The sequence below is a fragment of the Leucopleurus acutus genome (genome assembly GCF_964270905.1).
Source record: "Leucopleurus acutus genome assembly, chromosome: 16".
NCBI lineage: Eukaryota > Metazoa > Chordata > Mammalia > Artiodactyla > Delphinidae > Leucopleurus > Leucopleurus acutus.
Genome location: NC_139158.1, coordinates 15,938,223 through 16,057,014, shown reverse-complemented (window position 1 = coordinate 16,057,014; position 118,792 = coordinate 15,938,223). Strand labels below are relative to the sequence as shown.

General features: G+C 48.8%; 9 protein-coding genes and 1 pseudogene across 12 annotated transcripts; 4 read left to right on the top strand and 6 right to left on the bottom strand.

Annotated features, from left to right (window-relative positions):
• Positions 1-4,521: 4,521 nt before the first annotated feature.
• SPN (sialophorin) lies at positions 4,522-6,279 on the bottom strand (the record flags this gene model as incomplete). Its single annotated transcript, XM_082857054.1, has 2 exons — positions 4,522-5,779; positions 6,158-6,279. The coding sequence occupies 2 exons, from the start codon at positions 6,277-6,279 to the stop codon at positions 4,522-4,524; spliced, it is 1,380 nt and encodes a 459-aa protein (XP_082713180.1).
• A 19,899-nt stretch (positions 6,280-26,178) lies between these two features.
• On the top strand, positions 26,179-26,595 carry LOC309972960 (large ribosomal subunit protein uL1-like; annotated as a pseudogene). Its single transcript has one exon. The product of its transcript is annotated as a large ribosomal subunit protein uL1-like (transcript).
• Positions 26,596-36,263: 9,668 nt separating this feature from the next.
• Positions 36,264-38,573, bottom strand: CD2BP2 (CD2 cytoplasmic tail binding protein 2). 2 transcript variants are annotated; one of them, XM_082857339.1, is made up of 7 exons: positions 38,405-38,573; positions 37,952-38,055; positions 37,593-37,725; positions 37,308-37,465; positions 36,788-37,223; positions 36,600-36,706; positions 36,264-36,512 (listed from the first exon to the last, which is right to left on the bottom strand). In XM_082857339.1, exons 2-7 carry the CDS (start codon positions 38,027-38,029, stop codon positions 36,402-36,404), a joined length of 1,023 nt encoding a protein of 340 aa, XP_082713465.1. In that variant the 5' UTR covers positions 38,030-38,055; positions 38,405-38,573; the 3' UTR covers positions 36,264-36,401. The 2 variants fall into 2 exon arrangements, with proteins under 2 accessions (XP_082713465.1, XP_082713464.1); XM_082857338.1 differs by having other exon boundaries at positions 38,408-38,573.
• Positions 38,574-40,407: 1,834 nt separating this feature from the next.
• On the bottom strand, positions 40,408-51,637 carry TBC1D10B (TBC1 domain family member 10B). Of its 2 annotated transcripts, XM_082856927.1 has the most exons (9): positions 50,560-51,637; positions 47,052-47,151; positions 46,639-46,746; positions 46,431-46,537; positions 43,037-43,151; positions 42,845-42,910; positions 42,436-42,625; positions 41,953-42,107; positions 40,408-41,864 (listed from the first exon to the last, which is right to left on the bottom strand). In XM_082856927.1, exons 1-9 carry the CDS (start codon positions 51,501-51,503, stop codon positions 41,295-41,297), a joined length of 2,355 nt encoding a protein of 784 aa, XP_082713053.1. In that variant the 5' UTR covers positions 51,504-51,637; the 3' UTR covers positions 40,408-41,294. The 2 variants fall into 2 exon arrangements, with proteins under 2 accessions (XP_082713053.1, XP_082713054.1); XM_082856928.1 differs by lacking the exons at positions 46,431-46,537; positions 46,639-46,746; positions 47,052-47,151.
• A 4,385-nt stretch (positions 51,638-56,022) lies between these two features.
• MYL11 (myosin light chain 11) lies at positions 56,023-57,462 on the top strand (the record flags this gene model as incomplete). Its single annotated transcript, XM_082856557.1, has 6 exons — positions 56,023-56,112; positions 56,365-56,440; positions 56,641-56,745; positions 56,853-56,931; positions 57,218-57,266; positions 57,358-57,462. The coding sequence occupies exons 1-6, from the start codon at positions 56,077-56,079 to the stop codon at positions 57,460-57,462; spliced, it is 450 nt and encodes a 149-aa protein (XP_082712683.1). The 5' UTR covers positions 56,023-56,076.
• A 455-nt stretch (positions 57,463-57,917) lies between these two features.
• Positions 57,918-61,208, bottom strand: SEPTIN1 (septin 1). The gene is made up of 10 exons (XM_082856459.1): positions 61,136-61,208; positions 60,957-61,043; positions 60,584-60,707; positions 60,139-60,273; positions 59,922-60,039; positions 59,167-59,268; positions 58,947-59,046; positions 58,599-58,764; positions 58,277-58,367; positions 57,918-58,168 (listed from the first exon to the last, which is right to left on the bottom strand). The coding sequence occupies exons 1-10, from the start codon at positions 61,143-61,145 to the stop codon at positions 58,082-58,084; spliced, it is 1,020 nt and encodes a 339-aa protein (XP_082712585.1). The 5' UTR covers positions 61,146-61,208; the 3' UTR covers positions 57,918-58,081.
• Positions 61,209-70,604: 9,396 nt separating this feature from the next.
• ZNF48 (zinc finger protein 48) lies at positions 70,605-72,113 on the top strand (the record flags this gene model as incomplete). The annotated part of the gene is made up of 1 exon (XM_082856854.1): positions 70,605-72,113. One exon carries the CDS (start codon positions 70,605-70,607, stop codon positions 72,111-72,113), a length of 1,509 nt encoding a protein of 502 aa, XP_082712980.1.
• A 4,297-nt stretch (positions 72,114-76,410) lies between these two features.
• On the top strand, positions 76,411-85,049 carry ZNF771 (zinc finger protein 771; the record flags this gene model as incomplete). Its single annotated transcript, XM_082856853.1, has 4 exons — positions 76,411-76,468; positions 76,883-77,025; positions 77,378-77,527; positions 84,004-85,049. The coding sequence occupies 4 exons, from the start codon at positions 76,411-76,413 to the stop codon at positions 84,805-84,807; spliced, it is 1,155 nt and encodes a 384-aa protein (XP_082712979.1). The 3' UTR covers positions 84,808-85,049.
• Positions 85,050-87,977: 2,928 nt separating this feature from the next.
• On the bottom strand, positions 87,978-90,961 carry DCTPP1 (dCTP pyrophosphatase 1). Its single transcript, XM_082856458.1, has 3 exons — positions 90,861-90,961; positions 90,066-90,176; positions 87,978-88,444 (listed from the first exon to the last, which is right to left on the bottom strand). Exons 1-3 carry the CDS (start codon positions 90,956-90,958, stop codon positions 88,144-88,146), a joined length of 510 nt encoding a protein of 169 aa, XP_082712584.1. The 5' UTR covers positions 90,959-90,961; the 3' UTR covers positions 87,978-88,143.
• An 8,397-nt stretch (positions 90,962-99,358) lies between these two features.
• Positions 99,359-101,573, bottom strand: SEPHS2 (selenophosphate synthetase 2). The gene has a single exon (XM_082856277.1). The coding sequence runs from the start codon at positions 101,436-101,438 to the stop codon at positions 100,083-100,085; it is 1,356 nt and encodes a 451-aa protein (XP_082712403.1). The 5' UTR covers positions 101,439-101,573; the 3' UTR covers positions 99,359-100,082.
• Positions 101,574-118,792: the final 17,219 nt, after the last annotated feature.

Genomic DNA, 118,792 nt, shown 5'->3' with positions numbered 1-118,792 from the left:
CGCCTCCATTTCCTTAGCTGTAAAATGGGATAATACCAACCTCATGGCTTCAACTGAGAATCAAGTGAAAAAACTCTGCAGGTGACACAGAGTAGAAACAACAAAAAGCCACATTCCTTTTCTTCCTTCTTCCCAAGGTACTTTAAGGGCCCTGAGCAGATCAGAGCCGGGCTTCTGAACAAGAAAACCAGGAAACTGCCAATTATTGTACTGTGACTTCAGGCAAGTTCCTGTCCCAGAAGTGCTGGGGACTCCAGTTCTTCATCAGAACCACTTGCTAAAGTCTCTGGGACCACTGATTGCTAGACACTGGCCTCTTCCCAGCCTTCTCCCATTTCTGCCTCTGCAGCATGTGACCCTGCCAGGACTTGGACTTGGGTGAGGCAAGCAAGGGTCCTGGGGCACAAAACTGAAGAAGGCCTCGCTCTCAAGCTCCATTTTACACCTTACTGCCTTGCTTGCCTCACTCTAGTCCAGGTCAGCTCCTGACAGCCCTTCTCCAAACTATTTCTTCCTTTCCCCCCCCGACCCCAGACGTCATTTTCTCCTGGTTTCTCTCCTAAAGGCTCTTTTCTGTTTCCTGCAGGTCCTTCTTCCTACAGGCAGCCCTCAAACTGTGGTGTCCCCTCAGTGTGGCGGGACTGTTCCTCTTTTCCTCTTGGGCACAAGCTAAACTACATTTCCCAGCCTCCTTTGCATGGAGGCCACCATATGACTGAATTCTGTCCAATGGAATGTGAGCAAAAGTGATGCGTGTCGCTCTAGTCTTCCCATGATCCTCCCTGGGAATGACAGAGCCACAAGATGGAAGGAGTCTGGGTCCCTGAATGACCTCATGGAAGGTTACCCTCCAAATGCCAACATTAAATTGTTACATAAGCAAGGAAAAAGCTTCTCGAGTTCTACCCCTGAGAATTGGGGGTTGTTTGTTACAGCACTTAGCCTGCCCTGACTAACAAATGAAGCTTCTCTCCACAGCTCTCTCCTTTTCTCATTCTATACAGTTTATGCATTTATCCACCAATGCCGTTATTTAAATTGCTATCTAACATCAGATAACTCCTTAATCTATATCTCCAGCTCTGACTTCCCTTGCAACTTCCAGGCCTCTACTTCTAACACCCCTCATGGGGAGTTCCCTGGTTGTCGAGTGGCTAGGATTCAGTGTTTTCACTGCTGTGGCCCAGATTCAATCCCTGGTCGGGGAACTAAGATGCTGCAAAGTGTGTGGCGTGGCCAAAATATGAATAAATAAATAAATAAATAAATAAATACTCATGTTTTCCCCCCAAACTGCTCACCTCTTTGCATTTCCACATAGTGATGTCAGCATCTCCTCCATTTTCCAAGACAGAAACTTTAAGAGTCTAATCTCATTCTTCCCCTATCACCTCAACAGTCAATTATTCTCTGAATAAATATATTTCAAACCTGACCTCTTCTTTCACCTTAGGCCAGACTCCCACTCTATCTAACTTGAACTAGACTAATGCTCCCGTCTCAGGTCCCACTGCCTCAGGCCATGCTCCTGGATGCCAGTTTCATTCAAAGGACAGATATGACCTTGCCATGGTTTACTTGAAAACCACTGTTTGCTCATTCATTAATCCATTCACCTCTCCATTCAGTAAACACATATTAGGTAGACATGCCAGGCTCTGGCCTCTGGAGCCACAAAGATGACAGGTGGACTTGAAGGGGCTACAACCTCATGAATGGGGGACACCTTCACACGATTACAGTCCAGTTGTTTGTACTGTCACGCAAGGTGCTGTAAGAGTGGAGGAGAAATACTCTATCTGTTTGGGATGGAGGCAGCAAGGGCGGCTTCGCAAAGGCAGTGATATTTGAACTACATCTTGATGGTTGAGAGGAGTTTGGCGGGAAGTCAAGATGTGTGTGTGGTGGGACAGGACGGGGGTGCGCAGGCTTCTGGCAGAGTGTGCGCAAATGCAGGAGTGAGCATGTGGCCCCTTCCATGGCCGGCAGCTTTGGGGATCTGGGGCATGGTCCAGCCAGGCTGTCCTGAAGCCACTAGCTGGGCAGGCAGATGCTAAGCACCCCAACGGGCTAAGGTACACAGGCACCCATTGGCAGCTCCTTGCTGGGGACATGTAGATGGTCTCCAAAATACCCTGGGCTTTCTGATGGCTAATGGCTCGACCCCCAACCTCCCCAGAACAGGAGCAGAAATACGGATGCAGAGGAAAATGAGGCGTAGATGTCCATTTTCAGAAATGAAATGTCCATAGAACCATGCTCGGAGGCCCTTTTCCTGTCTGCAAAAGTGAATTACATTAATAGACTTCTCAAGACCGTCCCCATCCAAATCCTTCTTCCATCTGGAGTTTGCAGTGGATGACAAAGCTGTATTTGTAACCGTGATCTTAATGTGTACTTTTGAAAATAAAATAGAAACATGCATTTTAAAATAAAAGATGAAGAATAATACACTGTATATGGCTGTGTGTGAGAGAAAATCCTGGGTTTTTTTTTTTTTTTTTTTTTTTTCGGTACGCGGGCCTCTCACTATTGTGGCCTCTCCCGTTGCGGAGCACAGGCTCCGGACGCGCAGGCTCAGCGGCCATGGCTCACGGGCCCAGCCGCTCCGTGGCGTGTGGGATCTTCCTGGACCGGGGCATGAACCCGCGTCCCCTGCATCGGCAGGCGGACTTTCAACCACTGCGCCACCAGGGAAGCCCGAGAATCCTGTTATTTAAGAAACTAGAATGTGCTGGTAGTTTCGCAAAAGAAGAAAAATGTTATTTTACTGTCAGGACAAAATTAGTATTTTCAATATTTTATTATTTATTTATTTTGGCTGGGGTGAGGGGGGGTGTGCAGGTTCGATCCCTGGTCGGGGAACTAAGACCCCTTGTGCCTGTGTGGCACGTCCAAGAAAGAAAAAGAAAAGGCGCCCAGGTTTGCGTGGTGAAGGCTGGATTTCCACCCCAGCTAGCCCAGGCATGGGTGGCAGAACTCTGGGCGGATCTGTGGCCACTTTACGCCGCTTCTCTCCTCATCCCTCTTCCACACCCCCACGAACTGACCCACCTGGGGGCCCTTCCCCAGCCTCTGGTGTCCCCTCCAATCCAAACCACCTGGCAGTCACGCTCTCATGGAGTCCCGTGGCCTCTCCTTTTGTAGGTCAATGTGTCTGCTCTCATCCACTGCTCCTCTGACTCAACAACTTCCTCTTTGCAAATTTCCTCTTTGCCCTGGGGAAATACCAACGGCCTCTGGTCCATGCGGTGCCCTGGGTTCTGGCCTGGGCTGGTCTCAGAGACAGCACAGTTGGGTCTTGTCCCCTCCTCTCCATCCCAGAGCCACAGGGATGCCCCTGGTTCTGGAGGCCTGTCACAGCTCACTCTCTCACTGACCCTCCTTGTAGAATGGAAGAGGGGATACAGACAAACACATTAAACTTGTAACAGCATCAGCATGACCTGGGACTCTCGTGTGTGCACTGGGGAGCGGGGGGATGGAGGGTGGGGGGAGTGGTGGGGGGCTTTGAGGAAGGGACATAGCGGCTGAGCTGAAGAACCACACTTGGTCACACATGCAGTCTTTCTGTCAGGCCCTGCCACAGACGGAATTAAATCTTCCACCTCCACCCATCGGAGCAAAGACGAGGGTGCCTATGTTCTCAGCACCTCCTGAGGGTGGCATCTCCTCAGCCTCTGCAGCCCTTCCTGCCCCCTCCCTCACCCAGCTGTACTCGCCACTGCCCTTCACAAGCGTCACCAAGTCCTCGCCTCTTGCACACAAACTACATGCATGAGTGGACCCACGCAGATGCCGAGGCTTCTAAGAACTACATCTGCCCAGAAACTCTTCTCACCTCTGCTCTTGGGAGGAGAAACAGCTGAAGCCTCTGGCTGCCTCGATCCAGAGTTGGGGGAGAATGTGGTGGCTGGGACCGTGAGCCAGCCTAGGGTCCAGGGGCCGTCTCAGACGCACCTGAGACCACTGCTGGGTGACACCATCCAGCCCATGCTCCAGGCTGGCCTAGCACAGAGCACTGGGGCCTGGAGTTTAAGGCAGTTCGTGGGCTCAGCCGGTAGGGCTGTCCCAATCCATGGGGCCAAATGTACTTTCCAGAGTAATCCTAAGGTGGGGGTTTGCTGGGTTGCCATTTCCTCTTCTTCCCAGACTCTGGTATTCCTGGGGAATCCTCTGAGAAATCGTAAGTTTGGCCTTTATGGAGACTCAACAGCTGGTTTCGAGGACAGAAATGTGGAGAAAATGTGATGGGGAGAAGTAGGGCTTGATGAGGAGAGTTCGTTCATTCAATCTACAAGGGTTCAGTGGGTGTCAGCCCTGACCTGCGCGCTGGGTGTGGGTGCTGCGTGGGCTGCTGGCTAGAAGGGCTGAATGAGGATTCAGGGTGAAGATGCTGGGTGAAAATCCAAAGGGTGCTGGGTGAAAATGCTGGGTGATGATGAGGCTGGATGTGACGACAGGAGGGAAGGTGATGAAAGCGGGAACGATTCTGAGCTCCAGTCTTATTATTCTCAAACGTTAAGGGGCCTCCACATCTCTCTCTTCTGGCCCATCAGAAGTAGAGGTCTCCGCAGCCTCATCCTTGCTGCCCACCAGTGGCTCTTCCTCCCCCTTTAGGCTGCGGGCTGGCCCAGGCTTTAGCTCCTCCAGCGCCATGGAGCCCTGGCGAGACTTCCGTCTACCAAAGAAAGTGGTAAGTGTGGACCGCTGGCCAGACCCCTCCCCCTGGGGGACCCCAGCGTCATTGTTGCCCCCAGACGCTCCCTCTGTTATTGCCGCGGCCTCCTCATAAGGCACCTGGGCCACCCCAGCCCAGGCATTTGCCACCCCGTTGTGTTTTCCACTCCTGCTTAGTGTCAGTACTCCTGTCTTCCGCTTCTGCCGCTGGTGCCACAGCAGGAGTAGTGTCATGAGGAAAATGACCACCAGCGGGGCCACAAGCACAGCTACCAGCAAGGTGCCATTTGTCTCCCAACCTGAATTTGGGGAGGACCTACTGCTTATGTTTGTGGAGGACGTTGGGCTGGATATTTTTACTCCAAAGGTGGGGGAGCCACTGGTCCCCAGGGGGGTCTTCAGAGACGTAGTTGCCATGGTGACAGGAAGTCCACTGGTCTCCTTGGAGGTCTTTAGAGAGCTAGTTTCCATGATGACAGGGGGTCCGCTGGTCACATTGGAGGCCTTCAGAGAGCTAATTGCTGTGGTGATAGGGGGTCCACTGGTCCCATCAGAGGTCTCCAGAGAGCTAGTAGCTGTGGTGACAGGGGGTCCACTGGTCCCACTGGAGGTCTCCAGAGGGCTAGTTGCCATGGTTTCACCAGTCGTAGTGTGGAATCCTGCAGATTTCACTACTGGGACAGCAGGTATACTGGTTGCATTAGAGATTTCCAGGGGCATTGATAATGTTTGGGCCGAATCTTTCTGGGAGATTATTGACTCATTTACAGGAGGGCCCCTGCTGGCAGCAATGGAAGTCCCAGGAGAGGAAACCTCATTGGCTGTATAGGGAGTTGAGGAAGGCGGGAAGATCTTGTGCTCAGTGCTGTCATCTGTCTTAGGGACCTCGGTTGTTGCAAAATTAGATGTCATTGAGTTGAATTTTGTGGTCTCATAGATATTTGAGACCAAAGAAGCAGAGGACGCTGTGGGTTCCAACTCCTGCAAAGTAATTGTGCCGTCCGGAGACTCTGAGCTCGTGTTTTGGGCCCAGACGCTCCCAAAGAGGAGGAGAAGCAGGATCATTTCCAAAGCAACAGGCATGAGCAGGAGTTGGGACCTGAGGGTGGGGAAGTTGAAGAAATAGAATACATAAGGAGCTGGAGGTGGGGGGCAGGACCTAGCCAGGCCCTCCCTCCTGCCCACTTCCCTGCCAAATGCCGGGCCCAACTCTGCGGTTCAACGGCTTTTTCCACCCTTGCTTTTATCAGAAGTAACAAGACGCTGGCAGCTCCCCCATCGAATCTACCCCATAGGCCCCCTTGGGCGTTAGCAGCCCCGGCTCCAGCAACAGCCACCCCCTCCTGGCCTGCGCTGACCCCATTCAGCCCCAATGGCTCCTCGTCCTCTTTTCCCATTATCTATCAAGGTCTTCTCAAGCCAGAGGCACATTCCCAGGTCCACTGAAGCCCCTGCCCCACCAGGTCACACCACTTACCAGCTCAGTGGATAAGGGCACAGGGCTGGGACCAGGCTGCTCCAACTCCTGAAGCTGGGGCAAGACTGGTGGAGGGGCCTCAAGGGGAAAGGAAGTGGCCCTGGCTCCACCCACCCCAGCATCCTGCCCCACCCGCCCTGCTCCTACATTGCCGTGTGATGAGAGAGGCATCACTCACTCTTTCAGGGTCTGAGATGATGACAGGGGCTCTGGGGTCTCAGCTGAAGCAGGTGGGGATGGTGGGCGGGGTCTGGAATGGGGATTCCCGGGGCTCCTCTGGCAAATGGGATGGCAAGCCGTGAAGCTGGGAGAGGGATATGTGTCAGAGCAGGGGTGGTGGAAATGCATGCTTGAGAACCAGGGGGTGCGGAGGAGGAGATGGGAGGGGAAGGTGGTTTCCTTTGCCTTTGTGGTCCCCGAGCTGTTAGGCCAGCACCCAAGGCTAACACTTCTTCTGCCCCAAGAGCTCCCAGGAAGTACCAGGGCAAGAGGAAGCCCTCGACTCTGGCTGGGGCAGTGGAAGGCTTTGCAGGCTGTGTGAAATCCCTGGTGGGCTCTTGACTTCTCAAGAAGCTTGCGGGGGTAGGTCACTACAATGGCCCCCAGTCGTGGACTGCCTGACTAAATCAAGGTGGTTATTAAGCACTGTATATGCTATGAACTTATTTTTGCAGAAGACTAATAAAAATGTGGGGATCTACATGGAAGGCAGTCTGAAAAGGTATTCACTGAGGTATTAACAAGTTTCACTGGGTAGGTATGAGTAGAGAATTCTTTACTTTCTTCTTTGGGTGTTTGATGTTTTCTTACTTCCTTTAATTTGTAAGCTTTGACTCTCAGTATGTGTACGGTTTTTTGCCTTTCTTTTAAAAAAAATCAAAACTGATTTTTATGTTGTAAAAGTAATAATGATAGATGATTGAAACAGGCCAATGTCAGGGCGTGGGATTGTACCCCACTCACAAGCTAACGAGTTAGTCTGACAAAGACGTGAGACTCCTGGATCACAGACATAGGAATCCACTATTCATTGCTCAGCAGGAGCGCCGTCTGCTTCAGTTCCACTTGCCCCCCTGAGCCCCACAGGGGTGACCACAGAGAGGCTTGCCCCGCAGCTGAGGAACACTGAGCTTGGAGAATTTCCCTTTTCGAGTAGGTGGTAAGGAAGCTTGCTCTTTGTCCTGAAGGGAGACATTACTTCATCCCTCAGCGTTACTCACTGCAAACACAACCTTGAGAAACGGCCTGGATGTAGAGCGGCCAGGACCTTGTATTGCGGACATATCAGCAAGAGTGTGCAGGGAAGCTCGGGGCTGGGGTGGATTGCCTCTCCCACCAGGCAGCAGTGTATAAAGTGAAAAAGCTCCGTACCGACACCACCAGATAGACCCTGGTCACAGGGTATATATGCATATACACATGTATTTTTTATAGTATTAGATTTTATTATACATAATGTTCCTTGGTTTTCTTTTTTTTACTGAACAAAAGGAAGGAAGGAAGGGAGGGAGGAAGGAAGGAAAACATTTCATTGTCAGACATTAGGTTGTTTCAACATTTTGCTGTTGCAAACAGAAAAGTAGGAATAATTGGCTGCAAAGTAATTGGAGGTTAAAAAAATTTTTTTAATTAAGAAGAAAATCAACAAAAATATTTGTAAGACTGCATATAGGACTTCCCTGGTGGCGCAGTGGTTACGAATCCACCTGTCAGTGCAGGGGACGTGGGTTTGAGCCCTGGTCTGGGAAGATCCCACATGCTGCGGAGCAACAAAGCCCGTGCGCCACAACTACTGAAGCCAGCACACCTAGAGCCCGTGCTCCGCAACAAGAGGAGCCACCGCAATGAGAAGCCTGCGCACCGCAACGAAGAGTAGCCATCGCTCACCGCAACTAGAGAAAGCCTGCGTGCAACAATGAAAACCCAACACAGCCGAAAATAAATAAATTAAATAAATAAAAAGACTGTATATAGATTCCCAATTTCTCAACCTTTAAAAAAAATCACTGAAGCAAAACACATTGTTGACAAAATTTTCATTTCAACCAAATTGCTGCTGACAAAGTTGTACGTTCCCCAGGCTCAATGTCAGGCTCCAGTTCTGGGGAGAGTGGAGAGGATGTGGATGGGTCCAGGCTCTAGCCCAGAGTGCTCAAGAAAACAGTCTGACCAGCACAGAGCATAGACCCTGGGGTGCAGGGAGAGATGATGAAAATGTGAACAAGGGGTGGTCACTGCCCTCAAGACATCCCAGAAGAACAATACTTAGAAAACTCTATAGTAGCAGTTGGCCAAGTACAGAAAAAAAAGATTCTCTGTGCATGATTCCAGCCATTCCTCACGGCAAGCCCATTTTACAGGTGAGGAAGTCAAGGTACAGAGAGGTTAAGTAATGTGCCCTAGGCATTTAGAATGGGCCAGGCTGGCGTGCCCAGCACATTGCATTCACATAGCACTCACTCTTCACAACAACCCTGTGAGAGTCATATCATTACCCTAACTTTACAGGTGAAGAAACTGAGAAAAAACAGTTAAGAGACTTGCTGAGGCTCAGACAGCCAGCAAGTGCTAGAGATGAGCTTCAAAACCATGTTGGTCTAAGGGATCGGGGCCAAGGATAAGGATCTCCCAGGTAGTACCACAAGCTGATACTTAATAGCTATGATGCATTTAGAGACATGCTTGTGTATAAATAATGCAAATAATAGAATACTTGCTTCAATAGGGGCAAGATTCAGCCTGAGGGAGGGTCTAAGAAGACTCCAGAAAAGAAATGTCTTAAAAAGCTGAAGGGTATCTGGTCGCTTCTCTTTCTCTTATAGCCTACATCCAATCTGTAAATTCTGCTCTTTCTACCTTCAAAATGGGGCCATGCTTGACAGCCAAATATTGGCTTCTAAAAACCACTCTCCTTGGAAAGGAACCAAGGCTCTTTGGAAAATGGATGATTCCAGGGCTGGAGCAGGGAAAGAACAAGATGAACCTGAAGAGGTATCATGTTCCCTGATTTCACACCATACTACAAAACTACAGTAATCAAAACAGTATGGGGCTTCCCTGGTGGTGCAGTGGTTGAGAGTCTGCCTGCCGATGCAGGGGACACGGGTTCATGCCCCAGTCCGGGAAGATGCCACATGCTGTGGAGTGGCTGGGCCCGTGAGCCATGGCCGCTGAGCCTGCGTGTCCGGAGCCCCCAAACTAGAAAGCTTCTGCAGAAAGGAAACCATCAACAAAATGAAAAGGCAACCTACAGAATGGGAGAAAATATTTGCAAATCATATCTGATAAGGAATTAACATCCAAACTATATAAAGAGCTCATACAACTCAATAACAACAACAAAAAAATCTGATTTAAAATAGGCAGAGGACCCAAATATACATTTTTTTCAAAGAAGACATACAGATGGTCAAGAGACACATGAAAAGAGGTTCAACATCACTAATCAAATCAAAACTGCAATGAGGGGACTTCCCTGGTGGCTCAGTGGTTAAGAGTCCACCTGCCAATGCAGGGGACACGGGTTTGACCCCTGGTCCAGGAAAATCCCACATGCCGCAGAGCAACTAAGCCCATCCACCACAACTACTGAGCCTGCGCTCAAGAGCCCATGAGCCACAACTACTGAGCCCACGTGCCACAACTACTGAGCCCACGTGCTACAACTACTGAAGCCCACGTGTCTAGAGCCAGTTCTCTGCAACAAGAGAATCCACTGCAATGAGAAGACTGCGCACCTCAACGAAGATTAGCCCCCACTTGCTGCAGCTAGAGAAAGCCTGCGTGCAGCAACAAAGACCTAACACAGCCAAAAACAAAAAAGAAAAGAAAGAAAAGATATGTGCACCCCTATATTCATTGCAGCATTATTTACAATAGCCAAGATATGTAAGTAACCTAAGTGTCATACAATGGAATATTACTCAGCCACAAAAAAGAATGAAATCTTGCCATTGTGGCAACATGGATGGACTTATTGGGTATTACGTTTAGTGAAATAAGTCAGACAGAGAAAGACAAATAACACATTATTTCACTTATATGTGGAATCTAAAAAACAAAACAAATGAACAAACATAACAAAGCAGAAACAGACTCATAGATACAGAGAACAAATTGGTAGTTGCCAGAGGGGTGGGGGGCGCATGAAATAGGTGAGGGACATTAAGAGGTACAAACTTCCAGTACAAAAATCAAAGAGTCATGGGGGAATATAGTCAATAACATTGTAATAACTTTGTGTGGTAACTAGACTTATCATGTTGATAAATTCTATATTGTATAGAAATATAAAATCACTATGTTATGCATCTGGGACTAACAGTGTTGTAGGTCAATTATACTTCAATAAATAAATAAGCAGGGGGAAGAAAAGAAGAGCCTGGAACATCTCGTTGCATCAGAAAAGTAAGGCAGTGCTCAAAGAATGATGGGAACATGTCAAAGGACAAAGAATCAGCTTGAAGGAGTTCCTGATGGCCAAGGCCGGGACACTTTGAGCATCAGAATGAATAACGGCTGTGATCAACTAAAGCATTGAATAAAAAAAGAACCCATGAGTTCATACTGATTCTGAAAATGTTAGAGAGAGACACAGCGTGAAGGAGGAAGGGAGGGGGTGGAAGGAAGGAAAGGGTGTAGGGAAACTTCTTCTGTAATTGGAAACCTAACATATAATCGTAGAGGAATGTAGAGTTTAAAAATGACCAATTCAGGGCTTCCCTGGTGGCGCAGTGGTTGAGAGTCTGCCTGCCGATGCAGGGGACACCGGTTCGTGCCCCGGTCCGGGAGGATCCCACATGCTGCGGAGCAGCTGGGCCCGTGAGCCACAACTACTGAGCCTGCGCGTCTGGAGCCTGTACTCTGCAACGGGAGACACCGCGATGGTGAGAGGCCTGAGCACCGCGATGAGGAGTGGCCCCTGCTCGCCGCAACTGGAGAAAGCCCTCGCACAGAAACGAAGACCCAACACAGCCAAAATAAATAAATGAATAAATAAATTTATTTTAAAAAAATGCAATATGGGGGGCTTCCTTGGTGGTGCAGTGGTTAAGAATCCTCCTGTCAATGCAGGGGAGCCGGGTTCAAGCCCTGGTCCAGGAAGATCCCACATGCCGCGGAGCAACTAAACCCGTTCGCCACAACTACTGAGCCTACGCTCTAGAGCCCATGCGCCACAACTACTGAAGCCCACGCGCCTAGAGCCTGTGCTCTGCAAAAAGAGAAGCCGCCGCAATGAGAAGCCTGCGCACTGCAAGGAAGGGTAGCCCCCGCTCGCTGCAACTAGAGAAAGCCCACGCGCAGTAACAAAGACCCAATGCAGCCAAAAAATAAATAAATTTTAAAAAGACTTGACCTTAAAAATATATATATAAATAAATAATAAATAAATAGATAAATAAATGCAATATGGGATCCTGGATTGTATCCTGGATTGGAAAAAAAGATGCTATAAAGGACACCATGGGGATAACTGGCAAAATTTGAATAGACTGTAGAGTAGATAATAGTGTTGAATTAACATTAACTTTCTTGATTTTGATAAGTATGTTATGATTATATTCCTAGTTTGCAGGAAATACATGTTTGAAGAATGTAGGAGTGATGGTGCATAATGCAGCAAGTTCCTCTTAAATGTTTCCCACACACAATAATAACAACAAAAAATTTTAAACTTGGAAGAGAAAACGCATGTGTGGCAAGATAATATGAAGTGAGGGGGCTTCCACGTTGATGAACACACAGATGCAGGAGAGATGGGGGGGCGGGGAGCGTGGAAGCTCCGCCCCTTTCCCCCAGACCTTGCCTTATATATCTCTTCCATCTCACTGTTCCTGCGTTATATACTTTTATAACAAACCAGTAATCTAATATATCTTAACGTTTTCCTGAGCCCCATTTCCCTCTATTTATTTAGCACCTGACCTGATATTTGAGAAGCACTCAACTTTGAAATGAAAAAGCAAGAATGCATATCTTGCAAATCTCCAATCTCTCCTCAGGTGCCCATAAAAGAAGAGAAAAAAAGGTTTCTAGTTAGCGGTCTTTAACAAAAACGCTGTCCGCAAAGTCAGGAACAAAGGGGACCCAGACACTTCTGAGAACTACAGAGTTTTAAAGATGTATCCAGATGCCGTACTGAAAATGTAATTCCATCACCTGTCTATTATGTGCTCGGGCATCTAACTAAAGGGCATGTTTAAAAAAACAAATGGTGAAGCCATGTGAAGTGTCTACGGGTATTAACTGTATTGTTCTTGTGACTTTTCTGTGTTTGAAAATTTTCAAAATAAAGGAACATACAGGGAATTCCCTGGCGGTCCAGTGGTTAGGACTCTGCACTTTCACTGTCAAGGGCGCAGGTTCCATCCCTGGTCAGGGAACTGAGATCCCACAAGCTGTGAGGCGGGGCCAAAAAAAAAAAAAACATGTTAAAAAATAAAAAGATCTGGAATCTGACTACTGTTCCCCACCTTCACTGCTGTCCCCCTGCCCTAAGCCTTGTCTTTCCTCACCTACTTCGGGCTCTTAGCCACAAAGCGGCCAGTGGGACCCAGATCAAACATCTGATCCCATCTGTCCCCTGCTCTGAACCCTGAGACAGCTTCCACCCCACTCAGAGCCCAAGTGCTCAAAATGGACCACAAGACCACACCCAGTCTGACCCACCCTCCCCTCCTGTCCTCATTCCCTCTGCTCCTGCCACCAAGGCCTCCATCTCATCCCTGGAGAATCTGAGCCCTGGGGGCTTTGTGCCGTCTGTAGCTGTGCCTGGAAGGCTCTTCACCCAGATAGCTAAACGGCTCAAATGTCATCTTCTTAGTATGGCTTTGCCTGGCTATTTAAAATTGTACCCCTTCCCCCTGGCCTGCACTACCCAGCTCCCACCTCTGCTTTCTCTCTATGGTACTTCTCATTTCCTTGCTTATTTTGTTTTGTCTTTCTACCCCCACTGGAGCGTAAGCCCCGCGAGAGCATGGGTGTGTGTCTGTTGGCTGCTGTACCACTGAAAGTGCTTGGTAAACCGTCGGTACTCAGTGATGTATATTGGCTGACGTGGAGTTCTCTGGCTGCGAGTAGGAAGAGGGCGCCGGGTGACGAACTGTGCCCTTGAAGGCAAGGACCAGAAAGGGACCAGGTAGGGGTGGGGCACTGCGAGCACTGGGTGTGCCTGAAACTGTGAAGGCTTCACCCAGACCACAGACCTCCAGGAAGGAGGTCATCAGAGGTCTGCAGGTGCAACAGTGGGGCAACCAACTCATGTTCCATGAAGATGTTTCTTCCTTCCCTAGGGTCTGGACTTTCAGCTCTGACCTCCTGCAGGTCTCTGAGGGGCAGACCTCCCTGCCCCTGTGTGGCCTTGGGTCAGTCATGTCATCTCTTTGCCTTAGTTTCTTCATCTGTAAATAAGAATGATAATACTATTTTTCAAAGTTCTTGGGAGGGTTAAGTTAGATAGTGTGAAGGGGGGGGTGGAATCCCTTAGTAAGAGCCTAATAAACACTAGCTGATGTTAAAAGAGGTGCGTTGTGTTGTCCCATCTGATTCTCCAAGGCCTGGGGCCTTTTCCTCCTATCCACAACCCTCTCTAGGAACAGGATTGACAAGTCAGGCAGCCATTGGCCACCCCCAGCCCCGGGGAATTTCATTCTGGTCAGAGAGGTGTTTATGTACTAATCTATGGTTGAACATAATGGTTTCTTAATTTTTATCTAAGTATCGCATATTACAAGCACAGAGTGTTTATCATGAATGGTAATACTCCTCCCCTTTCCCTCCCAAGTCATGGTCCTGGAAAGGAACCATTTTTTAATCCCTTTAATTTGTTTTAGTCTCAGCTCTTCTGGTGGGTCCATATCCCTCAACGATATGCTAATTCTGCTATTTTTTTATGTATCCATCCTGCCTGCCATTAATCTACTGGTTTCTAGCTCCAATAGGAGAGCATTTGACCCACTGGCCCTGTCCCACTTCCCGGGTCAGCTACATCCCTCTTTTTAGGCTCTTTGTAACCGTAACTAAAGTTGTTTTTGTTGCTGTAAGTATAATAACTCTCCGTGGTCATTTTCAGTATCAGCTGTCATGTGTGGCGGCACAGTGGTTAAGGGAGGGAACTCTGGGGCCAGACTTCCTGGGGCCAGACCCAGGCTCAGCCACTGACTGAGTGTGTGACCCTGGGCAACAAATGTCACCTTCCTGTGCCTCAGGTTCCTGCTCTGTGAGAAGGGTTAGCCTCGTCCTGAGGATTCAGTGAGCTAGGACACGGGGTGCTCTGGGAACAGTGGCAGCGACCTGTTAACCAACACAATTCAACTGAGGATCTAATTGGCTTTATTAAACGACTCATTAATTGGGTAGCATCCCACCTAGCAAGTAGAAAGGCTCTCTGATGGGCTGTACAAATGGAAGGCTTTTATAGGCAGAAGTGGGGTGGGATGAGGAGGTGATCAGCAAAAGAAAAGGATTATTTTAGGCGAGGACATCTTCCCTTAGAGGCAGCGGCCAGGAAAGGTAAGGGTCTTTTCAAGGAAATTACCTCACTAGTGATTATCAAGAAGTTCCAGACTGGGCTTCCCTGGTGGTGCAGTAGTTAAGAATCCGCCTGCCAATGCAGGGCACATGGGTCCGAGACCTGGTCCTGGGGAGATCCCACATGCTGCGGAACAGCTAAGCCCGTGCGCCACAACTACTGAAGCCCACACACCTAGAGCCCATGCTCCTCAACAAGAGAAGCCACCGCAATAAGCCTGCGCACCGCAACAAAGAGTAGCCCCCGCTCTCCACAACTAGAGAAAGCCCGCGTGCAGCAACGAAGACCCAACGCAGCCAAAAATAAATAAATAAAATAAATTGGAAAAAAAAAAGAAGCTCCAGACTGATTAATTTAAAATTCCATGCCTGGGAGCAGCTGAAACTGCAATTAGGTTAGGTATTAAGTTTTGGTTTTGGTGACTCAGCTTAACACAAGTGACTCCATTTGGGCCTGTTGCCTCATTTTTTTTTTTTAAGTACTCAAATGTTGTTGTTTTTTTTTTGGCTGCATTGGGTCTTAGTTGCTGTATGTGGGTTTTCTCTAATTGAGGCAAGCCGGGGCTACTCATCACAGTGCGTGGGCTTCTCACTGCGGTAGCTTCTCTTGCTGTGGAGCCTGGATTGTAGGCACGTGGCTTCAGTAGTTGTGGCGCACGGGCTCAGTTGCTCTGCGGCATGTGGGATCTTCCCAGACCAGGGCTCGAACCCGTGTCCCCTGCGCTGGCAGGCGGACCCCTCAACTACTGCGCCACCAGGGAAGTCCCTACATTTACTTTTATAATGCTTAAAGTAGCTAATACTTGCATTCTCTTCTTTGCATTGTCTAGAGCTTCACTGTCCAATACAGCAGCCACTAACCATGTGGAACTATTTTAATTTAAACTCATTAAAATTCATTAAGATTTAAAATTCCATGGATAAAATAGATGTGGTATATGTATACAATGGAATCTTACTCAGCCATAAAAAAAATGAAATAATACCATTTGCAGCAACATGGATAGACCTAGAGATTATCATCCTAAGTGAAATAAGTCAGACAGAGAAAGACAAATATCATATGATATCACTTTTATGTGGAATCTAAAAAAATGATACAAATAAACTTATTTACAAAACAGAAATAGACTCACAGACATAGAAAACAAACTTATGGTTACCAAAAAGGAAAGAGATGGGGGAGGGATAAATTAGGAGTTTGGAATTAACAGATACACACTGATACATATAAAATAGATAAACAGGGCTTCCCTGGTGGCGCAGTGGTTAAGAATCTGCCTGCCAATGCAGGGCACATGGGTTCAAGCCCTGGTCTGGGAAGATCCCACGTGCTGCAGAGCAACTAAGCCTGTGTGCCACAACTACTGAGCCTGTGCTCTAGAGCCCGTGAGCCACAACTACTGAGCCTGCGTGCCACAATTACTGAAGCCCGTGCGCCTAGAGCCCGTGCTCCACAACAAGTGAAACCACTGCAATGAGAAGCCTGTGCACCGCAACGAAGAGTAGCCCCTGCTCGCCGCAACTAGAGAAAGCCTGCGTGCAGCAACAAAGACCCAACGCAGCCAAAAATAAATACATTAATTAAAAAAAAAATAGGTGGGGAATTCCCTGGCAGTCCAGTGGTTAGGGCTCCATGCTCCCACTGCAGGGGGCATTGTTTCAATCCACGGTTGGGGAACTAAGATCCTACAAGCCATGGAGTGTGGCCAAAGAAAAATTTTAAATAAGGAATTCCCTGGTGGTCCAGTGGCTAAGACTTCATGCTCCCAGTGCAGCGGGGCCCGGGTTCAATCCCTTGTCAGAGAACTAGATCCCATATGCTGCAACTAAGCGTTCACATGCCTCAATTAAAGATCCTTCATGCTGCAACTAAGACCCAGCACAGGCAAATAAATAAATAATTTTAAAAATTAAAAAATAATAAATAATAAAATAAAAACGGGCAGAGGATCTGAATATACTTTTTCCCAAAGAAGACATACAGATGGTCAACAGACACGTGAGAAGATGCTCAACGTCACTAATCATGAGGGAAATGCAAATTGAAACCACAATGAGATATCACCTCATACCTGTTAAAATAGCTATTATCATAAAACAAGAACTAAGTGTTGACAAAGATGTGGAGAAAATGGAACCCTTGCGCACCATTGATGGAAATATAAACTGTTGCAGCTAGTATAGAAAACAGTATGGAGGTTCCTCAAACAATTAAAAATAGAACTACCATATGATCCAGCAATTCCACTGCTGGGTATTTACCCAAAGGAAATGAAAACACTAACTCAAAAAGTTACATTGTAAAAAAAAAAAGTTACATTGTACCCTCATGTTCATTGCAATATTATTTATAATAGCCAAGACACTGACGCAACCTAAGTGTCATATACATATATATATAGAGAGAGAGAGAGAGAGCGAGAGAGAGGAAGAGAGATGTATATACTTCTATACAGGAACATTATTAAGCCATTAAAAAAGAAGGAAATCTTGCCATTTGTGACAACATAGATGGACCTTGAGGGCATTATGCTAAGCGAAACATAGAGAAACACAAATACTGGATGATCTCACTTATATGTGGAATCTTAAAAATAAAAAACAAACAAAAAACCTCATAGATACAGAGAACAGATTGGTGGTTGCCAGAGGCGGGGGTGTCAGGGGTGGGTGAAATGGGTGAAGGGGGTCAAAGATACAAACTTCCAGTATTAAATTAATAAGTCCTGGGAATATAATATACAGCGTGATGACTATAGTTCATAATATTGTATTGCCTTTTTTTTTTTTTTTTTTTTTTTGTGGTACGCGGGCCTCTCACTGCTGTGGCCTCTTCCGTTGCGGAGCACAGGCTCCAGACGCGCAGGCTCAGCGGCCATGGCTCATGGACCCAGCCACTCCGTGGCATGTGGGATCCTCCCGGACCTGGGCACGAACCCGTGTCCCCTGCATCGGCAGGCGGACTCCCAGCCACTGCACCACCAGGGAAGCCCGTATTGCCTTTTTAAAAGTTGCTGAGTAAATCTTAAAATTTCTTATCACAAGAGACAAAACTACGTGTGGTGATGGATGTTAACTAGACTTAGTGTGGTGATGATTTTGCAATATATACAAATATCAAATCATTATGTTGCACACCTCAAACTAATATCATGTTATAAGACAATATATCTCAATTAAAATTTTAAAAAACTGGTGAAGTTAACAAAAGTGAAAGGAAAAAATCCAAGCCTAAGAAAGAGCAAATAGAGTAACCCACTTCACATTTGACTATGAGCTTCCGGGGGCTGGCCCTTAAAGGGACAATTTACATGATGAGTTTTCCTAGTCAAAGAGGAAGAAACACAGTAGTTCCTCAGGGGAGTCAGTGTTTTCCTGACACTCACTTATAAAGTTAAGGGTTAGGGATCCAGGATGATGGGCGATGAGAGGGAAGTGGCCAGCTGCTGACTATCATCTGAGGTAGAACCAATGGGATTTCTTAACACATTGGATATGGTGGTGTGAGAGAAGGGATCTGACAGCACCAAGGTTTCTGGCCTGACTAACTGTAAGAACCAAACTGTCGTTTTCTGATATGGAAAGGCTGGGGATGGAGCAGGTTTGGGGGAGAAGATATAGTATTGATCAAACATGCTAAGTTTGATATGCCTATTAGACACCCAAGTGGAGGTTTCAAGTAAGCAATTCTCTAGGAGCAAGTGAGGAACTCCCAGAAGAGACCCACATTGAAGGTGTAAATTTGGGGGCCATCAGCATCTGGTTGGTGTTTAAAGCTGTGAGTCTGGATGAGCTCACCTCAAGAGTGAGTGTTGATTAACAGAAGAGGACCAGAGCTGACATGTGAGATCGGTGTTACTGCAGTTACAGAGAGGGCCATGGTGGCTCAGAGAGTTTAAGTGACTTGCCCAAGATCACACGGCTAGTAAGGGGGTAGAATCGGCATTCAAACCCAGGTCCTAGTTCGAATCTTTCAATACTCCTTTAGAGTCGTCTAGATAAGCTTCTTTTGATCTAATTTGAGCCAGGGCTATAATTTAGAACACTTAGAGGATTTAACTGGTGTTCATTCAGGTTCCAAAGCCCTCAGTTGTTTCTCAGCTGAGCTTTGAAAACAGCTAGAGAATCAGGAGACCAGGGATGGGCCTGGAGGTCTGATGGGATTCCCACACACGGAGACAGGGCAGATCTGTGTGCTTTGCAAAGCCAGAGGTTATCTAGGACTCAAAATACTAGATTATGAAAGTTGGAGATATTGAATATTCAGACATGATTTCGGATCTATCCCAGCCCCAGAACAATGAGTGGAGCGCTCAGTATTACAGCCCTGCAGCCTTCCTCCAGTCTGGAAAAATGTCACCAGTAGTTGTCACCAACTACTTGCCCTCATCCCAATCCTAAATTAAAGGTAATGGTGCTCATCTCTCCAGGACTGTTATATGGTTAAACAAGAAAATATCAGTGAGGTCACTCAGCTTACGGCAAGCCCTGGCACAGAGTTTAATTTATTTTTCATCTCATGCCTCAGCCATTAAGAATATGGAAGCCATATGACTTCCAAGGGTTCCCTCCTGCCCCTACCCCAGGAATTTATTCAGTTTGACTTGTCCCACCTAGGACAGAGTTCCACCCTGGGGTTCAGAGGTGGTCCTTTGGGGCTTGTCACCCTGGGCTGGTTGACAGCTGCCCTCCCCGTATCCCTTCTCTGCCCTGCTGTCTGCCCTGGAGGCTCCCTTGCCCTCTGGCTCCCACTTGGGTTCAGCTAAACGTAGGACAGCCTGGAGATCAGAGGGAGAGTGAAGAGAGTCAAGACATTTCTTCCCTGCTCCAGATCACGCCTCTGGCAGGGGCTTTATCTCCCTACCCATGTCTATAGCATCTGTGAGCTGGCCTCCTGTGATATTGTGATTTGCAATAAGAAATATACATTTGAACTTTGTCCCCGTTTCTGGCATGGAGCTCCCCAAACCACACACCACACACCACACACACACACACACACACACACACTGGAATTGATGATCAGAATTTTACCTCCTCCGCTATGTCTCCAGCTTTCACTGGGGTTCAGCGACACTATTTCTTCCTCTTCTCCTTTAGTCCTTGGGGGCAACATTCTTTGTAGGTTCCTTTCTTTGGCAGCGTTGGGTCTTTGTTGCTGCACGCGGGCTTTCTCTGGTTGTGGCAAGCGGGGGCTACTCTTCGTTTTGGTGCTCGGGCTTCTCATTGCGGTGGCTTCTCTAGTGGAGCACAGGCTCTAGGCGTGGGCTTCAGTAGTTGCAGCACGTGGGCTCAGTAGTTGTGGCTCGTGGGCTCTAGAGCGCAGGCTCAGTATTTGTGGCTCATGGGCTTAGTTGCTCCACGACATGTGGGATCTTCCCGGACCAGGGCTCGAACCTGTGTCCCCTGCATTGGCAGGTGGATTCTTAACCACTGCACCACCAGGGAAGTCCTCTTTGTAGCTTCCTTTAACCATACACGTATCTCTACCAGGAGTCTCTATATTAAAGCCTCGGGAATTGTGCTGTCCAATATAATAACCACTGGCTACATGTAGGTATTTGAATTTAAATTACAATAATTAAATTAAATACAATTTAAAATGCAGTTCCTCCATTGCACTAGACACATTTCAAGTGTTCAGTAGCCAATGTGGATAGTGGCTACCATTTTGAACAGTGCAGATGTAGAAATCTGATCATGACAGATGGTTCTATTGGACAGCACTGCTCTAGAACCAGCTGAGTTAGACTCTGTTTCCTGTTGGGCTGGACTGGTACCTACCTTCCCCCACATCCGTCAGAACCAAGGTGCTTTTTTTTTTTTTGATGTGGACCATTTTTTTAAAATTAATTAATTAATTTATATTTATTTTTGACTGTGTTGGGTCTTTGTTTCTGTGCAAGGGCTTTATCCAGTTGCGGTGAGCGGGGGCCACTCTTCATCGCGATGCGCGGGCCTCTCACTGTGGTGGCCTCTCTTGTTGTGGAGCACAGGCTCCAGACGCACAGGCTCAGTAGTTGTGGCTCACGCGCTTAGTTGCTCTGTGGCATATGGGATCTTCCCAGACCAGGACTCGAACCCGTGTCCCCTACATTGGCAGGCAGATTCTTAACCACTGCGCCACCAGGGAAGCCCCCAAGGCACTTTTATCTGGTTTATATATTTGGGAATCCAGTTTAAATTGTCATTTGTTTTCAACTATTCTAACAGGTATTCAAGACATAATGTTTAGGGACTTACGTGGTGGTTCAGTGGTTTAGACTCCACACTTCCACTGCTGGGGGCATGGATTCGATCCCTGGTCAGGGAACTAAGGTCCCACATGCTGCGTGGCACGACCAAATAAATAAATAAATTCTTTTTTTTTTTGGCATATGTACTTTCTTTTAAAATTTAATTTATTAATTTATTTATTTTTGGCTCTGTTGGGTCTTCGTTGCTGCACACAGGCTTTCTCTAGTTGTGATGAGCAGAAGCTACTCTTTGCTGCGGTGCGCGGCCTTCTCATTGTGGTGGATTCTCTTGCTGCAGAGCATGGGCTCTAGGCGTGCGGGCTCAGTAGTTGCGGCGCATGGGCTCAGTTGCTCTGCGGCATGTGGGATCCTCCCGGACCAGGGCTCGAACCCATGTCCCCTGCACTGGCAGGCAGATTCTTAACCACTGCACCATCTGGGAAGTCCAATAAATGAATTCCTAAAAAAAAAAGAAGACATAATGTTTAACCCTCGTACACTGAGGGCGGGAACATGCAACAGTGCAGCCACCTTGGAAAAATTAGGCAGTTCCTTTACATACTAAACGTTTATAACCATATGACCCAACAATCCCACTTTTGGGTATATACCCAAGAGAACTGAAAACATAAAAACTTATACATATGCAAAAACTTGTTCACAATGTGCATTATTTCTAATTGCCAAAAAGTGGAAACAACCTACATGTCCATCAACTAACGCATGGATAAACAAAATCCCAATTCTCAATTTTTCATGGTCCCTTGGACCCCCAGGTCTCAGTTTCCTCCCTTGGGCTGTTATCTATCTGCTGAGACTGTTGGGTTATAAGCCGGCCTGGCCTCCATCTCAGACCACTCTTCAAAACCCTTTTCAATGAATATTTATTGAGCACCTACTGTATGCCAGGCATGGCACTCAGTGCTGGAGGTACACGGGCTCTGCAGGGTTTCTGGCTCTCATGGAACTTACTGCAGCCATTGACAAGAGTTACGAAGGGGAAGCACAGACCTATGAGACCACATAACAGAAGCCCCTACTCAAACCTGAGGATCAAGGAAGGCGTCCTGGAGGAAGTGATACATTCACTGTACCTGAAGGATGAATAGTAGAAGTGAACCAGGCAGAGAGAAGAGGGTAGAGAACTCCAAGAAGAGGTAAGAGCTTTAGCAAAGGCCTGGAGGCAATAAGGAGCCTGTGGTGTAGAAGCTGCTGGAAGCAACTCACTGTGACTGGCATGTGGGGCGGGGGATGTGCTGTGAGCAGTAAACACAGGCCTGAGGGCCTTGTTAGGACAGGCGATAACAAACCTGCCAAGCTTCCTATTCTGTGGCAGGCCTGGGATGCACAGGCAGCCTTGACAGTAATGGCACCCCAGGCAGTGTCATGCTGGTGCCCTGCCGTTTACTGCTCATGTTAGAACTTGCAAACACCAGTGTCTTCCTGAAATTCCCCACAAAAGTTGAGTCGGCACACACTGGTGCAGCTCTCCAACTGTTAAGATACAGGAATAGTTCTGTACCTCTACGTAAAGAGCCACTGGGCCAGGACTTCCCTGGTGGTCCAGTGGTTGAGACTCCATGCTTCCACTGCAGGAGGGCGCGGGTTTGATCCCTGGCTGGGGAAATAAGATCCTGCATGCTGCATGGCGTGGCCAAAAAAGAAAAATTAAAAAAGAGCCACTGGCCCAAGAAATCCCTCCAGTAACCCCCACACCAGGCACTCTGGCTACTCCTTCAGCAAACTCCAGAAGGGCCCACATTCCTGCTACTGATAGGTCTGCACACCTGAAGAGCAATAGTACACCCTGCCCCCGTGTTATCATGAGGACTAATGTATGTACAATTAAGCCTAGTGCCTAAATGCACATTATTAGTACTTAATGAATGTAGGCTATTATTATTATCACCAAGACAACTTCAGAGCAAAGTCTGCTCCCCAGAAGACAAACCTCCTGTGGGTTTCAGGTAGATGTTACATGTCCTGCCTCCTCATGAATCCCAGAATAGTTGGTGGCAGAAGGACCGCAGGGAGCCTGTAACTGAGCAGGACCCTATGGGGCCTTCCCAGGACAGCTCCCTGCCCCTTGCCCATCCTGTGCCTGCCTTTTTCCTATAGAAAAACTTTAGCCTTCTGGCCTTCCCCAAGCTCCAAAGAATAAATTTAGTCAGAGAAATGAGAAAATGCAGAAACAAAGGAAAATAGTCAAGCAAGACAAAATAATAATAGTTTAGGCATTAAACAAAGTCAAGGACCTTTAGTTCCTCCTCAAGGGCTGTAGATAATATTTTGAGCTCTTTTGCAGATACCAGGTGGAAGAAGTTAATTGTATGTTGCCCCAAGAACTTTGACCCCAGACCGGTTGGAAGCAGAAGGTTGATGATGTTGACTCCTGGTTACCTCACCGTCAACAAATCAGAAAAATGTCCACGAACTGATCATGCAACCTGCACCCCTCTCCTCAGCATGTAGCCCCTTCCTCATTTCCCTATATAATCTCCAAGCAAAACTTGGGGAATGGGAGTGGTTCTTTGGGATATGAGTCCACCTTCTCCCCAGGATTGTTGGCTTCCTCAATAAAGCTATCTTTCCTTTTACGCAACACTTGTCTCTAAGTATTGGACTCTTGAGCAAGGAGCAGCCTTACCTGAATTCAGTAAAAAGCCCATGGTCATGACATTCAAGGCCTGGGTCCTTCCACCACCCTGCTCCCCCATGCCTGCCTCTCACCCACATTGCATGGGTGCTCATGAACACAGAGAATGGGCCCTCCTGCTGACTTCCATGGAGAACTTTGGAGACATTTGTAGAAAACCAGAATCTGCTGTTTACTGCCTCTTCTGCCACTGATACCGGGGCACAAGGTGGGGCATAGTGTAATAAGAGAGCCTGACTGGGGCTCTGACCACAATGGAGTAGTAGGGGCTGGATATACCTACCTATCTTAAACAAGTAAAAAGCCACCCAAAATCTAGGATTTTCAGACACTGGACAACAGGCAGTGCAGGATGGTGAGCTCTGTGCCCTAGTTTATTCTTCTCTGGAAGAGAATTCCCAGAAAGCACAGGAAGAGAGAACCCAAATAGACTCCAGCAGTCTCCCTGAGTTGAGGAGGAGACATTGAGAATTTGCGGAGGCCATGGCCATCAGAATTCACAGGGCAGAGTAATGGAGGAGGGAACTGTACCAAGAGGGAACTCTGGACCCTGGCAGAGGGTTGCCATGAGACTTCAGCTGAGTACTGAGCAGGGGAGAAAATCCCCAGGGCTCATGCGGAGTGGGAGTAGCTGCTGGTCCCACTGGGGAGAGTGAAAAGACCTCCAAACACATGGGCATCTGGTAGAGGATTCAGAAGGGCATTGCCTCAGCATGGAGGCCAAATTAACCCTAGACTAAAGGCTATTCTGGTCCTAACAAATTGTAAAAGCAAGTCTTGAAAGAATCAAACTGTTTCCAAGGCATGAAGACTCCCCGGAACTGCTTGGCCAAGTAACATAACTGTTTACCACAACAAAGTTCAAAATATTTAAAGGAGGAGATTTCCGGGAATTCCCGGTGGTCCAGTGGTTAGGACTCCGCGCTTCTACTGCAGGGGGCACGGGTTCGTTCAGGGAACTAAGATCCCGCATGCTGTGTGGCACAGCTACCCCTGCCCCAAAATAAGGAGGAGGAGATTTCCACCTATGGTTGAGTGAGGAGGTCAGCAAATCCTCTCTCCAAAAGTAACTGTAAATCTGGGCAAACTAGACAAAACAGCTACTTCAGGGCTCTGAGATCGACCAAAGGCATACCCCAATCCAAGAAGCAAATTGGGTTGAAAACTGCTCAACTCTGAATTAGAACAGTGAGAGTCTGTGGTGTTCTTGCTTGGGGTTTCTCCATCGTGCCCCCTTCCCAGCTGGATAGGTTCTGCCAAGGTGGGGCAGGTCTTGAGGACCAGCGGCTTCACTGCTGAAGGGGACTCATTGGATTTAGAGACCCAGACAATGCCCATGCCAAGCGACGTTGCCGATATAAGTAGCTAAATGTGTGGCGTGCAAGTGAAGAGCCCGACGCTGTGGCTGTGGACGAGGCCAGCATACTCCTAGCTGAGGCTGTGTGCTTTGCCGCAGAGGGCAGAGGGCCCGCTCCACCCTTCCACGCTTGGCTAACCCTGGGGCTACATGTACAGAGAAGACTCAGAAGGGCTCAGTGGAAAGTAAGGCTGGGGCCAACTTGAAAACAACGGGAACTTTGTGCTCTCCTACCCACACACAGATCCATTGGCAGAGGCAGAATTCTCACTGACGCAAAGTAACTGAGTACAACCTCCATCCAATAATTGGCTGACCATTAAGCTACACTGACACAGAGGTCTACCTAGGAACACAAACTTTAAAATTAAAAAAAAAAAAAGGATTTTTTAAAACATGGTAGGGACTTCCCTGGTAGTGCAGAGGCTAAGAATCCGCCTGCCGATGCAGGGGACGCAGGTTCGAGCCCTGGTCCAGGAAGATCCCACATGCTGTGGAGCAACTAAGCCCATGTGCCACAACTACTGAAGCCCACGTGCCTAGAGCCTGTGCTCCACAACAAGAGAAGCCACTGCAATGAAAAGCCCGCGTGCCACAATGAAGACCCAACGCAGCCAAAAATAAATAATTAATTAATTAAAAAAATAAAAACAGGGTAGAAAGGTCAGTGACCACACACCATGAAGGAGGCAGATTTCACAGATTTTGCCTAGGCCAATTATTAAACAAACAAACATACCATGACAATAATAACCTTTAGGGGGCATCAGAATCCAGTCTAAACTCAGGGGAAAAAAGTAATCAGTAGACGTTGTCTCTGAATGCCCCCAGATGTTGTATTTAATAGACCAAGGCTTTGAAGTAGCTATTATAAATATGTTCAAAGAACTAAACAAAGAAGTGTGACAGCAAAGCAAAGATTCAAAGAAAAGTGTAACAACAATGAATCAAAAATAGATCATCTTGATAAGGGGGTAGAAATCATGTATTTTTTTTTTTTACAGAAAAGTTCTGATACATGCTACAACATGGATGAACCTTCAAAACAGTATGTTAAGTGAAATAAACTGGACACAAAAGGACAAATATTGTATGATTCCACTTATATGAGGTACCTAGAATAGGCAAATTCATAGAAACAGAAAAAATAGAGATTATCAGGGACTGGAGGGAGAGAGGAATGGGGAGTTTTTCAGTTAGGGTACAGAATGTCTGTTGGAATGATGAAAAACTTCTGGAAATGGACATCAAGGTGCCGAAGAAACTCAACAAGAATAAGAAACTGGTCAAGAAGCTGGCCAAAAAGTATGATGCGTTTTTGGCTTCAGAGTCTCTGATCAAGCGGATCCCATGAATCCTGGGCCCAGGCCTGAATAAGTCTGGCAAGTTCCCTTCCTAACTGACCCACAATGAGAACATGGTGGCCAAAGTTGATGAAGTGAAGCCCATGATCAAGTTCCAGATAAAGAAGGTGCTGTGTCTGGCTGTGGCTGTTGGCCACATGAAGGTGAAAGATGATGAGCTTGTGTACAACATACAATCAGCTGTCAACTTCCTGGTGTCATTGCTCAAGAAAACTTGGCAGAACAGCCGGGCTTTGTACATTAAGAGCACCACGGGCAAGCCCCAGCGCCTGTACCAAGGTGCAGCTCAATAAACCATACTCCCATCATTTAAAAAAAAAAAGGAATTCTGGAGTTGAGAGTAACAATAATAACTGAAGTGAAATATTCACTAAAGGGACTCAGCAACAGATTTAAGATGACAGTTGATAGAATCAGTGAACTTGAAGATGGGTCAGTAGAAACTATTCAATCTGAAGAACATAGAGGGAAAAGGCAAATAAAAATGAGTCGTGGGACTTCCCTGGTGGTCCAGTGCGTAGGACTCTGTGTTCCCAATGCAGGGGGCCCTGGTTTTATCCCTGGTCGGGGAACTAGATCCCACCTGCATGCCACAACTAAGAAGTCTGCATGCCGCAACTAAAGATCCTGTGCACCACAATGAAGACCTGGGGCAGACAAAATAAATAAATTAAATAAATAAATAAATAAATAAATATATATATATATATATATATATATATATATAGTGTGTGTGTGTGTGTGTGTGTGTGTGTGGCACGTGGCCCTCTCACTGCTGTGGCCTCTCCCACCGTGGAGCACAGGCTCTGGATGCGCAGGCCCAGCGGCCATGGCCCACAGGCCCAGCCACTCTGCGGCACGTGGGATTCCCCCCGGACCGGGGCACGAACCCGTGCCCCCTGTATCCACAGGCAGACTCCCAACCACTGCACCACCAGGGAAGCCCAATAAATATATTTTTTAAAAAATAAGTCTTTGCTCAGTTATCTATGGAACTACAGGTGTCCCAACATAAGCACAGTAGGAGTCCCAACAGGAAAGGAAAAAGAGAAAAGGGCGGAAAAAAATATTTGAAGAAACAATGGCAGAGATTCCCAGTTGGTGAACATATCTACATACTGGGAGGGTGGCACATCCAGTTTCATGGGGACAGAATCTCCTGTGCTCAGGACCCTTCCAGACCCTGCCCTATGTACTTCTTCATCTGGGTGTTCATCTATATCCTCTATAGTATTCTGTATAATAAACCAGTAAACAAAAACCTAGACACAAAGCAATGAAGTGACTTGTCTTCCACTAATAAGTAGCAAAGCTGGAATTCAAACCCAGGACTATCTGACTAAGAAACCAAAATCTTAATCACTTTGCTCATGGAATATGTCTTCATAGAAACTAGTAACATTAAGTACTTTACCAGGGAAAAGGGAAAAAAAAGACACGATAGCCAAAAACTTCCCAAATGTGATGAAAAAATAATCTACACATCTGAGAAACTCAATGAATACCATGTAGGATACATACAAAAAGATCCATGGTCAGACACATTATAGCCAAACTGTTGGAAGACAACAAGAAAAATCATACAAGCAGCAAATACAAAAGACTCATCATGTGTAGGGAAGCATCAATACCGATATACGCCGACTTTGCATCTGAAACAATGGAGATCAGAAGGTAGTAGAATGACTTATGCAAAGTGCAACAAACAATTCAAAAATGAAATTAAGAAAGCAATTCCAGGGAATTCCCTGGTGGTCCAGTGGTTAGGACTCTACACTCTCACTGCCGAGGGCCTGGGTTCAATCTCTGGTTAGGTAACTAAGATCCCACAAGAGGCACAGCAAAAAAAGAAAAAGAAAGAAAGAAAGCAATTCCATAAATGACTTTGTGCCAGTAAATTCAACCACATAGATGAAATGGAAACATTCCTTAAAAATAATAAACTACCAAAGCTCACTCAAGAATAGAAAACTTGGGGACTGCCCTGGTGATCCAGTGGGTAAGACTCTGTGCTCCCATTGCAGGGGGCCTGGGTTCGATCCCTCGTCAAGGAACTAGATCCCACATGCATGCTGCAACTAAGAGTTTGCATGCCGCAACTAAGGTCCGGCGCAGCCTAAATAAATAAATACATATAAAAAAAAAGAAAACTTGAATTAGCCTTACATAATTAATGAAACAATTTGTAGTTAAACCTTCCTATGAAATCAATTTGAGCACTGTGCCTAAAATAAAAGCTTTATCTTCAAAACTTCACAGACTGGGCTTCCCTGGTGGCGCGGTGGTTGAGAGTCCACCTGCCAATGTAGGGGACACGGGTTCGTGCCCTGGTCCGGGAAGATCCCACGTGCCGCGGAGCGGCTGGGCCCGTGAGCCATGGCCGCTGAGCCTGCGCGTCTGGAGCCTGTGCTCTGCAACGGCAGAGACCACAACAGTGAGAGGCCCGCGTACCGCAAAACAACAACAACAACAAAAACTAGCACAGACCTCTAGGCATTGAGAGGCAGAGTTTTTTCTTTTTCATTCCCAGAAATACTCTTTCATCATACAAAATTTATTGGTTTGGAGGGTTTTGGGGTGTGGTTTTGCTGTTGTTGTTTTTGTTTTTGTCTCTACATGAGCCAATTTTCAAAATATTTGGAAGCATAAAGGATTCACCCTCAGGTTTCCAGCATTTCTCTCCTGGTGACATTGTAAAGTCAGTTGAATTCCTTCACATTCCCCATAAACTGAAGGTAATAAATGGAAATATTCAGGAAAGGAAAAAAAACTTTCCTACAAAGAAAACTCCAGGCACAGATGGCTCCACTGGTAAATTCTACCAAATATTTAAGGAAGAACTCAATAATATCAATAAATATTATTAGGAAGAAATAGATATCAATTCTACATGACTTAACATTATCCCAGTCTAATCCCAACAAGGTTTTTGAGAAACTGACAAGCTGATTCTAAAATTTATATAGAAAGCGAAAGACATAGACTAGCCAAAACAATTTTTAAAAAGAAAAAAGAGGAAGTACATTACATGATGTCAAGACTCACTATACAGCTACAGTTATCAAGACATGGTTTTGGTGTAGAGATAAACATATAAATTAATGAAATTAAATAAATAATTCAGAAAAAGATGAACACATATGTGGTCAATTGATGTTTAGCAAAGGTGGCAGGGCAATACGATGGGGGAAAGGAGAATATTCTCAGTAAATGGTGCTGAAACAATTGGATAGCCATATGCAAAAAAAACCCCGAAATGAATCATATACAAAAGCTAAGTCGAATGTATCATAAACCCAAATGTTAAAGCTAAAACTATAAAGCTTCTAGAGGAAAACATAGAAAATCTTAGTTACCCTGGGTTTGATGAAGATTTCTTAAATAGGACACAAAAAGCACAAACTATAAAAGAAAAAAAATTACAAATTGAACTCATCAAAATTAAAAATTTGTTGTTCTTCAAAAGATACTGATTTTTTAAAATGAAATGAAAAGCTATGGACTGAGAGATAATATTTGCAAAATATGTATCTGACAAAGCCCTTGTATCTGAGATATATTAAGGTCTCACAACTCAAGAAGAAGATCCAATTTAAAAATAGGCCATAAATTGGAACACACAGCTCACCAAAAATTCTATCTGGACTTTAGGATCACACAGGCCTGGGTTCAAATCCTGGCTCTACCATTTTCAGACTTTGCCATATTGGGCAGGTCAGTTTACTTCATCTCTCTAAGCCTCATTTTTCGCATCAGCAAGATGGGGAAAATATGTAACTAAATAGTAGGTAGTCGGGAAGATTAAACATAATATTCCTAACTTATTTAGATACTTAAGGAATGTCAGGAATTCTCTGGCGGTGCAGTGGTTAGGACACCACACTCTCACTGCCGAGGGCCTGGATTCAATCCCTGGTTGGGGAACTAAGATCCTACAAGCCTCGCAGCATGGCCAAAAAAAAAAAAAAAAAAAAAAAATAGAATAAGAGGATCTGAGTACCAGCCTGTCACTTTATTTTTTTAATTGGGGTATAGTTGATTTACAATATGATATTAGTTTCAGGCGTACCTTATAGTGATTCAAAACTTTTATAGATTTACTCCATTTAAAGTTATTATAAAATATTGGCTATATTCCCTGTGCTGTACGATACATCCTGCAGCTTACTTATTTTTTAAAATTTATTTATTTATTTATTTTTGACTGCGTTGGGTCTTTGTTGCTGCACGCAGCTTTCTCTAGTTGCAGTCAGCGGGGGCTACTCTTCGTTGCGGTGCGCAGGCTTCTCATTGTGGTGGCTTCTCTTGTTGCAGAGCACGGGCTCTAGGCGCGCGGGCTTCAGTACTTGTGGCACGCGGGCTTCAGTAGGTGTGGCGCACGGGCTTAGTTGCTCTGCGGCATGTGGGATCTTCCCGGACCAGGGCTCGAACCTGTGTCGCCTGCATTGGCAGGCAGATTCTTAACCACTAGCTTACTTATTTTATACATAGTAGTTTGTACCTCTTAATCCTCTACCCCTATCTCACCCCACACGACCGGAAAAAAAAAAAGAAATGTCAAACACCCTCCTCTTCTCTTATCAAGTAGAGATGGGTTTAGCCTCAGAAGTCTGGGTCAGGTAAGAGGCAGCAGCGCCCTTAGGCCAGAGGGCAAAAGCCCACATTGTGTCCAAGTGAGTGTGAAGAGGCTGAGACAGAGAAATGTGTCCAAAATAGGGCGTGGGAGCCGCAGGGCCTGATGCTACTGAGAGCTTCAGAGATACTCTGGGTAGAGATATGTGGGGTAGTGGGTGGAGAACAGGAAAGTAACAACAAGGATGATAGCATCAGAACAGGAAAACCAGAAGCTGCCCAAGCAAATCTCAGCATCAGCGTCTGCAGCTAGGTTTTACACACTTGTCACGAGCAGTATTTACACAGGGAGGTGGGGTCTTACCTACAGGGCAGGCTGAGCCAGACAAGCCTCCTAGAGAACAGGGCAGCAGCAGCCCCCAGCCAGCCAGCTGGAGATGTGTGCTGGGAAGCTCCCCCGGGAGGAGGTTGAAGCTGGTCTGGGAAGTGGTGAACCCACCACAATGAAAGTGTATCATTGAACTTGGGGAATGGCCGAAAAGGACCAGGGACAGCCCAGCCTCCGCAGGGAGTTCAGAAATGGCTACTGACTTGAAGGAACATTATCTACCCTGGAATCCTGCGCAAAACATCTGCTACTAAATCCACCCTTGAGGGAATTCCCTGGCGGTCCAGTGGTTAGGACTCCACGTTTTCACTGATGAGGACATGGGTTCAGTTCCTCGTCAGGGAGCTAAGATCCTGCAAGCCGCAAGGTATGTATGTATGTATGTATGTATGTATAAATCAATCAATCAATCCACCCTTGAGAGGAATTCCTCTCGGGTCTCAGCACCAGAAAGAGCTTGGCATCTCCAGGGCTCCAGCTTGGTTCTGGCTGGAAGCAGAGTGGAAGGCAAGCTGCCAGGTTCAGGTCTCCCCACTGCCTGGGAGCTTGGGGTTCAGTGACTGTGCAATGAGACTTCCAGCCAGCCAGGCGGGTCTGGAAGGGGTGGCAGGTGTGTCAAAGGTGTGAAGGTGCCCAAACACCTCAGGCTTTGTGGATGCTGATTCTTCATTAATCTTAACCCCTTTTGGGCTCTTTCCCAGTCCTTGTCTCCCCCAGAGCCCCACCAGATGCCCAGGGCAGAGTGATACCCCAGCCCTCCACCAGGAGTGTCTAGACTCACCCTCCCCCACTCTCGCTACTCTTCTGGAAAATGGCCTGCCAAAGCCAAGAGGCTGCATTTCAGAGGGTCTGGTGTCCCAGATGCAGTGATGACACCTGCAGGTGTCAAGGGTTTGACCTTGAACCCCTCCTATAAATTTGCCCATGGGTCAGTGACACCCCCAGGAGTTAGAATGACCCTAAAGACCCCTCCATCCTGCCCCTCTGGGGGACGCTTGGGTCTAGACACCTGTACACTGCCCATCCAGGTCACACCTCACCCCCTCTGGGGCAACAAACAGCCCCACAGGTTCCCACTTCCCCAGTCTGGCTCAGGAAGGCGCTGTCCCCCTGACACACAGGAGGGGGAAAGAAATGGCTCATTCCTTATTCATTCATCAGCACTGATTCCCTGTCTCAGGCTAACTGGTGAAGACAGGCCAGGAAAAACCGCTCTGGGTGTTGCGTCAGACGTCTGTGCTACTGGGCGCTGTGGAAGAAATGCTGACCAACCTGGGAAGTGGGAGTGGGAGTCAGGAAGCCTTTAGGAAAAGGAGGCCTAGAGCTAAGGCACGACAGACATAGTCACTGGTCTCCCTGGAGAGTCTGAGAAGAGAAAAGGGCATCACTGGCCAGGCCTGGAGAAGTGAGTTATTTGTCCTGTTCTGGGAGCAGGCCGGAGCCTACAGCCTGGTGTCAGGGGAGGCCGGGAGGAAGGAAAGCAAAGGCAGCTGTGGAGGCGGAGGGGCTGGCTTAGGCCAGGCCACGGAAAACCTATCAGCTTCAAGCTTTCGAACTTTGAGGGCAATGCGGAGCCTTTAAAAGTTTCAGTGAGGGGCTTCCCTGGTGGCGCCGTGGTTAAGGACCCACCTGCCAATGCAGGGAACACGGGTTCGAGCCCTGGTCCGGGAAGATCCCACATGCCGTGGAGCAACTAAGCCCGTGAGCCACAACTACTGAACCTGCGCTCTAGAGCCCGCGAGCCACAACTACTGAAGCCCATGTGCCTAGAGCCCATGTTCCACAACAAGAGAAGCCACCGCAACGAGAAGCCCGCGCACAGCAACGAAGACCCAACACAGCCAAAGATAAATTAAAAAAAAAGTGATGCCTGTAAAAAAAAAAAAAAGTTTTGGTGAAACGCAAGGGACTTCACTTCTGTTGTCTTCCTCCCCCAAACCCATAACCGAAATCTAATCATGGGGGTAATACCAGACAAGCCCAAACTTTAGGAATTTGACAAAATACCTAACCAGCACTCCTCAAACTGGTCAAGGTCAGTGAAAACAAGTCTGAGGACAGAGGAAGCTAAGGAGACATGACAGCTAAATGTCCTGCAGTGTCCCAGATCGGGACACTGAAACAGAAGAGAGGCATTAGGGAAAAGCTAGTAAAATATAAAGTGTGAGGTTTAGTGAGCGGTAATCTGTCCATACAATTGAATGTTAGTCAACAATAAAAAAGAATAAAGTACTGTTACACATTACATGGGTGAATCTTGAAAACATGCTAAGTAGAAGCAGCAGACACAGAAAACACAGACCACGTACGGTATGATTCCATTTGTAGGAAATGTCCAGAATAGGCAAATCTACCGGGACAGGAAGTAGATTAGAGGTTGGCAGGGACTGGAGGGTGAGGGGGGATGGAGAAGAATAGGGAGGAACTGCTGACAGGTGGGGTTTCTTTTAGAGAAAAATGTTCTAAAATGAGATTGTAGCAATGGTTGCACAACCCTGTGAATGTACTAAAATCAATGGTACTTTAAACGGGTGGATTCTATCTCAATAAAGCTGTTTAAAAATAGCAAGGTCATTGGTATGTTGGTTGTAACAAACGTGCTACTGAAAGATGTTAACAATAGGGGAAGCTGGGTGAACTCTGTACTATTTTTGGAAATTTTGTTAATCTACAAAACTACTGTAAGATATACAAAGCTTATATAAAAATATGTATTTTTATATACATTTTTATATATGTACACACACATAAATATGTGCACAGTTTATTTTTTTAAAGGCAAGGGAGTTAAGTGTTGATAGGGGCTTTAAATAGGGACATGGCGGAGGTAGAGAGAATTTACTGATGCTCATGAAGGAGGCATTCAGCTGGATGGCGTGTTAGTTTCCTATTGAGGCTATAACAAGTGACCCCAAACTTAACAACTTAAAACAACACGATTTTATTAGTTCTAGAAGAGGTCAAAAGTCCAAAATGGTTTTCACTGGGCTAAAACCCACAGTGGGGCTGCATTTCTTTGTGGAGACTCTGGGAAGAACCCGTTTTCTTGCCTCTTCCAGCTTCTACAGGCTGCTGCATTCCTCGGTACATGGCCCCTTCTTCCATCTTCAAACCCAGCCGTGGGTATAACATCTTCATCTCCCTCTCACTTTGACCCGCCTCAGTCCCTTTCATGTAATAGGACCCTTGTGGTTACACCAGGCCCACCTCAATAATCCAGAATAATCTCCCCATCTCAGTCATTAACATAATCACATTTCAAGGTCCCTTTTGCCATATAGTCATATATTCACAAGTGGCCATCTCTGGGGGCCATTATTCTGCCTACACATGATGTCTTCAGGGAGGTGAACACAGGAGGCTGTACGGGTGGGGAAGGTGAGATCAGCTTTGGATTGTGGAGCCCGGGGTGCCTTTGGGACATCCAGGGGAACTGCCCCCCATAGCTTCCATCTATTCACCAAACACTAAGTACCTCCCATGAGTTGGTCACTGGGGATATAAACGTGAACACTGTATTTCACTGGTCCTAAGACATCTGTTTTTCACTTTGGAACATTTCTGAAATCAGGAGGCAGCTCTGAACCAATGACATCTTACAACTGCAATGCGCAGGCTTTTCTTTCTAACTGACACATAAAGTAAGACATCTAACAACTGAAGGCATCTTAAAGTCAATGAAATCCAGGTCTGGGCTGGCACTAGAATGGGCCTAGTTATTACAGTAGTTAATTATTATATAAGTTGGGTGCCTCACTAGAGCATCAAGTATCCCCATGCCGCCCCTCCAGCCTTTCCTGGTTCCAAGCCTGACTCCTTCCACCCTCCCATCTGCCCCCACGGCTCTGGTGCTTGACTCTCCCATAGGTAACAGACTCCACCAGAGCCCCGGCCACACCCATGCTCAGCTCCACCACAGCAGGGTCCACAAAACAGCCCCTTTCCCCAGGTGTAACCTCAGTCCTGGAGTCAGGCCCAGTGGTTTTCCACCTGGCTGCATGTGGGAAACACCTGGGAGCTTTTTAAAGCCCCAAACACCAGGCCATTACCTAGATCGATTCATTCAGAATCTCTGCGGAGTGATGTTACAGCTCCCCATAAAACTCCAACAGAGAGCCAAGGTAGAGAACTAACTGGTGTGAGTGAGAACAGGCATAAGGCAGCACCGGTGGGAGGTGGAAGGTGTTTGGTTCAGACTATACAATTATGCATATCAGTCTTCCTCCCAATCCCTCCCCCTGACTCTGAATTCCTGGGAGGTGACCAGCCCAGTTCTCTCAGTTCCCTCAAGGCACTAACCAGTGTCAGACACATTGTGGAAGCCCAGAAAACGTAAGCCACAGGGCTTCCAAGGCCAGACAGAAAAGCCCTGGTGCCAGGAAAGGTCTTCGAAGGGAGCCCACTGGGTCTGGGCCCGCCCTCTGACGTGCTGTGTAACCTCCAGTGAGACACTGCCCACCTCTGTGCCTGTACAAAGCATGACTGGCCCAGGTGGCCTTGAAAGGTCCTTCAAGTGCCAACATTGAGTCTAGACTTTACCTAAGAGGCCGTTTCTATCCACTTCTAAGAAGTCTGAGGCAGTGGGGAGCCAGTGAGTATCAGCTTTCCTGCTCACTCCCAACAGATGTCCCAGCCTTTCCAGGCCTAAAGTCTCCACTTCTGGGGCTCTGTCCTACACTGGCTGAAAAGCAGAGCATCTTAGGTCCTAAAAGCCAAAGACCTAAAAACAGCAAAACAAGAATTGCCAGAGAACTCTGGAGAACGGCATGTGAGTGGAGAGATTTTTAGATGGTGAACAAAGTCAGGTTGGGAGGCCTCAAGACACCTGACAGGCCCAGCTCTGCCCCGAGGACTGGTAAACAAAGGCGAGTGGTTCAAGGGACCAGAGACAAACTCCCAAGGAGGAACTTCATGAAAGGAAACACTCAAGGGCCAAAGCAAGTCCAAAGCGGTCTGGAAAACGTTCCCAACTTCTGGCCATCAGCCCAGCCAAGGCCCTAATACACAACTAAAGGCTTTTATTGGGGAAAGGAAGTTGACTGAAAAGTGGCCCCCGATATCCTCACTGCCTAAGGCAGCTGGGGCCTCCTCCGCAGAATCCAGGAAAGAAGGGGCCACCAAACTCGGCCCTCAGTAGGCTCAGGTGTAGAGGTCAAAATCAATCCGTTTGGAATTGTAGAACTGTCCGCCGGGGGTGTCCATCTTCCGGCAATACACACCGTCCGGGAAATAGCCTTCATTCACCCAGGTCTGCAAGAAGAGAGGGCAGAGCTGGGGGAGGACTAATGGGGTGGGGGGAGGGAGAGAAGAGGCAAAGTGAAGAAGGAAGGATTTTACCTGCATCTGGGTGCTGGAGAAGGGTCCATACAGCTCAGCATCCCCTGTGTTCTCCCACTTATATTCCCACATCACGTCGGCCAGACCATCTCCGGGCGACTCTGCGTCTAAAATAACAGGCAGAGCCATCTGGACCTCAAGGGGCCTGCCCCTGCCCACAACATCCCTCCTCTGCCCTTCAATCTTACCTCCTCTCTGGGCAGGGGTTGGGGTCTCCAGCTCCCCCTCCGCCACTTCCTCAGCAAACATGTCCAGGGAGGGTGGGGCTGTGGGGTCACGGGGTCCCTGGGTCTGGCACCCCAACCCCTTCAGCCGCATGGCCAATCGTTCCCTTGTCTCCTGATACACTCCGAGGTTGCCCCGAGCCACCATCTGGTCAGCCAACCCGGAGAGCCGGTCCAGGCGCTGGGGGGAACTGGGCCGCCCAGGCCCCTTGCTGCCCCCTTTGCCTCCTCCTCGGGCTCCCAGGCGCCTCAGTGCCCCAGCCACTGTCTCTCTTGGCAACATCAGCTCCAGAAGGCCCTCCAGGAGGGCTTGGGCGCTCATTGGTGTCTGGCCCAAGCTGTCCTCCTCCTCTGAGTCTGACGGCGGCCGCTGATTGGGCGGCCGCTCCCTGATCTTTACCTGCAACGTGAAAATGGGAAGGTTTTGTTTCTGACAAACTGCCAGCAAGGCCCAGGCCCAGCCACGTCCACCTCTGGCCCTCACCCAATCAATGTTGTCCAGCCAGCTGTCTCGGATCTGAGCTTCCCGGTTCAGGAAATAGTTGCCATCAGCATCAAAGTGGCCTTCCTCCATCTCTTCCTGCAGGTTGAAGGGTGTGATCCGCACACCTCCCTCACTGGGGAGTGTGGCTGCTTCCTGACCTGCACCAAAGACACAGGCGTCCCATGCTAGGAATGCAAAAATGAGACAGGAGCCTCCTGTGCTCTGTGACCTCAGAAACCCCTATTTGGTCCTCCAGCAGAAAGTCAGTTCTTGGCTATAGCTCACCTTCTACATCTTCTGAGGCCAGGATGTCATATTTGCTGGACCCTTCATCATCATCCTCCTCATCGCTGTCCAAAGAGTGTTTGCCTTTGAAGCGGCTCCCAGGACCTCCTGCCCCAGCCACAGGGTCCACCAACTGTGGGCAGCAGTCAGAAATCAAGAGAGATGCAGGTTACTGGCTATTACTCAAAATACTCTAGGATCTAGACTCAAACTGAAAATCCTGCAAACCCATTTCTCAGAGCACATAGAAAAGCTAGTCCTTTCCACCTTTTCTTTATCCCTCCAAATTTCTCTCTTGGCTTCTAGCTTTTTTTCCTCCCATCACTCCTCCCCAGAATGCAGGAATCTGGCCCCCTCACCTTTTTCTTGGGGGGACTGATTTCATCCTCATCATCCTCATCTCCCACGCCTTGGAAGGTCACTTTCCTCTTTGGCATGACTGGACAGAGGAGCCTTTCTCAAGCTGAGCCGAGGAAAAGGGTGCAGATTAAAGGAACTGGGTGAGGAGAATACTCACCGCGAGAGGATCTCCCGCACGACATATCTTTCCCTTAGTCGGTACTGGATCCAGTTTGGGAGGGGAGGGAGCACAGAATCAGGGGCCGAAAGGGGAGCTGGCAGCCAAGAGGCCCCCAAGACTTGGTCTGGCATCCGAAAGAGCTGCTGGAGCGGGGATGGAGAGGTGGACGCGCGGAGGAGCTCCCCACGGGCACCCCCCCCCCTTGAGACGGGCTCCCCCGCGTGACCACCACCATTCCCGGCCCCCGCAGTCCTGGGCGCGACGTTGCTCCGCGAGCAGACACCCGCTCAACCACCTCCAGCTTCCTCGCAGCCAGCGGGGCCTCGGCGAACCCAGGACCTGGCACCCTGGCAGCCCCGCTCCTCCCTGCGCCGAACTCCCGACTCCGTGAGGTGACCCCCAACTGTCCTGGGCTGTGTACAAATCAGAGTGGCGGCAGAGCCATGAGAACTCCAGCAACCCCGCCGGCGCGCGCTCACCTAAAGACCCAGGAAAGGCGGGGTAATCCAGGGAGACTGGTTTTCGCCAGGACTACATCCGGGTCACCCGCCCGCCACCACCCGGAAGAGAACTGCGGAAGGCGCCGGGGAAGGCCGGAAGTGGCTTCACTCGTGTTAGAGGACTAACTGAAGGAGAGGGCGGAAGTACGCGCTGAGCGGGGAAAGACACCCCCTCCCAGAAGTGACGTGAGACGTGTGGGGCGACGATGGCGAGCAGAGGGCACGTATGAACGCCTAGACCCTGATCGGACGAGAGGGATGGCCGGAAGTGGTCTCAATTCCCTCCTACAGCAGTAGAGGCTCTGGGGAGAAAGCGGAGAGCGCTTTACCTAAAGGGGCGCCCAGAGTCACGATGGAGGGGCAAAGTCCCAGCAGGGCCGCTGGGTCCCTGCCCTTGTTTCCCTTTCCCCGGTTGAGTCTCGTTTTCTCCAGGGCTGGCTCTGCGCCTTTCATCATCTCATTAGAGATCCTGCCTTCCTACTCTCAGCGTTCCGTTGTCCGCCCTCTCCTAGTTCGAGGTGCGGCCTTGCTCTTGTCCCAGAGGGGTTGCTCGGTTCTCCTGGGGCACTTTCCCAGCCCAGCTCCTTTTAGGACCCAGGGGAAGTCATTTACCCCACGCCTACCACCTGGGCAATTTCCTGGTTTCTGAGGTGGGAAAAGCCATAATAGGAGAGGTGGCAGTGGCACCTGTGCCCAGTACCGAGGCCAGAGGTCCCTTGTGCCCTCATCTCAGGTACGCCTGGAAAAGGGCAGTAGTGGATACCCGTGCCCCCCACCCCGCCAAAACAGGACCCCAGCCCAGCAGCCCCTGCCCAGGTTTTGTACTCTGTCCCGAGGGGCAGAGCTGGGGTTGGAAAGTGGGAGTAGGTCCCAGTGCTCAGGGTATGACCTCTACCTCTTGAGGATACTCAGAGTCTGAATCCCAGTAGGCCAAGGCTGGGCCCAGAAAGAGCCTACTGGAGCCAGAGGAGGGCACTGGGGGCAGCTGGGGTCCCTAGGATACCAGATGGTCCACCCCTCCTTTCTCCTGCCCCTAGGGTTTCCTCCCAGAATGGACTACCATGAAACTGCACAAGTCCGTGCTCAGTTTCTTCCGTGGCTACAGAACACAGGCTCTGGACCGGGAGGGCATCCTGCTAAAGAAGGGGGCCAGAAATACCAGCTACCAGCACCGCTGGTTCATCCTCCGGGGAAACCTCCTCTTCTACCTGGAACTGGTACCAGGCTGACCCACACACCCCTGAGCCTCATCCTTTTAGAGAACTGCCAGTGAAGCCACGCCTTGGGGCCAAAGAACCCTACGCCTTTACCATCCTGACCCCAGGGGTAGAAGGTGGGCAGGCCTACAAGCCGGCAGCAGAAAATCAGGAGAAGCTGGGAGCCTGGCTGTGCTGCTATGCTCTCTGGAGGCCCAGCACCAGGAGCTGTGCCAGGCAGCTGGACAAGAGACCAGCTCACCCCCAGAGGACTGTGGCTCCCCACAGTACAGAGAGGGCAGTACCCTCTCTAGCTTGCAGGAGTTGCACGAGCAGGCGGCGCACAGACAGCTCCAGGAGGCCAGTGACAACGGAGGCAGTGGATCCCAGGCAGAGGTGGAGTGGGAGCTCAACCACTGTCTGTTGATGAGTGACTAATAGACCAAAGGCCAAAAGGTACCTACCTGCCGAGACCAGGAGACCAGCCGATTGCTTCAAGAGACACCCACATCCTGACTAGCTCCGTCACTTCCTCCCTCCTTGTCCTTATTCTAACCCCCTTCATCAAATAACAATGCAGGAGACAGGCCCAGGTACAACAGCAGGTTCTTTTCCGGTTCCTCAAAGCGCCGCACAGGGTGGGGGCAGAGACAGAAGAAAATGTAAACATTGGGTTTCACCCCCTGGTGCTCAAGGGAAGACCCCTTACCCAGGTAGGGGCTGGAGAGTTGGAAGGGAACAAGGTGAAAGGTGGGAGCCCTGGTGAGACAAAGCAGGGGAGGCCTGAGAACACAGAGAAAGGTAGGTGAAGAGGAAGGAGAGCAAGGAGGGTGGTGGTGGGGAAGTGGGGGACATTTCCTGCTCCAGTGCATGTCCCCTTAAATAAACCAGCGTGCAAGAACATGGTGGAGGAAAACCAAAGGACAGAAGAGAGTGAACACCCCCACCCTGGGCCAACCGGGTCCTCCGTACATAATTACAACACAGAGATGTCCAGAAGGAGAACACGAAGAGCCTGGGCCCCCCACCAGGAAGTGGGGGGAGACAGGCAGGACTGAAGAAGGGAAAAGGAACCCAGCTCCACTTCATGGGTAAGGGGAGTGACTGGAGTGTAAGAATCTGAAAACCGCTGACTCCCATTGCCAAAAGTCACCCCTGTGGTGACAAAAGGCCAATCAGGACAGCACCTGGGAAGGGATCCCAGAGGGAATCGGGGCAGGAGTGACAGAGACCCCAGCTGGGCCTAACTGGAGGTGAGGGCTCCAGACTTGTTCGCTGCTGCCCCAGGGAAATGCAGCTGCCCCACGTACTCTGACTGTCCTGGCCGTGTAGGGATCAGCAGCTGGCAAGGAGACGGGGAACCAAGCCACTTTCCTCAGAAGGAGGGACAGCCTGCCAAGGGGGCCGGGAGCAGCACCCCAGGCCAAGGCCTGCTCTTGGCTGAGGGAAGAAGAGAGGGCCCTGCAGTCCAGCCCCAGGGCAGAGGTCAGAAGTAAGCATCCTGCCGGGCCTCTGATGCTGAGGACCTGTCCCCGCCATCCTGGGGGGCGGGGGGTCCATCTGCCTTCCGACGCAGCGAGAGCTTCCTGCCCTGAGCCTTCTTCTCCTGCTTCTGCCGCTCCTTCTCCTGCTTCTGCCGCTCCTTCTCACGTTCCTTTTCCTGTTTCTGCCGCTCCTTCTCCTGCCTCCGGGCCTCCTTGCTGGGAGCCAGTGGGGTGCTGTTGCCAGTAGGCGAAGGAAGGGATGGATGCAGTCCCTCAGCGGTGACCAGAGGCCCTGGGGCAGGCCCAGCACTGGCCCTGCGGACAGGAGCGGGTGGAGAGGGGGCCCCTCCAGCTGCCCGAGAGCCTCGGCTCTTGAGGCCAGGGAGGCTGAGGAGGCTGGAGGAGGGGCCCAGGGGTGGCTGCTGCCGCCGACGCTCCTCATGGATCGCCCGGGAACCGTGTAGTCTCCGTGAGGGCCGATACTGCAGCTCGCCCCGGGTTTCCCGCCACTTCTTGAGCTGGGCCGAGTTCTCTCGCTCAATCAGTGCTTCTGTCACTGGGAGGTTGGTCACCTAGATGGAGAAGAAACAGGTACCAGAATAAGATTGGGGATGGGGATGGGCCAAAGCAGGTGTGAGGTATGCTAAGGCTAGGGCCTACCTCATGCACCAGGAAGTCCTCCTGCATGCACTGTTGGGGCAGATTGCGCAGCTGCTCCATGGTTTCATACATGCCTTGGCAGGAGCGCAGCTTCTCCACAGAGCCCAGCGTGTGCCGCAGCAGCACCAGGGCCACCCGGAAGATGATCTTGACGCCTGCAGGGTCCAAGGAAAAGAGGCTGGATGATCAGCCCAGGATCTCAGCCTGTCCCATTTAGGAGGGACTCACAGCCCCCATCCCTGTCTACTGCCAACCTTACAAATGAGGAAACTGAGGCCCTAAGAAGGGACACAAGCTGCCATGGGTTTTAGGTTCCTGGGAGGTAAAGCAAGCTGTGGGCTGGTGGCAGAGCCAACGAGATCAGGCCTCAGTTTCTCCAGCCCCAAGACATCTTCCAGTGAAGCCTTATGTCAGCAGGCCACCCTCTGGCAGCCACCATGGAAACCGCAGCCCCGTCATGGCCTGAAATGGCTACAAAAGTACCTTCACAGAAGAACATATCCCAGACACGTAGCACTGAAGCCCAGGGAAGAGTGCGGGCAAAGATGCACATGAACCATTCTGTCATGTACAGCACGGGGTCAATGCGCTGCCGTCGCAGGTGCCGATGTGCCAGTGGGGAGGCCCGGCGCAACAGCGCAAAAAAGATTTCTCCATCCAGTTGAATGGCCTCCTGAAAGTGGGACAAACCATGAGAAGAGGCCTGCTGAGGACCCTTGGGGTAGAACCGGCCCTGGTAGTCAGTACCCATCCACGAAGTGGGATCCTCACCTCAGTAGGAGAGGCCCAGAACAGAGGGACAGAATGGTACAGCGTGGGGCAGGACAAGGACCACCCTGCAGTCTTGGGGAAAAGTCACAGCCCCAGTTGCACCCAGCCTCCAGACACTCACCAGCCCTGCACTATAGTAACCGGGGAGGTACTTGTCGCAGATCTGCACCAGGCACCAAAAGGCTTGCTGAGAAGGGCAAGAACAAGGAGGGAGGGATGGGGCCTGAGAAACAGGGAGGAGGGAGCTCCCCCATCACCACTGTAGGCCAAGATCCTCCCAGCCCCTCCCCAACCAGGCCCAGCGTCTGCTGACCTCAGCAGGCATGTGCATGAGCAGCACTGCGGCCACAGGGGCCTGGGCCTGGCAGTAGCCCTCGTCAGGCCGGTAGATAGTGTAGGCCTTCAGGATTCGATACAGGTCCTGTTGCCTGTGGGTATGGGGAAAGACCATGAGGAAAGTCACAGGAGTTGGGAGCTCTCGCCCCCAAACTAACCCGCACCCCCCGAGAGCCCCCCTATATCCCGTGGCAGATCAACCCCAGAGCTTTACCACCACAACCTCTATCCACCTCCCTAATCCTGCCTATCAAGCTTAAGCCAAAGACTCAGACCGTAACCTAAGCTTTGTTCCAGGCTCTAGGCTTCCGCCCTTGCCTGCACACCCACGTGCTCCCCACCCGTGTCCCCACACGGGCTGTGCTCTCTCTGTCTGCTCCCATCCCGTAAACCTTCAAGGTCATCTTCTTCAGGAAGCTTTTCAACAGCGTCAGCCCTCCTCTGGCACTGTCTGAATGCTTTTACGGCCCCAGAGCAGGCACTCTCCCAGGGCAGGCCCTGCCTTATCGGTCTGGAATTCATCAGTCCCGCCGGGCAGAGCCCTGGTTCTCGGTGTAGGCTTGGGAAGCCAGCTGTGCCTCAGACCTTTCTCTTGTCTCTGCATCCAAAAGAATAAACTCTCTGCCCTAGATCTGTTCCTCTTCCCTGAGGGTGCCCCATCTCTGTGTGTGGGAATCCCATCCCCTCAGCCCCACATCAGAAAACACCGAGCCTTCCATCACTCCCCACAGCTAATTATCAAGTCGTATCAACACTACCTTCTGAATTTTATTCACGTCTATTCCCTCTCTCCGCACGTCTATTCCCTCTCTCCACCGCCACAGCCACTGAGCAGCTCAGACCTTCATCTCTTAACCAGGACGATGTAATAACCTCCCAGATCCTCTCCCTGCCTCCAGTCACACACACCTAACCACTGCTTACATAGTGTTTCTCAAAATTCAGTCACTGGAGTGTGATCTTCATTTGTGCTTTATCTGCACACCACCCCACTATTATTTATTTTTTCTCCACTTTGTAATAACGTCCATGAAATGACAGGTTTGATATACTAGTTATTTCATCTAATATATATTAAAATAAACATGTAACTTCCCTAAGCTCCCATGCTACATTCACCCACCTGCCTGCTTCTGTGCCCCTGCCTTCTCCCCTGTTGCTATGGGTGAACTATCTGTGATCCTGGCCAACCACAGCCTTTCCACTTGGACACTGGGTCCCATCCCCTCTCGCCTACACAGGCCATCCCTCCAGCAACCTTCCCATTGTTTGTGCGTCATCCATTTTTCTCTAACTACAGAGGCTGGCATACCAACATGTCATTTCTTCTAGCTTAAAAAAAAAAAAACACCTCGTGACTTCCCTGGCGGCCCAATGGTTAAGACTCCATGCTTCCACTGCAGGGGGTGCGGGTTCGAGCCCTGGTCGGGAAAATAAGACCCCGCATGCCACAGGGCATGGCCAAAAAACAAACAAAAACCTCTCTCTACCCAGCCTTCCCCTCTGAATACTACATCGTTTCTTTCCTACCTATTCAGCCAAACCCACCTAGAGTAAAGACTTGCTATCTTCAAGTTCTTTCCTCCCATCCTCCAGTCAGGCTTTAGCCCACTGCTCCACACAAAACTGCTTTTATCAAGGTCACCAATGACCTCCACATTGCTAAATCCAGAGGTCGATTTGCAGACTTCACTTTACTTGACCCGTCAGCAGCATTTCATACAGCTGATCCCGAAACCCCTCTTCACTTTGCTTCCAGGAATCACACTCTCCTGGTTTTCGTTATACCTCACCAGCTTCTTCCAGGCTCCTTTACAGGTTCTTTCTCATCTTCCCATTCTTGAAATGTTGGAGCTGCAGGGCTCAATCTTTGAACAGCTTCCTTTCATATCTACACTTGCTGCCTTGATGACCTCATCTAGTCCCATGGGTGAGATCTGGTCCCGTGTAGAGCCTGACAACTCTCAATTTCCAATCTGTCTCCAGTTTAAACCTCGCCCTGGATGTTGTGTCCACTGTACATCCAGCTTACTTGGCATCTCCATCTGGATATCCAGTGAGTATTTCAAACTTCACATTCCAAAAATGAGCTCCTGATATACCCTTCAAGCCTACGTTCCCCCCAGTTTTCCCATCCATATCAGTATATTGCAACTCCATTCATTCTAGTTTCTAAGACCAAAAACCTTGAGAGTCTTCCTTAACTACTATCTCTCTCTCTCTCTCTCTCTCTCTCTCTCTCTCACTCACACTCACACACACACACACACACACACACACACACTCTCTCTCTCTCTCTCTCTCTCTCTCTCTCCACATCTAATCCACTGGCAAATTCTTTTGGCTTTACCTTCAAAATATATCCAGTTTCACAGCTACCATCCTGGTCTATCTATCATCATCTCTTTCCTGGATTATGGAAATAGTCTACCTGGTCTCTCTGCTTCTGCCCTTGTCTCCTATAGTCTATTGTCAGCACAGCAGCCAGAAATGATCCTTTTTTTTTTCTTCCAGCCGTGCTGCGCAGCATGTGGGATCTTAGTTCCCCAACCAGGGATCAAACCCATGCCCCCCGCAGTGGAAGCACAGAGTCTTAACCACTAGACGGCCAGGGAAGTCCCAGAATGATCTTTTTAAAACACAAGTCAGATCAGGTCACTTGTAACCAAATCTCGGCTCACATTCTCTTTTCCCCTTTCTTGCTTTAAACTCTTCTATTTACCACCATTGTACATACAACATACTTTCATTCTTTTATTTATTGTCTATCCTTACTAAAATATAAGCCCTGAGGGGGTAGCTGTCATCTGTAGCTAAAACAGTACCTGGCAGATAGCAGACGCTTGACTAATATTTGCTGAAAGGATGAACCTACTGTTAAATGTCCATCCACATGCTCCCACAAGGAGCTGAGAACCACCTAAAAACATCGCACACTACTAGGAAGCGATCTATAGCCTTCGTGAGGAAGCCGGGCAAACAGAACAAAGATCGAAGGGCCTGGGCACAGCATTTAAGGGCCCTTAATTGCTTTTCCAGCCTCAGCTCTACCCAACCCCACTGCCCAGACACAGCTTACATAACCCCCAAGCCAGGAAAAACCTGCCCCTTGCTCTGCTCCCATCTATCCTTTAAAACCTAGTTCAAATGCAACCTCTTCAATGAGCCCTTGATGTGCCTCCCCTTCCCCTCACCAGCACCCCACCCCACCCCCATCACCCTGAATCACAGTCTCCCTCCCAGGAGGCTTCCTTCAACATGGCTAGACACTCAATCCATTAAGGACCACTCCTGTAGAAGTTCTGGAAGGCAAGACTGCTTTCAACCCAGCCCTGTATCCACCACTGACTCATATAGTCAGGTCGCCTTACCCATGCCCGCCTCGAGCAGCAAACATCTCATGGAAAGGGAACTGACGGTGCAGGTCCTTCTCAATCACATCCAGCCACTTAGGGTCCCCAGGAGCCCGTTCCAACTCCTGCAGTGGGACAGCTGAGATTATCTCAGGATCTGGGGGAACTGATGATACCCTTCACACAGACACTGTCACACGTCCCCACACCCTGGAGCTGTGCGCACCTCAAACTTGCCCGGGTTCTGCTCCAGGAGTTCCTTGCTATTGGACAAGTACTGCCAGGCCTTGGCTCTGAGGGAGGATGGGATCCCCTTCCGGCAGCGCAGCTTCACCTAAGGCAGAGTGGCAGGCAGGGGAACAGCTTCAGTGGCAGGCACAGCCTCCAAGCTTTCCCCAGCAGTCCTTGGGCTCCCTGGGACACTCGTCCCACATCCCATAGGCTTCACTCCACTGGACCCCGCCTGGCCTTCTATCTTTAAAGCTACTCCTCCCCCAAGGCCCAAGTACCACCTACCCCCAACATGGTCCGGAGAGCAGATACTATCAGGTTCCTGGGCTTCCCCAGAGCACAAGGGCCCACCCTGTCCTCCCCACCCCCACCATGTCCATTGCCCTGCCCACCACAGCCTTCTCAAACCTTCTGGAAACGCCGTGAAAGCCATTTATCCCAGTGACTGAACATCTCCAGCCATTTGAGCTCCCGCTGCCGAGCCACATCCACAGGAATGGAGCTCTCTCTGAGGATATGGGGAGTATGGAAGAGGTCAGTAGCAGTAGTATAAAATCCAGATTGCTGGGGGGACTGAGGCAAGCCACTTCCCCAAGCTCAAACATGAGAGATCAGACCATAAAAGCATTTTGTGAGCTACCAATACCAAACATTAGGATGTCTGGTCATTCTGGCCATCCAAGGTCCTAGTTCACCACACTAAATGGAATTTCCTTGGAATCTCTGAACAGAGATCACATTCTCATGTTGGATCGCTATACAGAGGCTGTGTTCAAATCCCACTTAAGACATATACAAGTTTGGGGAGAGAGCACGGAATACTGAAAAGCTACACTTTGCATTAGACCTGGATCCAAGTTCTAGGTTTGCCACCTATTCACTGTGTGGCCTTGGGCAAGTCACTCTCTAAGCCTCAATTTCCTCATGTGTAAGATGGAGAGAAAAATAGTATCTACCTAAGAGGTTATATGAGCTAACACATAGCAGTGACTCAGTAAGTAACAGCAATTATTATCCATAAAATAAAATACATAACAAACATACTTCCCTGTCCCCTTAGAAGCAACTGTCTGAGTTTCCTTCTACAAAACTCAAGATCCCTTGCACCATCTGCAATTTCCGCTACCTCCTCCTCCCTGAAATCACCCCACATTCCCAAGCAAATGAAGCTCTCCTTGCACTGTTTGCTCACTGTTCTTTCAGAGCTTCGCACTCAAGATACCCCATCAGTCTTGAAACAGTTAGTTGTAGGAGCCAGTACCAGGTGAGTGGAATGGAAGAAAGAGCTTGGGTTTCCAGATAGACCTGAGCTCAAAGCCCAGTTGTCCCTTAGAAATTGGGGAGTCTTGGCAAGTGATAACCTAAGTCTCTTCCTTATAAATGTAAAAAGGAATGCCACCACCTACATCACAAAGTTATGAGAGGACTATTGAGAAACTGTATATAAAGGACTGTTAAATGGGAGGTTTAAAGTTAGTTTCCTTTGTCCCAGAAACTCCTTAAACTAAAAGGTGATTTCTCGGGCTTCCCTGGTGGCGCAGTGGTTAAGAGTCTGCCTGCTGATGCAGGGGACACGGGTTCGTGCCCCGGTCCGGGAGGATCCCACATGCCGCGGAGCTGCTGGGCCCGTGAGCCACGGCCGCTGAGCCTGCGCGTCTGGAGCCTGTGCTCCGCAACGGGAGAGGCCACAACAGTGAGAGGCCCGCGTACCGCCAAAAAAGAAAAAAAAAAAAAGGTGATTTCTCATTCATCTCTATCATAAGGCAATTCCAAACTCTACTAAAGGCCAGGAAGAGTAAGATACCTTTCCTGCCCTCAAAAGGTCACAAGCTAGCAGGGGAGATAATTGCAATATGTGAGGGAAATGCAATTACAAAGATGCACAGAAGAGGCACCTAATCGGAGTAGGGGCAATGTATATCAGGGAAGGTTTCCTGGAGGAAGGGACATCTGAGGTAAGCCATGAAGGACTGAGTAGAACATGGCAGGGAAAGACCGGGAGAAGGGCATTCCTGGCTGATGGTACAGCCTGAGTATGAAGGGAGAAAGACTACAATCACTTCAACAGGACCACAGCGCACAGTGCATGGTGAGAAGGCGGTGGAAGAGAAGACCAGAGAGGCTGGCAGAGCCAGAACATAAGGAGCCTGTGCGCAGGCTAAAGCGCTTGGACTTTATCCTGTGGACAGTGCTGAGCTGCTAACAGCTTTTAAGGTAACGTGTGCCACAGTCAGCCTTGCCTCAGAAGTTGATTCTGCCAGCATGGAAGATGGATTTTAGAGGGACAAAATTAAAAGCAGAGAATTAGGGCTTCCCTGGTGGCGCAGTGGTTGAGAGTCCGCCTGCCGATGCAGGGGACACGGATTCGTGCCCCGGTCCGGGAAGATCCCACATGCCGCGAAGCGGCTGGGCCCATGAGCCATGCCCGCTGGGCCTGCGCGTCCGGAGCCTGTGCTCCGCAATGGGAGAGGCCACAACAGTGAGAAGTCCACGTACCGCAAAAAAAAAAAAAAAAAAAAGCAGAGAATTAGCACCCCGCACCGTGCCTGGTACACAAGAGGGGCTCACTAAAACCCAATTCAATCCAAGTTCCTCAGGGCAGCAGAGTATTGAGGAGAGTGCCATTGGTCACACAGATCCAAATTGTTGGAGTGGGGCAAGTCACTCAACTGCTCTAATCCTGTTTCTTCATCTATAAATTAGGTACAGCAATGCATCCCTCATGCATGGGAAAGCACCAGGGTCAAACTTAAGTTGCCCTCCCCACACAGGACCGAGAACGTTGGTACTCAAAGATTTTCTGATTTTTTTGTTGGATTACAATCCCTCCCACAGGGCTTCCCCCAACACCAGGCAGGTCCCCCTCACCCCAACACGCACAGCCATGACTAAATCCTACTCATTCTTCACAATTCAGATCAGTCCAGCTGAATTCCCAGACTGGGCAAAAGATCTCTTCCCTAGCTGCTCACAAAACCCTGTGATGATCTCCAGGCTAAACCTAACGTATTATATTGAAACCAACTGTTTAAGTATTTGTCTCTCCTCTAGATGATGAGCACCTTGAAATGATTATTTTATCCTTAGTACCCAGCACAGGGCCTGGCACTGGGGGTTCTCAGGCAGTGCTGTAAACTGAACTGACCAGCAGGTTAAAGGGGTACAGGAACAATGACCCAAAGAGAGGGAAGGAAGAAGTCAGAAGCAATCACACCCTCACCTCACAAGTGACTCAGGCCCCTGGAGGGAACTAGGAAAGAGTAAGCCCGCCTGGGGAGATGAGGAAATGGGGAAGAGGCCTCCTCCACCCCCTTTCCTTCAGTGAAAACCCAAGACTGCTCTTCTGTTTCACAGACGGGCCCTACCTTCAGAGTCTCTCCTCCATCAAACAGACTTCCCCACCTCACCACCACATCAGACCTAAGGCTATGGGGGAAGGGAGCTGCCTGCATCCCTCCAGACTTTCTCCCTGAGGAACCAAAGATCTCTACCAGAACCCCTGTCCAGCCAACCCTCCAGAATATCTGACCTGTAGCTGGAGTTTCCCACCGAGCAGCTGGGACAACCTGAGGTACAATCTCATTCAACCTTTCACTTCACAGAGGAGGAAAGTGAGGCACTAACTCAAATGTGGAAGGCACTAACTCAAGGGCACACACACACCAAAGGCAAGGCTTAGGCTCAAACCCAGGACTCCCGACACCTGGTCTCAAACCCTAGCACGCTGGTGCCACAGAAACCTCAGGAAACTCTAGGCATGATAAGGATTGTTAAGCATTCCCATTCCCACTAATCACCCCGTGGATCCTCAGAGGAGGATGGGCAGCGAGAGCGTGGGCAAGGCGTATCATCCCCCCCCACCCTGCAACCTCTACTTCCATGAAGCAGGCCCGCTGGGTGCCCGCTGGGTACTCACAGGCTGCCCGAATACTGGCTGCCCCCAAGGAAGCCGTACTTGTCCGTCTTGCGCAGGGCCAGCCCATTTATCTCCGAGTCTGAGCCCATGGAGCTCACATCATCCGCCAAGGACTCTAAGGTCCCAGACATGAGGCTCACGGAGTCCAAGTAGCTCAGTGTGTCTGGAGCCTGCCCTCGAGGCCCAGAGATTCCAGGTCCCAGGCTGGACGTGGAGCCTAGGTCCTGAGAGTTTTCAGCAGGCTCCAGAGCTGGGGTCACCGTCACGACAGCTACCGGGGCCTCACATGTCCCTGAAGGGCCTGTGCCAGGCCCTGAGGGGTCCTCTGGTGCCTGTCCTGTTGATGCTGATGCTGCAGCTCCATGTCCACTTGTCACCTGTCCTGCTGTCACTGCTGCAACCCGTGCAGTCACTCCTGAGGCCACAGTGGTTCCCGGCTTGGGGGCAAGCGGGGGTTTGGCGGTCAGGGCCCCAGGAGCCGTTCTTGAAGGGGTCCTGGTGCAGGTCCCGGTGAGGGTACCTGGCCCAGGATCGGGTGAGGTTCTGGCCTCCTCCGTCTTCGGAGAGTCTGCCCCTGGGGCCAGAGCCATGGACCTCTCGGCTCCTGCCACAGCCTCAGGCACCAAGGGCTCTGGCTCGGAGACCTGCGCCCTCAGGGCTTCGGGTGAGGCCTCCAGGGTCAGCCCCACCTCCGTGCTGCCGGTGACTGTCGGAGCGGGGGCCAGGGCCGAGTCCGAGGTCTGGGCTGGACCCGGTACCCATGCGGGCCGCGCCTCCCCGGGGGCCACCAGGGTGACCGGGGCCGAAGTGGCCGTGGTCACTGGCGGCCCCGGAGCTACCACCACGACGGGCCCGGCCCGGGAGCCGCGGGGCGGCGGCGACGGGGCCGCGGGGGCGCCATGACGGCGCGGCGGGGCCACCAGGGGCGCCGGGCCCGTCTCCATGACCGCGGGCCGCCCCTCACATCCCCCCGCCGCGGCGGCCGCAAAAGGCGCCGCCCCTCAGGCCGCTCCCCACCGCCCGCCGAGGAAGGGGAAAGGGCGAAGGGCGCGGCCCGGCGCGCGCCGGGGTCGTTGCTGGCGCGCGGGGGGCCACCCGGCGCGCGGAGCCGGGGCACGGGTCCCGGGGCGCCAGGCGCCGGGGTCTCGCTCGCGCTCTCTCCCCCCTTTCGCACTCTCGCCGCCTCCCCCTCCCTCCCGCTTCGGGCGAGCGGCCCACCTCGCGCCTGCGCACAAGCCCCGGTGCCGGCCAAGAGGCCAGCGTTTCGGCGCTTCACGCCTGCGCGCGGGCGGCCCCATCGCGCTCCTTTTTTCTCCCTCCTCGTCAGAGGGCTTGGACGAATAATAGGAGAGAGAGAACTGGGTTTCTGCCAATCGTTGGAAGTGTGGGTGGGGCTGGAGGTGGGAAGGGGGTGGGTAATTTGGGAAGAAGAAACAGACAAGGCGGAGGTTATAAAACCAATGAGAGGGCGAGTGAAGGCAGGAGGAGGCGGGACGAAGGGAGTAACTAATAGAAAAGCAGGAAGATGAACCTCCTGGCCAATAAAGATGGCTGAAGAGTGAACGACTGTAGAAGGAGGCGGGTGCTGTGCGAGAAGAGGCGGGCCTGCCTAATAGGAATGGTTAAAAGGGAGCCAATGAAAAGGGGAGTAGGCGGAGGTCAAATTGACAGACAGTGATGTCTATTTGGGCGGTGACAGACAGCATCCGCAGTCGATAGGAGCTGAGGGATTCTTTGGGTCTCCCAAGAAGGTCAGGAAGAAATGACAGCTGGGAGGGGAGGGTCAAGTTTGCGATTAATTTGCCTCGTCAGCCAATGAATGCATTCTCTCACTTTAGCAAAAGGAGGAAGATAGACAGCTGTCTCAGCCAATGCAGCATCCAAAGGGAAGGGGTGCTGCCAGCAGGCAGTGCCAAGCCAGGGATGTCGGTGACAACCGGAGACAAGCGCGGGAGGTGGGGGTGACAGTTGGGGACAGCGCGGAGAGGGGGCGGGGACCGGGTGCAACCGTTAGCCAATAAGAGCGCCACGCTGCCCTGCCTGAGTCCTCTCGTGGGCCCCATTCTCTATTCAGCTCCCAAGCCCACCACAGGGCACTTGATCCAGTGCTCTGATCAGGTACTCTTGCCCTTCACTTAGCCTCTAATTCTCATTCCAGCCCGCAACAAATCCCAGGCGACTATAACCAGAGCCCCAAAATCCTATAAGTGACTCATCTCTCTGGATCCACCATTTCCTGTGGGTATCCCAATCCCCAAGTCCCTCTCCTCAGCCCCTTCTATCTGAGCTCTTCCCCAGGATCTGGGCTCCAGTTCCTTGGAACTCATCCTCTGAGTGCCCCCTCCATTCTAGTGGGGATCCCAGACCCCAAATCATGAATTCCCAATACCATGAATTCCCATATCTGTGTTCTTTTGGGGATCCAGGACCCATGCCATCAACTCCTCTCTCCTCATTGATACACCCCTCTGTGCTCCTCATTCTCTGCTAAGAAATCAGACCCCAATCTCATGAGCCCTCCAGGCTACCCTAGACCACAAACACAAAGCCCTGACTTTACCAGCCCCTTCTCTCTCTGGCTCTCATTCCCCTGAGGTCCAGGATTCAGGATTCAGCACCAGGAGGGCTCCAATTTCCATACAAAGTCCACCATCCTGAAATTTCAGTCAGGCCTAGCTCCCAGCTTCCCAGTTACTTGGTTGCTGAGTTCTCTGAGGCTCCTTACTCCCAGCTCAGACTCAGATCCCGTGAACCAGTGTCTGAGATATGCCACTCCCGATCTCCTCCTCCTCAACTTCTCCACTTTCCATTTGGCCCAAGCTTCCTAAGCACTACCCCCATCCCCCTCTTTGGAGTTCTCCTCCCCTCCCAGAACCCAGTAATAAGTGGGCTCCTCCCTGGGCCTGGACCCGGACCCCCATGGTAACCGTATAAGGTGAGGCAGCTGTCGACTGAGGCAGGGAGGGGCCAGTGCAGGAGGCCAAGGGCAGCTGCTAAGTTTAGGGTGGCTCTGTCTCTCTTCTTAGAGACAACAGGTGCCTGGACCCCAGTGACCAGAAAAGCAAATGTCTTAGAGGCATTGGTATGAGGCTGGAGGAGGGGGAGGGAAGGAGGAGACTTCCTTAGGACATCAGGTCCTAGAGGGAACAGGAGGAGGAGGAGAGGGAACAGGAGGAGGAGGAGACACGGGTGTCCTTGCCAACCTTGGGCCTCCTGGGGCTTCCTCACCCACAATTTCCGCAGACCTCCACTGTACGGAATGGACTGGGGCACCGAGGCCCAGAGGGGTGGGAGAGCGTACCTCAAAGTCACACAGTCAGCCTAGCTGGTTCTAGCCCAGATTGGAGAGAGAAGCCATTGGCCATCCCAGCCACCGAGGAGGAGGTGACCAATTAGCTTCCCTCTTGGTGTCCTTGACTCCCCTCCTCTGAGTTCCAACTTTCACACCAGTATCCAAAAAAGTGATTATAGACTCACACTAGACCATGTCCTTCTCCTGTTTCAAACCTTTCCAAGGCTCCCAAGGTCTCAGCCCTCAGCATGGCATTTGAAGACCCTCCAGTGTCTGATGTCCAGCCCCTTGTATCCTCTGCTCGAGCCCCATCCCAATTCTGGCAAACTGAACACTTCTGATCTTTCACTTCGCCAGGCCTTTGCCCATCTGTGCCCACCACTTAGCATGGCTGTTCCTCCACTTTCACCTGACTCACTTCTACCAGCCTTTATAACGTCATTCCCGTACTCCTAGATAGGGCTGCTATGCCCTCTACTTCTGTACTCCTGACCAGCTGGTTTGTCATTTTCTGCATTTACCCTGTCTCCACAGCTAGACTGTAAGTTCTACCAAGGCAGGGCCTGAATATTAATTATAATGATTATGGGAATTCCCTGGCAGTCCAGTGGTTAGGACTCCAGGTTTTCACTGACAAGGGCCCGGACTCGATCCTTGGTTGGGGAACTAAGATCCCACAAGCCATGTGGTGCAGCCAAAAAATAAAAATAAAAATAATGATTATACTTCACTAACTGTTTCCAAATAGTGTTCACATCCAGAAGTTCTGTGGGATGGGAATTACGTCCCCATTTTATAGAGGGGGAAACCAAGGCCCAGGGAGTTGGAGCGCAAAGCCCAGGGTCACAGAGCAGGCTCTCTGCTCCAGGCTGTCTAGTCTCTTCATACCTAGTGATTCCATGCCCCACATCTTTCCTCACAAAATCCCCCCTCTTCTTGAAGGGGATGTAGAAGACTTCCTGATCCTTCAGCTTCCCCAGGCAGCTCTCTCCCACCTGTAACCTCTGTCACTACCCCCACATATACATACCCTTGAGTGTGAACTCCACAGTGGGGGGGACTGTGTTTGTCAAAGTGCACCTGCAAAGCATGGACCAGTGCCTGGCACACTGTAGGTACTCAATAAATTTACTGGGTTTAAATCTGGGCCCACCCCACACAGGGGTACAGGAGCCTGGTGCATCTCTTTCCTAGTCCTGTGTCTCAGCCTGGGCCCTCTCTGAACCCTGGCACATTCCAGCCTCCTTTGGGGAGAAAGAACATTCCTTCCTGCCCAGGTCCTAGTGATACCTGCATCCCAAGACTCACTCCCTCCTCCCTCCCTCCCTGGGCTCCAGCTGTTGCCAGCCCAAGAAAGGAGAGGCCCTGAGCTGGGCTATTTTGGTATCTGGGGTGGGCACCCACAGGGCTAAGGTTACCCTGGTATGTTAATGACTCCCTGGGGCAGGACTATATAACTCCAGAGGGACCGCCCCAGGCTGACTCTCTGCTCCTTTCCAGCCAGAGCCACTGCCTGGCCCCCAGGAGACCTAAGATATGGTGAGTGAGAATCCCCCAGCCCCTGCCCAGATCCCTCAGACCTCAGGGCAGCCTCATCCTTTGAAAGAAAGTAGCTGGTTCCCAGTCTGGCAAGAGGAAAAAAGATGAATCTTCCCTTTCTTGATATCACTAATGGGGAATGTACAGAATGATGCCTTAGAGGATCCAACCAAGGATAATCTGCCTAGACACTCCACTCGCAGGAGCCCAGTCCCTCTCAAAGCATGCTCCATGCCATCCTGCACTCCATCTTCCTAAAACCCCCGGGACCAGCCAGACAAGTGTTCCCACTCCCATTTTATAAATGAGAAAGTAGAGGTTCAGGTGAGTGAGTGATCAGGGTCACGCAGCAAGTCTGGGACTCAGAGGAGGCAGGGTCAGGGCACTGAGAAGGGGAGGTACACTCCACTTGTTGGGTAGGACGGAAGGATGGGGACTTGAGGGCTACCCAGAGGAATTCGGGGGTACAACTGCAGCAGGTCTCCTCAGCATAAGGAAGAGGAAGCCTAGAGCCAGAAAAGTTGCTTTAGAGGAATGGACTCAAAGAAGCCTGAATCTAATCCATCGCCTCTAGAGAGGAGTAGGGATTGGTCCATGAACCCCTCTGCCCAACCCTCATCCCTCAGGCACCCAAGAAGGCCAGGAGAAAGGCAGTGGCAGAGGGCGGAAGCTCCAATGTCTTCTCCATGTTCGATCAGACCCAGATCCAGGAGTTCAAGGAGGTAAGGGCGGGGAGAAGGGAGATTGAAGGCTGACCAAAGACTCCCCTTGCTGCCCCTCCCCCAACCCCTCCCTGGAATGTGCACCTGTTGGCGGAAGGGGAAGGGTTTAGAATTCCTTGTACTCCTCCCTGCTTGGAGTGGAAGTGGACGGCTGGCTGGGGGCCAGAATCTCAGAATCTGATCTGCCTAGAGTAAGGATGCTGAAGCCTGGCCATGGGGGACCTAACCTCTCCCTACCCTGGCCCTCCACAGGCCTTCACAGTAATTGACCAGAATCGTGATGGAATTATCGACAAGGAGGACCTGCGGGACACCTTCGCAGCCATGGGTGAGCCTACTCCACCTGTAAAGATTCAAGGCTGCAGAGTCCTGGGAATTCAGCAGCCTTAGGTTCCAGCCCTGCCAGGTCCACCCTGGGCCTCAGTCTACCCAGATAAAAAATGGATGGGATGATGTGAATTTATGGGAAGCATTATTCCCTGGCCCCTAGACCCCACTCCACTCCATGCTTCCCCCACCCTGTTCCAGGGCGTCTCAATGTGAAGAATGAGGAGCTAGATGACATGATGAAGGAAGCCAGTGGGCCCATCAACTTCACTGTCTTCCTGACCATGTTTGGGGAGAAGCTCAAAGGTGAATGAAGTGTCCTGGGTCCAAACCCCCAGATGCCTCTCCCCAGACCTTTCAGGGACTGACCCTTTAGCAACCCTTCAGCTTCATGTGCCCTCTGACCCCCCCAGGTGCCGACCCTGAGGATGTGATCACTGGAGCCTTCAAGGTCCTGGACCCTGAGGGGAAGGGCACCATCAAGAAGCAGTTGTAAGTGACACCCTCCAGCTGCTCCCACACAGAAAGCCTCCTTAAATTCCTACCAAGAGTTAGGCACTGCCAGAGATAAGGGAAAAATTAGGACTGTGGCGATGGGATTAAATTTTCACAGCACACAGGGGGAAGGGCAAAAGGGGGGAGGCCAGAGTGTTTGGGAGACCAAAGAGGAATCCAGAGTAACCCTGGTTTTCAAGGCAAGACTGGGAATGGCAACGGGCACGAGGTGGGAGGGAGTGGAAAGGAATCACGAAGCCCAACCTCTGTCACCTCTCTCCAGCCTGGAGGAGCTGCTTACCACGCAGTGTGACCGCTTCACCCGCGAAGAGGTGAGTGGGGAAAGGACCTAGGAGAAGCGGAGGGCTGGGGGAAGGGGAACGTAAGGAACCGGTTGGAGATACCCCTGCGTTTTTTCCCCAGATCACGAATATGTGGGCGGCCTTCCCCCCCGACGTGGGCGGCAACGTAGACTACAAGAACATATGCTACGTCATCACGCATGGCGACGCCAAGGACCAGGAGTAGCGGACCCTCTTAGGCCTCTGCTGGGCAACGCCTTCCTGCCAGTGCGACCACCCCACCTTGACTCCTAATAAATTAAACTGGTCTCGTTTCTTATCCGCGACGGCTTCAGTGCGTTTGTGTGAGCAGGGCTCAGGTGGGAGGCTGCGCTGAAACACCGGCTGGCACGAAACGAGTGCCCAGCAAATGAATGAATAAATAGTGGCCCAGAGGCCTGGGTGGAACGGTTTCACCCGCTACGCCCGCCGCTTATTCCCGCTGGGAAAGAGAAGACTTGCGTGGCCTCAGGGAAATTCAGTTTTTATTGAAGTCGCCGTTTGGGTGAAGTGGGGCGGGGTGGGAGAGTTAGGGGCTGGGAGAGTTAGGGGATGGGAGGGAAGCTCTGGCTCGCTAGGTGGGCCGAGGCGGATTGGGGCGGAGCCAAGGCGGGGTCGGGGCGGAGCCAAAGGCGGGGCTACACACTCCAGGATTGGGAGAACCTGCTAGCCCGCTAACCCCTTGCGAGGGCGGGCCTTACAGGCTGGGGCTCCGGGATTAAGCGCCGGGCAGCCTAGGGCTCGAGGATTGGACAAGAGACGAACTGAAGGCGGAGGCGAGGTAAAGTACGGTCCGGGCGGGGGTCTCAGAGAGCGTCCGACTGCTCGCCCTGAGCCTGGTTCTGCTGCATCTGGGCCTGCATCTTCTCCAGCATCTCTTGCATGCGGCGCAGCTGTGCGGAGCAAGATTGCAGGCAGTGGGACTGGGCGGGCAAGGCCAGAAAGGGACTTCGAAGAGGACTTGGGGCCTTGATCTGGGGGAAAGAGAGGTGCTTGCTCACCTCTTCGTCTTTCTCGCGGATCAACTTCTCCGTGTCGGCCAGAGGCAGCATGGGCAGCGGGATCTCTGTGGCGCTCTGGCGGGAGAGCTTGCTAGGGGGTGGAGGAAAGGGGCAGGAATCAAAGTCGAGAACCGTGGTTGTGAGTCACTGCCGCGAGGCAGGGCCTGGGGTTTGGCGGGACCACGTCCTTCAGGTTAGGGCCATACGCAAAGTGGGTGGGGAAAGAAAGGCTCCGGGAGAGAGGTCTAGAAGGTGAAGGCCGGGGTCATGGATGGTGAGCGCGGAGCCTTGGAAGCACCTAGGAGTCAGCTCTGGCTCTCACCTACGGCTGGCTCGATCACGCGCCCCAGGCCGGGCCAGGCTCTGTAGGCAGCGCGCCCGGTAGCCCTCGTAGAGCAGATCATGCGTCACCTCCTTCAGGTCCTGCAGGTGTGTCTGCACTAGCATCCGTCGCAGGTTCAGGAAATCGCAGTGATGTGGGTTCTCCACTGGGGGGCGGACCGGCAAGAGTCGGGGAGCTTGGGTCGGGTCTGCTGCCCAAGGACCCCTCTTTTGACTTTTAGGACCCCCGGGACCAGAACTCTCCCCAACTTCACCTGTTGGGTGCGGTTGACTCGGAGGCGTCCTGGGCTCCCTGCTGGCCTCAGAATGCGTTCCTGGCCTTACTCACCCTCCACGGTGCCCCAGGAGTAGCAGCGTCCCCTCACCGGTCGGGTCCCGCCGTCCCTCACTACTTCGCAGGAACCGACGACAGCAAAAGGGATGCTTTCCTAGAGGGCAGGAGTCAGCGATCACCGTTGGCCCCCTTTGGGCAGAAACCTCTTTCTCAGCTCCCACCTCCACATCCGCCCTCCCTGGCTTCTCTGCCCCTTCCTCCTTTGCCTCTGCACCTTCATCTCCGCATCCTGCCTCTTGAAGTCTTCATCCTCATCAGAGTCACAATCGGGGAACTGGTAGATATTGATCTCCTCCTCCTGCAACTGTTCCCGGATCTTGGAGGAGACAGATGCAGAGACGGTGAGAAACACAGAGACTGTGAACCACAGACATTGCATGACCAGAGACAGTGAGATATAGATGCAGACACGGGGTGGAAGAGACAGAGAGGAAGACATGAAAGACAGAGATGGTGAAAGATGGACATATGGGATGACTGAAAACAAAATCTCAAACAACGAGAGACAGAGACGTAGATGGTGAAAAACTGAGACAGTTACCCTAATGGGAAGACTGATGCCTGGGAAGTTTTGAAGCTGAGCAGACACCGAAAGATCAGGAGAGAGAGGCATAAGTGGAAACAGTGGGAAAGGGCTCTGAAGACACAGGGGCGTGGGAAGGTGGGGGGGTGGGGCAGTCAGCATCCTGGGGCCAGAAGGATAATATTGGTCATTATGTCTACACCCCTGGCCTCAGACAGGCCTTAGCCAAGCATCCAGCCCAGGGATTCTATTCCGAACCTCCAGAGACATGGCTTCCTTAGGCAGCTTATGACCCACCTTCCTCAGAAACTTTCTTCCACAGTCTAGCCTGACACATCACGCTCCAAAAGGGCTACCCCAAGATCAAAGAAGTCAAGGCTGAGTTCGATTTTGATCATGACTTTTGGCTTCATGTGAGGCCAAATGTCAGAGGCCACCGCACACACCTTCTGCTTGAGGGCCTGTGTTTCCTTAGGCATCAGGGCATCTGCTTTGCCAATGACTGGGATGATGTTGACCTTCTCATGCACCGCCCGGAGGAAGGCCACATCTAGGGGCCGAAGCCTGCACCCAGGGATTGGTCAGGGCTCAGTTTCAGGGCACAGAGACACTCCCCCTCCAGCCCTCCCCAAATGTCCCAACTCCCCAGGGTGCCCCTCGGACCCCCGGCCAAAGGGTGAGATGAAGTAGAGGCAGCAGTGGACACGAGAATCCTGGATGTTCTTCCTGTTCAGGCCACTCTCATCCCGAAGATACTGCTCAAATTGCTCCTCAATGAAGCGCACCACGGGCAGCCAGCTGGGGTGTGGGGAGAGAGCGGCAAGTCAGAGAACAGGGACCACAGCACAGGGAAGGGGAAAAGGCTAGCCAGGACTGTGGGTGTGGGAAGTAGTTTCTTTGGCTCCAACCAAAGACATAAGAGGAAACTGGCAGGTGAGATGTCAGGAAGTACAGGGCAATTTGGGCCACAAGGCCACCAGAAATAGGCCCCACCTTTGGCGGGGGGCGGGGGGTAGGGCAGGGCAGACCAGCCCAGAATCTGACCCCTCAGTCTCCACAGAGTAGCCACATTGGGAAGCTGAGCCCCAGGTCCTCCCCCATTCCTCACCAGTCTGAACAGTCCACTGAGTCCCCAAAGCCAGGTGTGTCCACCAGGGTCAGCTTCACCTTAATACCACCCTCCTCGATCTCCACGCCCCGGCGCTCGATGGTCAGTGTTTGTGTCAAGCGAGCTATGAGGATGGGGAGAGGTCAGGGAGCGGGGTAGGGGCCTGAGGCAGGACTAATTTCCTTTCTCAGACTCACAGTTGCCTCCACCCATTTTTCAGGGGAGGAGAGTGAGTCTCGGAGAAAAGCAGTGAGCTGCCTGAGTCCCCCAGAATGTCATGGGAAACCCAGATGGAAAGGAAGAGAGTGCAGTCTAGGGACATGGGAGGAGGGGGTCAGAGTGCCTGGAGAGCACGGTGAGGAGGGGGTCTTACCCCTGGCCTCTGGGACTTGCCGATCCTCATAGAGGTTGGTGAGAAATAGGCTGTTGATGAGGGTAGATTTTCCCAGGCCTGATTCCCCTGTGGACAAGACAGCCCCAGCTGGTCAGGTGAGGGGACAGCCAAGGTCTCTTGAGGACCCCTTGCCAGGCCCCTCTCCAAAACCCCCAGACCTGCCACCATGAGTGTGAAGTCAAACCCCTTCTTGACGGACTTGCGATGCAGCTGGTTGGGGAGGGCGGCGAAACCCACATACTCCTTGTCCTGTTGGCAGGGGGTGGACAATATGAGGCTGCTGGGGGCAGCAGGCAGGGCCCCCAGGATAACCTGATCTCAGAGGCTAGGAGAAGTCAGCCTATTGTGGGTTGACCTGGTTAACCTGGGGGTAGGGGACTGGGGGCAGAGATGCCTGGATTCCTGGGCATAAAGACTCACCATGGCCCCGATAGCTGTCGCTGCACCTGCTGTCTCTCCCCACTTCCTCTGGTGGGGCAGGAAGTTGAGGGCGGCAAACAAGGGGGCGGGCAATGTAGGAAGCTGAGATGCTCAAACTGGCCCAGACAGGTGGGAAAAGCTGAGACCAAGAACAGCTGTGGTCCTCAATTCCTGAATACCTTTGCCCATAACCCCAATAGGAAGCTTCAACCCCTCTGTTCTCTGTACACCTTTATTCCAAGCCCCATTGTAACCCAATCACCCTGGTGGGAGGTAGGGTGTAAGCAGAGAGGAAGGAAGTGGGTTGGTCTCTCTAGCAAGTGAGATGAAGGCTTTGACAGAGGTGGTTAAAAAAAAATGTTCCAAGGGTCTGAGTGGACCAAAAGCCATAACAAAGATTGAGGGTGGGAGGGGCAATCAATTTTCCTCGCCAGCTCTTGCACTGGATTCTTAAAAGAACTTCAGGTCTTTGGACACCTCTTCTAGAGAGATTGTCCTTCAGAATCCCGGCCAAGGCACTCCCCTGCTTGAAACCCTTCATGGGCTTCCCAGTGATCTCAGAATCAATTCTGAGTCCTGACTTGGCAGCCAAAGCCTCCCCCATCTGACCTCATCACCCCATCTTTCACTCACCCTTAGTGAGTGCCCATATCCTAGGCTCTGTGTATGTTGAACTTTACCTTCTTCTGCACCAGGTGAACTGCTCTTTATCCTTCTAGGGTTTGATTCAAATGGCTCTTCTTCCTCCTCTAAGAAACCTTCCCCACCCACCCCAGGCAGAGCCATTTTCCATCCTCTAGACTCCCCAGTACCTTTCACAGGCCCCTCCATTGCCCACCTTTGCTTATCTGGATATCTCTTCTACTCCCCGCTGAGTTTTCTGAGGACAGGGACCATGTCTTCTAATTTCTATATCCCTGGTGTCTTGCACAGGGCCTGGCACAAAGAAGGTGCCAATAGGGCTTCCCTGGTGGCGCAGTGGTTAAGAGTCCACCTGCCGATGCAGGGGACATGGGTTCGTGCCCCGGTCCGGGAAGATCCCACATGCCGCGGAGCGACTGGGCCCGTGAGCCATGGCCGCTGAGCCTGCGCGTCCAGAGCCTGTGCTCTGCAATGGGAGAGACCACAACAGTGAGAGGCCTGCGTACCGCAAAAAAAAAGAAAGAAAGAAAAAATAAAGAAGGTGCCAATAAATAATATACTAGATAAATGAATGCACGAAAGAGTGAGTGATTGAAGTTAGTCCGGGACAAAGGCTGGCAGGCTGCAGAACTTGTAAAAGGAGCTTGGCTTTGGAGTCAGAAAGAACTTCCCAAACCTCAGCTCTCCCACTTACTGTGTGACCTTGGGCAAGTGATTTGCCCTCTCTGAACTCCATTTTTTTCATAGTAAGATGAAATACACACATTTATATTTTGTTATCAGGACTCAGAGTGGTTTCGGATGACATGGGCTTTGGAGTTAATCAGTTATGTATACAATATACTATATATATATATACACACACACACACACACACACATACCCTAGCTTTAGCATTTATGAACTGAGTGACCTCTCTGAAACTTTAAAGCGAGTCCCCTTAGTATGACCTATAAGGCCTTGCTCAATCTGGATCCTGCCTATTGCTCCAACCCCATTTTCTTTCTCTATTCTTCATGGTTCTATCTATCATTTCCCATTTAGCCCCTGTTATAGACTGAATTGTGTCCCCCTACCCCCCACTTCATGTGTTGGAGCCCTAACCCCCAATGTGACTATATTTGGAGGTAAGACCTTTAAGGAGGAAATAAGGTTAAGTGAGGTCAGAAGGGTGGGGCCCTGATTCTATAGGTCTGGTGTCCTTATAAGAAGGGACACCAGCAATCTCTCTCTGCACATGCACAAAGGAAAGGCCACGTGAGGACACAGTGAGAAGGTGGCTGTCTGCAACCCAAGAAAAGAGGCCACACCAGAAACCAACCCTGCTGGCGTTTTGATCTTGGACTTCCAGTCTCCAGAACTATGAGAAAATAAACATCTGTTGATTAAGACTCCTAGTCTGTGGTGCTCTGTTATACCACCTCATAGCTCACTCATTTCCTCTCCTCAGCCTAAGGCAACCACTCTAATGTGCTTAATGTGTAATTTTTTAGTTTGTACATATTTTGAAAAATGTGCAGTGCATAGTACATGTTTACACAAATAGCTATATATGTATATACTAATATGTATTTCTGTTTGTTAATTTTTTTCAATCAGCGCTATCTTTTAAGATCCATCCATGCTACCACATTTTCCTTACTTCAACCTCATTTCTAGTACTGCTCCTTTCATGTAACCTTGGAAAAATCACCTCTCTGGGCCTTACTTTCCTCATCTACCATATGGGATTGGACGCTCCCACCACACTGAATTCACAGAAGTTGTTCAAGTTTCATGATTATAAAGACATAGAATAATTAAGAGCTGTGTGACCTTGGGCATCTTTAACCTTTCAGTGACTTCGTTTCTGTATCTGTTAAATAATGCCATTAATAATTTCACTTCATAGGGGCATGACGAGGATTATATACCTAACACATATAAAGTTCTTAGCAGTGCCTGGCATAAAAGATGAGCTCACACATAATGCTAGTTATTGCTATTACATGAGCTGAGGGGTGCAACAGTGCCGCTAGCTCCAATCTAGCGACTGCTCTTCTGCATTAGTTGCTGAGAATCCAGAGAGAGTGAATCAGCCAGGGTTGCCGCCCTCTGGGGAGACAGAGACAGCCACAAGCAAGAGTGACACACAGCACTGGTGCTAAAAATGTAGTGTAATAATGAGATAAACAGAGTACTTTGAGAAGCCAAGGGAAGGGATAATTATACCCTTCCCCCTGCACCACAACCCTTCCCCCTGCATTTCTCACCAGGCTGAGCAGCCCTACCATCCTAGTTAAAACTCTGAACTCCTCCCTCCTTTGCTCTCGACAAGTATATCCAATTGGTTTCCAAGTCCTTTCTATCCATGAGAAAAATTGGCCCCTCCTCTCTACACCCTTCACCGTCTTGCCCCTGCCCTGGGTTCAGACTCTAATCAGCTCTTCCCTGAATTATTCAAATAATATTTAAGAAAATAACATGTACACACCTGTCAGAATGGCTATCATTCAAAAAGACCACAAATAACAAATGTTGGCAAGATGTGGAGAAAAGGGAACCATTGTACACTGTTGGTGGGAATGTAAATTGGTGTAGCCAATGTGGAAAACAGTATGGAGGTTCTGCAAACAACTAAAAATAGAACTACCATATGATCCAGCAATAGCACTCCTGAGTATATATCCGAAGAAAACGAAAACACTAATTCAAAAAGATACGTGCACCCCAATGTTCATAGCAGCAGTGTTTACAATATCCAAGATATGGAAGCAACCTAAGTGTCCATCAACAGATGAATGGATAAAGAAGATATGGTATTATATATACATATATAAAATATATATACATATATATATATACATACACAAACACACACACACGTAATGAAACACTACCTACTCAGCCATAAAAATGAATGAAATTTTGCCATTTGCAACAATATGGATGAACTTGGAGGGTATTATGTTTAGTGAAATAAGTCAGACAAAGACAAACACTATATATTATCGCTTATATATGGAATATAAAAAACAAAAAAAAACTATCGAATACAACAAAACAGAAACAGACTCACACATCTAGAGAATAAACTAGTGGGGAGAGGGAAAGGAGAAGGGTAAGATAGGGCTGAGAGATTAAAAGGTACAAACTAAAATAAGCTACAAGGATATATTGTACAGCACAGGAAATACAGCCAATTTATAATAACTACAAATGCAGTATAATCTTTAAAAATTGTGAATCACTGGGACTTCCCTGGTGGTCCAGTGGTAACGAATCCGCCTTCCAAAGCAGGGGACGTGGGTTTGATCCCTGGTCGGGGAGCTAAGATCCCACATGTCTCGGGGGAACTAGGCCCGCGCGCCACAACTATTGAGCCCTCGTGCCTCAACGAGAGAGCCTGCGTGCCGCAAACTACAGAGCCCACGCGCTCTGGAGCCTGCGCGCCATAACTAGAGAGAGAAAACCGGCACGCCACAACTAGAGAGAAGCCTAAGGGCCACAAAGAGGAGACGGCACGCCGCAATGAAAGATCCCACATGTCTCAACGAAGATCCCGTGTGCCGCAACTAAGACCCGATGCAGCCAAAAAGATAAGGAAAATAAATAAAATAAATATTTACAAAAAAAATTGTGAATCACTACGTTGTACACCTGAAACTTACATAATATTGTAAATCAACTATACCTCAATAAAAAAAAGAAAAAAAGAGAAAAAATGGCATTTATATTCATCTATTTACTGTATAACCAATACATATTCTCATGGAAAAATTAGCAAATGCAAATGGTTAGAAAAATTTACATCTAATATCATTCCATGATATATCCTCATTTTGATTTTCATCCTTCTAGATTATCTCATATGCCTGTACATATGAATAAATATATATTCACAAAACTAGGATCATAACTTTGGAAACCTGTTTTCGTCACCTTATATGTTATATCTATGATCATAAATACACATCTACATTATCGTTTTTCTAGATGCTTAGTATTCAGGCTGATTCCCGTTCTTCCCTGTGATAAACAACGCTGAGCTGAGATGACTGTGTTTGTGGTGCTATCATTGCGCACTTGTCCAACCATTTCCTTGGGCCTCATTTCTATAAGGGGAATTACTGAGTCAAAGGAAGTCACATATTTAAGGCATTTGTGCATACTAATAAATGCCCTCAGAAAAGGCTCTTGGCTTGGTTAAGTGCAGAGATGATATGAATTAGCAGTGACGCAATATTCCATTTACATGTTTATTAACACCAACAAATTATGCCCAATTATTCCTGTGATAAGGTTTGGGGCCTGTTTGTAGAAAGGAAGATCCCCCCCTTGAGTTTCCTATGGGGCAGTGAATTGTAGACAGCAGTCTTCCCATTTAATAATCATCTGGATTAGTTCTTTTTCATCTCTCCATCATATCTTCATAGCTATCTATGGCCCTACCAGACATCCCTGAAAGGGTTTCCATGTCTTTAGACCTGAGTTCAGGTTCAGACCCAATAACTCCAGGCTTTGTCTTCTCAAAGTCAGAGCTAGCTCTCCAAGTGAGTTTGGCATGTGGGCTGGCCAGCCTTTGGGGGTTTCCTCTAAGAGGGGCTGGCTCTTTGCCATTTTGGTACCCTCTTACCTCTGTTTCCCAGCACATGTGTCTGGCACATATTGGACCCCCGGGAAATGTTTGTGGAACAGATGATTAACTTACCATCTCATCTGCAGCTTCCACTACTTTCCTATTATGTAAACTTTTGACACATTAAAACAGAACTATTATCTATCTTCCTCTTTGAGGATAGATCTTAATCATCTTTGGATCCCAAGCTTCTAGCACATAGTAGGTTTGCAATTAGTATGTGATCCATTGTTCATTTCATTCCCTCTGCCTGGAGTTCTTCATTTTAGGCCCACTTCAGCCAGGCTCTGGACTTGGCTGAAATCTTACCTGTCCTGAAAGGATCAGCTCAAAAATGCCACCTTCTTCCTTGGTTACTTCAGCCCAAAGTGTAATAACTGATATTTTTTACTAAGTACTTTACACCTCAACCATTCAAATTAAGTATTATCCCCATTTTACAGTTCAGGAAACAGAAGTAACTTCCCCACCCAAGGTTAAATGGGAGCAAATGACAAGGTCAGGAATCAAACTCTGCATGAATGAACTTAAAGACAGTGTCTACAGCCACTAAACTCTACAGGCCTCTCTCTCTCTGTACTGCATTCCTATCACATCTTTGTTTATTAGGTCGGTATACAATCTGTCATATCATCTGTATGTCTCCATGTTCTACTGAGCAGAGAGAGCTCCCTGAGGGATTTCTTTGTATTTCCAGGGTCTAGACTTATGGTTGATGATCCATAAGTATGTGTTGATTGCCTTGTGCTCCATGTTTACCCGTGTCTAACATTCATGCATACCAGGTACACAAAACCATACAGATTCATTCCCACAAATAAGAACTCTTCCTACTATCTTGAATCGGTGAACGTAACTCTCTCACGCCCTTAGAGTTCTTATTTATCATGATTTGTTTGCTTGCCCCTTTAAACTGGTAGCACCCCAAGGACAACTCTTACACGTGTTTCATCTCTTTACCAAACTCTTGACATAGCACTGAGGTACTAATAAATGTTAATTAATATACAAACCTTGGTTACCCCTCTCCATCATTAGATGGGCTGCAGACACTTACAGGCACCCCACCCCCTCCCCAAAGGCAACCTTGCCCAGAGTACAGATACTGGGGATCACACCCCTGGGACCACTGGAACACAGCCCCAGCCAGGGTCCCACCAAGCTGGGAAACAGGGTTTAATGTTTTAGCCTCTCCCTGGGCTCCCTTGGTAGGGCTGTAGACCTGTCCCTAGTCTCCCCATGGCCTCTTTCTTTGTGTCCCTGTCTCTCTTTGTCTCTGCCTGTTTCTTCGTTCCTCTGCCTCTGTTTCTCTCCAGGTTCCCTGCCTTTTCTTGTAGTTCTTCCGACTTTGCTTCAAAGACTTTATGTCTCTCTTATCTGTTTCTACATGTGTTTGTTTCTGGCGGCCAATCATTTGCTCTTGTGTTTTTGGTCTGCTGCAGTCTCTGTCTCTCTGCCTTTGCATCCTCTCTGATTCAGGGCTCTTAGGTTACGACTCCGGATCCAGGTCTGTGTCCATCGGCCTGCCTCTCCTCAGCATTTATCTGGCGTCTGCCACTAGCTCCCGCTACTACCTGTCTCCCCCAGCCCAGCCCAGCCCCCACGCGCGGCCCTCTGCCTCGCCGACCGGTCCCGCTTTGTTTCCCGTGTCTCGGCGCCCCGCCCCCGCCCCATCTGGGGTCTCCGCCGCCCTCTGCCGCCCTTTGTCTGACTTGGTCTTTCCCCCACCCCTTTCCCTGGGTCTGCCTTTGGATCTCTCTTTGTCTCTCCGGGCCGGGGTGGCTGGCGCTGTTGGCCAGCTCCGGAGTTCGGCGCGGGTGGCCCGACACAACGACAATTAGGAAGTCTTCGGCCCACCACATCCAGCTCCAGACCAGGAGGCACACGGTTAATACCACCGAGTTCGGGCAACTGTCCTCGGCTCAGAGTAGCCCTCTCCGCGGCACGCGGCTGCCCGCCGGCCACAGAGCTCTGGAGGACGAGGGCTGCCCCCACAAGCGTGCAGCTCCTCCAAGGTCCTAGAGCGGCCGGGTGCCACCCGGCGCTTCCGCTTCCCGTCCCCGCCCCCGGCGGCCGCCCCAGGGGAACGCCTGGGACGGAGCCCCCTCCCTGTTTGGCGCCGAGCCCACATCCCCGAGCCGTTGGCGGCGCGGGCACCGGAGCCCCGCCGAGGAGCTCCGGAGGGCGCCGGGGTGGCGGAGGCGGCTGCTGCGGCGGCGGCGGGAGGAGAAGGGGAGCGGCTGCGCTCCGGAAGGAGCAGCAGGTGCAGGGGCGGCTGGCGGCGCGGGCGGGGATCACCGGGAGCCGCGCCCCGCACCTCGGACCCGAACGCTGCCCGGTCCCCGTGCCGGCCAGCAGAGGGCAGGGCGCCGCCGTCCGCACATGGCTGTGTGACCGTGAAATTGTGTCTGTCCCCTTGCTCAGGGCGGCGTGCCGGCGATGGAGCGCTCGGTGGGGCCCTGGGGCGCGGATCTCCATGGCTCAGAGGACAGGGAGCAGCTGAGAGGCACCCGCACAGGTGAGGGCCAAAGCGGTGCACCGCCGTGGGCAGGTAATGGCCGGGTGAGGACCCCGGTGCTGGGCTCTGCCTGGCCCAGACCCAGAAAAATCGGACATGAACTGTGCTTCCGGGGGGTGGGCGGGGGGGGGGGGCGGGCGGGGAGGAGGAGAGCAAAAGCCAAGAGATGGAGCCAGTGTTTCTGAGCACCTACTATGCGCCAGGCCTTGAGGGGCATCATTTCAAGGACTCCCTCCCCGTCCCCGACAGTGATCAGCAGGCTTGCTGCCTCTGCCCTACTTCAGGCCTCATTCTGTCTCATCCCGGCAATTGCAGCAGCCTCCCCTCAGCCCTTTTCTCTCCAGTGATGCACTGTGCAGCCACATTGATCTAAGTCCAGATCTAATCCTGTCTCCCTTCACAAAAACCTTCCCTAGCTCCCTTCTGCTACTAATTAAAAGCCTTAGCCTAGTGTTCAATCCAGATCTTACATGCTTAATCTAGTCTCAGCATCCCTTTCCATGGTTTACTCTTCTCTGCTGTGAAAGCCCAGCCCTGTCTCTTTATTTCCTCTCTCTCGTGACAGCACAGTTATTCTGAGCCTGCAATTATAATTTTTTGTGCCTATCTCTCTTACCCATCCTGAGGGACAGGTGTGTGTCTGGGTCCTCTCAGGTACACACAAGATGATTGAAGTAATAAGTTACAGACTGGGCTAATATAAAAAAAGATATAATGTAATTAGCAAATACCAGGCAATATAATGTAGGGGTTAACACAGGCTTGAGAATCAGACAGACCTGAGTTAGAAACCTGGTTTTGCTACTTTATAACTCACTTTGAGCAAGTGACTTAAATTCTCGGAGTCTCCATGTTGGGTAAAATGGGGGTAGTTAACAGTATTACCTCATAGGATTGTTTGTAAGGATTCAGTAATGCTTGGTTAAGTTATTGGCACATATGAAGGGCACGGTAAAAGGAAGTTACTGTTACTGAGAGGCACAGACAATAATAAGTGCTTCAGAAATTCAGAGGAGAGAGAGCAAGAGAGATCCTTGCAACCACAGATGGTCAAGGACGCCTTTCTGGGGAGGTTGCTATCAAAGATAGGGGCTGAGCCAAAGGGCAGGGTCTACAACTCCTTTTTCTTTCCCCAGGTCTAGGGAGTGAGAACGTGGAGATTTCTCAGCCAGATGAGTTTGAACATGCCCCACAGGAGGATGACTTGGGGTTCAAGGAAGAGGAAGATTTGGCCCCAGGTCATGAAGTAGGAAATGCCTCTCTCAAACCCGAAGGCATTCAGACCTGGGATGACTTGTGGGTCCAGAGAGTGGGACCTGGGAAACCACAGGCCCGGGACAGAGGCCCTCGGCTCCTGGGAGAACCACGCTGGGGCCAGGCTAGTGATCGGGCTGCCGTGTGCGGCGAGTGTGGCAAGAGCTTTCGGCAGATGTCAGATCTGGTGAAACACCAGCGAACCCACACAGGGGAGAAGCCCTACAAGTGTGGGGTCTGTGGCAAGGGCTTTGGGGATAGCTCTGCCCGTATCAAACACCAGCGAACTCATAGTGGTGAAAAGCCCTACAGAGCCCGGCCACCAGCCCAGGGCCCCCCAAAGATTCCTCGATCCAGGATCCCTGCTGGTGAGCGCCCCACCATCTGCGGTGAGTGCGGCAAGAGCTTCCGGCAGAGCTCTGACCTGGTGAAACACCAGCGGACACACACGGGCGAGAAGCCCTACAAGTGCGGGGTCTGTGGCAAGGGCTTTGGCGACAGTTCTGCCCGCATAAAGCACCAGCGGACACACCGGGGGGAGCAGCCCCCCCGGCCCGTGGTGCCCCGACGGCTGCCATCTCGAGTAGCCACGGCAGCCGCACAGGGACCTAAGGCCCAGGATAAGCCATACATCTGCACTGACTGTGGCAAAAGATTTGTACTCAGCTGTAGCCTCCTGAGCCACCAGCGCAGTCACCTGGGGCCCAAGCCTTTTGGCTGTGATGTGTGTGGAAAGGAGTTTGCCCGGGGCTCAGATCTGGTGAAGCACCTGCGGGTGCACACAGGAGAGAAGCCTTACCTCTGCCCCGAGTGTGGCAAGGGCTTCGCTGACAGCTCCGCCCGGGTCAAGCACCTCCGCACCCACAGTGGCGAGAGGCCTCATGCCTGTCCGGAGTGTGCCCGCACCTTCAGCCTCAGCTCCACCCTTTTCCGCCACCGCCTCACTCACACGGAGCCCCAGGACTTCAGCTTCCCAGGCTACCCCCTCGCCCCCCTGATCCCCAGCCCACCCCCCAGCTCAAGCCCACCCCCACCTCCCCTTGGCACCAGCCCCCCGCTGACGCCTCGAAGCCCTTCGCACTCAGGTGATGGCCCTTTCGGCCTGCCTGGCTTGGAGCCGGAGCCTGGGGGCCCACAGGCTGGGGAGCCGCCTCCACCGCTGGCGGGTGACAAGCCCCACAAGTGCCCTGAGTGTGGCAAGGGTTTCCGCCGAAGCTCGGACCTGGTGAAACACCATCGTGTACACACGGGGGAGAAACCCTACCTCTGCCCTGAATGCGGCAAGGGTTTTGCCGACAGCTCTGCCCGAGTCAAGCATCTCCGCACCCACCGCGGTGAACGGGCTCGGCCACCACCACCATCCACTCTCCTGAGGCCACACAACCCCCCTGGCTCAGCACCCACGGCCCCCCGATCCCGAGTCCGGGCTCAGCCCTCTGGGCCCAGCCAGCCCCACGTGTGTGGCTTCTGTGGGAAGGAGTTTCCCCGGAGCTCGGATCTAGTCAAACATAGGCGCACACACACCGGGGAGAAGCCATACAAGTGTGCAGAGTGTGGCAAGGGTTTTGGTGACAGTTCTGCCCGCATCAAGCACCAGCGTGGGCACCTGGTCTTGAGGCCCTTTGGGACAGGGGATGGTCAGGCAAGGCCCCTCAAAGAGGAGCCACCAACGGGACTGGAATGATGGGGTCCAGGGTGGGTGGAGGCCCAGGAGACCAAAGGGGAGGGTATCTGCCGCTTAAGCAGAGAAGAAAGGGCCTGGGAGGCAGTGGGAGGGAGAAGGAGGGGAAGAAACAAATGGGAGAAAGGAGTGGATAGATAGCAATAGAGATTTGGAGACAATGACCTTGAAGCTCAGGAAACTCCTGGCTGGGCTCAGTCAGGACCTTGCCAGTGTGGTTTATACCCCCAGCTTCTAGAACGCTGCCTAGTATACAGTAGGCAATAAATATTTGTTGATGAACAAACTGACCTTAGCCTGAGGGCCCTTAAAGAACTCTAAATTCCTGCTGCCTCTTAACCTGTAAATTGACCCCTCCCAACCTTGCCCCTGGGAGACCAGCACCCTGAACCAGGGTTTGTTAGACCTATGAGCTTCAACATGAGACTTCTGAGGTTTAGGGTGACAGAGTGAGGCAAGGCCATCTTGACCACCCTACTGATGGTGAGAGTATTGTTGTGAGGCAGGCAGTACCCAGCCTCAGGCCGCTGGACGTGGTCTTAGCCAGGAAGAGGACACTTGGAGAGGCCAGACCTACCTGCCCTGGAGAAGCCCAAACTGCCCTGACACCTGGACACGGCAGAACAGGTCAGAGACAGCAGAAAGAGCAGTCATCTGCCCTGGGTGCTAAGCCCAGGTCCTGGTGGACTGCAGCAGAGAGACACTGGCAGAAGGGCAGTACAGGGGTGAGGAGAAGCCAGGGAAGCACCAAGGCCTGACAGCCACATCTCCATGTGTCTCGCCAATAAACTGCTTCTTGTCTGAGGCTTGGACTCTTGTGTGCGTGTGTGCGTGGTGAGGGCTGAAAAAGGTGCCGAAGGGTCGCCACAGGCAAAACCCATAAGCCATGTTGTAAACTTGCTCTCTTTGAGCCCTGTCAAATAAAGAAGTTGGGTTGTCATAGCTGCTTTTCAGCTCTGACAACGGGTTAAGAAAACGGCCACCAGGCCTGTCAGCTGATGCCTCAGACCTGAGTTCTGGCTGCCCACAGGAGCCACCTACGCCACAGGCTCGAGCGCGACCCTTAAAAGGAAAAACACTCGGTGGGAGCGTGGGGGGCGGGGGTAGGCGGGTGTTTTGCGAGCGCTGTTGCTATGGCGACAGGTACCGGGAGAAAAGTGGCTGGCAGGAATTGGTACCAGCTCAGAAGACCCCGACACTGATGTTCTGCTTTCTGGGAAACCCCACCTCCCTGCGACCCTTTTTTTATTTGTCGAGAAACAGGTCATTTGGCTGCATAGCCCAAAGGCAGGGCCAAGGGGATGTCTCTATCCCCCAGAAAAGGCAACCGTATTTCCCAGCCATCCATGCGTCATTAGGTGCAGGACTCCAACTCCTAGCTTTTTCCGAGGAGGGCGCCAATAGGGAGGAAGGGGAAAAAGGAACTGACCTGATTGGCCAGGGACAAAAAAGACTAGGGCGGTTCACCCATCTAAGAGATGAAGTACAAGACTCCCTACAACTTCGCAGGCTTGTCGTCTCAGCTAATTTGCGTGCGGGAACGGTCCCCGGGTAGAAGCTCTCGCGACATCTTAACAGTCGGCCGGGCTTCCTTAGAAACCAATGAAAGCTTGCTGCAGCGCGGCTCCTCCCAGTCCTCCCACCCCTGCCAAGTTGTTAAACAGATTCGAAATCCCAGAATTTTGAGTTCAGGCCTGGAGTGCTCAGCGGCTTCTGTCCTAAGTGCACACAAACACCCATAGACCTGAATGGAGGCCTTTGGGGCTTTGGGAAGATCCTCCCTGCTGGTTGCCGTGTCTCACCTCCCTACCAGGTTGGCCTCCAACGTAGCCTGCAGTGAACTTTGTAAAATCTGACCACTTCACTCCCCTATTAAAAACCCTGCCGTATGTGTGCATGTCCTCTCTATAAAACTTAACTCCTAGATGGCATTCAAGGCCTTCCACTTGTGTGGTTTCAGACCCGTGCCTCTTAAATATTCTGTTTTTGTAACTTGGAATGCCCCCCTTCCCAACGTGTTAACCTATCCAAACACCTCAAGTGTTACTTCCTCCCAGAAGCCTTCCCTAAACCTCCAGCCTGGTTAGAACCCCCTTCATCTGATGTGTTAAGCTCCCTTAACACATCGAGAGCTTCCTTAGGATAAAGAGACACTCAACAGCATTACCTACTGTGTGCTGGGTACTGGGCATAGAAAGATGAATAAGACAAAGTTTCTGCCCTCAGCTTCTACGCAGAAGCTAGACATTGAACAAATATTTTCAAGTGTGGTAAAGACTATGCAGGAAGCAGGCATGCAGGAGAGACTCCCACATGGTTCAATGCCTCTCCAAAGAGGAAATTATGTTAAGACGTAAAGAATGACTTGGAACAAGCCGAGAAAGGAGGAGGTGGGAGATGAGATGGCGGATGGTGTGTTCTATGCACCAAGTCCTTGGGATTCAAGAACTCAAGTAAACTTCTAGTGAGGCTGAAGGCAAATAGTGAAATGCAGAATAGTGAAAAGTAAGATAAAGACTTCCAAATTCAACTTTCTACCTCCCAGTCCTAAAAGGGGCCTGGCACACAATAAGGCTCACTCAATACTTTGGTGAACGATGTCCTTGGGACATGATGTTCTCTTCACGAGAGTTTACAGTCCCACAAACTGCTACCTCTTTGTCCATCTGGCAAACTCTCACTCATCTTTGAAGGTCCTTTACATTTATCTCTTTGGTGAGGCCTGCACCCAATATCCAATCCCTTCCAGGGGGCTGTCAGAACACCTATTGTTTCCTTTTCATATGTATATAATATATATATATCATATAGATATATATTTTTAAATCACCTTCTTTACTAGACTGTGAGATTCTCAAGAACAAGAACTAGCTCTGATTCCAGATAGATACTTGTACATGTTCCTCCTTTTGCAAGCATCTGTTCCAAAGTCCTCCCACAGTAGGAGGACCTTCCAGTAGGGACTTTCGCTGCTCCCAGCTGAGCCTCCTCACTGATTCTCTGAATTAGGGGAAGCACGCCTTGCCTTTCGCTAGAGTTCCTGCCATAATCTGGCCCTGCCTGCCTCTTCTCCAGCTCCCACACTACATTTCCATTAACTCACTTGGCTCCAGCCATACAAGCCTTCTTTCTTTTCCTCAAACATGCCAAGCTTAATCTCACCTTAAAGTCTCTGTAGTTCTGTCTAGAACATTCTTCATCTAGATTTTCAAACGGCTAACTTTTTCTAATCATTCAAGTTTCATCTCATATATTATATCCTAAGAGATGCCTTCCCTGCCCACATTAAAGAAGCTCCCAACCATAGCCACTCCTTGTTGCATCATCTGGCCCTATTTCCTTCTTACACCTGTCCTTACCTGAAATTATCTTATTTACTTGTTGACATTTTTTACACCTTGAGAAGTGCCATGGTAGCTAAGATTTTTGTCTTTTTTGTTCACTACTGCATCTCCAATATCTAGAATAGTGCCAGGTACATAGTAGGGTTCAATAAATATTTGATGAGAGAATTAACACAATCAAAGTGGCTTTTGGGATCCTGAGGGTGAGTATCACATTCATTTACCCCCTTTTCCCAGCTCTGAGGAAGAGCAAAACTTTGACCAGATGTAATCCCAACATCCAAATTATGTTATGGGCTCTGCAGACTAGAGGATCAGGCTTGAGTCCCGGCTCTGCTACCAATTTCCTCATGTAACCTCATTTCTGAGAGAGAATTTGGTGCAACAGGAAGAGCATGAGGTTTGGAATTGGCTACTTACCAGCTATGTGACTTTGAGCAAATTACTTAAGTTTTTAGTTCCGTCATTTGTCAAAGGAAGGTAATATGATTGATCCCCACAGGGTTGTTGTAAAGAGACAACTAGGGATTGTAAGCACTTACTGAATGTAATTTCTCTTTCATCATTTCTGAATCTTCGTTGCCCCATTCATAAATTGGGAGAATTAGGTATCTTTTTCAAGAGAAGTGGGAAAATACAGATCTTTACATGAAATATCTCAGTTTTTAAATGTTGGAAATTAAATTTTGTAAAAGACCTCTCGTGCTTCTTTTGAAGTTAACTTTTAAACTTGAGAGCCAAACAAGATACTTCTGTGGACTGGATCTGGTCCGTGTGCTATAATTTTCCACCTAGGCTACTGGGTTGCTGGGGATGCTGTGACAGTACTTACTGTGTAACTTAGGCAAGTCAGTTAGCTTCAATTAGCTCATCTGTGAATTTCAATTAGCTCATCTGTGAAATGGACCCACCTTTGTGCGGATCGAGCTCAGATGTGCAAAAGGCTTAGCATAACGATGGCGCATAAGAGGCACACCACGCAACAAACAGCAGCGGTTGCTTGGGTGGCTGTTGGTAAGTATGTATTCAAGGAGCAAGATATCCCAGAGACCAGGAGACCGTGAAGGCGACGCTGCGAAAGGAGAAAAGATGGGAGAAGAGGCAAAAAGAGGGAAGGGAAGAGGTGAGGAGGCAACAGGGTCCGCCCTCCAGGCGGGGCGCCAGCGAGAGGCCCAGGCAGGGGCGGGAGCGCACGTGGCCTATTTCGGGCGGAGCAGACGCGCTTGGCCGCAGCTGAGACCTCCAAGCCGGCCGCAGGAGACGAGCCTTTAAGGTAGGTCACTACCGGACTGTGAGGACCTTGAACACCGACTAGGGCAGCCCGGGGTCTTTGGAAGTCGGAGTTGAGCGGAAGGTACTGGGTGTGGGCTCGCCACCCTCCCGGGGCAGTTTGGGCCGGACGCCTGGGTCCTCTGGCCCCTCCCCTAGGGGGCGGGGTTAGGCATTCCGACCAATGGCCAGTCGTCACCGAGGCCCCGCCTACTCCCCGCCCCCAGAGTCGCGGCGTCGCAGAGTGCCCAACCGCCCGGCGCCCTGGCCTGGGGCAGCTCGAGCGCCCGAACCTGTGGCTGGTGAGTGCGCACCCCCTCAGGGTCTCCGTCCCGATCCTGCCTCCAGCCCGTGCCCTAGAGCTCCGGGCCGCGGACCCAGGCACTGGGGAGTGACTCAGCGCGGGGAGGGTGGTGACTCACTGGGGCTAGAGATTCGAAGTGTTCAGGGCCTTGAATGCCGGGATGAGTGGGGTGAACGAGAGTCTTCCGAGCTGGTCCCGGGATAGGGCTGGGGCCTAGGGCCGGGCTGGGATAGAGGGAAGAAGGTCAGACACAAAGATCACAGGAGAAGCCACGGCTGCACCGCCTTGTGTGGGCCAGAGCCATGGTGGGGGGGCGGGTCCTGAGCTTCTGACTCAGCTCCCTGCCCCAGGACACCAAGATGCCCGGTGAACAGCAGACAGAGGAGGAGGAGGAGGAAGAGATGCAAGAAGAGATGGTGCTGCTGGTGAAGGGTGAGGAGGATGAGGGTGAAGAGAAGTATGAAGTGGTGAAACTCAAGATCCCCATGGACAACAAGGAGGTACGTGTTCCACATCCTGGGGTCCCTTCGCCCCTAAACCTGGTGCAGGTCCAGCCTCCCTCACACAGAATCCAGGGATCCTGTCCCTACTTTCCCTTGACTCCCATCCTTCTGTCCCACAGTCCATGCTGCCATCATACAGATGTCACGCCTACTGTGCCAGGCTCTGTGCTGGGTGCTGGAGAGTAAACGCTCTCCTCGGTTCCTCGAGGAGCTTGATGTCTAGCAGGGTTAGACTGACAAGGGTGTTGAAGGTTTAAAGAGAGGAGTTTTAAGGAGATCAAAATATGAGTTAGATTTACCCATTAGAGACCCTAACTGCCACTAGGTATAGTTCTACTTCCCAAAACCCTACAGGACTCCCACCCACAGCCAGAGCAGCCCTGAGTCCAGCTGGAAGACTCCTGGGCCAGATTTGTGGGCCCAGGCTCCCTCTGATTTCTTCCTGCACAGGCGCCAGTTCCCAGAAAAAGAAAGTTCTGCTGCCCCCTAGTGGGTGTGGTGGGCCCTAGGGGGAGGGGGCTGGCTGCTGTGGCCTCCTCTTCCAGTCAAAATAACTATTTAGGGAATTCCCAGGCGGTCCAGTGGTTAGGACTCTGCGCTTTCACTGCGGTGGCCCGTTTAGTTCTGTTTTCTCAGGCTTCCTTGGCCCATCCTCCTAGCTCAGCCTGCCTCTTCCGGCCCTGTGAATCCCCTGGTCTCCACCTTTGGCCTATAAGTTAAGAACTCAGACTCCAGAGTTTAGGGTGGACTTCCAACTCTGTCACTCACCAGCTGTGTCACCTTAGGCAAGTTTAACCTCTTTGTGGCTCAGTTTCCTCACTGGTACAAGGGAAATCATAATAGCAGCTACTTCTTGGGGTTGGGAGGATTAAATGAGTTAATACATGTAAAGAGTTAGAACTGTGTATGGCACATAATAAACACTATGTAAGTATTTGCTGCTATTATTCATTTTTCTCCCTAAAGTTCAGGACCTTGGGCTAGGTCATCCTTCTGGAGATTTTTCTACTCATTTTTATCAAGGCCTTTCTGGGCTGAATCCTGAGGCTTGGGAGTGAACAGGGAAACCTAGAACATGGAGGCCTAGAGAATTGAGGGCAAATAACTCAAGGCAGTGGGGAAGGCTTCATGGAAATGACTTTGACGTGGGCCTTGAAAACTTAGTGGGAATTTGGCAAATGGAGGAGGAGGAAGGGCATTTCAGGATGAGGAAACAGCAAAAGCAAATGCTCAGAGAAGATAAGGCCAGAGAAGTAGGCGGGGCCAGAGAGTAAAAGGTGTTGAAAGGCAGCTTAGGAGTTTGGACGTACTCTGTTAGGTTATGCGGTGCCATCAGAAGCCTCAAATCAGAGGAGAGACATGATCAGATTTTCTATTTAGAAGAATCGTGGGCTGCTGTGGGGAGACCAGGTCAGGTATGGCTGGTAGCCTGCTCTAAGGTAGTGGCAGCAGGGGAGAGAAGATGGAAATAAGGGGGTTTTGGGGAACATTGATTGGACTGGATGGAGCTAAGGATGGGAAGGGTGGGTGTAGGCATGGCCAGTCATGAAAAGGCTGTAGAGCTAGACTCTGAATGGTATCATGTAGCGGTTAAAAGCATTGGCTCAAATCCTAACCACTGTTTACCAGTTTTGCCTCGACAGGCTTTTCATCTATAAAATGAGATAATGAAAGTAAGATCCTTGAAATCCAGTCTAAGTATCACATGGGTGACTGGATTTGGAGGAGGGTGGAAATGAGAGTTACACACACACATCCCACAAGATAGCTCATCAACTTGCTGTGTGGTCTCCCTGAGTCTCGGTTTCTATGAAATAGTGGTCTCCAAAGCTCCTTCTAGTGTCAACATTCTGTGACTCTCAGCTCTCACCCAGTCCCATGGCCGGTCATTGTCCAGAACAGGCCTTAATTATGCTGCACTCAGTAGCTGGAGTATTCTCTCACTGCCTATTAAAATCCAAACTATATTTAATGAATAGAAGGGTTTTGTCAGAGGGCTCTATGTACATCCAGTCCTGTCTCTCCCTGCTTAAAATTGAACCCTTGAGTGGTATTCTGTTTCCCTCAGCTCCTGCGCCTGGCATTCAAAGGTCTTCATCGTCTGACCTCATGGCTTCATCTCTAGTCACTCAGCACCCATCCCATGCCCCAGCTTCAAACACACCTGACCCTTCTTACCTCGAAGACTTTGCCCATGTGGTCTTTCAACCTGTAGAACCCTCTTCACCTTTCCCACCTGCTTTCCCTAGGAGTAGTGCATCTCCTAGATCAGGCTTCTTCATTTTTAACATGCGTACATATCACCTGGGGATCTTGTTAAATTGAAGAGTTTGATCCAGTAGGTATGGGGGGGACTTGAGATTCTGTATTTCTAACAAGTTTCCAGTGATGCTGACGCTGCTGGTCTGTGGACCACACTTGATTTAGCAATGAGCGAGAGGATAGGGATTGTATTTTATACTCTGTACTCAAAAGAAGGGAGATTCTGACAGCTAAAAAAGCCCAGGTGAGGGAGACAAACTGTGTAGGTAACCTTAAACTTGTCAGTGAGATAGAATTGCATCATTCTATGAGAGAAGAGGTGTTTTAGATAATGACAGACTTCCAGTGTAAACCCTGACCCTGCCGATGGATTAGCTGTAGGACCTTGGTAGTCACTTACTTCTGAGTCTTATATCCTTATTTTAAAATGGTGCTAATACAGCCTAACCCAAAGGGTTGTGAGAGTTTAAAATAAGAACATGGGTGGAAAGCACTTACCACACTTCCTGGCACACAGTGAGTGCTCAGTAAGTGGTAGTTATTGTTATTAATTAGAAAAGTAATGGCTGAAGAAAAAACTGGAATGTTTGCTCTGGTTTAAAACAAAAACAAAAACACCTTAAGCAGGAAGACAAAATCACTAACTTTATTTTTTATTTATTTATTTTTAAAATAAATTTATTTATTTATTTGGCTGCATTGGGTCTTTGTTGCTACACTCAGGCTTTCTTTAGTTGTGGTGAGCAGGGCTTCTCATTGCGGTGTCTTCCTTGTTGTGGAGCACGGGCTCTAGGCACGCAGGTTTCAATAGTTGTGGCTTCTGGGCTCTAGAGTGCTGGCTCAGTAGTTGTGGCGCACGGGCTTAGTTGCTCCATGGCATGTGGGATCTTCCCGGACCAGGGCTCAAACCTGTGTCCCCTGCATTGGCAGGCAGATTCTTAACCACTGCGCCACCAGGGAAGTTCCAAAATCACTAACTTTAAATACTTGGATTGTCATATTCTTATACTACATGTATCCCCCTAGTACCCTCATGTTATAGTGCAGATACCCTGTATTCTAATTTTTAAATCTAACAGCTGTAGAACTGAAAAGGCATGTAAGTCTGGTATTTGCCAGGCTTCAGTCACTTACCTGTTTGCTCATTTATTTAATGCTCTTCTTCAGATAGATTCACATTGTTTTGTTAAATAAATTTACCCTCATCTGAGCAGTAATACTGATGAAATTGTGGGTTTCATGTGATCTGCTGTTTTTCTAATATCCATGAAAATAAGTACATAATGATCATAGTAAGATAAGAGTTAGCCTACATAACACTTAGAATCCTCTTGCATTCTGTGATGTGCATACCTCAAGTTGGGAAATATTGATCTCACCTAGCCTAGCTTGCCTTCCTTGGTTCACTGAGGCAGGGGAAGGGAGGGACTTGCCTGGGGTCTTAATGAGCTAGACTCAGCCCCTCTTACGAAGATTCTTCCTAGGGCACCCAAGGCCCCTCCTCCTGGAGCTGGAGATACCAAGGGTACTTGTGTGAAGAATTTCTTTTTCACAAGATAGTGAATCCAGCATAAGGAAGTCCTCAGGCTGGTCAAAGTCACCTTAAAGAAGGGTGCCAAAGAAAAACAGGCCAGAAAAATACAGATATAATGAGAAAAATTCTCTCCACGATGGCTGACGTGATGAAATAAACCCAATAGATGTCAAAACCGGGGCAAGACTGGAAAGCATGACCTTGAATTCAGACTGCTGAATTTGCTGTGGGGAGTTTCTCGATTTAAAGTATCAAGTTGTATTTTAACCTTGAATCCCTCTTAGAGAGTGCCAGGCACTTGGAGTCCAGCGGCTGTCACATCTTCATGCTGTGTGTGCAGGGAAGCAGTGTAGCCTACTGGTTAAGGGTGAGAACTCTAAGGTCAGTCCTGACTCCCACTGGCTATGTGAATTTAATCTCTCTGAGCTCAGTTTTCTCAAAAGATAATGCCTGACTCAAGGGGGAGTGACAGGAAGATTTAATACAATAATGTACATAACATAGCACTGTCAGATCTTTACACTGTAATGTTATCATCATTATCATTATCATGATAATAGTATTTAAGCCAGAGTTCCCTTGGCTGGTGACCAGTTGCCCAAACTGCCTTGTTTTCAGATTTCTGAGGTGGTTACCAAAAAGCTACTGTCTTTTTAACAAAGGATCTTGAAGGCCCTGACGGCACCCTCCTTACAACTTCAGAAAGAAGAGGCCTCGCCACTCCCTAGTTGTCATTTACCCTCTCTTAACCTGTTTCCGTATCTATAGAAGAAGAATAGTGATAATCACTTGGTGGAGATGGAATATGGGGAGAAAGAAGCTAACACTGTCTTATCCTTAACATGTGCCTGGTTTTTCATTTGGTCATGAATTAATATCCTATTTGCTTAGTCCATAGTAGAGATTTAACACCACTTTTGCTAGGATGAGCCTTCTCTTTTCTAAGAAGGAAGCAATGTTTCCTCAGTATTCCTCTTTACTGTTAGTACAAACTGTTTTCCCTTCATCTGCCTCTTATAAAGCATTTCTTTTTCTGATTTTATCTCCAGAGGCCCAGACCTCATGAAACTGGCTTATTTTTGAATTTTTTTCATTTCAGGCCTCAGAATAGTATTTGGGTTTCACCCTGGCTGCCTTTTTTGCAGCTTAAAAAATGATAGGTGCTTGCTCTTGAAAGTTTATTAGAGAGCCTGGACTTGATGGTGGCCTGGTTTCTAAGACACCGTGCTCTCCTGGGTCTCTTACCTCACTGGCTGCTTCTGCTCAGTCTCCTTTGCTGGCTGCTTTTTGTCTTGCCACCCCCATTTCTCTCTGCCTATTCCTTGGGCGAACTCATCCAGTCTCAAGGCTTTAAAAACCACCTCCACGCTGATGCCTTCCCAATTAACATCTCCAGCCCGGGCCTCTCTCCTGAGCTCCAGATGTGTCAAGGAGAACTGCAGATAAGATCAGAAACGGATAGTAGGTACCAACTTGCGCCTCCCTCCACCCTCAGCTCTGTAGATGGCAATTCCGCCTTTGCAGTTGCTAAACTCAAAATCCTTGGAGTCATTTTTACTCCTTTCTTTACACCTCATGTCTAATCTACTATCAAATTTGCTGTCTCAAACTGCAGAATATGTCCAGAAGCAGACCACTTCTCACCACCTTCACTTCCCAACTTTGTCACTGGGTCCAAGCCACTGTCTTCTCTGGCTTGCAGTACAGTAGCCTCCTCACTGGGTTCCTGCCCCCTCCCCTCCTTTATTCTTTTTTTTTTTAATTTTTTTTTTTTTTTTGGCTGCGTTGGTTCTTTGTTGCTGCGCATGGACTTTCTCTAGTTGCGGCGAGCAGGGGCTACTCTTTGTTGTGGTGCGTGGGCTTCTCTTGTTGCGGAGCACAGGCTCCAAGCATGTGGGCTCAGTAGCTGTGGCTCACAGGCTTAATTGCTCTGCAGCATGTGGGATCTTCACGGACCAGGGCTTGAACCCTTGTCCCCTGCATTGGCAGGCGGATTCTTAACCACTGCACCACCAGGGAAGCCCCTGAAACCTTTTAAAATATGAGTCTAATCTGTTCCCCTCCTTGCTCAAAACCGTCTAACATCTCTATTGAGTCCTCACCTCATTCACATGCAAGGCCCTATGCTAAGATATCCCCTTCAGGACCACTCCATGGATTACTCTTCCCCTCCTGCCGTCCGCCCTAAGCACTGTTTCTGGCCATTCCTAGAACAGGAAAACTCCTGTCTCAGGGCCTTGCTTTTCCCTCTGGAACCTGCTCTCTCACCTCCTTAGGTCTTCGCTCATGTGACATCAGCGAGGTTCCTCAACTCTATTTAAATTTGCAGCACCCCCTCCAATACCAGCACTCCTTATCCATTCTTCCTGAAACTAGGAATTTAAAAAAAAATTTAATGTTGAATCCCCAGTTCCTAGAACAGAGTCTGGCACATTGTACGCGTCCAATAAATACTGTATGAATTAATAAAGAATAGCTAGAATTACACTAGGCATTGTGCTATGTGCGTTTATGTTAATCTCATTTAAAGCGCACAACCGTCCTGAGAGGCGCAGCCCGTGGCTTTTCCTACTGTACAAACAGGGGACGGAGAGGCTGCAGCCGGCAGAGCCCCAGGTCTCTGGCTCCCGAGCCTCTCGGTCAGGGCTGACCTGTCCCCTGTCCCCTCTCCCCGCAGGTCCCGAGCGAGGCGCCAGCGCCGTCGGCGGACCCGGCGCGCCCACACGCGTGCCGGGACTGCGGCCGCGCCTTTGCGCGCCGCTCCACATTGGCCAAGCACGTCCGCATACACACGGGCGAGCGGCCCTTTGCGTGCACCGAGTGCGGCCGGCGCTTCTCGCAGAAGTCAGCGCTGACCAAACACAGCCGCACGCATACGGGCGAGCGGCCTTACGAATGCCCAGAATGCGACAAGCGCTTCTCGGCCGCCTCGAACCTGCGGCAGCACCGGCGGCGCCACACAGGCGAGAAGCCGTACGCATGCGCACAATGCGGCCGCCGCTTCGCGCAGAGCTCCAACTACGCACAGCACCTGCGCGTGCACACGGGCGAGAAGCCGTACTCGTGCCCGGACTGCGGACGCGCCTTCGGCGGCAGTTCGTGTCTGGCGCGCCACCGACGCACGCACACGGGCGAGCGGCCGTACGCATGCGCCGACTGCGGCACGCGCTTCGCTCAGAGCTCGGCGCTGGCCAAGCACCGGCGCGTGCACACGGGCGAGAAGCCGCACCGCTGCGCCGTGTGCGGCCGCGGCTTCGGCCACCGCTCCAACCTGGCGGAGCATGCGCGCACGCACACAGGCGAGCGGCCCTACCCATGTGCCGAGTGCGGCCGGCGCTTCCGCCTCAGCTCACACTTCATCCGCCACCGTCGCGCGCACATGCGGCGCCGTCTCTACATCTGCGCGGGCTGCGGCCGGGACTTCAAGCTACCCGCCGGAGCCACTGCCACTGAGCGCTGCCCAGATTGTGAGGGCAGTTGAACCGCCATTCTTGTCTCCGCGGGGTGCGAGCTGGGGAGGGGCACGCTAGTATCCCGACCTGGGGCTGCGTTAACCTGGACAACTCCCCGCCCCGCCTCCTGCGTCTCAGATGGGGTGGGACGGCGGGCCTGGCTGCCCTGGAACTGGGAGACAGGGAGGATCCCCTACCGGGGGTTCCTGGAAACGCGCCCACCTCCCCCTCATTACATCCCCTCGGCCCGTGTTAGAGTGAATAAAGTATTATATCCTCACCCCACCCGTGCCTGTGAATGAGGTGGGTGGGGTGTGAATTAGGAGGAAAGTTGGGGGTCTCTCCAGGCTTAGGTGATTTAGGTGAATTGTCATGGAGTCAAGTGGGGCTATAAGCCCAAAATTGTTCCAGGAACTGGTTTTGTGTGTGTGTGGAGTCATTCCACGCTTGGCCCTTGGTTATGTCTTCATGACCTCAGATCTAGAAGGGTCCATAAATTTAGCGCACTTGTGATCAACAGGCACTGCATTCTGCAGAGCTTTGAGTGAGCCGGCATGGACCTCATGGAACTTGGTCTAGTAAAGAGAAGCAATAGTGGAAACTTTAGCACGAGGTTAAAGAACTTCAGTGCTACATTATTATTAGCTCATTTTCACCCTCAAAGCATCCCAAAGTGAGGTAACTCTTTTACCTCCATTTCTGCAGATGAGTAAATAGGTACCAACAGCCAGTGAATGGCACAGTGAGGACAAGTACACAGGCAAGTGCAGTCCCTTGTCATTGGAACTCTGATGGGGGAGTTGCTGGATAGGAGAGGTCTTCAGTGCAATCTTGGAGTTTAGAGAGGCTCTTCTCAGAGGTGGCATTTAAGCTGGTCTTAAGGTCAAGAGAGTTGGGGTTGGGGACGTATGGAGAGAACCCCTGAACCTGCATGCCAGACTTGTTAGAGCTTGCAGATGTCCTCTGGGGTGGAAGGCAGGGACAACAAGCAAGGACGTTGGCAGGAGACAGACCACTAAGGACCCTGGAAGCCAGGTTAAAGGTTCCAAGGCCACAAAGAAGCCTTGAGGGATTAGAGGGGAGGGAGGCATATGGCATATTATTGAGCTAGAATTAATAGGAGTTAAAGTGGACGTGCGGAAAGGAGAGATGGGGCTGATTTCATTTCTTAGCTTGGGTGACCGCAGGCAGTGTCATTGAGATGGGGACACAGGATGAGGAGCAGGAGCAGGAGTTGAAGTGGCAGCAATTGTTACACCCCAACCTGGACACATTGAGTGTGAAGTAAATGTGGACGGGTCAGGGAGGCGATTGGAAGTAACACCTTGGGGATATCAGGTCTGGAGGGCATGGCACCACATCCAGAAGAGGGTAGTAGAGAACTTGAGTCTGTGACAGAACAGCCAGAGGTAGAAAAGCAGAAGCATCTTGTCTGGGAAATCTAGAGGAAAGTGTTTTATGGAGGAAACAGCTCAGTCAGATGCTGTTGTGGTGTCCACTGTGTGTGAATTTGGGGAAAGTGATGAGAACGGTTTCAGTGGAGGGGTGGGGGGTGAAAGCCAGCGTTGAATGGGTTAGGGTAGAAATGAGACAATGAAGAAGCAGAGTGGATGGGTGTAGATCCATTTCAAGAGGTTTGGCTGTGAAAAGCATGAGGGAAGTAGCTAGAGTTTTGTTGGTTTTGTCTTGTCAATATGAAAGAGACTCAAGTATGCTTTTTTTTTTTTTTTTTTTTTTTTTTTTTTTGCGGTATGCGGGCCTCTCACTGTTGTGGCTTCTCCTGTTGTGGAGCACAGGCTCCGGACGTGCAGGCTCAACGGCCATGGCTCACGGGCCCAGCCGCTCTGCAGCATGTGGGACCCTCCCGGACCGGGGCACGAACCTGTGTCCCCTGCATCGGCAGGCGGACCCTCAACCACTGCACCACCAGGGAAGCCCTCAAGTATGCTTTATGTGCTAATGGGATGGGCTAATGGAAAGGAAAAGACGTTGATTATATGGAGGAGAGAGGAGATAATTGATCAAGGAGACAGGATGAAATAAGAGATCAATAAGCTAAGGCTCCTGCTATCACTGGTGGGCAGAGGAAAGAAGGGTTTGGGAAGTTAAAGCTAAAGCAGTTCCAAGCTGATGGATTCTCTTTTACCGAGGAAGTAAGAGAGGTCACTGGTTAGGAGGAAGTGACGTCATTAATAAGAGTGAGGCCAGTAAAGGGAAATGCTTTATTTTACTGATGTGGAATCAGGTTTCACCCTGTGAAGGCGGCAGGCTGCTAGTTCCCTGGGTAGCTCTGAAAAGAAAGTGATGTGCCTGGGGTCGCACAACAGGTGAATCATACATACCCAACACTATCTTTAGGTGTAGAAGTGGAACAAGCAAATTGGCCTTGGGAGAGAAGGAGGGGGCTAAGGGGTCCAAGCCCCAAAAGAGAGGAAGCCCTGTTCTGCTTCATATCAGACAGACCTGACCCTGATTTGTGCTGGGGGCCAAGGGAGAGGGGCAGAGAGCTCTCTCAGGGACAAGGCCCACGCCTGCCTTAACTGTTGAAATTTCCTGCTCTGTGCCCCTGAAAGTTTTGAGTTGAAAAAGCAAACAGATAATGACAACTGCAAACTTACACTGTCCTAAGCACTCTACTTAGAATAACTTACTTAAACCTTACAACCCTATTAGGTAGATAACATTATTTTCATTTCATTTAATGTATTTATTTATTTATTTTTGGCTGCACGGCACGTGGGATCTTAGTTCCCCGACCAGGGATGGAACCCACGCCCCCTGCGGTGGAAGCGCAGAGTCTTAACCACTGGACCATCAGGGAAGTCCCTTATTTTCATTTTAGATGAGGAAATGGAGGCACAGAAAGATGCCAATATAATCCAGAACATCATCCAGTATCAAAGATGGCATTTGAACCCATACAGCCTGGCTCCAGAACCTGGGCTCTTATCCAACACTACATAAAGCCTCCAGTCTTGTTTAGAGAAGGGGAAGGGACTTACTTGCATGAGGTCAGACAGAGAACTTACTAGAAATCAGATCTCTCTGCTCTGCAGCTGGGAAGTATAATAGAGAAACATGGGCTTTGGGCTCACAGGTATCCCTGGTACCCCTCTCCAGCATGTGCTGAGACAGAGAGCCTCCCCAGCTGCCCCAGGAAGAATCCAGAAGTTGCTAACCAAAACTTTTATTGAGAGAGAAAAAAACAGGAGGCTACCTACTGGAGGTTCTTGGGCCTCAGACCTCAAGAAGGGTAGCGCCCAGGCCCATGATCTGTTAGGAAAGGACTAGAATGAGGTAGCATGGCTGGAGCACCCTCTGCTCCTCAGATGCCGTGCTGAGTTGCAGGTTCTGTGCCCATGTTTCTAGGTTGAGGCCTGACCTGTGGACTCACAGGCAAGGTCTGCAGGCCCCACAGCCTGGTTTTCAGAGGTGGCCCCATGGGGCAAGTCTGTGTACTTGCGGGCAGAGCCGCGGGACAGATGCACTGGGTAGCGTCGCCGGTTGGTGTCCATCTTGGAGAGCACTGCTCGGGGCAGATCTACACGGCAGCGGGCTGCCAATGCTACCAGGTAGATGAGGACGTCACTGAGCTCCTCTTGAAGGGCTGCTCGTTCCCTGGGGGGCCAGGCTTGGGGCCCAGCCTCCTCATCCGGCTTCCACTGACTGGGGACAGGACACAAAGACAGGCACACACACATAGATGCTAGCTAGGCCAGTGGGTTCCACCTCTCAGGGGCACACCCCAGGCCTTGCAGCAATGAACTCCCACCTCCTAGGAAATTCCTCCAAAGACAAGTCAACCCAGCTAGGCCCTGGAATCTTCATGGTGGGGAAGAGACCCCATCAGATGATTCACCCAGACCTCTGTGTCCCTACCTGAGCCAAGGAGTAGCCAAAAGACACAATTCTACTCCTCCCCTGCCGGCCTTAGCCACTGCCACCCCAGACTAAACCTTAGACCTGGACCACTGCAGAAGCCTCTAACTCATCTTCTTACCCTGCACCATCTTTTAAAAGCACAAATTACATTTTGTCCCTCCCCTGCTTAAAACTCCCCAAGTGTGCTTGGAATAACATCCAAACTCCTACCATGCCCTCCAGGTCCTGCATGAACTGACTCCTTCTTCCAGTGTCATCATCCACCATGCTCCCTCTCACTCCCCACCTAAAGCCACTCTGGCCTTTTCTGCCTTGCAAACGGGCCAAACTGTCACAGGGCCTTTGCACATACTGCTCCCTCTGCCTTGAATGCTCTTCCCCCCATCCTTCCCATGGCGGGCTGTTACTCAGGTCTCAGCTCAGATGTCACCTCCTCAGAAAAGCCTTCTCCCTTCTGTTACCTTCTTTCTCATCACCTTGTGTTACTTTCCTCATAGAACTTGTGACAATTCCACATCTTTTAAAATTAGTTCACTTATCTATTGTCAGTCTCCTTGCACTGTGATGGTAGGAACTGTGTCTATCTTGTTCAAGGCCATATCTCGATTCTAGAGGACATAGCACACAGATGGTGGTCATGAATCTGTAATGAACGAATGGCTTGCCCTCACACACATCAGTGCCCTCATTTGTCCATCCCACAGTGACTGCCCTGACTTAGGTCTCACCACCTTTTGCCTCATCTACACCAGCTTCCTCACTGGTCTCCCCTGACCCAATTCTCTTGGGGATCCAATCCACTCTGCAGACACAGTGACCTTTCTACCATTCAAATCTGGTCAGGTGTTCTGTCCAAACTCCATTACTTCCCAGCCCTGATTCTATCATTCTGTGTTCCTATCCTACCCCTGTCCTCCACAGCCACAGTATATTGAGTGCCTATTGTATCCCAGCCACTTGGGACACACCAGAGACCAAAACAGACAAAATCCTTGCTCTTCCTCAAGAAGCTTACACTGAAGGAATCTTATATTCTCCCTGAATTTAACTTGCCCTTTCCCACCTCACTACCTTTGCAAATGTAAACTCCCCCTGTCTGGAATGCCATAGGCAGGTCTTCTATAGAATACCTGCCTTTCCACCCCAGAGGCAGAGGTAAAGGACAGTTACCACTGTCCCCTCTTAGACCTGGACCTGCCTTGCTGTTTTCACACCTTTCTCTCCCAGGAGACTGGGCACCCCTAGAGGGCAGGGACCCATAAGTCATCTTTGTATGCCCAGCAACCATGTACAGAGCTTGGTAGTGAGGAGGGGAAATTGGATCCAGGGATATCTAATGGTCAAATAAATCCTCCCCTCCCCTCCCCAACACACAGACTCTTCCGGAAGCCTGTCATCTACTCACAAGAGCTCTGCCAGCTCCCCTACTTCCCCTACCAAGGCCAGGAGGAGGTTCCGAGGTTGGTGGAACTGGTCCCAGTCTCGTTCAGCAGCAAACTCAGCATGGAGGCGGCGGCTGGAATAGGAGAAAGGGGTGGAAGTCCAGGTCCCAAGGTTAGGGGATGGGGGAGGAGATGCAGGGCCCTGGCAGGTACCTCAGTGATGTGTAATGGGGGCATGGGTATCGGGGGATTCTGCAACCAATTTCTTGGGTGGCCTAAGCAAGTCGTTTCCTCTTTAGGGAACTTGGTTTCCTCATCTATAAAATGGGTGGGACCTTACACAGACCCTAAATTGTAGAAATCTAATAATACCTTCTTTTTCATTTTTCCACCTCCTGCTGCTGCTTCTGCAATTTTCCTCCATCTGGAATATCCCTATCTCTGTATATCTAAATCCTATTGATTTTACAGAATACAGCTCCAGGACACTTCCCCTAAGAAGCCCTCTTTGATTTCCTCCAGCAAGAAATGCCTCCCACCTCTCAACACTACATTTACCACCGTCCTACCTCCGGCTCCTGGAGGGCAGAGACAGGGCAGAAGCAGCATCGTACTCCGGTATATCCCCTGCCTCAGGTGTGCATTAAGCCCATTTTACAGAGGAGGAGGTTAGAAGGCTCGCCTGCGGGAGTCAGCCAGCAGAGCTAGGACCTGAGCACAGCTGCTAGCCTTCTTCCCGACCACGTGGAGGGGCCCTCCCCAAACGGAGGGAGAAAGGGGGCGATCTCCCCAGCCCAGCCTGGGCAAGGACGGCTTACATGTCCTCGAGCGTTGGTTCCGAGCTGAAGCTGAAGGGGGCGGCAGCAGCAGTGCCCTCTCCTCCTGCATCCCCACGCGTCTCCCCACCCGCGGACATACCGCCCACCCCGCCGCAGCCCTGACTTGCTGAAGAACCTGGAGCCAAGCTCGGAGCCCCCGCCTCCAGAGCGCCTGACCAATCACAGGCGTTCATGATTGCTTCACGGGGGCGGAACCAAAAGAAAGACCAATTTCTTACGTGGAGTTTGCTACAGCCCGCCCCTTACCCGGACAGGACCAACCTAAGAGGACTTCCGTTCTTTGGCGCCGGCCCCCGAATTCTTCAGTCTTGACCAAGCATCTTAAAGGTATAGGTACCAGATTCGACCAAGAGAAGAGACAAAAGGCAGAGAGTGGAGAGCGCAGGCGCATCACTTCCCTTTTGGGCGCCAGATGGCGCCAAAGCAAAATGATGGCGGGGAGCCCCGTGGAGAACCCCAGCAATGAAGGGTTTAAACGAGAAAGGGGAATTTATTAAAAGGTTACAGGAATGTCTCCAGGATACAGCTGAGCCTGAGGAGTGAACTAGAAGTAGGGTAGCTGTTTCAAGTATTTTACATATTTATTTATTTTTTGGAGGCCCTGCTAAATCTATAGTTTCTTTTTATTTTTTGATTTTTATTTATTTATTTTTTATACAGCAAGTTCTTATTACTTATCTATTTTTTACATATTAGTGTATATGTGTCAATCCCAATCTCCCAATTCATACCCCCCACCCTGTGCCGCTTTCCCCCCTTGGTGTCCATGCGTTTGTTCTCTACATCTGTGTCTCTATTTCTGCCTTGCAAACCAGTTCGTCTGTACCATTTTTCTAGATTCCACATATATGTGTTAACATACGATATTTGTTTTTCTCTTTCTGACTTACTTCACTCTGTATGACAGTCGCTAGGTCCATCCAGGTCTCTACAAATGACCCAATTTCTTTCCTTTTTATGGCTGAGTACTATTCCATTGTGTATATGTACCACATCTTCCTTATCCATTTGTCTTGTCAATGGGCATTTAGGTTGCTTAAGCATTTTACATATTTAATCCTCACAGCAACTCATTCAATCCTCAAGTCAGCCCTCTGAGGTAGGTAATACTATAATAATCATCCACATTTTAGAGATACGGAAAATGAGAGATTGAGTAGTTTAACTCAACACCTAGTAAAGTGGTAGCCAGGTTTCAAATTCAGGCAGTTTGGCTTCAGAGTCTGTTAACCCCTATGTCATATTGTCTCAAATGGTGATAAGTACGATGAAAAAAGAATCTGGGACTGGTAGGTAGCAAGACAGAAAGGACCGGGATCCTTGATAACATTGCTGAGCCACTTACTTTTACAAGTTACAGAGATGCCCTGATTTAGGACTCTGGTTATATAATATAATAAATCCCTTTATCGAAGGACTTCCCTGGTGGTCCAGTGGTTAAGACTCCATGCTCCCAGTGCAGGGGGCCCGGCTTCAATCCCTGGTCAGGGAACTAGATCCTGCATGCTGCAACTGAAGATCCTGCATGCCACAACTAAGACCTGGCACAGCCAAATAAATAAATAAAATATTTTTTTAAAAATTGCTTTATTGGTCAAGCCACTTTTAGGGTTTTTTGTTTGTTTTGGGTTTTTGTTGTTGTTGTTACTCGTCTTTGAGGAAGTGATATTTAAGCTGAGTAAAAGTCAAGGGGAAAAATCAGGAGTACTAGGTAGAGAGAACACCAGTGCTTAAAGCAGGAAAGGCTTGGCATGTTCTAAAGGCAAAAAGAATTCCAGCATGGCAGGAATGCAGTGAGCAAGGGGGAGAATGGTGGGATATGGTGTTGGAGAAGAAAAAAAAGCCTAGATCAGATCAATCAACCATGGATTTTATTTCATATTTCTTTTTTTTTGGATTTTAACTATTACGGGAACCCTTTGGAGGATTTTAGGCAGGGGAGCAGTATGATCATGTGTTGTATTTCTGAGCCCTCTTACTGCTGTGTTAAGAATGGACTGAAGAGGGGACTTCCCCGGTGGCATAGTGGATAAGACTCCACGCTCCCAATGCAGGGGGCCCGGGTTCCATCCCACGTGCTGCAACTAAGGAGCCCACCTGCCACAACTAAGACCTGGTGCAACCAAATAAATAAATATTTTTTTAAAAAGAGTAGCATTCTATGTAATTTGACCTTATATTTAAAAAAAAAAAAAGAATGAACTGAAGAGGGCAAGAGTAGAAGCAAAGAGATGAGTTACTGCAGTTTTCCAGCAACAGATGTTGCTGCCTTGGACTGCTGATGGCGGGTGAAGATGAAGAGAGGTGGATGCATATTTTGGAGACAGATCTATAGGCTTTGGTGGTTTTGAACTAGTGAGATGGGAGAAAGGGTAGAATCAAGCATGGCCTACAGGTTTTGAGTGTTGAGCAACTTGGTGGATGGATGGTGACTCATACTGGGATGTGGAAGATGAGGTTCAGGATTGAACACATGAGGCATCAGAAGTGTGTTTTAGGACAAAGCAAGTTGAAGACGCGTATCGAATTGGCAGGTGGATTTATGAGCCTAAATTTTAGAGGAGAGATCAGGGCTAGAGATTCAGATTTGGTAGTCTTAGTCATTTAAACAGTACCTAAAGTCAGGGAATTGGAGAAGAATAACTAGTACAAGAATCTAGGTAGACGAGACCAAGATTTGGGCTACTCCAATATTTGGCAGTTAAGCAGAAGAGAAAGGTGAGGTAGGAGAAAAATTGACGGAGTGTGAAATTACGGAGCCTAAGGGAGGAAAGTGTTCCAGAACGAGCGGACATCTGATGCGGCTGAGCTGCTGGGTAAAATGAGAGCACAGAATTTGCTAGATTAGGCAACATGGAAGTTGGATATAGGGTGTGGGAGATAAGAGGGAGTCCTGAGTAACTCCTTGGTTTCTGACTTGAGTAAATGGATGGATAGTTTTGTCATTTGCTGAAATGAGGACACAGAAGACCTGGGAGTTGGGGTAGGAGGGAAGATAACGAATTTTAGTTTGGAACACGTTGAGTCCGAGATGACTCTAGAACATCCAGATGATGTCCAGCAGGCGGGTGGACAGACAGGTCTGAAGTTCAGAGCATTGAACTGCCTTATGGATCTGGGTACTGAAAGTTTCAGGAGCCAAGTGCCACCCCTAGCACCTTCCCTGGTGTTTGCTAAGCTTCTCCAGACCAGAACCCAAACTCTTACTGGAATGTAAAACACCCCTTGGAGAGCAGTTTTCTCAGGAGTCCTCTGCATCTCAGATTTTTGAACAGTCAGGTTTCCAGGACTTCTAGAGTTCCCAGGTCAGATGGTCCTTGGAGACGGACCCGAAGGAGGAGGCGCTCTCTCTGAGACTGCCTCTGCCCATCTCCCCTAGGAGATTCCCTGGCTGAGTTGTGAAGCTCCTGCAAAGCATCCTGCAGGGACATCCAAGTTCTTTGCTCCAACGGCATCATCCTCTAAAGACCAACCAAACTCAGCATCAGCACGGCATGGAGTTGGGGGTGGGGGCGGGGGAGACCCTCACGAGGGAGAAGGAACAGACATGACTATATGATTGGCCCCATCATCTGGACTTCTCATCCCAGGCTCTTCCTGAACCTTCACCCCACATCCTGTTAGTTTCCTCCATTCTCCTCAGTCACATCTAGGCAGCCAGACTTCTTTAGTCAGGGCCTCAGTGTACTTGGTCTTGCTTTTTGGTCCACATTTGTGATTAGCCCTTTAGAAGCCTATCCCCCCAGAGACTAGGTGCCCTAGTCTTTTCAAACCAAAGGTGTTTCCCCAGTGCAGGCTAATAAATGTTTAATGACAGGGTGGACGGGCTGGAACAGGCAAATGTGTCAATGCACACATATGCCCTTCTGGTACTCAAGAGTTTGGCCACCTTCCCCACTACAGCCAAACAGATGCAGCTGGTTCCAGTAAGGCTCTTTGGGAAACCCTGGAGTAGAAGTGTCAACAGCAGCTGGAGAACAAAATAACAGAAGCCCATAAGCTGGGTAGGTGGTATCAGGGTGGGGGAACCTAAGCCAGTTTGAGGTCCCAGAGACAGCAGAGTGTGATGGGAAACTAGGAGTCAGGTGATTGGGAACCTATCTACCAATGCTCTTGGGAAGATTGTTTCTCTTCTCTGAGCCTCAATTTCTCTATATAATGGGTGTCTGGCCTAGGTGGCCTCCAAGGACCCTCCACAAGTGTGCTAGGAGGACCAGGACAATATGTATTTTGTTCATGGCTGGATCCCGAGAATCTGCTGCAGTGCTGTTCTTATTCGAGGTAGATCCATGGGCCTTGTTGGTTTTGAACTGGGGGACAGGAGAAAGGGTGCGGCTATAATTAAAAATATTTCTTCTTGAAAAAAAAAAAGAAAACAATATTTCTTCTTAAATTTTTCAGGAGGAGTCATGACAGAGGCTTTTAGGAACCTCTAGCCTAGCTCAGTCAGGCCAGGGAGTCCCAAACACCCTTAGAAGTCCTTCCCCAACCTACTTACCCAGCTGTATCCCCCTACACACATGCTGAGCAGGTGTTCCCCACTCTCCCTGCCTTTGCTCACATAGTTCCCTCCATCTGCAATGCCCATCCCCCTTCTCTGCATAGCCAAATCCAAATTCCACCCATCCTGTAGAGCCCTGCTTCAAAGCCACCTCCTCTGGGAAGCCTTCCTAAACTTCCTCCAAAAGGACATAATTTGGTTTTATTTTATTTTATTATTTATTTATTTTTGGCCACGTTAGTTCCCGACCAGGGATTGAACCCGCGCCCTCGTCAGTGAAAGCACAGAGTCCTAACCACTGGACCGCCAGGGAATTCCCAGGACATAATTTGGTTTTATAAAGCACTTCATCCACTCTCACTCTCATGGCGCTTACCACTTCTTGCCTTAATTTGGGGCTGTTTGGTGTTCCTGTTCTAGATCTCCCCCTAGACCGGGTCTCCTGGAGAACAAAAGCAGTGTCTGGCTTTTGTTTCCCCGGGACCTGGTACTTGAGTCGATCTAATAAATATTAATTTAGAGGAGCAGGTCTCATGGGATCCTCTCCATAACTCGCTGCCATAGGTGGGTATGGCTGCACCTATTTTACAGATGAGGAAACTGAGACCCAGAGAGGTCAGGAGACTTGTCTGAGATCACCCAGAAAGGCGAAGGCTGAAGCTCACCAGCACTCCCCAGTGCTCTTCAGCAACTGAAAGACGTCTCCCCACAAAGGAGTAAAGGAGGCAGCTCACATGTGCTTGGGTATCTGCTGAGGTCACCTTGCCACTGCCTTTCCTTCTGCCCTTCTGTCCTTTCTTTTCATCTTCCTCTCTCTCTTTCTCTACCTTCAATTTCCTCTCCTTTTTCTTTTCTTCCTTTGGCTCCCTTTTCCTTTTCTTCCTCTTTCTTTTCCTCCATCACCTTTCTTACCTCTGTTTATACCTGTGATTCTGTTCTGATTTCCACCCGAGGCCTGTCACCTCCACTACCTGCTACCTCCATTTTGCTGCCCAGCCCCTCCCCAAGGAATAGTTGGGTGCCTACCTTGCTTCCAACCCCTAACCTTTTCTAGGTTAACTAAGAGGACCCAGGCCAGGGAAGCATCCAGTCATTTTCCTGCCCTTTTCTACTGCCCACCCCAAGCAAGAAAATAAACCAGTTAGAGAGCTGTGTAAATTGATAAGCAGAACCAAGGCCCAAATTTCTTCTCCAAAGCCTTGTCTTAAGAGATCGGTGGTACCAACTTCCACCACTAGGAGACACCAAGAGCAAGGAAAGTGTGAAAACAGAGGGTGCTGGGGTCCCCAGTGTATACCTCACTCGATCATTGATTCAGTATATTCCGAACACTAACTGCGGGCCAGACTATTCTGAACACTAACTGGGGGCCAGACACTGTTCCAGTGCTGGGATACAGAACATCCTCTGCCATCCTGGAGCTTACATACAAGCAGAAAGGGACAATTATAAAGTAAACTAAGAAATTTTTAAGATAATTACAGATTAGGATAAAAGCTATGAAGCCAATAAATACGGTGATGAGTTGGGAGAGTAGCTGGGTGTTGGGTGAGGTCAGAGCGGGCTTTTATGAAGAGGTTTTATTTGAGCTGAATTAGGACTAAGAGTGAGCCAGCTGCATAGAGGTGAGGTTCCAGGCGGAGAACAAAGGATCTTGATTTGTTTGAAGCACCATGGAAAGGCTAATGGGCTAGAGTTTAGTGAGAGAGGTAGGGAGAGTGCTGTGAGATGAAGGGTCACAAGATGAAGCAGGGATTTTGTGGAAAGCTATTTGAGAGCTTTGAGCTCTGAGCAGGAGAAAACCCGATTGAATTTATCTATTTATTATTTATTTGTTGTTGTTGTTAGATTACATTTTGTTTATTTTTCAAGGTTTTCTTTTTGGCTGGAGTTGATAACTGCCTCATTCTTTTCTTTGGCTAATTTTCTACATAATTGGTAATTGTCACTAATTCTATTTACATCTTCTGATAACCTTCCAATACAATTTATCACACAATTAAACATACCAATCCTCTATCAGTTCCATTTTCCTTTTCCTGGAAGCCTTCCAGGCTTCTGCTCCAGCATGGGCTGGTTCTTCTCTATGCCTGCTGGACCGCTATTACCTTGAGAGCTCCCTTCACCTTCCACCCGTGCTGGGTTGGGTTTCCCGGACCCCATGTTTTTCTCTTTCTCCGTTTGCTCCCTTGTTTTTCTGGAGCACATCTTCCAGTAGTTTCTTGAGAAAGAGTGAATGGGATGAAACCACTTTGATACCTTCCATGTCTAAGAAATATCCTTATACTATTTGTTTGAAAAATGTAGCTAAATATAGAATTACACAGAGATCATTTACCCTCAAAATTTTGAAAGCATTGCTTTTTTTGTCTTTTAGCTTCCAATTCACTGCTGAGAAGTCTGATACCAAACCTTTGTTTGTGATCTTCCCCTCCCCCCAGAAGATTTAGGAGAGCACAATGATTAGAAGCATGGACTTTGGAACCAGGCTGTTTAGGAGACTGCCAGGGCAACCTTGGACAAATTTCTCAATCTCCCTGCACCTCAGCTTCCTCATTTGCGAAATGGGGTGGTTGGAAGTTTACAGGAGTTAATACATATAAAAGCACTTAGAACAGTGCCTGGCAAAGAGTATGTACCAGGTAAGAATTTGCTATTATTATTAGGGTCTCTTTATCCCTGGCATTTTAAAATTTAACAGTAAAATGAGTGTAGGCCTTTTTCCACTCACAATGCTGGGAATTCAAAAGGCATGTGACAGTCGCAATTTTAAACTTTAGAAAACTTTCTTGTATTATTTTTTGATCGTTTTCTTTCTTCCATCTGCTTTATTACCTCTTTCTGGGACTCTTCTCAGATGTTGAACCTCCTGGCTCATCTCTGATTTTCCTACTTTTTTTTCCTTCTATCGTGCATCTTTTTGTTTGTCTCCTTTCTGATAAATGTCAACTTTACCGTCTAAATCTTCTACTGAACTTTAAGATTGTAGCTATATTTTTCTATTCTAAGTGCTTTGCTCTCCTATTATCTTTTAATGGATACTTTATCTTCTTTTATTTCTGCCCTTTTTTTTCTTTTGCTCCCTGTATTGTCTCCTTCTTGAGTTTGTTTGTTTGCTTTGACTTCTTTCAAGTTGGAGGCTTGCCTCAAGTATCTGGTGATCCTTGCCTGCTCACATTTGAGAATGAGGCATTAAAAAGAATGTGCTTGAGTGAAGCTTTTCAACTGGGAGGCTTCCCAGTACAGGGATTTTCACCGGGGACTCCCTAAATGTTTGTATTTATAGGTCTTTTTTCTGGGCAGGTTTATCTTCTCCAGAGGAGTATATTCCACCTGCGCCAGGCAGGGGCGGTATAAGCTTCCTGGACAGTGTTTCCAATAGCTAAGCTGAGGGAGGGGCTGGACTATCTCATTTCTGTCTTTATTCTTGTTTTTGGTGAGGCTCCCTGTCCTATGCTCTGCCTGGTGCCCCTGACTTTACAATATTTTTTAAATTCACATTTTCCAGAAAACAAACCTCCATTTACCTACACAGGTGAGAGGCAGTCACCTGGTTGTATGACACAGGGGAGAAGATTGAGAACTGCAAAGATCTAATTGCCCTGTGCATAAATTTTTAACCAGTATCTCCGTTCTCATCCCCACCCTTTGACCCCACCTTCCTTAGTACATTCGGAGCGTATTTCCTTGCTTCCTGTTAGTGTTCCCCAACTCTGAAGGCATTTATACTTCGCCTTCCTCTGTTCTTCTAAGTCAGTTACCCCTCTTCCACCCACTTTCCATGTTCCAAGATTTGTTGACACCTTTCTTTACCTATTTCCTCTCCCACCCTCTAGTCCTTGGGATTTATGCCTGTTCTCGAGTCCTTTACTGTCAACGCTAAATGTATCAGTTGGTTCATTTTATAAGACTGTTAAAGAATCAGAATTCCAAGGATACAAACATTAGCCAGAAGAATTTTTCAACAAAATCCTCTTTATTTCATTAGAAATCACTTTATTGATTAAATCACCAGGAATTTTCAACACAAGAATTTAACATCTTAATGTCCACCAAGGCCTGGGCTCTGGGGCTTGCTCTGCCTCTCCCAGTCCTTAAAGGGGTTTAGAGGGAGAGACGTCATTAACAGAGACCAAGTAAGGTGGTTGGAGGTCCTCCTTTCCCAGTCATTGGACAAGCTGCTCAATTCTTGTCCAGAGTAGGAAAGAGCCAGTATTTCAGAGTAATCTAATAAGAATTTGACATTGCATTTTAATCTCCCTTAACAATTTAGATTTATCAACAGTACTGGTCCAAACTTATTTGCTTCTGATCTAAATGTTTTTCTTTTTGCAACTTATTTTTGGTGTCTATGTAATTTTAAATAATCTCACTCCCTAGGCAGAAATCAATGAACCCTGTGCTGAGAAAAATCTCTCAAACCTGAGTAGCCTCATCTTGCTCTTGGAAAGAGGAAACAGAGGGCTTTCCGCTCTTTTTCCACTCGAGAGATTAGCAAACCTACCCCCCGAAAGTCCAAAATGTTACTTCTGGCCTTGGAATATGCAGCTTTTGATGGGCTGATTCAAATCACCTACAAAGGGCAGCTGGAACTATTACGCAGGCAGCCTTCTTTGGAAATTTCCTAAAATCAACTCTTGAGAATTGTCCGTGATTCTGTACAAAGGCTCTACAGTCCAAACAACTTCCCCTATTCCATCTCACAAGCTAGGCTCAGAGGAGGTACTGGAATTCTCAGGAGCAAGAGCGGTAGCAGAGGCTCCTCGAGGCAGGACCTCGATAACTCGAGGCTTGTCAATGATCCGGGCTGTCCGGTTTCCCTTCTCCACAATGCCGACGATCCAGGCTTGGTGGCCCTCTCCATACTTTGAAGATTTGATTTCCGAACAAAAGCGAGCTGCCTGTTCTCTTGGCAGACAAATCAGTAACCCCCCAGAAGTTTCTGCTGAGGTTCCTTGAAGGAGCCCGAAGCGCCCACTGGCCTTGCTGATGGCAGCCATCTTGGCAATGATTGGCAGATTATGAATGACAAAGGACACCTCATTTCTTTGCTGTTTTGCAAGGTTCTGAGAGTGACCCAGAATGCCAAAGCCTGTGATATCTGTGGCTGCATGGGCATTAAACGTGTGCATTAATCCAGCAGCAATTCTATTTAGGGTAGCCATGTTGAACATGGCTTCCTGATAGGCCAGCTCTACCTCTTCTCTGGAGACCACCATCTTTATTTTATTCCATCTTTCAGGATTATCCAGCCATTGGTGGGCATTGACAGCAACTTGGGTTCCTAAGGGTTTGGTTAACACAAGCACATCCCCAACAACAGCACTGTCAGGCATTATGAATTCATTTGGTTGACACACCACAGTGGCAACTCCACCGACGATAATCCAAGGGTTTACCACCGTTTGCCCACCAGTCACTGCAGTTCCTCCTTCCTCTGCAGCATCCCGAAAGCCTTTGATCATGAGTGGTGTTATCTTTTCTCGTTCCTCCTCAGTCATATTCTGGCTGACGCTGAGTAGCATCAACATGTTGTCACATTCAGTAATGCCCATGGCGTAGAGATCACTCAGCACGTTGGCACAAGCTATGCGCCCCATCATGTAGGGATCTTCCACCAAGGGGTAAAAGAAGTCGGTAGTCTGCACCAGGGACAGGCCCCCGTGCCTCAGGGGTATGACGCACGAGTCCATCCCAATGCCGAGGGTTGGTAAGGTTGGGCTGGGTTCCGCCCTAACCGGCAGGCCGGCTTCCTGGGCCGTCTCTTCACGGCCTGCGACCAGGCCCCGGCCCGGCGGAGGCCGCACCTCTGGCCGCGTCAGTCCCGCCAGGAGTTTGAGCAGCGTCTCCTGCGGGACCTTGCAGCCTCAGCCCTTCATGCCGGAGAAGCCGGTCAGCCGCCAGCTCGGGCTGAGGCCCAACGCCTGGGGCTCGAAGGGCCGGTAGCTCGAGAAGCCCCGGCCTAGAGGCAAGCCTGTCGGGCCCGAGGAGCCTTCCCCCGCCGCCACCGCCGCCATCGCCTCTCCGCCGGCGCCCGTCGCCGCGGCTTCCGCCATCACGCCTGCCCGGCAGGGAGGGGAAAAGAGGAGTGAGGAGCAGAGGTCCTTTTTACTTTCCACTCCAGTTATTAAGGAGTAACAGTCAGATATTACCGCACAGCGCCTCCCCGGCACGACTCGCGCAGCCTGACTGCCGCCACCCCACGCGCTCCTGGCCGTCCGGGGGGAGGAGCCGCCGGCATCCCTTATTTATACCCCTTGTGATTGACAGCCATTACAGCCAATGATCACTTTGCCCTCGAGAGGCGGGCTTCCTTTGGTCTAAAAGATGTATTACTAACTAATCAACCACCAGCTTGGGAAATTGACCTCGGAGAGATTACAGAACAAATACCTTGGTTCATTTCCCTTGATGTAATTTAAATGATCTCTTGGGAGTGGCTGGCGGAGCTCTGTTTCCCTAGAGGCAGTTTACCAAATCCAGCATTTTCTAAGACGAGGGCAGATGGGTCACTTGGCAAACCTCAAGCCGGTCAGAATTGTCCAAGATAGCGCGCATGATCAATCCAGGGTAGGAAAATAGCCCAGGGAAAAATCGGAAAGAATAGTGAGAAATTAATTATTAAGTTACTACCATTATATAAGCAAGCCGCAGCATCAAAATAATGAAATGTTAACACGGACTTTAAAGCATTTAAGACTCCAAGTCCAGACATCTGCATGGGTTCTGGTGCTGTTTCCACTACTAACTGCCTGTGCCAGTCATTTTCCCTCTCCCGTGCATCAGCTGACTCATCTGAACAACAAAGTAGCTTACCTAGGTCTATTCTATTCCAAAGTTTCTACCTCTTTAAGTTAATATATATGAGAATCTGTGATGTATTCATGAAGGGCAGTTTGCCAATATCCATTAAAATTATAACTGTGTTAAATACCTTTGACCCAGCAGTTCCAGTTCCAGAACTTTATCCTTTAGATGTACTCACCTATGTGAGTGGGAAATAATAGTTATTTACTGCTGTGCTATAAACATACAGGAACAACTTAAATGTTTATCAATTATGATTAAAATAGTGATACATTTATATAATAGACTATCAGGCAACTGTAAAAAAGAATGAGGGCTTCCCTGGTGGCGCAGTGGTTGAGAGTCCGCCTGCCGATGCAGGGGACACGGGTTCGTGCCCCGGTCTGGGAAGATCCCACATGCCGCGGAGCGGCTGGGCCCATGAGCCACGGCCGCTGAGCCTGCACGTCCGGAGCCTGTGCTCCGCAACGGGAGAGGCCACGACAGTGAGAGGCCCGCGTACCGCAAAAAAAAAAAAAAGAATCAGAAAACATCAATGTTATTATCCTGATAGTAGTTACAGTTCTAATAGGCAGGATTCTAAATACTTTACATATATTAACTAATTTAATTCTCATAAAGACCTTATACTAATAATTATATAATAAGTAATTTTGATTGCCTCTGGGGAGAGAATGAGGTGGTTAGGGGACAGGAGATTTTTTCATTGTATTGTCTTTTTGTTCTTTTAACATTGGAACTCAAAATAATTTTTTTAAACATTTGAATGTAATGCATACTTGAAAAATAAGTAACTGCCCTATGGGAGTATAAATTGGTGCAAACGTTTTGGAAAAAAGTTTGGCCTTAACTGATAAAGTTGGACACATGCAAACCCATGGAATTCCACCCATAGGACATGTCCTGGAGAAAACTCCTGCAGGTGTGCCCCAGATGATATGTTCAAGAATGGCTGTAAGAACTCTGGAGTTGTTTGCACGACAATGTAAATGTACTTAACACTATTGAACTGTACACTTAAAAGTGGTTAAGATGGTAAATTTTATGTTATGTGTGTTTTACCACAATCACAAATATAAAAAATAGAGTAGATAATTATAGATAGTATAGTTCATCATTACATTTGGTTTTTATTACTGCACAATACGGTATTAAGTCCTGGAGTGAATTGGAAGGAACCAGAACATTAGAATTAGACCGAGTTGCAATCTTGGCTCTCCTAATGACCTTAGGCTAATTGTCTAACCTCTAGGGACCTCAGTTTCATTGCCTAAAAAAAAAAGTCCTTTCACCTGAAGATAATAATGCATATCAAATAAGAATGTTAAGAGAATTAAATTTTTTAAATGTGTGTAAATCTCCTAACACAGTTCCTGGCTGATGGTAAGCTCAAAATAAATGATAGAACATACTATCATACAGTACTGATAATGTGGGTGTAGGGACTGGACTTTAAATTCACAAAACTTATAACATCTTCAAAAGTTTTTTATAAAAACAAATTCATTTATCTCCCAAAGGAAAAAGAAGAGCTATAATGGTAAAACACTGGAAATGATCCAAATGTCTGTTAGCAGGGGAGTGCACAAATAATCACACAATGGAATATTAGTTATTTGTAAAAATGAGATATAGGCATCATCAACATGAATAATCTCAAAAACAAAATGTTGGCAGTAAGAAGCGAGCTATAGAAAACATAAACTAAGATGCCATTTATAAATAAGCAATAATATATCACTGAGATGCATAAATGATAAAAACTCTTTTAAAAGGTAAGAGAATGAATGATTAACAAAATTTAGCATAGGAGTTACTTCTGGGGAAGTGTATATAAGGGGACTTCTGAGCTATGTTAAATTCTGTTCCTTGGGCTGGGTGGTAGTTACATAGGTACTCCTTAAACCATACACATATATTTCCCCATGCTTTTTGTAAGTAAACTATATTTCAACATTTTAAAAAGAAGGAAGTATGCTGTATTTCAGAATTTTAAAAAAATGATACACTGAAAAAGCAATAGATGTGGAAGCAAAGGACTTCTGGGTTTTGTCTGATCTCTGGGTGTGCTATCAATGAGCTGTCTGGCCTTAAGGAAGTTATATAACCTCTCTACACCCTACTTTCCACTTCTGTAAAATGAGGGTCATCATCTCTGCTTTGGATCATATGAAATCTCATCTACGAAAAGTTCTTTGCAAAACGTTCAGCATATTTTACATGTGAAGGATTCTCTTATCATTAAGGGAAAAACAAAAGCATTCTATTTCATCTGTAGTCACCTCTTCTGGGTTAAAAAGTGGCTAGATCAGGTGCCCCTGGTTATATGCTCTCTTAGTTCTCTGGACTTTTCCTTCTCAGTATTTAGTGCAATTGTAATTCTTTATTCATGTGATTACACCATGACTATCTGTTCCACTAGTCTGTAAGCTCCACAGAGCAGGGGCTGCTCTGTTTCGTCCACCCTAGCACTTTACATGGCAATAACATTTGTTGAATGAATACATCATTTTATACAATACAGTTTGCTGAGCACATATAATGAGCCATATGATGGTGCTGAGCATTTTGCATTTATTTATCTCCTAATTTCCTCCTCAGAGCAGCCCCAGGAAATTGGCTTTCTTAACTCCATTTTACAGATGCAGAAACTGAGGTCCCTGATAGGTTAGGAGTCTTGCACAGAGTCACCAGCTGGGAATCAACCTAGTGAGAATTGTAAACCCAAGTCTGTCTGACTGGAAGGCTGGTGCTCTACCCCTCATTCCGGGGGTCCCCTTGATAATACTAACAACCCTTACCACGCCCCTCAAGGAAGCAGGACTCTTTTGGGGGAAGATTTGCATCCATATCCCTCCCTGTCACTTCTACCTGGGAGCAATGTTCACCCGGGCCGGTGCAGAAAAAGTCATGAATTTGCCTTGGCCAGTGACTAACCTACTGGGCCAGAACGACAGGCTGACGTGCCTTTGTGCAGGCCATCCCCCCGGGTGGATCCTTGTGACCGCATCATGAGCTTTCGAAAGCATCCTTTTTATCTTTTTCTTATTTTTTCACTGAGAGATTCATTGAACCACATTTACCATTTGGGTCAAAGACTGCAAAGGTAAAAACCTGGAGGTGGGGTTGGGAGAGCAGGCAAAGGAGAAGAAAGAGGGGTTTTAAAGAATAAGAGAATCTGAGGTATAGTTGATTTACAATATATTAGTTTCAAGTGTACAGCATTGTGATTCAAAACTTTCATAGATTTACTCCATTTAAAGTTATTTTATGGACTTCCTTGGTGGTGCAGTGGCTAAGACTCGGTGCTCCCAATGCAGGGACCCCAGGTTCAATCCCTGGTCGATGAACTAGATCCTTCATGCATGCCACAACTAAGAGTCCACATGCCGCAACTAAAGATCTTGCACGCCACTACAAATATCCAGTGTGCCACAATTAAGACCCAGTGCAGCCAAAATAAATAAATATTTAAAAAAATAACGTTATTATAAAATATTGGCTGTATTCCCTGTGCTGTACAACACATCCTGTAGCTTCCTTATTTTATACATAGTAGTTTGTACCTCTTAATCCCCTACTCCTATCTCACCCCTCACCCACCCCCATTTGATTTTCACATACAACAAGAGCCTTGGGGCTTTTTTCCATTATGATAATCATTCAGAATTATAACACTACACTTTAGGGTTCAGTACACTTTTTTGGGGAGGGGGCCTGCCCTGCACCTCGAGGCATGTGGGATCTTAGTTCCCCGACCAGGGAAAGAACCTGCGCCCCCTGCAGTGGAAGCACGGAGTCCTAACAACTGGACCACCAGGGAATTCCTGAAAATATGCATTTAGTGCATTTTCAGTACACTGAAAATACTTCAGTAGGCTCAGTACACTCTCCATTAAAATTTTTTCTTGTTACAAAATCACTGTCTTGTCATTGTAGAAAAATCACAAAATGCAACTTAGTAAAAAGGAAAAAAGTTAAAATCACTTGAAATCCCTCCTCCCGGAGAGAATTGCTATTGAACCTTAGTGGAGCAGAGCTAAGTTTAGACATTTTTCTTCCCATGCTGTATAGAGGGCCACCACCTCACAATGGGCCCCAGGGGGCGCCCAGCCATTCCCTCCAGGCTGTACGGAGTGACATAGTGTGTGCTCTGTGCATTAATATATACCTTTTTTTTTTTAAACAAAAATGGGATCATCCCATTTATTTCTAGTAAGAAATAAAATAATGGCTGAAAAATATCTGGCATGTAATAGATGCTGGAGACTCTCCCTGGGTTCATTCACAAAAATGTATAGAAGACCTCCTTTGTGCTAGCCACTGCACTGGATATTGGAGCTATATCAGTGGATACAACAGACAGCAATCCCTGTCCTCAGAGAGGAATAGCACTAGATAAGAGCCATCCTTTGTTGGTTAGGGATAGATATTAAGGAGAAAAAATAAAGTCTGGCGAGAAGGAGGTAAGAATTCTTGTATGTGAGTGTGTATTGTATGATTGTGGTCAGGGAAGGCCTCACTGAGAAGGTGACTTTGAAATAAAGGCCTGACTGAAGAGAGGAATAAGGATGCAGATATTTGGGAAAGAGTGTTTCAGGCAGAGAGACTGGCAAGTTCAAAGGTCCTGGGGCAGGAAGGAGTGTGCCTGGGGTGGTCTAGGAACAACAAGGAGGTCAGGGTGACTGCTGCATAGTGAGTAGGGAGTGTTAAAGGAAATGAAGTCAGACAGATGTGGCACAGGGTAGGGAGGAGGTAGCACAGGACATAGTGCTTCACAGGTCATTGTAGGATTGACATAATCTAACTTTGTTATGGTTTTTAGTCTGCAGTCAAACCCCAAAGGTCCAAACTTTTCCCATCGGCCTGAGCCCCCACCACTCTGGCCTGACACCCAGGTCAGTGTCCCCATTGGTGGTCCCTGCCTTGGACCTGACCCAGGCCAGGTTCAGCCCTAGTTCCCAGCTCCCACCTCTCCTGGACTTGCCTCATGGGATTTTTAGCAACAGGCTCTGCCTCAGAAGACTTGAGAAATGACACTCATGGCCACAACTCTCACATTGTTAACCACCTTCCACCATCCCAAATGCCAGGAAGTTTCATTTTGTGTCTGGGGCAAATGTGAGAAACCCTAGTGAGTGAACTTCTGCCATAAGACCCACAGAGAGAAAGAGACTCGGGGTTAGGGCAGAACTTGGGGAATGGAGGATTCTGAGACAGAGATAGAGATCACCAGAGCGGCTTTGAAGATGAGGAGGGAGGGAGTCATGTGATCATCTGGGGGAACGGCATTCCAAACAGAGAAACACCCAGAGCAAAGGCCCCAAGACACAGCAAGCCTGATGCGATGGTGAAAGAGTAAGGAGGCCAGTGGCTGGGCAAGAGAAGGGCAGGAAGAGGTGATGTCAGAGGGGCAATGAAAGACCTGATGTGCAGGGCCTGTGGGCCACTATAAGGACTTCAGCTCTGGCTCTGGGTGAGATAGGAGCCATTGGAGGGTTTAGACTGGAGGACTGACATGATGACTCTGCCTACGGTAAGGGCAGATGGGCTCGGGAGGTGGAATCAGAGGGACAGTGAGAAGGCTCCTGCAAGACCCAGGAGAGAGACAATGGTGGTTTGCACCAGTGGCTACAGTGAAGATGGTAAGAGGCAGTCAGAGTCAGGGTATTTTTTGAAACCAACAGATTTCCTGATGGCTTGAGTGCAAGATCTGATGGGTCATGTGGAGGATTTTTGGACTTTTTCTCCTAATAGAAGGAGGAAGCCACAAGATTAGTTTTGAGCAGGGGGATGACATGGTTGCCTTTGTGTTTTTGAGAGATCACTCTGGCTGCTAGGTTGAAAATAGACTGGAGGGGAAGAATGCTGCAGACGATGGTGAGGGATGGTGGTGGCTTGGACTAGAGGGAAGAAGGTAGAGGGGTTGGACGGAGGACAGCACAGCTCTCCCTGCCTCCAGGCCTTTGCAAGGCTGCTCTCAATCACCCAAAAGCCCTTTATGGCCAACAAACACTTTTATCTTCAAGACTCCAGGAAGTCCCCCCACTGTGATCCCTCAGCTCTGTGATTTCCTCTGTCCTAGCATTTATCATGCTAGGTTTCTTCTGACGTCTGTGAGCTTCTCACAGGTGGAATCACACTTCACTAGCCCCTAGAAGCCCGAGGCCCAGCACCAGGTCTGGCACAGAGAAGGCCTTAGAGAGCGTTGGTTGAATGAATAAATGAAAAGAATGTGAAGGAGGAAATAGATCAACATCCTGATATTCGGAGCTCACCAAAGCATTGCAAATCCTTTATTAGTGTTGTTGTTGTTCTCTGATTATGAAAGTAATACGTGCTCTTTACAAAAAAAAAAAAAATTACAGACATAACAATCATAGCATGAAAGATCCCCCAAACCTTATCCTCTATATTCTAGAAATAATTCAAGACATCTCTAGAATTTAGAAATAACTATGCAGAGTTCAGTCATTATCCTCCCCCCAATTTGTTTTATATATACACGAAAAAACGAAATGTTTAAGAGACAGAGAGATGGGAGAGAGAGAAGCTGAGAAAGACAGACTTCCTGCCTAGCAGACAAATAAGATGTAACACACACTGCTCTGTAACTTGCTTTTTTTCTACCATGACAATCTTTCTATGCTGGTATATGTAAATCTACCATATTTTGATAAAGGCTGAATAGTATTGTATAAAATCGATTTGTTTAATCGATATAACCAAATTCTTATTATGTTGGAGATTTAATTTATTTTCTTCCTTTTTTAAAAAAAAAATTTAAAGATTTCCTTGAATATCCCTGTTGTATTTATTTTGAGGCACCAGATTTTAGGAGGGTAGTTGACACGTGTTCCTCCTAGGATGGTCAGAGGACTTGAGACTGTTTTATGGGGAATATTAGACATAACTGAGGATGTTCAGCCTGGAAGAGAGAAGACTAAGGGTTGACATGAGCCATACCCAAATTGCTGAGGGGTTTCCTGGTGGGAAGGTGAAAAGATTAGTCCTAGGCATTTCCACAGGGCAGAACCAAGTCTAAAGCATGGAAGTCACAGGAAGGCAAATTGGCATGTAATACAAGAAAGCATTTTCCTACAGGCAGAGACACCGGAGACACAATGGATCTCTTTGAGAAGTCATGAGCATCCCAGCTCTGGAGGTGTGTGAGCGGGGCCTGGTTGAAGATTTAGTGGGAGGTAATACATAAGGGACTTGTGTGAGACGAGGGAGGGTTGAATTCAGGAGAATTCAGGAGATCTTTCATATCTGAAATTGTTTTTACTACACTTCTAGTGGAAACTATCATAAAGGATGGCATGGAGAAGTTGGCATGAAGCCTCAGAGAAAGGCTCACGGGCCCAGCCGCTCCGCAGCATGTGGGATCTTCCCGGACCGGGGCACGAACCCGTGTCCCCTGCATTGGCAGGTGGACTCTCAACCACTGCGCCACCAGGGAAGCCCAAATTTATTTATTTATTTATTTTAAAGCCTTAGAGAAGATCTTGGGCAGATTTTGACACGTGGTGATGGGGAATGCACATTTTAGGCAAGTGGGATAGGCTGATGAGAGATTGAGGAAGAAAAAGTGGGACGTGAGGCTAAAGAAAGTTTGAGCCAAGTTATGTTGTAAGACTGAAATTTACCCCACGAAACAAATAACTTTTGGCATTTCTGCCTCGCCCTAGCCCCACAACCTCTGCTTGAGGACTACTTCCCCACCCAGAGATTGAGGACGAGGTGGCCAGATGCTGGTTTGTATTTAGGATGTGACTCTGTTCCCTTGGCCTCAGCTGGTTACTGTGGGGTTGACATTTGACTCTAGCTGGTCAATTAGATTCTCCCTCCTAAGGGTGTGGAAATTCAGAGATCTTAGCCCCCTCGATTAAGTATATATAAAGTTGGGATGAGGTGGTCAATAAAGGGCAAACTTTTTTGAGCTTTGTTGAAGATGCGGAGAATGGTGGCCTGCAGAGAGGAAGGGAAGAATGGGGGAAGATGGGGTGCCCTCTCCAGCCACCCAGAAGACCCAGTTGTTTTGGGGTTCCCCTAAGGGTTTTGTGATATTCTTCAAACAAATTTATTCTTTTAATTTTAGCCAGTTCAAATGGGCTCCTATTACTTACCGCAATGTGAGATTTGGCCAAGACCCTCCAAATTCATAGGGAGTCATCCGAGGCCTTGAAGGGAGTCGCCCATAGTTCCTGAAGGAGCTTCAGGAATATTCAGCTGGAGGAGGGGCGGCAGAAAGGGTTGAGGAGAGTCTGATTGGTCGTGAGACCTGGGAGGAGGCCTTTCTATTGATTTAGGTATTCCCCCAAACACTTCAGACAGTGCAAACACATCCAACAATAACCAGTCTTCCAGGTTCTGTTTTTCTTTTTTCTTTTTTTTTTTGGCCATGCGGCACGGCTTGTGGGATCTTAGTTCCCGGACCAGAGATCAAACCTGGACCCACAGGAGTGAAGGCATGGAGTCCTAACCACTGTACCACCAGGGAATTCTCTTGACCTATTTTCTAGATGGACTCAAGCTACCCAGTGAGAAAATGGGAAATGTTTTCTTTTTTCTCACTGAAGTATAGTGATGGCAGGGAGTCATTTTCCTTGTTTTAACAAATTTTTCCTTGCTGGAAAAAATTTGATCAGGCGGGCATTACTGATATCTTCATTGTACACAAAGCAGGCCAAACTTGGGTTGTGGCCACTTTGGAAGTTCAAGAATGCCTGGGCATGCCTGGAAAACTTCCAAGGTGACCCTATAGAAGACCTTTTCAAGAGGGAGCAGAGGAGCTTCCTGAAGGTGGGGGAGACTCATATGACAATGAGCTTGACCCAGGAATGAAGTCTTAGCTGTCAGAGGGGAGTAGAGATCCTTCTTATACACAGTGGCTATTATCTAGGCTAGAGCAGCCAAGGTATGAAGTCTGGAGCAGCTTACACACCAGGGAATGGTATGTGAGACTTCCTGAAATAGCACAGAAGATTTGCAGGAAGCTGGAGATCTTGTACTAGCAGGTGGGGGTCATAAAGCAACAACATGGGGGTATGAAGATGAATACGATCCTATCAGAGCTCACAGATTAGTGAGTCCCATGGAAGTCTGGGCGATGTACAGAAGAAGGAACCAAGGCCCAGAGAGGTGAAGAGATTCACTGGCACAACATAGCCAGACAATACGGCCCAGAACTGATTCCCAGATTGCTGGCCCTGAACTGTATGCTCTGTTGGCCACAAAAATGAACCCCACACCCAGATGCTGGAAATGGAGCCCTCGAAGTGAGGTCAATCAGGGAGAACGGGGGGCCCCATGGACTACAGGTGAATGCCCAAGGGCTGCCATCCTTAGAAGATCCCTACCTGTGGTGTGTTCAGCTCAACCCTCCCTCCAGGTAAAGGGAAAACCCAGGTAGAGTTTCTAGAACCTTAGAATGCACGGTCCACCTAGCCATGAGATCATAAGGGCCTTGGAATAGGGTGGTGGCCTTAGTGACCTCCTCTGCCCTGAGGCTCCAACTCCTCCTCTGGGGAGTTTCTCCTTCTAACCTCCTGGCAGGTGGGAAGAAGGGGAAAGAGCCCTGTGGTGACCCAGATACTTGTGTCAGAACCATACTGACCAAAGCAGCTTGTGTTGATACACCCAAGAGGAAGTCGTGGGTGAAGAGCCTGGGCCGAGAGACAGCAGCTGATGGCAGCCAGCAGCATTTGCACAAGCGGATCTTCTGTGTGAATCTGAAGAGAGAACTTTGCCCTGATTTGTCTTGGGTTTCGAGGCAGTTGGGCCTGGTGGTTTCATGTGGGAGGCTGGGAGGCCCCAGCCTGTGTTTCCTGATGCCAACTACATCAGCCAGAGGCCCACTGGTCCCTGAGCGCCCAGAAGCTTCCTGCTGCCACACCCTTGCCTAGTCAATATTTTATTCATCCAAGAGCCACAGGAGAGAAAAGTTTCAGCATGAGGGTCCATGTGAACTGGGGCTAGAGAGGCCATTAGGAATGGACGCTGCCCTCCAAGTTATCGCTGTTCCTCATTCACAGAGCTCATATTTATATCTCTCATGACACATATTTCTATGAATGTCTGAACTGCCCTCTCCTCTCTTATAACTGGCCAATCCTCTCTCTATTCTCCAATTCACAGTCTGGAAGGAGCCAACAGATTGCTTACCTGCCCCCAGTGTATTATGTCATTTTATACAGTCATTAAATAAATTCCTGGCTCTGGGAACTCAGCCCTCTTTTTTGTTTGTTTGTTTGTTTTTGTTTGTTGTTGTTGTTTGTGGTACACAGGCCTCTCACTGCTGTGGCCCCTCCCGCTGCGGAGCACAGGCTCTGCACGCACAGGCTCAGTGGCCATGGCTCACGGGCCCAGCCGCTCTGCAGCATGTGGGATCTTCCCGGACCGGGGCACAAACCCGTGTCCCCTGCATTGGCAGGCAGATTCTTAACCACTGTGCCACCAGGGAAGCCCCCAGCCCTCTTCTTTCAACTCCTTCAACCTCTCCGTTTTAAATGATACAGCTTTTTGCTTCTGAGAGCCTAGACCTTGGAAAGCAAAAGCCTCTTAACTATCCTTAGGGACAAGGGCAGCCCCGAGTATTCATTCATTTAGTAAACATTTACTGATTCAGTATTTATCCACTCTGTTCCAAGCACTGTTCTAGGTACTGGGTGTACAGCAGTGAATAACAACTGTCCAAGTGGAGTTTACATTCCAGTAGGGAAGATGGACAATAAACTGGATGAATAAGGAAATTAGATAGTAGAAGCAGTTTATAAGTGCTAAGGAACAAAGACCTCGAGGAGATGAGGGAAGGAGCCTGCAGGAGAACAAGTGCCCTGAGGCCAAGGAGTGATGGATGATCAAAGGCTGAGATGTCTGATGAGTTAAGCCTTTGTGGGACATGGTGAGAACTTTGGCTGGTATTTTGAGTGACATGAGGAACCACTGGAAGGTTTTGAGCAAGAAAGTGACGTGATCTGACATATTTTTAAAGGACCCCTCTGACTGTAGCAGAGGCAAGGTTGGAAGCAGGACCCATTAGTTAGGAAACTGCCACAAAATCTGGGCACAAGGAGCTTCTGGGTTGGTGAGCATGTGGAGGTGCCTGGAGAGGGCAGGGAAACTCCTCACACCCTGCCCTGCGCAATTTTTCCATCTGACTGTTCCTGAACTATAGCTTTTTATAATAAGCCAGTGATCTAAATCTCCTACTTTATCATCTGTTATAACTTTGTAAAAGAAGGGAAATTTTTTATACATCTTTATTGGAGTATAATTGATTTACAATGTTGTGTTAGTTTCTGCTGTACAACAAAGTGAATCAGCTATACATATACATATATCCCCATATCCTCTCCTTCTTGAACCTCCCTCCCACCCTCCCTATCCCACCCCTCTAGGTGGTCACAATGCATCGAGCTGATCTCTCTGTGCTTTGCGGCTGCTTCCCACTAACTATCTATTTTATATTTGGTAGTGTATGTATGTCCATGCCACTCTCTCACTACGTCCCAGCCTCCCCTTTCACCCCTTGTCCTCAAGTCCATTCTCTACATCTGCATCTTTATTCCTGCCCTGCCACTAGGTCTATCAGAGAAGGGAAATTAAGTTAATAAGATATATATATATATTTACATATATGGCTTAATAGACAAAACTGGACATTACAAGGTAAACAAAGAGTGTTGCCCCCCACCATTCCAGTTCTATAAGGATTAAGTTGCAACCCACTGCAGTTGCCCACTGACAGTGCACCTGGAAGGGAATTCCGGAAGGAGAACAGTAAGATGGAGCTTTGTTTTGGATATATAATTAAGATGCATATCTAAGGGAGAATGTCAATGACCCTAGATTCTTGCATCTTCCCAGACATAGAAAATACTAAGATCATTAACTTGAGATAGCTGGGTTTTATGATTAGATTAGTAATCTTTTACCAAGATATATGCTTGACTACATGTCTTTCCCAGCCAAAAAAATCACATATATACCGGGTCCTCCCCTACCTCTTCAGAGCAATCTGAGAGGCTGTCTCCTGGGCTATAGTTCTCAATAAGGTCCCCCAATAAAACTGAAACTTGGGCTTCCCTGGTGGCACAGTGGTTGAGAATCTGCCTTCCAATGCAGGGGACACGAGTCCTGGTCTGGGAGGATCCCACATGCCACGGAGCTACTAGGCCCGTGTGCCACAACTACTGAGCCTGCACGTCTGGAGCCTGTGCTCTGCAACAAGAGAGGCCGCGACACTGAGAGGCCCGTGCACCGCGATGAAGAGTGGCCCCCGCTTGCCGCAACTAGAGAAAGCCCACGCAGAAACGAAGAAACGAAGACCCAACACAGCCTAAATAAATAAATAAATTTAAAAAAAACCAAAAACTGAAACTCACTGCTTTTACGGTGTGCAGTGTTTTTTCAGTCAACAACAACATCAAGGGGAAAAAAGTGAGATATTGACAAATAAAGAAAAGGAGAATTGGTAGAATTGCCGTAACTACTCTGAAAGACAATTTATTATCAGGTATTATTATACATTGTCTTTGAAGATGTGTATGCCTTATGACTTAAAATTTATCCTTGGGGGTATACCATAAGGGAATTTATAAAAATATACAAAAAGACATATACTAGGATTTTTACTGAAACATTGCAACTCAACATCTATCAGAAAAGGAAGACTGCATATGAGCATATCAAAACAATGGAATATTATATAGCTATCAAAATGAATAAACCAGAATTATATATATTCACTTTGATTGATCTCATAGACATAATAATGAGTTACCAAAGTGCAGAACATTTTATACAGTTTTGAAATCATTTTATGTCAATTAAAAGTCATAAATATCACACATATATAGATATATATTGTGATACTTATACATACTAAAATATAAAAGCATCATTACCCTCAAACAATTGTAATTATTGCTTCTAAGGCATGAGGAGAAGAGAACATGGATTACAGTATTATTTGCATTGATATATTTATCAAAAAATATAAAATAATCTGATGCAAAAAAATAAAATCTGGGCACAAGATGGTGATGGCTTGGACCATGGAATGAGCAGTGATGAAGATACAAAAGAGCATGATACAAAGTCCTGTTTGCTCTCTTGAGTGGAGCAAGAGAAAATTCTCTCTCATCGTTTTCAGATGAACCTACAGAAAAATAAGACATCATTGAGATCACTTTACCCCACAGAGGACACACAGACTTGAGGCATCCAGCCCACTGGCTCAGTCTTAGTTGCATGGATTCTGTGTAACCTGGAACTTCCCAATCTGAGATCTCATTTGTCACTCCTCTGTGACGTGATATGTTTGAGTCCATTTTCACGACCCTGTGGGGAACAATTCATAAGTGGAAAAGCCAAGCCATCCTGGAGAGAGCTGCACGTGTTGGGTCCAGTCTATCCGTGGCCATCTTTGCCCCAGGCATCACCTCAGGTCCATTCAGCCATCACCACGCCAACAGAATCCTTCCACACTGTTCATCTGATGCAGTCAATATGACATCATACAGAAACCACCTACTGAAGCTGCTTTCCTCAGAAAGGGGTGCGAGTATGGCCAACACTTTGTGTTTCATAAACTTTTCTCTAGATGCTCGGTCTGTTTGCCCACTGAGGAGACATTCAGTAGGTTAGACCATGGGGCACAGAGAGGCAACAAGGCCCCTGAAAGCCATACCAAGGAGCTCAGACTCAATCTTGTGTGGGCAAAAGGGGAATCATCAGGGGTTTTAAAGCGTGAGAGAGACATGCTCAGGTTTCTCAAGGCTACTGTGCGAGTAGCTGGGAGGTAGAACCTTCTCTAGGGGGAGGGGACTGAGGGAAAGAAGAGCTGCAGTGGCAATAAATTGTTCAGGTGAAAACTGGTGGAGGTTCTAACAGAAGGGATGGAATGGAGAGACAGTTCAGAGGATCTGGGCCCTCAGAGAACTGACAGTCTCAGTTATGATGAAGACAGCTGGCGAACATGACTAGGGAAGAAGTTGTGTATGTGTGTCTGTGTGTGTGTCTGTGTGTGTGTGTAAGGTGCATCCTGCCCCTCAGGCCTTCCCCATGTGGTCTCAGCCTGAGATCCTTGCAGCCCAGCTCTTCAGGGGAATCACCTGCTCCCTCCTGCATTGGGCCCCTGACTTCCTAGAATCTTTGGGGCTTACTTGTACTTTATAGTTCCTCAGCCTTATAAACCTTGAAAAGAAGTGGGGGGAAAATATATATATTATATATATATGTATAATTCTTTTGTTTTTTTAAACTGAAAACCTGAACATGATAAATACACAAATGAGTATACCCACCTGCTGAAACATACACATAAACTAATATAATCCAAGCAATGGAGACTCTGAGAGTGTTTCCTGAATCCTTTCATCCCAGGTGTTCTATTCGTTGCTACTGATACACTTAAAGTTTCTATAAACTTAAGCCCTAACTCAAGCATCTAAAATTTGAAGCTGGTGTAAAGGAAAACCTTCACACTGGAGATGGCTAATTTGACTATTAATTCTGGATTAGATGTTCCGTGGTGAGAGGAGAATTATAGTTTTTCCAAACAGATCAAACCTGTATGGTTAACTACTAGAACTAATAATTTTTTGTCATGAAGAACGTAGGGCTCCAAACTGGTAACCATGGTTATTCTAGAGTTTTTATCCTTTTACTTTATACACTTCTGTGATGTTTGAATTTTAAAATGTATATTCTTTTTGTAATTTCAGAACAAAACAAAAGAATTTGGTTAGCTGTAAATTGAAACTGCTGTACAGAGAATCAAAGAAATCAGTCTGACTTATCTGATTTTAACTGAATTTGAAAAAGACTGTTTAATATCATCTAACAAGAGCCAGCTTGTCAAATTGTAACTGCCTGGCGGTAGATTATGGGTAATCTGACTGCAAAAGCCTTCTCCAGGGCAGTGACACTGGAAGTGGCCTTGCAGGTTGAGCAGGATTTCCTCACAACAGAGAGAATAAGAAGTGTATCAGTATTGCTTTCCCATAAACAAATACACTTCCTCTATTCTGTTGTGTTTTTAATATTTTTATTTTTTTTAATTACCCGTTATACACCCTCTTCCAGATAATGCAGAAATGTGTAATCTGTATTCTGCAGAGGTAATCACTGTTTAGAGTTTGGTTGTGTGTCCTTTCAGATTTTTTTTTACAAACACACCCATAATTTCAACTTCCATTTATCTTTCTTTTTTTTCCAGATATAAATCACATACCATTTAGTGTTTTTTAAAAATATATTCAGAAAGTTGTGCAACCATCACCACTATCTAATTCCAGAACATTTCATCACTCCAAAAAAAATCTCTATACCCAAGAGCAGTCACTCCACATTCTCCACTCCCCCCGCCCTGACAACCACTCATCTATTTTCTGTCTCTATAGATTTGCCTATTCTGGACATTTCATGTAAATGCAAGCATACCATATCTGACCTTTTGTGCCTGACTTGTTTCACTTAGCCTGATTTTCAAGGTTTGTCCGTGGACAAACATTGTAGAATGTACAAACATTCTACATGGACAAACATTGTAGAATGTACCAATACTCCATTCTTTTTTTAATGACTGAATAATATTCCACTGTATGAATAGACCACATTTTGTTTATCCATTCATCAGTTGGTAGACATTTGCATTGTTTCCAGTCTTTGGCTAATATGAATAATTCTGTTATGAGCACTCGTGTATAAGTTTTTTGGTGAACATATTTTCAATTCTTTTGGGTCTAGACCTAGGAATCTCTAGGTCACATGGAAACTATGTTTAACTTTTTTGAGGAACTGTCAAACTGTTTTCCACAGTAGCTGCACCAGCTTAAGAGTTCCCATTTCTCCACGTTCTCACAAACACTTAGTTTCTTTCTTTTTTACTCTAGCCATCCTCGTGGGTGTGAAGTGGTATCTTTTGGTTTTGATTTGTATTCCTCTAATGACTAATAATGTTGAACATTTTCGTGTACGGAGTGGCCATTTTATATACTGTCTTTGGAGAAACGTCTATTCAAATTCTTTGCCCACTTGAAAACTGGGTTGTCTTTTTACCATTGAGTTACAGGAGTTCTTTATATATTCTGTTTTGTTTTGTCATTGTTGTTTTTTTCCTTTTTTGGCAGTGCTGCACAGCATGTGGGATCTTAGTTCCCTGACCAGGGATGGAACCCGCGACCCCTATAGGGGAAGTGCAGAGTCTTAACCACTGGACCACCAGGGAAGTCCCACAAGAGTTCTTTATATATTCTGGATACAAGTCCTGTATCAGATGACTTGCAAATCATATATCTCCCATTCTGTGGAAATTATTATTTTTTGTTTGTGTTTTAGACTCAAAACGAATTATTAAATATACTGTTCTGTAACTTGTTTTTTTCTTCGATGGTGAGTGTATCATGGGCATCTTTCAACATCAAGAGAAAGCTACATCATTCTTCCCCCCGCATCTTATTTTTTTTCAATCCTCCTTTTTTGTGGCTACATAGCATTCCATTACGGTTGTACCACAGTTCATCTGACCAGTCCTCCACTGAGCTTTAACGAATCTTAAGTTTGTGTGCTGGTGAAGGATTGAGACACAGCAGCT

Bases quoted from the DNA above. Each gene is read 5' to 3' on its own strand.
- CD2BP2 (XM_082857339.1), bottom strand. From the start codon at position 38,029: ATGCCAAAGAGGAAAGTGACCTTCCAAGGCGTGGGAGATGAGGATGAT. The intron at 36,707-36,787 runs GTAAGATTGAAG...CTGTTATTTTAG, and splicing joins AACCCCTGCCCAGAGAGGAG to ACGCAGAGTCGCCCGGAGAT. The intron at 36,513-36,599 runs GTAAAATCCTTC...CTCTTCTTGCAG, and splicing joins TCTCCAGCACCCAGATGCAG to ACCTGGGTGAATGAAGGCTA.
- TBC1D10B (XM_082856927.1), bottom strand. From the start codon at position 51,503: ATGGAGACGGGCCCGGCGCCCCTGGTGGCCCCGCCGCGCCGTCATGGC. The intron at 42,911-43,036 runs GTCAGCAGACGC...TGCCCTTCTCAG, and splicing joins TCATGCACATGCCTGCTGAG to CAAGCCTTTTGGTGCCTGGT. The intron at 42,626-42,844 runs GTGAGTGTCTGG...TCCCACTTTCAG, and splicing joins GTTACTATAGTGCAGGGCTG to GAGGCCATTCAACTGGATGG.
- SEPTIN1 (XM_082856459.1), bottom strand. The intron at 60,040-60,138 runs GTCCGAGGGGCA...CCCTGGGTGCAG, and splicing joins ATCTCACCCTTTGGCCGGGG to GCTTCGGCCCCTAGATGTGG. The intron at 59,269-59,921 runs GTGTGTGCGGTG...GTCTCCTCCAAG, and splicing joins CACAGGCCCTCAAGCAGAAG to ATCCGGGAACAGTTGCAGGA.
- DCTPP1 (XM_082856458.1), bottom strand. From the start codon at position 90,958: ATGTCCGCGGGTGGGGAGACGCGTGGGGATGCAGGAGGAGAGGGCACT. The intron at 90,177-90,860 runs GTAAGCCGTCCT...CTCCTATTCCAG, and splicing joins GAACCAACGCTCGAGGACAT to CCGCCGCCTCCATGCTGAGT. The intron at 88,445-90,065 runs GTGAGTAGATGA...TCCTGTCCCCAG, and splicing joins GGGGAGCTGGCAGAGCTCTT to TCAGTGGAAGCCGGATGAGG.